Source organism: Varanus komodoensis, unplaced genomic scaffold, assembly GCF_004798865.1.
Source record: "Varanus komodoensis strain SLA01 unplaced genomic scaffold, ASM479886v1 scaffold11, whole genome shotgun sequence".
Classification (NCBI taxonomy): Eukaryota; Metazoa; Chordata; class Lepidosauria; order Squamata; family Varanidae; genus Varanus; species Varanus komodoensis.
This window is the reverse complement of record NW_025335317.1, coordinates 24,762,813-24,882,203: the sequence shown is the minus strand read 5'-3', so window position 1 is coordinate 24,882,203 and position 119,391 is coordinate 24,762,813. Positions and strand designations below refer to the sequence as shown.

At 42.7% G+C, this 119,391-nt stretch overlaps 1 protein-coding gene across 1 annotated transcript; it reads right to left on the bottom strand.

The window, feature by feature from the left end:
- Window positions 1-29,029: 29,029 nt before the first annotated feature.
- On the bottom strand, window positions 29,030-95,089 carry KIF20B (kinesin family member 20B). The gene is given in 35 exon segments (XM_044420023.1): window positions 29,030-29,250; window positions 30,423-30,565; window positions 31,803-31,950; window positions 35,141-35,230; window positions 36,832-36,860; window positions 36,863-36,899; window positions 37,932-38,132; window positions 39,532-39,612; window positions 40,258-40,404; window positions 41,617-41,784; window positions 47,803-47,958; window positions 48,309-48,448; window positions 49,134-49,259; window positions 50,285-50,342; window positions 54,335-54,457; window positions 55,439-55,565; window positions 58,493-59,630; window positions 62,058-62,214; window positions 64,966-65,088; window positions 65,281-65,342; window positions 66,812-67,034; window positions 70,715-70,868; window positions 74,934-75,073; window positions 76,981-77,283; window positions 79,116-79,278; window positions 80,870-81,016; window positions 81,123-81,191; window positions 82,702-82,813; window positions 84,470-84,664; window positions 84,889-84,946; window positions 88,953-89,137; window positions 92,938-93,076; window positions 93,234-93,353; window positions 93,456-93,542; window positions 94,943-95,089. Coding segments are annotated over 35 exon segments (5,568 nt in total). The 3' UTR covers window positions 29,030-29,178.
- Window positions 95,090-119,391: the final 24,302 nt, after the last annotated feature.

The following is a 119,391-nucleotide window of genomic DNA, read 5'->3' as shown; positions in this document are numbered from 1 at the left end:
TTGTGATCCACACAATCAAAGGCTTTAGCATAGTCAATGAAGCAGAAATAGATGTTTTTCTGGAACTCCCTAGCTTTCTCCATGATCCAGCATATCTTGGCAATTTGATCTCTAGTTCCTCTCCCTCTTTGAAATCCTGCCTGTACTTCTGGTAGTTCTCGGTCCACACACTGCTGGAGACTAGCTTGTAGGATTTTGAGCATAACTTTGCTAGCATGGGAAATGAGTGCAATGGTGTGGTAGTTTGAACATTCCTTGGCACTGCCCTTCTTTGGGATCAAAATGTAAACTGACCTTTTCCAATCCTGCGGCCACTGTTGAGTTTTCCAAATTTGCTGGCATATTGAGTGTAGCACTTTTACTGCATCGTCTTTTAGAATTTTGAATAGCTCAGCTGGAATGCTGTCACCTCCATTAGCTTTGTTGTTGCTCAGACTTCCTAAGGCCCATTTGACTTCACATTCCAGGATGTCTGGCTCGAGGTCAGTGACCACCCCATCGTGGTTAACAGGGACGTTAAGCTCTTTCTTGTATAGTTCTTCTGTGTAATCTTGCCACCTCTTCTTAATCTCTTCTGCCTCTGTTAGGTCCCTGCCATTTTGGTCCTTTATCATGCCCATCTTTGCATGAAACGTTCCCTTCATATCTCCAATTTTCTTGAAGAGATCTCTGGTCCTCCCTATTCTATTGTTTTCTTCTATTTCTTTGCACTGCTCATTTAAGAAGGCATTCTTATCTCTTCTAGCTATTCTCTGGAATTCTGCATTCAATTGTTTGTATCTTTCTCTTTCTCCCTTGCCTTTCACTCCCCTTCTTTCCTCAGCTATTTGTAAAGCTTCCTCAGACAGCCACTTTGCTTTCTTGCGTTTCTTTTTTTTTGGGGGGGGGGGGATGGTTTTAGTTGCCACCTCTTGTACAATGTTGTGAACCTCCATCCATAGTCCTTCAGGCACTGTGTCTAATTCCTTAAATCTATTTGTGACCTCTACTGCATATTCATCAGGGATATGATTTAGGTCATACCTGAGTGGCCTAGAGCTTTTCCCTACTTTCTTCAATTTAAGCCTAAATTTGCAACAAGAAGCTCTTGATCTGAGCCACAGTCAGCTCCTGGTCTAGTTTTTACTGACTGTATAGAGCTTCTCCATCTTTGGCTGCAGGGCACATAGTCAGTCTGATTTCTGTGTTGACCGTCTGGTGATGTCCATGTGTAGAGTCGTCTGTTGGGTTGTTGGAAGAGAGTGTTTGCTATGACCATCATATTCTCTTGACAAAATTCTACCAGCCTGTGCCCTGCTTCATTTTGTACTCCAAGGCCAAACTTGCCTGTTATTCCAGTTATCTTTTGGCTTCCTACTTTGGCATTCCAATCCCCCATGATGATAAGGACATCATTTTTGGATGTTAATTCTAGAAGGTGTTGTAGGCCTTCATAGAACTGGTCAACTTCAGCCTCTTCAGCACCGGTGGTTGGGGCATAGACTTGGACTATTGTGATGTTGAATGATTTTCCTTGGATTCGAACTGAGATCATTCTGTCATTTTGAAGAGTGTATCCCAGTACTGCTTTTCCTACTCTTTTATTGACTAAGAAGGCTACTCCATTTCTTCTGAGGGATTCTTGCCCACCGTAGTATACCTGATGTCATCTGAATTAAATTCACCCATTTTAGTTCACTGATTCCTAAGATGTCGATGTTCAGTCTTGTCATCTCTTGTTTGCCCACATCCAGCTTGTCTTGATTCACAGATCTTACATGCCAGGTTCCTATGGAGTATAGATCTTTGCAGCATCGGACTCTCCTTTCACCACCAGATACATCGGCAACTGAGTGTCCTTTCGGCTTTGACCCAGTCGCTTCATTCTTTCTGGCGCTACTAGTACTAGCCCTCCGCTCTTCCCAGTAGCATACTGGACACCTTCCGACCTGAGGGGCTCATCTTCCGGCGTCATATCTCTTTGCCTTTTGGTCCTGTCCATTGGGTTTTTATGGCAATGGTACTGGAGTGGGTTGCCATTTCCTTTTCCAGTGGATCATGTTTTGTCAGAGCTCTCTGCTACGACCTGTCCGTCTTGGGTGGCCCTGCACGGCATAGCTCATAGCTTCATTGAGCTACGCAAGCCCCTTCGCCACGACATGGCAGTGATCCATGAAGGAGGTGCAAATCATGCTCATGCACTATTTAATAAAGTGGAGGTGGGGGGGGGGGTCCTTGCTGCTGGAGTCAGCCATGCTAGTAAAATTACTCTAGTTTGTGTACTGCCTCTCTCTCCAGTCAGAACAAGAACTGTTTCTTCTGCCCAGCCAATTCAGGCAGGCTGGCTCTATCACTAGCCAGCCTGGAGCAGCCATCTCAAGCAGCCATTGCTGGGAGCAAGGCAACAGCAAGGAGCTGGAGGACTGGGCTGTGTGTGCCATGTGGTTTTCCTGCTTCCCTCATGCTATCACAGGAGAAGATGTTCTCTCTTTGACACTAAGATTCAATGGCTAATCCAGTTGGCTTCTGTACAGGGAAATGGGAGGAGATGCCATCTTCTCCATTCTCTCAGGCAGCTAAATGTCTCTTGGGCTGGCCCTGTACCCTTTGGCAGCAGCACCCGCAATCAGTATGGTCATCTGACCTGCATGCAATCAAACTGTTCACTCAATCATTTCTGCAACCTCCATAGCTTGCTGTATACTGACTGCTCACTAACTCATCCTGTTGGCCATGCTATGGGGGTTGTGCGTATACACACGCTTTGCCTTCACCCAGTCCTCTTGAGTTTGCTGATCTTAACTCTGATTTATTAAAGGAACTGCATTGTCCTTGAGCGCCTTACAGACATCCTTTGAATGAAACGAGAAGCTCATCATCTGAGCCACTGAAAACTTTTCAGTACTGAGCCAGTTCAGTAGTCACGGAACGTTGAGGGTCTGTGGAAAAAGAAAACATGCTGAACGTGAGATGGAGAACAGAACACCGTGTGTAAGAGGCTGTTATGACTGGCTAGCTGGCTAAAGCCCCAAAAAGGATCTTTAGAGTGGGCTGGATGTAGTTCCATCTACAACATTTGGTTGAGGATTGAGGGTCTTACAACATTTTCTTGTAAGTTCAAACAGTGTCTTGCATAGCCACAAAGCCTTCCTTTCATCTTTCCCACACTACATTCTTCCATACCACCATGTTTTGGTTCTGTGCCTGACAAGCTATGCATGTTTCAGGAAGAAACAAAAGGAGATTCCTCTAGATATTAAATAATTCTCTCCACTTTGTACACCTCAGCATTCATACCAAAATATTCCAGTTGTCACTGCAGTTAAAGATATTTTATTTTTATTCCTTTCTCTTTTTTTCACCTGTTGGCACTGCAGCATCTGTGCATCAGCCATTCAGGCTCCTTCAGAAGCATCTATTCAGCTTTTCTTGTGGCTGCCAGTAAGAAGTGCTAGAATTCATTAAACAGAGTTAAAGTGCATTGAAATACATCAAATGGATGCTTTCAACTTATTGAAATATTAGAATAGGATTAAAATGAAAGATGTAGGAGTTAAAACAGAGATAAAATCATACATTTGTACTAACACAGGGCAAATTGTTTTAATCAAAGTAGCCCTAATGTAAGCTGATTACAGTTTGATAGCATGTAGAATATTCAGGGAAAAATACATGGACATCCTCTTTAAATTATATTCTGTATAAAAGTTGTGTGTCCATTTTGTAGTTGTAGCAAAATTAGAATCCTTTTCAAATATAATGTACCATAATATGTATCAAAGATGACAAGAAATAAAATAGTGCAGCTTTTCAGAAGTCACTTGCATTATAATCTCTAAAAGCAAACAATTAATCTGACAGACAATTGCTGGTATTATTAAGTAATACTTCAAGCCACATTTCTTTTTCCATTCAGTTTTTTTCTGTAAATTAGCTATAATAATACACACCACAAAAAATAAAGATCTTACATTTTAGATGTATCAGTACCATTAAAATACTCCTTCTTGTCCACTAAGTAACTGGGAGCAGGGAAAAAGGAAAGCCCTTTGGACCATTTGGTAACACTCGAATTGTATTACAATCCAATTTCTTTTGCTTTTTCTTTATAAATAAACTGTCATAAAATATAAGAAAACCTTCTGTTTGAGAGCAGCAGCCAAAACGCAAGCTACACAAAGATCTCGTAGGCCTGTTTTCATTTAAAAAAAAAAAGTTGTTTTGATAGCTTCTCTGACTGATGTCTTTGCCAGGAGAGAGTTGTCCTCTATTGAAAAATTGCCAATTTTGAAGTAGAAGCAGGGAAAGGTCAAATTCAGTCTCATACTGAAGGTCTCCAACAATAAGATTTCCAACAACATTCAATGAACAGAAGCAACAAAGAACATTTGTGTGACAGGCTACATTTCCTCTACATTTTTATACCAGCCATCCAAGATATAAGTTGTCTTAAAAACACGCTTGCACACACAAGCACACACCCTCAGAGAAGGAGAATGATCTTTGCTTAAGGGAGCTGTTCTATAAATCTGATTGACTCGTCCTTCCTGCTTGCTCTCCTACTCTAAAGGCTTGTCCCAAGCATGGTGTGATGATACATTTTGAAGTTCAGGAGCATCTTATAGCCAGATGGCATATCATAGCCACACCACACATACACTTAACACAATAACCATCCATCAGGACCTGCTTTTGGTACGGAGTAGTGCAATGGCAAAAGCGGGTGTAACTTTACTTAGCCTCCTGCCAGGATCTTGGCAGCTTGCAAGTAAGCAGGGGAAGCTGGTGACCCCTCAGCCACTGAAGGGTTTCATCGAGGCTTTCCAGGAGCTCTGCATGGTGCTCCATGGTGGCCAACCTGTTTTGGGGAGATTGGACAGCTCTCATAAAGCTCCCATAGAAGTCACCAACTCACCAGCAAATATTCAAACACACCTTCAGGACTTCCATTCTGCAAGCTTATGTGGAAAGGGAATCTCATTATTGTTTTTCTATTAAACCTTAGTAGGGATGGGTATTTATTGCTATTTATTTATTTTTATATTTATACCCACCCTTTTTCCTTCAAACAGCTCAAGGGAACTTCTATAATTATCCTCCTTTCAAGCTTATCTTCACGATCCTATGAGGTGGGTTGGGTTGCAAGTCTGTGACTGGCCCAGTGAGCTCCGTGGCTGAGTGGGAACTAGAACCCAGGTCTCCTGAGTCCCAGCCCTGTGCTCTTCACCACTACACCAGCCTGGCTCTCTCTGTTACTATTAATATGATGATCCTATAGGGTGTGATCCTATAGAAATGAGCAGCCATGGAGCTCCTACTCCTCATGTGCAGAGGGAGGAGCAGGAAAAGCTTTCTTTGCTTCCCTGCTTGTCCCACTCTGCATTTTCACAAAAAAGCTTTTCTCAGCCAGCTAACTATTTCTGAGAAGAAGGCAAGGGAGTTGGAGCAGTTTCAGGCCACCTCAGTCTCCTTCTCACCCTATCCCCTCTGGACCCCTGGACTCTAAGGTTGCTTTCCCAAACTCTGAGAGCAATCACATGGTCTGTTTTATGCTAACTATGAGGGATGAAAGGAGGGATAAGAGCCCTAACCTTTAGCTCCAAGAATGGAGTGTTGTCCTGTGTGTTACAACCTGGAGTCCAAACCATTGTATTGACCCTCAAAGAATGTCTAAAGGCCTCATGGTGCAATCCTATGGCTTCCTGGCTGTCTTAGGGGGCAAAAGTTATTAGGATACTCTCCCTGCTGCAGTCACTTAATGGGTTATAAATTCTCTCTGGCCTGCTTTTGTTCAGAATATTCAAATTTATAGGATTTCCTATAATATTTCTCAGTTTACTAAAATATTTCTGCAACCTTCTTTTCTTTACTGATTCTCCCATGTTTCTGCACTTCTCCTAATATATTATCTACCTAAATTTATTTTTAAATTGAAAAATTAATTTGATGTATTACAGCATATAAAAAGCTGTGCTGGATCAGACCAAGGGTCCATCTAAACCAACATGAGTTCACACATTGGCCAACCAGCTACTGACAGGAAACCCTCAAGAAGAACTTAAGTACAACAGCATAACTCTGCCCAGTTTCCACAGCAACAGATGTATGTAGGAAGCCTGCCTCTGGTACTCATGGTAGCAGTCCTTGTTAGCCTTCTTCATGCATTTGTCCAACCCCAATTTGAAACCCTCAAAATTGATAGCCATCCCTAGATCTTGTGAAGGTGAATTTCATAGTTTGACTATGTGCTGTGTAAAAAGGACTTCCTTTTATCTCTCTGAATCTTGCCCCTTTGGTTTCATGGGATGACCTTAAGTTCTAGTATTATTAGAAAAGAAAAATACACCCCTGTCAGCTTTGACCACGTCATGCCTACCTTTGTATACCTCTATCATCCCCTCACACACCAGTTTTCTAAGCTTAGCAATTCAGGATGTTATAACCTTTCCTCATGGAGTTCTTTCAGGTTCTTACATTTCTGTATGTGTTTTTTAAACTTTGCATCATCCATTTTTAAATGTAGTGACCAAATAATATTCTAAGTGTGGCTTTACCATAGACTTGGATAAGGCGAGTATAATCTTGACAGTTTTACTTTTAATTTCTTTTCTAATCCTGTCTAACATGAAGTTTGCTTTTTTTCAAAATAGCCTCATACAGGGTCAATTTTTTAATGTAAAACTGTTCACCACAAGCCTAAGATCTCAGTCATGGTCAATCATTGCTAGCTGAGATCCCATCAGCTTATATTTAAATTTGGGAGTTTTTGGCTTAATGTGCATGCAACATTTATGCTATATATTTTCAATAGATCTACTTTTTACTGCTTGGGAATCCATACTGTACTTTCATATGCAATAACTTACAACTGCTTATATCAAATAAGCAGACTTGAAGAGTGCTCATCAGTGGCAGCTTCTCAGACGGGAGGGAGGTAACAAGTGGGCTATCAAAGGGTTCCATCCTGGGCCCAGTGCTCCTCAACATTTTGATTAATGATTTGGGTGAGGAAGTGCAGGGAATGATTATCAGATTCACAGATGACACAAAACTGGGTGGGATAGCTAATAGCCTGGAAGAGAGAAAGAAAATCCAAGGTGATATTGATAGGTTGGAACTCTGCCTAAGAACAACAGAATGAATTTCAGTAGGGACAAATACCAAGTTCTGTACCTAGGAAAAGGAAGCCAAATGCATCATTACAAGATGAAAGTACTTGGCTAAACATTAATGCAAGTGCGAAAGATCTTGGAATTGTAGTTGATCACAAGCTGAAAATGAGTCAACAATGTGATGTGGCTGCAAAAAGGGCAGATGCTATTTTAGGCCACATTAATAGAAATATTACTCCCAAATCCCATGAAGCACTAGTTCCCCTTTACTTGGCACTGGTTAGGCCTCATCTGGAGTACTGTGTCTAGTTCTGGGCACCACAGCTGAAGAAAGATGCAGACAAGCTGGAAAGAGTTAAGAGGAAGGCATCAAGGCTGATCCAGGGACTGGAAACAAAGCCATATGAAGAGAGACTGAAAGAACTGGGCATGCTTAGCCTAAAGAAGGGAAGACTGAGGAGAGATAGGATAACACTCTACAAGTACTTGACAAAGAGGAAGAACTGGATCTCTTCTTGATCATCCCATAGTGCAGGACACGGAATAATGGGTTCAAGTTATAGGAAGCCAGATTCCAGCCAGATATCAGGAAGAACTCCCTCACTGTTAGAGGAGTATGCCCATGGACCAATTACCTAGGGAGATCGTGGGTACACTAGAGGCATTCAAGATGCTGCTAGACAGCAATTTCAGATGGATGGTTTAACTTGGAGTCCCTCTTGGAGTGCAGGGAGTTGGTCCTGGTGGCCCTCTGGCCCCTTCCAACTCTACTGTTCTATGATTCTTTGATCTTATATCATTACAGTTTTGTTCTGTAATTTTATTTTTGCAGAATAAATTACTAAAAACTAACTTCTCTGTTGATTCTTTGTATCATGTGTGGAAACTCGAATATGACTTAAGGATTTCATTTTTAAAACTATTTTAACTCACTTCTTTCCCTTCAAAATGTCTCTTTACTTTAGCATTCAGATGCTTCACATCTTCAAAACTTTCATGCCTCCAGTCCTTAATTATCCAATCAGTCCCAGTCCCTTAATCTTCAAAAGTTCCTTGATATTCAGAGAGCTCCTACTATTCTTCTTCTGTCCCTAAACACTGGAAGAAATTGGCCAGACTTCAGTGAGTTCAATGGACTAGTTATTTCTTCTGCATTCTTTCTTGAGGCTCTAGCTGCCTTAGCTGCTGTTCTTCTAAAAGTATAAAAAAGGGTGAATATCTTTTGTCTTTTGGAGCACTTTCATCTTTCATTACTCCTGTGTCCACCCAAAGTATGATGTCGAAGCACACATTTAGCATGATCAACTAACAGGGTGCCACAATTCCATGTCTATTCAGAAGTATGTTTATTGAATTCAGTGGGAGTACCTCCCAGTCCTGCTTATACATTTCCCATGGGCAGCTCGTCGGCCACCGTGTGGACAAACTGTAGGCTAGATGGACCTTTGGTCTGATCCAGCATGGTTCTTCTTATGTTCTTAAACATGTGCAGGATTGTAGCTCAGGTGTGCCTTCAACTGCAGGTGTGCTTCAGCAGCGTGGAACTGGCCCATCCTTTTCCACTTTACTAAGCCATTCAGTTTCCTGGTCTCCCCTACCCCCATCTTGAAAAGAGGGCTTTCCTATCCTTTAGGTGGGAGCAGCAGGCATGGAGGCTTACTCCAGAGCCCAGTTTGACCCCCTACTCCATTTTTCTTCTAAACCCCATACTGACCTTGGCTGCAGCTGGACCTCCATGGGAGAGAAAATAAATATTCCTTCCCATATTTGTCGAGTCCCACTGATTTCCCTTGGTGAATTTTAAGGTGCAGTCCTTTTCCCACTTTCCTTGGAGTAAGTCCCATTGAACTCAGTGGCACTAACATCTAAGTAGACATTTAAAATCGTGTTCTTAAGCACTTTAAACTAATGGGAATTAAATGTGAATGGGTTTTTCCAGCTATGTGCACATACTGCGTTTTTGTCTCCCAGATCTGGCATAATAAGTAGCAAGTTGAGGAAAAATTTGAAAGCAATAAAACCAATGATGACTGATGATAATGATGATGCAAAAGCAATGCATTATTGCCATGTGTTCTCATTGGATAGCACCTATTTTTGTTTGGTTGGTTGCTTTTAAAATTTTGCCTGAATTTCTTCAAAGAAACTTTTGTCAGTCTGGGTTAAACTTTTGCCTGTCTAAATTGTGCTAGAAGAGAGGTTAATTTGATTCACTGACCTGTATCTCCAAAGGCACCGAGATGCTGTCTCCAGAATATAGGCTGGAGGGAAAGCACATCTTGCAAGAGAACAGATTTGGCTTGGATGAAAGGCAATATCAATATGTTCCCTCCCTTCTCAGTGCTGGGACATGTGTCCTGCTGCTCTTGTGAACTGGCACTAAACAAAAAGCAGAAGGCTCTTTTGTACGTTGCTGAAAACAGCTCTTGCCAGGTTTATTTCACTACACAATGAATACATTCTTTGCTTCTACAAAGCCCACCTTTTGTAGCCAATACCCTTGTGAAACTTACTTTTTTTTCCAAGGAGAAAAAACATGGCAGAGGAAGTGACAGCTGGGAGCAGAGCTGAGGGGTTATCTTGGCAAAGAGGTGCTCCAAAACCCTTCTTTCCTGAGACAAAGAGATTAGACTCAGCCCTTACATGTGAGGACCAGTGTCTAGGACTGGTCCTGGAGACAACACAAGGATACATTTTACTCTGTAACTCCTCTGAGAAATTCTCCCTGCTCCTCTACACCCGAGCTTGCCTCTTTTTTCAGAGTCCATCTGAAGGAGAAAACAGTAATGAACAAACAGTGCGTGGCTGGGGCGGAGGGGGGCAGGATTGGGTTAAGTATCCCCTCTCAGCTACCAAGGCTCCCTTGAAAGTGTCTCTCACCTCCACATCATTGACAAGAAGGAAACCGGGGGTCCTCTTTGCTCCTAATCTTTGCTTCTGCCCTTCCATTCTGTTGCACGAATGTTTACTTCAGTGGAAAGCAGAAAAATCTTGTTTGCTGGACTAATACTGGACTGCAGTTCTACGCACGTTGTAGGTCATGTGGGAATAGTATTTATTCAGCATTTATATACTGCTTCTCATCTAAGCAGATTTCCAAATGACGAACGATAAAAAGTCAAAACAAGTGAAAGTAGTAATACGGTATGTTAAAATTGGCCGGTCAGTCAAGGCAGGCTTCATGAAATAAATATGTTTTCAGAAGATGCTGCAAATAACACAGTGTTGAGACCTGCCTCATCTCCAGAGGCTGAGCATTCCAGAGAAATGGAGCCCCTATTTCTCTAGCTGGACTCCAGCCGGGCCATAGGTCCACCTTTGTGCACAAGTCACTTCTGCACGACCCTCTATTTCTTAAATGAGTGCATCATTACAATCTTATTACCTTTACAGTAACCCAAAGGCTGGCCATTAGTATAGTTGCTGTCATTTTTCAAAGATTCAGAGGAATAAATGTAGGAAAGTGTGTGCTGAGTGGGAAGGAAACACTGCTATGTCTCCAAAAATTAGCGAAATGGCCATCAATAGTGCATCCACTTTATACATTCCGTAGACTTAAAATATTAACAATTAAAATATTTTAGAAGATCATAGTTTTTAAAATGGGGGTGTAGCTGGGCCACCAGCTGAAGCAGGAAGAAGACACTCCATGCCACTGAAGCCACCTGGGCCTCAAGTGACAAAGATAGACCAAGGCATCAGCCCCAAGCTGTAAACCTGAACCTTTAGGGGGAGTGTAACCGTATCCAGAGCAGGCTGAACACCCTCCATCAGGTCAGAGGCACAAACCCAGCAACCGTCTTGTCTGGACTGAGCTTCGGTTTATTAACTCTCATCCAATCCATTATCACAGCCAGACACTGGTTTGGCACATTCAGAGTCTTGCCAAAAGAGGATGGAAAGGAGAGACTGAGCTGTGTGTCATTCATGTACTGATAGCAATGCACTCCAAAACTCCTGATGACCCCACTCAGCAGTTTCATGTAGATGTTAAATAGTGCAAGGGATAAGACCAACCCCTGAGGAACCCCAGCCTGGAGAAACCACAAGGCCAAGCAGTATTCCTCACGCACCACCCTCTGGAATCAGCCCTCTAAATAGGAATACACTGCAATGCTGTACTGCCATACCTGCCTCAGACAGTTGCCCCAGAAGGACAGCATGGGCAATGGTATCAAAAGCCACTGAGAGGTCCAGGAGTATTAACAGGGTTCCACTCCCCCTGTCTCTGTCCCAACACAGGTCATCATGCAGGGTGGTCAAAGCTGTTTCCGAGCCAGAACCAGGTCTGAACTCTGGCCGAAATGGATCCAGATACATCTGCATTCAAGAGTGCCTAGAGCTGGTTGGCCACTACCTGTCAAGAACCTTTCCCGGGAAGGGAACATTTGCCACCAGCCTGGACTTGCTAGACTCTTCCAGCTCTAAAGATGGCTTCTTAAGGAGGGGTCTCACCACTGCCTCTTTCAGGCAGCATGGGGCCACCCTGCCCCCCCGAATTCAAGGAGGCTGGGGGTGGCCTATCACCTCCCTGGCCTAGCTATTTTTAATTGACCAAAATGTGGGGCTGGCTCTGTGCTTGGCTTTCTCTGATCTGGTATACCTCTGCCTGTGTCTTCCATACTGAACCTGGAACTTCCATCTTCCTCCATTTGCACTCAAGTCTTCTCTGGTTTCACTTCACTGCTCTCAGTGCCAGGCTGTGCCAAGGGGCTGTACTAGCTCTACTATGGAGAGGGCACTCAGGGGCGATCATGCCAAGCACCCAGGTCATCTCTGTGCTCCAGAGATCCACCAGGGTTTCAACAGGACCACCAGCTATATCAGCTGGAAAATCCCTAAGACACTTCTGGAAACCATCTAGATCCATTAGCCTCCAAAGAAGATCATCTTAATAGGATCCCACCCTTGCAGAGGAGAAAAACTGCCATCAGCCTAAACCTCAGCAGGAAGTGATCTGACCATGACAAAGGGAATGAATCAAAGTCCCCCACATTCAGGTCACCATCCCCAAAGCACAGGTAATAACTTTTGCACTATCAGTGGGTGATGAAAGCCTTTGTACCTGCAGCTAGGTGTGCAGTAGAGCTGGGCAGAGGAGGGATGATAGGTATAAAGACGGATAACTATGCATAGCCTGCAAATACAGCCTCCAGGTGGGCAGGGGACCAAATGCTGCTTCTGTGAGGTATAACAGTGGAAGAGTCAGTTTGACCACTCATGTCATCTCCTCTGACATGAGAGCTTTGGCTACTTGGTGGTATAGAAATATAATAAATACATACATACATGCATACTGTGACCAACCAGCGGTGTGGCAGGTAGCAAGGCCCCTGAGCTGTACTGGAATCCAACCTGATACTCTCCAGATGTTTTGGACTTCAAGCTCCTATCAGCTGTTGCCTATGTGGTCAATGGTCTTGGATGATGGGAGCTGTAGTTCAAAATATTTGGAGGGTGCTAGGTTGAGGAAGGCTGGTTAAGATCTTCCTTCTCAAATGAACTATTCAAAGAAGAATATATATGTCCTTGTTGCCCACAAAAGATTAATGGAGGGTTTGTCTAGTTAAATCTCCACTGGGAAAGATTCCATGACTGAGGTGCTGCCACAGAAAGTCCTTGCCCTGCATTCCCACCAAATGAATCTCTTCTGTCATCCTTGTATCTATGTAAGCTTCGGGGAAACAGATTAATGCTGAAAGGAAAGCAGCAGGGTTCTAGCTGGCCCAACTCTTCTTTTGTTTAAGCAGTTCATGGAGCACTTTGTTTCTCAGTTTAGGGGTTTAAAGTCCACAGGTAAGAGATGTCCTTCCACTGCTGTGAACAAAGGCAATTTTCACCGAGGGCATGTTGATTGTTTTAGTCAATGCAACTTGAGAAATTTGGCAGACAGAACTCATTAAAACAGCAGGGCCCATATTCTGTTTGTCACACTTGCTTGCTATTTATCCCAGTCCTATTTACCAGCTCCGTCTGCTTTCTGTCTAAAGCACATATGTCCATCAACATCCATGTTCTTCCCATAATGAAGGAACGTTGACTCTGTCTGCTCAACACTTAACAGCAGTGAGCTTTGATTTGTGGGGATCTAAAAATCCTAACTGCCAGGCTTTAAGGATTGTTACTGCAGGGAACCGATGACGACTTTGCAGTAACATCGCCTCCGCTCTGCAATGCTAATGCTTCCACCCTTGTAACAATCCAAGTACATCATGTTCTATGAACTGCATGCTTGTTGCAGCATCTTTTGTCTCATTTTATTTATTTATTTATTTATTTATTTATTTATTTATTTAAAACGTTCTATGCCGCCCCATTCGCAAAGAGCCTCGGGGCAGCTTACATCGTGGGCTGTTCTGAATGCCGTGCAGCCTAATCTCATACATTAACACTCTGACACTAAATTAAACATCAGGGTGTGTTGCTCTGAGGAAAACTGCCCTTCTGAAAGATTCTGCCCACCTGGCAAAAACTACAAGGGAGACAGGTTGCCAGCAGAGTCAGGGAGCATAACAGGAATAACAAAGGTCTTGCTACATCTGACAGATGAAGTCTTGTATTTGATGTGGATGTGGCTGGATTTCCACGTCCAGGGGACTCTTCATCTCTATACTAATAAGAAACTCCAGAACTCTGTGTTGATGTGGCTGTAAGGCATGTCTCTATTTCATGCAACTGTCACAGAGCTGAAATAAACTGAAACATGGTGATATTTACAGAGAATATTCTTCAGGACTTTTTCATGGGAGGGGAGAACCACCCTCAAATCCTCTCATGTGTGGCAGCTCCTGTCTGCTGAGGCTGAAGGCCACACAGGGCTTCAAACTACCAGCTTCCCTTGGGACAGAGTCCAGTGAATTGTTATCTTTCACTGGAAGATGTTTTAATATTGTTTTATAGCAGTTTTGCTGGTTAGTTTATAGTCACCTTTGCTGGTTAGTCACCTTTGAAAGATCAGTGGTACCACCAAGGGCGGACTGTGGACACCCCCAAATGCTCCCCCACACCCCACCACTGCAGGTCTGCATCTGGAAGGAAGCACCTTGGCAGCCAGCTGGCCAGGGCTGCAACTTTGTGACATGACCATTTAGGGTGGGCTTTTCAGATGCTGCCAGTGGGGGGCATGTCAATGCGGGCACCGTCCCCTCCCAGGCCCCTGGTTACACACCCAAGGAAGCATCCCACGGGTTCAGGTCTCCATTACTCAAATCCAGCAAAGGTAAATTCAGTCTTTTGTTTAAAGTAGAGTTTCCAGCCTCCGCCATCTGGCCATCGCAGTACTTTGCTTTGGCAGGGGATGGTGGAGGCAGAGAAAGCGAAGAGGAGTGAAAAGCCAAGCTTTAAGGTTAAAGAAGAAAGAGGGTGGGAGTGGGCAAGGAGAGGCTGACCAGGGAGGGAGGGTCTCTCAGAAAGCATCTTGCCTGGTCCCCCATCCAAGCCAGGCAGCTCCTCTGAGCAGGACACAAAGAACACCACCAACAATAATACAGCTGTATAAGCACAAGGTCTTTGCTTGACTGGAGAGCCAGCAAGTCTCAAGGCTCCCTTTTCATCTCCTGGCTTAGTCTGCACACTTGCAGGGGAGAAATGAATCACAAGGGGCTTATTTCCCCTTCTGGTGTGCCAGGGGGATTAGGACCATTGCCCCCTGCAGAGCAGCTTGTCATGGCAAGTAAGCCCACCCAGGGTGTCTTGACACCACCAGTAACAGTGCACCCAGAAACTTCCAGCAGGCAATGGGCTCTGAATGTTTCATAGCTCTTGGGAGCAAGCCACTCTGCTTAGGCTGCAAACCAGGGCTGATTATGCTAATCTGTTCAGCACACACGCGACCGACCCGTGTGCATGTGGAAGGGAAGCAAGTCACCTTGCTTATTTCTCCTTCATAACTGCATAAACCCAGTTTCTGTGCTGACTGTGCAGATGTCAAGAGTAGAACCAGTGGGGTAAATGAGGTTGCAGAGGGGCAGCCCTACTCCCCCATCCACACATTGGTGCAGGCATGAAAAGGATCGTTCGCACATCCCTACAGTCAGTATCATTTGAGTGGAGAAGGAGGATGCAACTTATGGGCCCTAGGGGCCTGTGGGTATAGAATCATACAATGGAAGAGTTGGAAGGGGTCATGAAGGCCCTCGAGTTCAACCCCCTGCTGTTGCAGGACACCACGTATAGAATCATAGAATAGGAGACTTGGAAGGGGCCATGAAGGTATGTTTCATTCCTCCTAGAATAACCATAGGCACTCTGCAACCTATGGTTGCAGTAATTCTTCTGCAGGAGCAAGAATTACTATCTGCTCAGGGATAAATATGCACCACACAGCTATCAGGGTGGTATGAAACTATAACCAAAACTAGTCATGCTGCATGTAGTTAAAAGGCCACTCAAAATACAGTAGGACAGATTGATGGACTTCAATAGGAGCATTTTAACCTGGTGCCCAAAGAATTGTAAAGTTGGCACTTGTACTTCCGGGCAGCAAAGAGCCCTCTACGGCTCTTCATTTGGGACTCATAACTATTGTTATTCAGATAACTTAGGCAGCTTTAAGCATTATAAAATTTGGAAGCATGATTATATCATTGTTGTTGCTATTTCAATATGATGATGATGATGATGATGATGATGATGATGATGATGATGATTATATATACGTACTGGGCAAATCCATTAAATAGCTATTATGCATAACCAAAATGTTATGTTTTGCACTCTTTTTTCATAATCTGAATAGTTTATGGAGATGTATAGCATGAGAAACAGGCCTGTTTTCACTTTTCATTTTGCTACGCATTTTGCATGTGCCTCATACAGTCATCAACAACCTCGGGCATCTATGATTGGCATTTGAGACTTTGCAAATGTTTTTATTTTATCAGGACAGCAACACAGACCTTTGCATTTTCCAACTTTCAAAAAATACTTTTAAAAAAATCAGAGGTCACCAGTGCATAGCCTACCCTGACCCTTGCACTTGCTGTTTGTGCATGTATGAATGTTAGCACCGCAGAAAGGAAAACAAAATGGGCCTTTAGAAATGTGTTAATGTTCTTTCTAGACCGCACTGCCGGTTTTGCCTTCACATTACAATATATGAATGGAATGCACCAACCCAATACCTCATGCAGTAGAAAAATAATTAGGGAGATACAATTTCTGTTAGGTGGCAAGACATTTGAAAAATATGGTATTTGTGAATTTAAATGGCACCCTAATGTATCAGAGTTAGAGATCCTCTGATTATTACATGAAGTTGTTCACACTGAGAATGGCATCGCATGGAGCTGAGATTCTCTCACTCTGCTCCCTGATAACTATTCTGCTTTGCTCACTGCACAGAAAATTTTGAAACCAGGCACAGCAGGATCTTCCCGCCCAGTTTCTGGGGAGCAAGGGCAAACCCCTCCCAGTCTGCTGTAGTCCAAATTCCCATCAGACAGTCAGGCACATCTGCATGCCCTGCCTACTATTTCTGAATCTTTCTTTTTTCCTTTACTTTCATAAAACTGCAACTGACACCCTTAACACTGGCACTTGTAGTTTTGGTCCAAAAGGAAAGTGCAGCTAAGGTCATATAAAGAGAAAGAGGTTGGCTCCAATGTAGTATCAGACTAAAAAGAATAATCTCGCTTCCAACAATATAGGAGAGAAGCAACATCTGCATTAACTGCAGTCACATTTTTATTGCTTTTTGAGACAATTTTTGCTGAAACAAGAAAGCTTTTATTCTTCAGATGCAATTCCAACAGAAGTTCATCTTCTTTTTAGAAAGTTTATGACGCTATTTCACCCTTACTGTTCCAGTTAATTACCCCCACTGAAAGGTGCGAAAGAAGCAGGTCAGAAAATATTGGCACAAATATTGTTATGAGAATCTTAACTCAGTTCTAATTTGCTAATGCAAGTTTGAAGTGGAAGAAATATCACTTCCTCTGTTGAATATGGATGTGCTGATAACACAGCATGGCTAGGTTCAGACAACACGTTTTATTTTGTTTTTTCCATGGTTGGTTTGTTGTGTTGTCTGAACCTAGCTGTGATATTTCACAATGCTAACTTTGTTCTTTTCGAGGTAAAATAAGGATATTTATTCGATGTTTTCACTGTATCACCATGGCTGTCATGTAATCTGAACCCAGGATCGTGATTTCCACAATCTTGGTGTGCAACTACCACAGAGCCCCTTGGAAAGAGCCAGTCCATACATCCAGCCTCCGTGTGTGGAGCAAAGATGCGCCTTGGACTGACATTCATGTTCAGGGGCCGATGGGGCACATGCAAAGGCAGAAGGACTGAATATTAAGTGTGGAAACTATGACTGCGTGGAAGCTGAGTGATTATCCGTCAGGTAGCCCATGGTAAAAATGTGCAACCCATGCAGGGGTGCTTCTCATGTCCTGGGACCCCAGCCAATGCCTCCATTTGGTTTCTCTGCTTGCAACCCTCCCAGAGAGCCAGTGTGGTGTAGTGGTTAAGAGCATGGGACTGGGACTCAGAGGATCTGAGTTCGAGTCCCCGCTCGGCCATGGAGCCAACTGGGTGACTTTGGGCCAGTCACAGACTCTCAGCCCAACTTACCTCACAGGGTTGTTGTTGTGGGGATAAGATGGAGGAGGAGAGATAATGGAAGCTGCCTTGAGCCCTTTGTAGGAAAAAGGCAGGATATAAATCGAAAAAAAAAAATCTCCCAATGAGTGTCTCAATAGGCACAAGCCGTGAATGCAGGCAAGATGGCTCCTGGATGTTAGGTAGCTCCCTGACAATCCACTTGTGCTTGTTAACAACTCATGACTCCTTGTGAACTGAAACACTGTCAGTTGAAATCCTTTATAATCAATCCCTTCTGGTTTTCTAAAAGATGCTTTTGAAAGCTGAAAGATTGATTTGTCCTTTAGGCAATGTTCTGAAGTGTACAAGCTCAGCTCGTGAGTCAAGCCCAAGTCTGCACCAAAACACTTCAAGATGACATTTTCCCCAAAATGTACAGTAATTGAACATTTAAGATCATCCACTAAGCTTTTCTCATTTGCTTGAAATCAATACCTGAGTTAGCATTGAAGAGTTACTAAAATAACTGTGGCTACTGTTGGCAGTTGTAATATATAAGATGATTTTCATTGCACATTGGATTAATGACCATAAATAACAGTTTAGCTGCCATTTGTGTCTTCAGGTTCAAAATCAAAGGCAAACAGTTAAACAAAAACTAAGGCTTCTAATGCTCAAATTTCCCTTAGACAAATGGAACTTTCCATTTTGAAAATGCCATGGAGCGCTGGCTGCTAGAATCAGAGATCAAGAGAACACATTAGGAATGGCATATCAAGCTGGCTGGAAGAAACCTCCATGGCCTTGGCTATAATGCATAGAGTGCCAATAAGGCACTGTTTGCACCTGTCCAAGACAAGAGAACTGTGGACATCTCTCTTCTCTCCCCAACACAGAACAACACCCCAACTGGTAAACAGCTCCCACTGAGTATATTGTTTGTCATATGACAAGGAGTCAAGAAAGCTTGGGACAGCCTCTTTCCTTACCCCCGCCCCCCCGATAAGGTTGAATTCTCCAACACAGTGCCCATGGAACCAATGTACCCATAGTCACATCTCTTGGTGCCTGACAGGTTCCCTATTCTTCCTGATTGTTACTTGATTTCTTAAGACTGTCTGTAATCATGTTCTGGTAGAGTTAACTATAGTAAGAAGAGTGGTTTTGGAAAGTGATCTGCTCTGATCAATGACATGCATGCTATGGGAAGCCTCTGTCTTAAGACCTACATGAGACAATGCTTTGATTTGGTACATGGAATGGAATGGAAGTGACAAGTCCTGGCAGGTCTGTAGCAAATGCCCCACACTCATCCAGCCTGTTCCTCCTCAGTCTCTTTTCAGGATGGTTCCATTAAAGAAGTCTATTTTCCATCTCATTGCACACCTGAGTGACACATAGTACAGTGCTATGCCAGAAGCTCATTCCCTGTAGCGTACCTAACATTAATGTGATGACAGCGTGGTATTTTTAAGAGGACTAAATATTTGACTGAGGGCAAAAGGAGAATTGAACATAATGTCCAGGGGAAAGGTGGGAAGGGAAATGGGCAGTTGTAGAGCATGGAGCTTCCCCCCCGCCACGAAAGTAATCCAGATATCAACTATAGCACACACACATTTCCACTCGTCAAAGTTGATATTAAAGTTTCTGATGGTGTCCAGGAAACTCTGGCCTGATGAGAAAATATAAAAGCTATTTGGAAATGAAGCCAATTACCTTTGTTCATTTTGAACTGGTATGGTACGATAGTTCTGCTAGTGGAAAATTATCTAATAAGTAATTAACACACATGTGTAATTTGTGTTACCCAGTCTGTTAAGGCTTGAGCTATGTACTCCCAGAGCCTAGATGAATATATAGTAGTGTTGTTGACTCAGCCATGTTAACCATCCAATTTAAGCTGCTTGATGTATTTGCTTGATTTAAGGCACAATCCCATGTGGGTTGACACAGAAAAAAGATCTGCAGTTTGCAGCAAGCTCCAGACAGCTTTCTAAACTGGCATATATACTGCTGGTGCACAATCCAGATGGAGGGCAACCCCCCTGAAGGACAGGGTATGCAGTCCGGGACTGCTCCTGCAGCTGTCCCTGGAATGTCAGGGGAGCTCTGTGGCCTGGAGTGCCTTTTACCAGTTCAGTCTAATCTATCGAATGAGTATCTAGATAGCCAGGACCTAGCGATAGTCATTCATGCTCTAGTAACCTTTCCCTTAGACTGTTGTAACACACTGTATGCAGGGCTGCCCTTGAAAACAGTCTGGAAACTTCAGCTGGTCCAGAATGGAGCCGCCCACTTGTTCACAGGACTCTCAAGGCGAGAGCATATAACACTAATTTGTCACCAGCTCCTGTTGAGGCCTGGGCCAGCTTTAAGGTGCTTACTTTGGTATGTAGATGGCTTAGGGCCTGGTTGTCTTAAGGAACGGTTCCACATACATGTGCCTACCTGGCCCTTAAGGTCACCTGCAGAGGTCCTCCTGCAGGATCCACTTCTTCGGGAAATTAGGGCGGCTACAAAGGGAAGGGTCTTTTCCACTGTGACGCCTTGACTCTGGAATCAGCTCCTGAGAAAGGTGCAGCTTGTACCAACATTTGTTTGTTTGTTTGTTTGTTTAAAGTATTTATATGCTGTCCTGTCACGAAAGCCTCAGGACAGCTCACATAGTCAGGACGGCTCACAGTGTATATTTTTCAGCACCAGGCCAAGACCTTGTTATTTTTCCTATATTTTAATAGGAAAATCACTTATTTACCCATTTTATTTATATTTTATGACCCTGTGGAGCAGTTGCAGTTATTGTTACAGTGATGATGATGGTTGTTCTTTCGATTGTACTATGACTGTAGCTGTTTCTAGTAATTTGTTTGTGTTACCATTTTTGCTTACTTCTTGTTTATTATATTTATTTTATTTATTATTTTATGTTATTATAGTACCTAATCAATGCCTTATAATTATTGGCGATGAGAAGAGATGATGGATTATCATGTTGGAAGGTCTCCTGTGTATGGGGGACCTGCTGCCTGTGCTGATGCTTTAAATTGTATTGCATTTTAACTGTGTTTTTAATGTTGTAAACCATTCAGAAAGCTCATGAGCTGTGAACACTATATAAAATGTATTAAATAAAAATAATGAAAATAGTAAGACTGCAGCCTTCGTTTCTTTGGCACTTGATTGAATTAGTCTGTTTTAACGCATGTCGGTCTGTTTTAGCCCATATGAACTGCTGGACTCAGAGGAATACTGACAGGTTTGGACATGTGCTGCCTGATCAGTTGATTTCAATAATTATTCATGCTACTGCAAAACAAACAAGAACAAAAATGGGTGGGACGACACAAAGAGCATAACGCAAAACATATCCATTCACAATGACTATTTGGAATAACAGTAATTGAAGAAAAATAACAAGATGAAGAAAAAAACAACTCTTCTGTTTCAAAGCTATGTTAATATTTATTTATTTATTATTTATTTAAAACATTTCTATGCCGCCCCATTCACAAAGAGCCTCAGGGAGGCTTACAAAACAAATAACATTTGCACAATTAACCTTAAAAAATGTGGAGACATTTCAGCACAGTATAAAACCCAATAAATAATCAATTAACAATTAAAATAACTTTTAAATAAAAAGGTCTTAGCCTGTCGCCGAAAAACAAATAACGACGGCGCCAGGCGGACCTCTCTGGGGAGCGCATTCCATAGGTGAGGTGCCACCGCAGAGAAGGCCCTCCTCCGGGTACTCACCCTCCTAATATCTTTCACAGAGGGTTCCCAGAGAAGGGCCTCTGCCGCCGATCTCAGGGGGCGGGAGGGTATATATGGACGCAAGCACTCCTTTAGATAACCAGGTCCCAAGCCGTTGAGGACTTTATAGGTGATAACCAACATAATAATAGAAGTGGACCATTTATTTAAATAAACATCCAGACAAAATTTAGAATGATGACTATGGCATATATGATGACTTTCGAATATATGTTCAAATGCAGCAATAATTTTTCTGATGGACCTACATAGATGGAGAACCTTTATGGATCCTTTTCAATGCCGAGTTGTAGCCCACCAGAAACTTGCCGTCATCAGTCCTGCTCTCTACAGACCACCTCATCTTCCACTATCCAGCTGATCTGCCATCAGGTGGGGCATAGGATGCTTGACCTCGCCTCCCAAGCATTCCTCCTCAAGATGGCTGGTTCCCTGTTGCTTAAAGGGCACTTACAGGTCACCTTCGGTTAGCGAAAGGCACACAATCCCTTCCATTTTGCAAGATAATGCCTATATCAATCAATCCAACAGTACATCAAGACAATGCAACACATAGCATAAAAGCCGTATCACTGTAAAATTCAGTCATTGCTATTAAGGATGGGCCAATAAAAACTTGCTCAGCAAAGTTATGGATGTGCATATGTAGTTCAGGGATGAGCAGCTCTTCAATCATATTGAACCTTTAAAAATTAATAATCATTCTACCCACAGGAAACATGCAAAAAAGATGGAGAGATAAAGCAAGGAGCTATTGCTGCTATTTATTTCAAAACAAATCACCTCCTCCTTGTTCCCTTACCCCTTCCCTTCCCAGTCCTTATTCTTGGCCTTTCATTTACACTCCAGGCTTCTTTGGTGCAGGAGGGCTACCACTCTGATAACAAGGAAGACTCATTACCTTGCTATGGCTATTCACACTCTTTCATGCTCCAGACACAGGAAAACTATGGCTTTGCTCATGCAAACAAAAAACAAACAAACAAAAAAAAACCCCCCACTTAAGAGTTATTGCTTCCAGGTTATAATAGTCAAGACCAACATCCAAGGAGCAATCTCTTCTTCAACAACTTGCTATAAAATCATTTACTTAAGAGCAGCCAGAATGGTTTGAAGTGCTGGGCATGTTTTTCTTTGTGTGTGTGTGTGGGGGGGGGGGGGTGTTGAGGGATAAAATAAGCTTGACTTGCAATGCAACAGCATCCATTATTTATAGCAGCTCAAAATGAAGAATACTTTATGCTGTACATGTGCAATTTAATACTTTCTGCCTTATTTTAATGAAGATGCTGTGTTAGACTAGTCCTTAAAAGTGACCTACAGATCTTATTTTGTACATAGATTTTGTCTATGTACAAAATTATTTTTCTCTTTTGCACCTGAACAAGTCTGGAGGAAGCATTTTGAAATCAAGTTTTCCCTCAATGCGCTATCTTCATTTGTTTTAGAAGTGCTGAAGTGCCATCTAGTGGAGGTTTACTTACCTTTTCATAGTTTAGACCAAGATGTTCAGGATTGCCAGCTTCAAAAGCAAACGTGTGTCAGATAGAGTCTTCTTCCAGGGCTGGAGCTCTGGGGAGATGCAGTTCCGTGCATTTATGGTGGAAAACAGCAGTTGTGCACTGTGTTAACTGACTGGAAACCAGCAAAATCATTCACATACCCATATCACTAATCTCCAGAGCATTTTTCAAGTTTAAAACATTATTTTCTTCTTCTTTTGAAGAGGTACAAATGCTCATTTAAATCAAATGTTTGTGCACATAGCTTTGAAAAGTACACATGATGAAGGACAACAGACTACAGAATCAGCATCCAGTATCACTCGTCTGTTGATTAAATGTGGCATAAAGAGCAATGCAAGAACATGCAGCTCAGAGGTAGGGCCTGCCTAAAGCCCTGGAACGCTGCTGTCAAGAACAATGGCCTAGGTCAGGGGTCGGCAACACGTGGCTCCAGAGCCGCACATGGCTCTTGAACCCTTCTGCTGCAGCTCCGTCGCTCAAACCACCTGCGGCACAGCCGCTGATTTGCTCGAAGCTCCACTCAGGAACACAGTGCTAGCTAGTTAAGTAAATCAGCTAGTTAAGTAAATCGCTACATTCCTCTGCTAAACAAGCTTCCTGCAGGCTCTCATGATACACCAAACGCTGCTGAAAAGATTCTTTTTGTCCCAATGTAATCTTCTTCATCTGAATATTAAAAGCTGCACTTGGGACCTGTCACAATTCACATCACTTGACTGTTTATCTGCTAATCAGTCACTAAACACACCTATATTTGCGACCAGCACCGATTTACTGAGCTTTCCCCCCCTCCAACCATGGATAAATCCAAAGAAAAGTTTCTGAAGAAAACCGAATGTTTAATGGTATGTGGATAGATTCATTTGCTTTTACTGACAAACTTAAGGGTTCGCTGTTTAATGCATGCAGCCCTTTAACACTGACTTTGACTCTGCAGGAAACTGTTCTCCTATTCAAAATATATAAAAGGAGTCCTACTAGTTTATAATGTAAGATTAAAAATAACAGTTTTTAGTGACTGAACAAGAGCTGCAGCTAAATCATAATGAAGATATAGATCTATTTCTATGTTTTAAGAAGATTCTTATAAAAATTCCAGCAACATTATTACATTGCGAGAGAGATGTTTGTTCAATATTTCACCACGTGATAAAAGGAAAAGGGCACACAGAAGCAGACGGCATTTTTGGTTTGCTGCAGGTGGCATGTTTGGTTTGCTGCTAGTGGATAATATAAGTTCAGCTTTTTATTTCATAAATACGAGGACTCAGTTAAACATTGAGTATTTTATTTGAAAGTAACTTTCAACCCAGCGTCTTTTTTTCGGAGTTCAAACTGTTTTTGTTGCATGCAGAAACAAAAATTTGTTTTCTCTGTAGCAGTTCATTGATTTCATAAATGCAACACACTATCTGAGCTGACAGAGATCGTCTCGGACCTGGTGTTGAGGATCCCCAGGATGTTGGTCCTGGGGGACTTCAATCTCCATGCTGAGTCTGGTCTGACTGGGGCAGCTCAGGACTTCATGGCCTCCATGACGGCCATGGGGCTGTCTCAACATGTCTCCAGCCCGACCCATGAACGTGGACACACTCTGGACCTGGTTTTCTTGACGGGGCAGGAAGAGGGTGACCTGAGGGTGAGAAATTTATGTTTGACTCCCCTGTCATGGTCAGATCACTTCCTGGTGAGGTTTGTGCTCGAGAGCGACTCTCCCTCTGTAAGGGTGTGGATCCGATTGTGTGGGTCCGCCCCCGGAGCTGGATGGATTCCTGAAAGCCCTGGGGGAGTTTCCGGCTGACAAGACTGGTGTTCCTGTCGAGGCTCTGGTCGAACTGTGGAACAGGGAGATGACCAGGGCTGTGGACACGATCGCTCCTAAGCGTCCTCTCCCACTGGGCAGAGCCCGCTCTTCCCCTTGGTATACACCTGAATTGCGGGCTATGAAGCGGGTTGGAAGACATCTAGAGCGTAGGTGGAGGAAATCACGGGATGAATCTGACCGAACACACTTGAGAGCCCACTATCGGGCCTATGCTGTGGCGGTGAAGGCGGCGAAAAAGAAATTTTTTTCCGCTTCCATTGCCTCCTCACAATGCCGTCCGGAGGAGCTTTTTCAAGTGGTGCAAGGCCTGGTTCGCCCGGGTCCTAAGGAAGATCCGGTTCCACCCTCAAAGGCCCGCTGTGACGACTTTGCCAGGCATTTCAGGGAGAAAATCGCTCAGATTCGTCACGAGCTGGACTCCACTAATGAATCAGAGGTTTCTGGGGAGACGCCAATGCTACCGTCTTGTCCAGAATTATTGGATGAATTTCAGTTATTGCGGCCCGATGATGTGGACATGGTGCTTGGACGAGTACGTCCCACCACTTGCCTATTGGACCCTTGCCCGTCTTGGTTAATAAATAATTCCAAGCACGGGATTGGGACCTGGATCTTGGAAGTGGTTAACACTTCTCTGAGGGAGGGTCGGGTGCCTGCCCCTTTAAAGGAGGCGGTAGTCCGACCAGTCCTGAAGAAAGCGTCACTGGATCCAGAGATGGCCACTAACTATAGACCAGTGGCCAACATCCCGTTTCTGAACAAGGTGTTGGAGCGGGTGGTGGCGGGACAACTCCAAGCACTCTTGGATGAACCTGATTATCTGGACCCATTTCAGTCCGGCTTCAGACCCGGGTACGGTACTGAATCTGCCTTGGTCGCCCTGTATGATGACCTGTGCAGGGAGAGAGAGAGGGGGAGTGCATCCCTGTTGGTTCTCCTGGACCTCTCAGCGGCTTTCGATACCATCGAAAGTATCCTTCTGGATAGGCTAGCGGGATTGGGGGTCGGAGGCACTGCTTTGCAGTGGTTCCGCTCCTATCTCAACGGCCGATTCCAGAAGGTAGTGCTGGGGGACTATGGCTCTGCACCATGGCAGCTATGCCATGGAGTACCGCAGGGGTCCATTTTGTCCCCTTTGCTGTTTAACATCTATATGAAACCACTGGGAGAGGTCATCAGGAGGTGTGGGCTACGGAATCATCAGGACGCTGATGATACCCAGCTCTACCTCTCATTTTCCACTAATCCAGGTGAGGCAGTGGCTGTACTGAACCGGTGCTTGGCCGAGGTAATGGGCTGGATGAGGGCCAATAAACTGAAGCTCAATCCAGACAAGACGGAGGTCCTGTTGGTTGGAGGATCGGGCTTCGGAGAGGGTGGATTTGACCTGGCCCTGAATGGGGTTGCACTCCCACTTAGGGACAAGGTCCGCAGCTTAGGAGTACTCCTTGACCCAGAGCTTTCATTGGAAGCTCAGGTGACAACGATGGCGAGGAGCGCTTTTCTTCAGCTTCGGCTGATTAATCAGCTGCGCCCCTACCTGGAGTACGACTGCCTGGCGACGGTGACACACGTGCTGGTGACTTCCCGCCTTGACTTCTGTAAGGCACTTTACATGGGGCTTCCCTTGAAGACGGTCCGGATACTTCAATTGGTTCAAAATAGAGCTGCCAGGTTGCTGACGGGGACGGGGCGTTATGCTCACATGACTCCAGTCCTCCGACAGCTTCACTGGCTTCCCATTGAAGTCCGGGCCCAATTCAAGGTGTTGGTTATGACCTATAAAGCCCTAAATGGCTTGGGACCTGGTTACCTGAAGGAGTGCTTACACCCATATATGCCCGACCACCCCTTGAGATCTGCGGGAGAGGCCCTTCTCCGGGAACCCTCCGTGAAAGAAATTAGGAGGGTAGGTACTCGGAGGAAGGCTTTCTCTGCGGTGGCGCCCAATCTATGGAATATGCTCCCCAGAGAGGTCCGCCTGGCGCCGTTATTTGTTTTTTGGCGCCAGGTGAAGACCTTTTTTTTTAAAACGTCATTTTAATTGTTAACAATATTTACTTATTTATCTGGCCAGGGCGACTTCTTTTCTTTTCTTTTATAACTTTTCTAACTCCTTTTATATCGTTTATATTTTTTATTTATTTTATATTATTAATTTTAATTTTATATTGTTATTTTTGTATTGTATTGTATTGTGTTGTAAGCCGCCCCGAGGCTTTGGCAAGGGGCGGCATAGAAATGTTCTAATAATAATAATAATATAGTTTCTTTTTATACACAGCATAAAGGTAAAAAATTATATATGCAGTGTTATCTTCATTTTAGATGTCAAAAGGGTTTTGCGGCTCCCGGTGTTTTCTTTTCTGTGGGAAATGTGTCCAAATGGCTCTTTGAGTGTTAAAGGTTGCCGATCCCTGACCTAGGTGGACCAGTGTGCCAGCTCCGCATAAAGCAGCTTCCTATATTCCTAAGCCAGAGCCAAACTGCAAAGAAGGGGAAACCCAGGTCCCATCCTAAGTGAGCATTCTAGAATTACATTACCATTTTATCTGCACTTCAGCTGAGAGCCAGTTTGGCACAGAGGTGAAGAGTGCTGAACTGGAGATCTGGGTTCTAGTTCCTGCTCAGCCATGAAAGACACTGCGTGACTTTGGACCAGTCACAACTCTCAGCCAACCTTGTTCACAGGGTTGTTGTTGTGAGACTTAAACAGAGAAGAGGTGAATCTTGTAAGCTGTCTTGGGATTCTTGCAAGAAGAAAGGTGGGATATAATATACAATATAATAGTAATTTATATTGCATACTTTGGCTTGTATCTACTGTTAGTCCTATGCAAGTCATGACTATCTTAAGTTCTATTCTTTTAAGGCATCTACTCTAACTAACGCTGGATAAACCCAATGTGCATCCTTATGTCTTTATGTATACACAAAAGACATTTTTATGTTCCACCACGCTTTGCAGTCTCAAAGAAATGGAACACTGTCTCTCAGCTGCAGAAGATTCCTCTGGATCAAAATGCCCCTTATGGAAAGACCAGTGGGCCTTCCATCTGCAGCAGAAAGGAGTGGCAAAGGCACATATATTCTGAGATGGATGAAACTTCAATACAAGAAGAGTAGCAAGCATACTTTTCCACAAAAGAGCACATACAAAGCCATCATTCAAAAGTTGGGGAGGTCTTGGTTCTTAATACCACCATGCTCCACTTAAAAGGCTAGAAGATAAGAGAGCACATAGATTTTGTGTTGGCTGAGTGAAAAGAAGATTTACTGTAGTGAGACTGTTGAAGTATTTAATTTCACTCCCTGCTGGTTGCACAAATGTGCATTAGCACTGTCATTAAAGTAAATATATATGCTACTCGAATTTAGCCTGAGAACATTCATTCTTTTTTCTTTTAAAACAAAGATTATCCCAGGAAGAAACCAAAGTATTAAAATATGGTACAACAAAGAACAGGCTTAACATAGAATTCTCAAGGGGTTCTAGCCAGAGTAGAATGGGATGTAACTTAGTCATGACCACCACTGGTAGAACTTTATCCAAGGACTTTCTTTTAATTCCATACTGGAAAGGAATGCAGACATTCTGAAGTGCCAGTTTCTAGACCTGTTGTAAGTAAAAGCATTCACACCTAGCAGGTTAAATAGGGACTGCATTATACTTGCAGCAATTTAGCAAAAGTAGCCGCCCATAGGATATTGCGGAAAGGATCCCCCATCTGTTCACTCACATGGCAGCCCTCTCCAAATGCCACTGCCTGTGGCCGAGAGCCACAGGGCACTGAGCATTCAGATGACTCCTGCCCTCATCCTGGGTTTTCACTGAGGATCGCCTACCCATTTTACAGCAGGAGTGGGGACTCTGTGGCCCTCCAGATGATGTTCAATTTTGATCAGCCCCTGCCAGCATAACCAATAGTCAGGGTGATAGGAATTGTAGTCCAATAGCTGGAGGGCCATGGTCCTGTTTTTTTAACTTTTCTTTATAACCCTAAGGTCTAGAAAAACAAGATTTTAAAAATTATTTTGGTTTTTTGAAGGAACACTCAAAGCCAATACTTATATTTAAGCTGACCATGGTGTGATTATACACTCAAAGAATATGTGCTGGCCTGTATATTAATCTGTCTCAGGATAAATGGAAATGGAAACAAGTATGGGTACATATTAATATATTTAATCTTCCCATATCCCTTATTTGAACAGTTAGCTGTACCAAAGTTTATACACAAATTCTGGAAACATAAAAAAGAGGGAACACGATTTTTACACTGTACTTATAAAGTAACAGAACAGATGCCACAGTTCTCAATCTACAATCATTTTTCAGCTTAAAACAGTTGTGCTCTGAGATTCACAAACTGAGAATTGTACATGATTCACAATGTGAAAAAACTCAGTGCATTTTCTTTGTTCTGAGACGTCGCTTGATGATTTCATGATCACTGTCCTTTTCATCCATAACAATCTGAAAAGGAATTTTTAAGTTCTGTTATAAATCAAATGTGGAGCTGATACTATAATAACAATGTGAGAATTTGTCTTAACCCCATTTGGAGCGAGATTTAGTTATTACATTTCTTTACATGAGCCACAGCCAATACAACCATAAAATACAATATAAACATTTAAAATAAAAGTAACCAAATAAAGCCTAGCAGGAGTATGAAGATTTAAAATATAGTTAATAGATTTAAAACAACATAAACTAAAAGACTATTATGGTTATTACTATTATGTTAATTGTGTTGTTTATGTTTGTTCAATTAATAAAATTTAAAAATTAAAAATAAATAAACTAAAAGATGAAAATGCCTACCAAAAACAAGGTGATCTTCATGTGGTACTAGGCAAGCCTCCTTTGGGGCTTTGCACAACTAGAGTGTCGGAACAGAAAAAACCCTCACCCTAGAGGCCACTCAACTAATTTCCTTTAGTGAAAGCTCACTGAGGATGCTCAAGTTGATCTTAGTGCCCAGGCAGGTGTATATGTGAGGAGACAATCATTCAGTGATGTGGCTCTAAACTATTATGGGCTTTGAAAGTTAATACTGGCACTTTTTATCAAGCTTAGGCCTGGGAGCCAGTGCAGATGGGAAAATGTTGTCATAATATGATCGTGTTGGCCAGTCCCCATTAATAATATTGCTGGACAATGTTGGACTTAGCTGAAGTTTCTGAACCTTTTTTTCAAAACAGCCCCACAGATAACACATTGCAATGATCTGGATGAGCTAGGTTATTTCTGTCTAAATAAGGATGCAGCTCAGCCTAAGCTGACAGAAGTGCTCTGAGCCACCAAATCCATCAGTGTTTCTAGTGACAATGCTGGATTTCTGAGACATTGGCTCTTAACATGCTGAGGTTAAGGCAAGACTAGACTTCACAGATTAAGCTTGAAGTTGGGATCCACTGACTATCAGAGAAATCCTACAATTGGGTTCATTTAAAATTAAGACTACAATCCAGTGACTCTGAGGAAGGAAGTCCCATCAAAGTCAGTGGTCCTTAGTTTTAAGCGGATCATGCTGTAAGGTAGGATGGGGTGGGTAGAGACAGCAGTTTCTCCAAAATTGAATTAAGTCCTTGGGTTGAAAGGGACTCTGCACCCATTTTACAGGTTAGTTTCATGCCACTTACCACATGACCAGAGAACTCTATGGGAGAGGAAATGTCAGTTGAGTACAACTTGCGCTTAGCTCGCTTGGGCTTAACACCATTTTCTTTAACGGATATCTCCTCAGTAGATTTGGGAGATTTGATTGTTGCCATCAGTTTCTTGGCTGAAAGAGGAATTTTCATAATATTTTAATTCCTTAATACACCACCCACAAGTGCAACATACGCTGGATCATGGAGAAAGCTAGGGAGTTCCAGAAAAACATCTATTTCTGCTTCATTGACTACGCTAAAGCCTTTGATTGTGTGGATCACAACAAATTGTGGCAAATTCTTAAAGAGATGGGAGTACCTGACCCATCTTTGTGTCTTGAGAAACCTATATGTGGGTCAAGAAGCAACAGTGAGAACTGGACACGGAACCACTGATTGGTTTAACATTGAGAAAGGAGTTCGGCAAGGCTGTATACTGTCACCCTTCCTATTTAACTTATATGCAGAGCACATCATGAGAAAGGTGGGGCTAGATGAATCACCAGTTGGAATTAAGATTGCTGGGAGAAATATCAACAACCTCAGATATGCAGATGATACCACTCTCATGGCAGAAAGTGAAGAGGAACTAAAGAGCCTCTTCATGCGGGTGAAGGAAGAGAGTGCAAAAGTTGGCTTGAAACTCAACATTAAGAAAACTAAGATCATGGCATCCAGTCCTCTCACTTTCTGGCAAATAGATGGGGAAGAAATGGAGGTAGTGACAGATTTTATTTTCCTGGGCTCCAAGACGGGGACTGCAGCCAAGAAGTTAAAAAACGCTTGCTCCTTGGGAGGAAAGCTATGGCAAATCTAGACAGCATACTAAAAAGCAGAGACATCACCCTGCCAACAAAAGTGCGTATAGTCAAGGCTATGGTTTTCCCAGTTGCAATGTATGGCTGTGAAAGCTGGACCATAAGGAAGGCTGAGCACCGAAGGATTGAGGCCTTTGAATTGGGGTGCTGGAGGAGACTCCTGCGAGTCCCCTGGACCACAAGGCGATCAAACCAGTCAGTCCTAAAGGAGATCAACCCTGACTGCTCTTTAGAAGGCCAGTTACTGAAGATGAAACTCAAATAGTTTGGCCACCTAATGAGAAGGAAAGACTCCCTGGGGAAGAGCCTAATGCTGGGAACAATAGATGGCAAAAGAAGGGGACAGCAGAGAATGAGGTGGCTGGATGGAGTCACTGAAGCAGTTGGTGTGAGCTTGAGTGGACTCCGGGGGATGGTAGAAATCAGGAAGGCCTGGAGGAATGTTGTCCATGGGGTCATGATGGGTCGGACACGACTTTGCAAGTAACAACAACAACAGAAGCATCTCAACAACTCTGAAAAAACAAAGGATCTTTGGCTTGCCATTTACCTTTGGACTGTATGACTGTAGGAGAATTCTGCAAGAAACAACCAAATTTCTGTAGTGTTCCACCTGCATTCCCTGGTGATTTTATACTTGCAGGCAACTGTTTACTTCTTAAGGAATAATCCTTTTTGAGAACTCGGTTAGGATTAGTCTAAAGGAACACAAAACATTCAACAGACATTTAGAGATTAGATTTAAAATCCAGACCGTTGTTAGCTTCTGTCCTATATACAACTGCTTGCTACAAACAGCTGCCACTCTTCTGCAAAGGATATGCACTTCCTAGATTGTAATATACTTGATAAAGCCTAGTCCTTTATTAACAGCTACAGAAGGGAAGAGGCGGGGCCAGGCCTAAAAGGACCAAGGCCAATCCCCTGTGCCACTTCCAAATATGGTCACCCATCCAACTGCAGGCCTGCATCTTTCCAGTTTAGCAAAGGGAACTTGACATCCCATTATTTGCATAGGATTTTAGGCAGGGTTTAACAAATTTGAAATATGACTCTGCCAAGTAGCTTGAAGTAGAAGCGAATGACTCAGAGGTAAGCTTATTAGGCTCAACTGAACTTATTCCCATGTAAGTATGTGTAGAATTTCAGTCATTTAATCCTCTTGAATAACTACAGCTAGTCATTCTGCTCTTGTATCTCTGGGATGGCTAGAATTTCCCTGAAAGGTTTTAAAGATAGTATGTGTACTTCGCAGCAGTAAATATTGCATTAAAGCTAATTATTCATTAGGTTTTCATGCTGCCCCTACACCCTGGTGGAAGTGTGTTTACAAAAGAAATTAATTTGGGACAAGTGCCTTCACCTATGTCAACTTGCCCATTCACAAGATCTATAGATCCCTATTGCCTTGTCACCTGCACAGGTAAATCTGAGGACAACCAGGGAGAGTGGCCTGTAGAATTCTCTCCTCTGCCACATTATTTCTTGAATGGTGGTTTGGCACCTGTGGTCAATTTACACAGATATTTGTCAATTTGTATGCCTGGCTTAACAGACTATCCCTTTTTATCTTTGTATTTCATTTTAATTGTTTTAATTAATCTGATACACCATTTAGTAACAAAATGAAGAGTACTATATACATATTTTAAATTACAAAATACTTGTGGGCTCCAGCTATTTTATTCCTCCTGATTTAGTTCAGCAGTAAGAGTGCCAGGCATGCAACAAGGTGCTTTACCTAGAGGACCCTCTGGGTGGATAAGCAACTCTGTGTAGGGTTTATATGCATGTGGGCACTGCAGTCTGCATAAACCGGCATCTCTATGTATGTGCAGTGATCAAGTAGCAGCTTTGAGAATTTCCAAGGTATTCATATGGAGCCACCATGAACAAGTCTCTTGTTAAATGACGCAATCACTGTTTTGACCCTTAGAGTTCAATTACTAAGGCTGAAGAATAAAAGTTCCTGCTACAAAATTGCAGATTAGAATGTATGAGGAAACTGTTTCAAGTGCAGTAATTCTCTCTGCCATCTGCCTAAACAAGATCTATGGAAGTGCTACCACTTTCCATTATGCATTTAGTTTTAATATATCTATGAAGAATGGAATTCCAGGCATATTTGATGACTTTTGATGACTTTTGTGTAAGAACTACATAGATATTAAGTCAAACCAATGCATTAATAATGCCCACAGGCATTTTTCACATCCTAATATTCATCTAAGAAGCTACAATTAGAGCACTATCAATCTTTCCAACATGAATATTTAAACTGCTTATGGGACAGCTAGTGATATCATGTAAGAGCCGTGCAGAATTAGATCAATGGCCAAACCAGCCCAGATCTCAGTTTCCACGGTGGAACCCCCAAGCAGGACATGAACATAATTTAGTGCCTTCCCCTTCTGTCCCCCAGGAACTGGCTGCTATGCAGGGACAGATTGCTTCCAGAATCTGAGGCAGACTATAGCCGTCATGACCAGTAGCCACTGACTGCCTTATACTCCAAGAATTTTAAAGCTTGGCAGCCATCCCTACATCTTATGATAGTTTAATGATGCACAGTGTAAAAAGCTACTTTGCTTGCTCTCCTTCATCTTTCACCAATCAGCTTCATGGAATGACTTCCTTGCTTTCTAGTATTGTAAGGGGGGGAAGCTAAAAGCCTCTCCTCATTGGAAGATGTTGTAGCTAACTGACCACCTGAATCACCCTCTTCTGGTTCTGCCAAGTTCCCCCAGTGGCAGGCTGCTAATACAAGAGGCAGTCCAAAGCACTCTTAGCAGCGGTTGCCAAGGAAGGGAGGGTCTGCTCTCCACACTGGGAACAAAAATGGGCCAACATTATCTGCTGAAGGAAATTAGAAGAGCAAAGGTGAACAGCACTGTCATATTTTCATGACTGATTTTGAACAAGAAATTAGACTGAGATAAATGAGATAATCAACCAAATGTTGTAGTATGCAGCCATTCCTTCTTTCAGACACATTGTTCGACTCCTGGTGCTCATACACAAACAAGCAAGCATTCTGTGGCCACTGGGTATGCTCAGTTCTAATTAGGCTTTCTTTTGTGTGTGTGTGGTGGGGGGGGGGCCTGCTTTTGAGCTTCCTTTGTGCATCTCACCCCCCCCTTGAAATGTTTTAGGACTTCTGCAAGCTGTGGGGTTCATGTAAGCACAGTGATACCTTCCTTCTCATTTCTCAGTAGCCCAGTTTTTTGCTTCATAGCCATTTTAACCAGATGGCTCTTAGCTATACCATTTAACACAAGGATGGGTAGCAAGTGGCCTGTAGGCAGCACACTGCCATGCTACACCTCCAAAATGAAATAAATCAAATGGCTTCAGAAGAAGCTACAGAGCACAAAAGGATCAACTGCATGTTACATGCTTGTCCCCCACACCCCTTTCTGTGGGTGTCCCATGGACTGCATGGTACCCTTCTCAGTGTAGCCTGTGGATGAAAATGGCCACTGGACCTCTTGCAGTTACAGTATGTACCCTTGATTTAGAGAGACCAGTAGACGAGACACGAAGATGCCCCCTTCCGTTTGGCCAGGGAAAGATAAGACTCCAAAGAGAGGTTCGACCCTGGACTAAGGCATGGAGAATTGGTGGTCCTCCTACTCTAGCCCAGCGCCAAACTTACTCCTTAGTAAATACCCTCACTTTTGCAGAGATGGAGAATACTAGTGCTGGGATAGTTGAGGAGAATTTGCAGACCAAAACAGAGCTACTGCATATTATATCCAAGCAACTTTTTAATTTTCATTTATTTATTTCAGTTCTATATTGCCATGAAGTAGAAGCTCTCAGTGACTACAAAACCATCGTGTGAAAGTTATAGCACATGCTGCTTTTAACATATATGCACAGACACACCTTTTTCTTTTGTCTGCTTAGTGAATCAGAGCATCTATCTGTGTTAATCAGGGATGCAGCATTCTCCTCATTTTCACTCTTCAAGAAGTCCTTAAAAACAGAATGGTTTGCTCAACATGAAACTACTCTTTCCAAACTGGGTTGTTTACTACTATTTCTCAGATGAAAGGGAGAACTTAGAGGTGAAATCCACAGCAATGTTCGGTCACAAAATGATTCCAAACTGTTTAAGCTATGGACAAGCAAGAAACATTCTCCCAAAATTAAATAAAGCTGAAAAGGTATTAGTGCTAGTTTATCCATTTTATCATTTCTTCTGGGCATTGCATTTTCCTGTATATTTTAGAAAGTGAAATATAAGTTTAACTTTTTATAGATCTGAAGTTAGGCTAGAAGTACTCCAGTGCCACTTCATGGTTGGACCATTAAGATGATAATTTTTTCATGCACAAGGAGTTTGTGAATAGCAGATCTGATACAAGTTTGGTAAACTGGTCAGGCATTATCTTAATTTGGGGGGGAGGGGAGGCAAAGGAAAAATAGTGTTGATTTTAAATAGAATTGCTACCATTGAGACTTAAAGGACTCAAGGTCAGGGATGAAATTTGGCAGAGATTACACTCCACCATTGAAATAGTAAATGGGTTCAGACAACACAGTAACTTACATTAAAGGATTAAAGGCTGAACATGGGTTGCTGTTGAATGTGCGTTATTGTGTTTCCTGAACACAGTTGTGCTAACAAACCATGGTTTGTCAACCACAAACAACCCATGAAGAGACCATAGTTGTTGGGTGAATTGTGGGCTGTTCTTAGTTAACAAACCATGGTTTGTTACCATGCCAGAGCTCAGGCAACACAATAAACCTTATTTTATCCGACCCTTCTGCTTGGAACACCTAAACAGTGCTTAGCACTAAGATTGTTGTAAATAATGCAATAGCTAGACTTTGGTCTGGGCATTTTTAAGGAAGTGTGTACACTCGCTTAATACAGATAAATTATGTATGCCAACTGTGATGTAGGGAGGTGTTTATCTTTGTAAGGTGACAAAATTTGAGATTACAGTTATCCCAAGATATATGTATCCTGCAGGTGAGTGATGAAGTGAAGTTCAGATTGGGGTCTATATTTTTTTAATAGATCGTCAATCCATTCAAAGCAGAAAAGGAGAGAGCTTAGCTGTTTGAATGGGAAGATGATCTAGTTCAGGACTCCGTTATCACTACCCTTCCATGAAAAGTGAACTGAATCACCACATTTTAAGCTCTTCACATGTGCTATCATGAATTTCAGTCAACATTTAGTCCCAGTTCTTGTGCCAATTTCCTCAAACTTGCAGAACAAGTTCTGGCAGGAAATCCAAATGATTCACTTCAGCTACTTGTGCTTAAGGCTTCACAAGTGCTTTACAACAGCAGTACTGATGCAAGTGAGTAACTGGGTGATTTTGGCTATTCTGCAGTGTCAGCTCTGAGTAAGGAGCAAGTACATGAGAAAAAGTGATGAACTGCAATATTGAAACAAAGGTTGCATATGAGGACCAACTGCTGTAGTTCATTGTTACTGTGTGTTAAGATTCAAATGCACAAGGGGAATGAAATATGACTAAGGAGTAAGAGATGATATTAACTACTGTGATCTACAGTAGCTATAGTCCTACAGCATACAGCTCAAAGGGATTCAGTACCTGACTGACATCATCAGAAGTGTATTTTTTCTAATTTTGCTTTTCCAGCAATGCAACAAATTATTGCTCTTGAAGAAATAAGTTGAGGAGAAAGAATTAGCTTTCCAACAAACTCAGCTTCTCACTGTTCATGGACAGTACTGAGCTTGAATTCAAGAAGCCACTTTTGGAAATTTGACACTAAGCTGAAATTTAATATGAACAGTTAAATGTGGTCTTGATGTTCCTTATCACAAACAGTGATCTGGATGGAGCACACATACTGAGTTACATGGCAGAAAGCGACCATGTTGTAAAGCTTAATAATAAATCTGCAAAACTCCTATTTGTTCAAAAATGCAAGCCAGGACAATATTTTTATGGGTACAGTGTGTCCCTCAAATCTGCCACTGTCGGTGTCTATCGTCACGCAGATTGAGAGGCCAACACTAATCAAGAAGGACAGGCTGAATTCAGCTGGCAGATCAAATTTAAGATGATCATTCCGATTCCCTGGGCTGTGACATTTTGTGATTGGATGGAGATGTGCTCCGTGTCTGGGCTCATGTGGTCCACCTGTGGCTTAGTCACTCAGAAATGCCTAGAAGGTTGCATTTATGCCTGTGACTGACTAGCTATAGTAGAATTCATACCCAGCTAACCAGAACTTCAGAAGAAGCAACTAGTTAGACAAGAAGAACGCATCCTAAGAAGTCTTGAGGAAATTGATTCAATTGTTTTGAATGCTAATACTTACTTCAAATAAAATAAAAATGAGGAATATTTCCCATTCAGAAATCTTCACAAAAGATCCCTTTGTTAGACAAATACTTAGTGAATCCAGATTTTGGGGTATTGGTAAAAGTATGTGTTGTTCTATAGTGTTCAAGCACATGGAGAAAAACATGTCAAAACACTTAAGAAGCACACCATATAGCATCATCCTATGCATCTTGATTGGAAAGCAAATGCCACGATATTTCCTTGCAAATTACTTTAGGAATGCAGGCTTGGGCAATTTTTCTGATCTATGTTTTAAGGCGTTTTTTAATAGAAGCTTTATTTACAGTGGTAGGCAAATACACAGGTCAAGAAAGCTTAATTCAGTCAGTTGTCACTACCTCATCCAGTGCATTGCTCTTCCTTTTCCTCGCCTTTGGCACTTTTATAGTTATTGAAGAAGGATTCCCTTGATGCTTTACTTCCATCTTATTTGGCTGAAGAGGTGTAAACTGAATTTCCATTTCAGGTTTTGGAAAGCGGCTGATTTGGTCATTCTCTGAAGATACTTCACAAGAATCTAGGATGGTGTCTGACTGGTCCTGCTGTTAAATTGTGACAAAAGAGAAGGGAAGGGGGAAAGAAAGAACACACACAATCTATAGCCATGACGTCCGCATGTATTTCCTGCTCTTGTAAGAATGTTCAAATTTGTTGGAGAGGTTGAAAGAAAAGAAGGCTTCTTCTTCTATCAAAAGAAAGTAATTACATAAAGGAGATTGGATGTAGAACTCCCCTTTCCAGAGTACTTACAGGCTTGAAAAATATGAAAAAAGTGGTGTAAAAACTGGTAAGTCAGGTCAATATTAAAAAGTGAAGAGGGCCATACCCAGACCAGTACTAGCCACACCTTTCGGGGAAATAAACTCTTCAACTTTTTCCTTTTCAGTTCTCTATTCGTCAACTGACAGCTGCCAAATGGGTGCAAAGCAATGTGTATGCAGCTTTGCTTGGTCAATATTCATGCATATTATCTACTGCACTTTGACAGCTGTCAATTACTGGGATACTGGCCAGGCCAGGCTCCACATTTTGGACTGCCATAGGGGCTCACCTTTGAAAAAATGAGAAACTGTACACACCCCAACTTTTTAAAAGTGAAGTAACAACTCCAAAGTGCCGCATCAGTGGAGCAGGTGTAACTGGCAGGGCTACAAAAAAACCCATGAAGAAAGGGGTTGCAATTGAGCAGGAAGGAAGAAACAAGACAGGTTTTGCTGGAGAGTTGGAGCAGAGAATAGTGGGGAGAACAAAACCCAATAAGCCCAATTGTCTGTCAGACGCACCATAGGCTGTTGCTGCTGAATCATGGATTGCTACTGAAATGTTGGTCATCATATTATCACAACCCAGCCTAACTAAGGAAGTATGAGTTGTTAACCATGAACTGTTGGATTGTAAATTGTGAGTTGCTAGTGGTTAACAAACCATGGTTTGTTAGCACAGCTGGATCCTGGCAACATGATAATTAACATTTTAATGACAACCACACCCAACCCTTGAGTGCAGGTCATCACATTGTCTGAACCCAGCCACCACCAAAATGTCCTATCAGCAGAACTACTTTCAATATAACAAAACCAGTTTTCACCAAAAGATCAGTGTGACTGACACATGCCCCCACCACATAGACCAGCACCACCAACTATCCCCACATTCCTCCAAATGTCCATTTGAAGCATCAGAAATTTTATGTGCATGAATATGCATGTGTGGGCAGCTTCTAGATGAGGAGAAGGACCATTGCCAGTCATAGTCCACCAGCAGTTCCTAAAATTATACTGTGAGAACTTGGAATGAGCAACCCTGAACTGCAGGCAGGGGCTAGGAGACAGAACGCAAGAAAAAAAATCAGAACTTTGAGTTGGGGCCCTATGCGTACCAGAAAGAAATATTCAAAGACCAAATTAAATAAGACTTCCTTGTCAGATGGAAGCATACCTGAATGCTAGAACTTTGCTGCAATGAACCCACATCCTCAGCATTAGTGAAGTCTGGCAGGCCATTATGTTTTTCTTTCAGCTAAGGAAGAAAGGGCTGAATTACAATCTTCACATTTATACAGTTCAAGATACCTCTGATGTTTTATGGAATAATGCTGGGAAAGGCAAGGATATGTATGAAGTACACGACAGGATGCTGCCACTCCTCCCAGGAGGTCTCACTGTGTTCCAGCACTGGTAGCATTTCAGGATCAAGGACCTAACTTTTTTCAAAAGATATTCTCCACTACCTAACCTGAAGCCTTTTAAAACTGCACCCATTAAACTTGGCTGTGTATTTATCATTTGTTACTCTGCTTCAGTTCTGACTATTGTTTTAATGGCAATTAACTCTGCCTCCCCTCCTCACTCCAATTCGGGGTCTCTCATCAGCAGGAATGCTGCAGATCTTTCTGTGGACCTAACAAGGTGGGGATACTGCCACTATCTTTGCTCCATCCTAATTCCTCTTCTCTTTGGAAAAACCTGGGTTGCAATCCTCACTTATCTGGCATGCCTGATGATGGCACGTCTGCCCTGTACACGGCAGAAAGCTCTGTGGGCATAAATCTACCAGCAGCAGTATTCCTGCAGGGACAAGCCCCAGATTAGTTTCACTGAGCATAGTCCAACTTCTTTTTCCAAGGACTGCATTATAAGAAAACAAAGTGCATTATCATTTTACCTGTTTATAGTCAGTCAGATCATCTGCATTATTGCTTTCTGGATTTTTTGGAATTGGTGACATTTCAGTTGTAAAGTTTTCAAGACCAATCTGTTTTAATTCCTCAGTAACATCACTCCCAAGTTCCTCAGAGTTACTTTTATAATCCTTTAAAACAAGAAAAGAAAAAGACAAGAAAGGCAGTGGGTATTCAATAAGTTGGATTTAAAAAGAACTGATAAACACAAAAGCTAAAACATACCATATTTACAGTGAACTGGATTTTTGTAGACAAAGATAAAATGAATGTTATACCTGAAACTAATACTCAGTGTGGAAGTTGCAACACGAAATTCCCTGCTTATATACTTAAAATAGATTAAGAGCAGGTTTTGAAACACCCACACACCTTCTGTATTTGCCACATTTGTAAAATCTGTCAGAAAAACATGACAAGTTCAAATCCAGCCTCTATTATATCCACTACAAGAGATTCAACAATGGCATGGGAGCTACTTGAGATTGTGGCTGCACCTTCAACTTGCAACTTCAACAAATCAAAATCCAATCCAGAAGTCCTCAACCAGATGGTTTCCAGATGTTTTGGACTACAACTCTCAGCACATCTGACTATGGGCCATGCTGCTGGGGCAAATGGAACTTGAAGTCCAAAGCATCTGGATGGTACTAGGTTGGGAAAGGCAGTCTAAAGTCACAAGACGCAGAAAGCAAACAGGTTTTGGTTTAATTATGTAGCCTTTGGGATCATCTGCCACCATTTACACTTTCCCAAGTGAGACCAGAAATAACTTATCTCCTTCTGATAAGGTCGGCTCATAAGATAGCTGTTCTGGTTAATGGATGGTACAGAAATCAATCGATCAAATAAAAAGACCAAAGACAGTCTAGCCTTGCATCTCATTTCCATGGGGCCATTCAGAAGTACAAAGAATGCCCCAAGTAGGACATAAGGGAAATAGTCCTTCCCCACTTGTTCTCTAGCAACTAGTAACTGGTGACTTATATCACTTGATGGTTAACAACTTTATTTGCATACTTACATGAGAGACTGACAACAGTCAGAACTTTAATATCAATCCATTTCATGGAGGCAGTTCAGACACTCAGCCATCCAAGTGTACAATAAATCAGGTGATGAATCTGTATGTGTGTATCAGATTGCAGTGGCAATTTGTTTGGGAGTAGGAAGTGCATGCAAACAGGGGCAGGGTAATTGTTCAAGACACCCCTAACTACCTTCAGAATTCATTCATTCATACCTTCCTAAGTTCTGGGATGCTGCAAATGTAAAACAGTTCTGTGTGAGAGATTCATCAACAGAAAAAGGCAGTAGAGAAAAAGAGGAACGTTTACACTGACCTTCCTGGAAGCTTTTAGTATAGTCCTTTTCAGTTCTTCTATTTCTTTGTCTTTTTGTGCATTACTGGAAGTCAGAGAGCTAAGCTGAACCTCCAGCGCTGCCACCAGCTGATCTCTCTCTGCACGCCATTTTTGAAGATCATTATCCTTTTTTGACACTAGTTTTTCCTGAGGAGAAGAATCAGAATTAGAAATCCCTGTAAACATCTTGTAGGTAGGAACTGTTTGAACTGCATGGTTGTTTGTTTGTTTGTTTGTGTTTTGTTTTACTGTCTGGAGGACCAGGACATTTTTTTTTAGTCAAGATACAAGCTTAATACAAGCTTTTTAAAGCATTGACCATTAACCAAAGAAACACATTTGTTCTGAAATTGCATTAAGATGGAAACATCAATAAAAGTCACTTCTAAACAGCCCTAGACTGTGCTCTTAATCAGTCCTAGACTAAGTCATATTGATCCAGAGTGTCATCTAAATCTATTTCTTTGGGTTCCAAACATCTTTCAATAGCCCCATTTTTGCACATTTCTTTCATCTAGTACCATTGCAAAAAATACACATTTTACTTTTGAGTTTATGTCAGCTATTAAGGGTGGAGACTTCAGAGCAAAATCTTAAGTTAATTATAGTGTACAAGGGCATAAAAGACTTCCATCAGCCTCAGGCAAAGATCCTCAAGTGGCTTACAAGAAACAAGCTTAGATAGGCATATAAAGTGCCTGAAAATTACGTTGTTTTCTTTAATATCTTGAGAAGCTGGTTTAATAAACTTTGCTTTACTTGATTATTTTGTTCTCTTTTTAATATTAATGTAAAATGTATACCTGATATTTGTTCTAGGACATGAATGGTGTAATTTATTTTTGTAGACATAGAGAAAAGAGATTTATGTTCAACTCCTGGTTTACAAAAACATTAGCATTTTAATGTTCTGTCACAGGAGAAAGAGGAGAGTACAAAAGTTGTGTTGAAACTCAACATTAAGAAAACTAAGATCATGGCATCTGGTCCTATCACTGCCTGGCAAATAGATGGGGAAGAAATAGTGACTACCTACAGATTTTATTTTCAGTTGCAGATTTTATTTTCTTGGGCTCCAAGATCACCACAGACGATGACTGCAGCCAAGAAATTAAAAGACACTTGCTCCTGGGGAGAAAAGCTATGGAAAATCTAGACAGCATACTAAAAAGCAGAGACATCACCCTGCCAACCAAAGTGTGTATAGTCAAGGCTATGGTTTTCCCAGTTGCCATGTATGGCTGTGAAATTTGGACCATAAGGAAGGCTGAACACCGAAGAATTGAGGCCTTTGAATTTTGGTGCTGGCAAAGACTCCTAAATGTCCTTGGACTGCAAAGAGATCAAACCAGTCAATCTTAAAGGAGATCAACCCTGACTGCTCTTTAGAAGGTCAGATACTCTTTAGAAGGTCAGGACCCCGCGCTGCAAGAGACGCTTCCGCCCACCCCCAGCATCACGCCGCTCCCGGGCAAGCGAATGCAGGCAGACGCACACGGCTGCGACCTCGACGGCAGCCAGCTCCACCGGCCAGCGCGGCCGCACGCGGCGCCGGAGAGCGCCGCCCGCCAGCCCAGGTGATCGGGCGCGCGCGGTGCGCGACGGGGCGGGTCTCGGAGGCGCCCTGCGGAGTCAAAGCCGCGGCAACGGCCGGGGCCGGCGGCCTCGGGCCGGCGGCCGAAGGGCGGCGACCAAAGGGGTCGCCGCCGTTTGGGGTGCCGTTCGGGGGGACGAGAGGGGGGCTGGGCTGGCCATGGACTCTTGTTGAAATAGGCCTGCCTACTGCTGATTCTCAGGGAAGAGGAAGGATCCCCTTTTTTCTTTTTTTTTCTTTTTATCGTTCTTTTTCTCCTCCTCCGACCTACTTTATAATCTTACCCTGCTTTAATTAGTGCTTTGAGTCATTCCTGGCCATGTCAACGTTTATATATCCTGGGGAACCCACGGGGGCTGCTATTGGCGTGGTCACGGGCAATGGTCGTTACAACAATAGGGGCTTAACGTGCCCACGTAGAAGAAGGATGGACAGATGGCTGACACCTGTCCCTCCTTCTGATCCTGCCCCCAACCAGAGGGCGCCAGGTAGCCTTGTCAACCACCCCTCGGGTCTGACAGTGCTGCTGCTCAATGCCAGGTCGATCAATAATAAATCTTCCCTCATCCATGACTTGATTGTGGATGAGGGGGCTGACCTGGCTTGCATAACGGAGACCTGGGCGGGAGAGGGAGGGGATGTTGCCCTCTCCCAGTTGTGCCCGCCCGGGTATCTGGTTCAACACTGTTCACGCCCAGAAGGGAGGGGAGGGGGAGTCGCGTTGGTTTACAGAGCCTCCATCTCTCTCACGGGTCTTCCGGTCCCTTTGAGACCAGGGCTGGAGTGCCTCTACTTGGTGTTAGGCGAACGAGACAGATTGGGGATTCTATTGGTGTACCGTGCACCTTTCTGCCCAGCAGTCTCCCTATCTGAGCTGACAGAGACCGTCTCGGACCTGGTGTTGAGGACCCCCAGGATGTTGGTCCTGGGGGACTTCAATCTCCATGCCGAGTCTGGACTGACCGGGGCGGCTCAGGACTTCATGGCCTCTATGACGGGCATGGGCCTGTCTCAACACGTCACTGGCCCTACCCATGAACGTGGACACACTCTGGACCTGGTATTCACGACGGGGCAGATAGAGGATGACCTGAGGGTGAAGAACTTATGTTTGACTCCCCTGTCATGGTCAGATCACCTCCTGGTGAGGTTTGTGCTCGAGAGCGGCCTCTCCCTCTATAAGAGTGCGGACCCGATTGTATGGGCCCGCCCCCGGAGCCGGATGGATCCGGATGGATTCCTGGGGGCCCTGGGGGAATTTCCGGCTGACAAGACTGGTGCTCCTGTCGAGGCTCTGGTCGAACTGTGGAACGGAGAGATGACCAGGGCTGTGGACACAATCGCTCCTAAGCGTCCTCTCCCACCGGGCAGAGTCCGCTCTTCCCCTTGGTATACACCTGAATTACGGGCGATGAAGTGAGTTGGGAGACGGCTAGAGCGTAGGTGGAGGAAATCACGGGATGAATCTGACCGAACACACTTGAGAGCCCACTATCGGGCCTATGCTGTGGCGGTGAAGGAGGCGAAAAAGAAGTCTTTTTCTGCTTCCATTGCCTCCTCACAATGCCGTCCAGCGGAGCTTTTTCGAGTGGTGCAAGGCCTGGTTCGCCTGGGTCCTAAGGAAGATCCGATGCCACCCTCAAAGGCCCGCTGTGACGACTTTGCCAGGCATTTCAGGGAGAAAATCGCTCAGATTCGTCACGAGCTGGACTCCACTAATGAATCAGAGGTCTCTGAGGAGTCGCCAATGCCACCGTCTGGTCCAAAATTACTGGAGGAATTTCAATTATTGCGGCCCAATGATGTGGACAAGGTGCTTGGAAGAGTACGTCCCACCACGTGCCTATTGGATCCTTGCCCGTCTTGGTTAATAAATAACTCCAAGCACGGGATTGGGACCTGGATTTTGGAAGTGGTTAACGCTTCTCTGAGGGAGGGTCGAGTGCCTGCCCCTTTAAAGGAGGCGGTAATACGACCGGTCCTGAAGAAAGCGTCACTGGATCCAGAGATGGCCACTAACTATAGACCTGTGGCCAACATCCCGTTTCTGGGCAAGGTGCTGGAGCGAGTGGTGGCGGGACAACTCCAAGCACTCTTGGAGGAAACTGATTATCTGGATCCTTTTCAGTCCGGCTTCAGACCCGGGTACAGTACTGAATCTGCCTTGGTCGCCCTGTACGACGACCTGTGCAGGGAGAAGGACAGGGGGAGTACATCCCTGTTGGTTCTTCTGGACCTCTCGGCAGCTTTCGATACCATCGACCATGGTATCCTTCTGGATAGACTTGCGGGATTGGGGGTTGGAGGCACTGCTTTGCAGTGGTTCCGCTCCTATCTCGACGGTCGATTCCAGAAGGTAGTGCTGGGGGACCATGTCTCTACGTCATGGCAGCTATGCCATGGGGTACCACAGGGCTCCATTCTATCCCCTCTGCTATTTAACATCTATATGAAACCGCTGGGAGAGGTCATCAGGAGGTGTGGGCTGCGGAATCATCAATACGCTGATGATACCCAGCTTTACCTCTCATTCGCCACTAATCCAGGTGAGGCAGTGGCTGTGCTGAACCGGTGCTTGGCCGAGGTAAGGGAATGGATGAGGGCCAATAAACTGAAACTCAACCCAGACAAGACGGAGGTCCTGTTGGTTGGCGGATCGGGTTTCGGAGAGGGTGGATTTGACCTGGTCCTGAATGGTGCAACACTCCCTCTTAGGGATAAGGTCCGCAGCTTAGGTGTACTCCTCGACCCGGAGCTTTCTTTGGAAGCTCAGGTGACAGCGGTAGCGAGGAACGCCTTCCTTCAGCTTCGGCTGATTAATCAGCTGCGCCCCTACCTGGAATACGACTGCCTGGCGACGGTGACACACGCGCTGGTGACTTCCCGCCTAGACTTCTGTAACGCGCTTTACGTGGGGCTTCCCCTGAAGACAGTCCGAACACTTCAATTGGTGCAAAATAGAGCTGCCAGGTTGCTGACGGGGACGGGGCGTTATGCTCACATGACTCCAGTCCTCCATCAGCTTCACTGGCTTCCCATTGAAGCCCGGGCCCAATTCAAGGTGTTGATTATGACCTACAAAGCCCTAAACGGCTTGGGTCCTGGCTACCTGCACGAGCGCTTACGTCCGTATATGCCCGACCGCCCTTTGAGATCTGCGGGAGAGTCCCTTCTCCGGGAACCCTCCATGAAAGAAATTAGGAGAGTAAGTACCCGGAGGAGGGCTTTCTCTGCGGTGGCGCCCAACCTATGGAATTCACTCCCCAAAGAGGTCCGCCTGGCACCATCGTTACTGGTTTTTCGGCGCCAGGTAAAGACCTTTTTATTTAAACATCATTTCAATTGTTAAAACATATGATCTGGCCTGGGCAACTTCTTCTTCCTTCTCTTTCTCCTCCTATATTTTTATTTTATACTGATAATTTTAATTTTGTATTTGTAAATCAATGTATTTTTTGTATTGTTATATTTAATGGTAATTTATTATGTACTATTGTATTTCAATGTATTTTATCATGTTGTAAGCCGCCCCGAGGTTTTGGCAAGGGGCGGCATAGAAATGTTATAATAATAATAATAATAATAATAATAATAATAATAATAATAATACTGAAGATGAAACTCAATTACTTTGACCACTTGATAAGGAACAACTCACTGGAGAAGACCCTGATGCTGGGAACGATTGACAGCAAAAGGAGAAGGGGATGGCAGTGGATGAGGTGGCTAGATAAAGTCAATGGGGCAGTGGGTGTGGGCTTGTGCGGACTCCGAGGGATGGTGGAGGACAGGAGAGCATGTAGGAATGTTGTCTGTGGGGTCATGATGGGTCAGGCACAACTTTGTGACTAAACAAGAAAAAATCTCAATCACACTTTCCCTGACCAATTTCCATCTCCCAGACTTTCCCCAAAGTGGCAGCCCTTGTCAAGGTACTGATGAAGACCTTCAATCCTAACAAGCGGGCTAGGAAATTCTCTTGGCACAAGTATGAAACAGCCCAAATAAGCAGCACTGACTAGTTACTCTTCTCTCACACTTGGGACAAAATCAGCTTCAATGGGCAGCCCTGTAGAGAAATTTCTGCAGTAGTCCAGTCTTGAGCTTACAGAGCTTACAGAGTTACTTGAAGTTACAGAGATGTGAATCAAAGCTCTCCCCCCAGCCACAAGGCTCCTGGGTGAACCAGGCCTAGGGACCATCTCAGCTTAGACCTGCTTCACAGGATGATGACTGAAAGGATACAGTGCAGCAATTCATGGTCAAGACATCAAGTCCGTTGGTGGAAGGACAATGTCTATTAATCATAAATGGAAATTATTTAAATTAAACATGCAACCTGGACAGGAAGCCATGCTGTTAGTCATTCAACACTGATCAACTAACAAGAACAGCTTACATTGCTCAGGATTCTAAGGCTGCAAGCCTACACACGCTTATGTGGGAGAAAATCCTATTTAACACAAAGGACTTACTTCTAGGTAGACATGTCTAGGACAGTGGAGTTAGACCCTTATATTTAGAACTTGGCTTTCCTATAGGCAAGTTAGAGCACACGCTGCACTACTCACTGCTTCTTCAAGCTGCTTTGTGTGCAACTCTCTGTCGCTTGCAAATCTTTTCATCTCTCTGTTACGGTGGGTCTCTGCTTCTTTGGTCTGAGCTATAAGGAGCATTTTTTCTGTCAGCCACTTTTTGCGATCCATTTGATGCTGTTCTTCATTTTCCTGCATCAAATCAGAAAAAAAACGCATCAGTGTTAAACTGATTCTTCTTAGGGAATTGAGAAAACACTCAAACACAATTAAAATTGTCACACATTTATGGATATTTCCTGAAGCAGAGTCCCCTGTCTGCTGAAGAAGTATGAAAACATTCACTAGATATTCCAGGGTCAAATATAGGCCTCATTTAGACACCGAGCTAAATAATAGTTTAGCATTATGGCTCTGTATTGTGGCAAATGTTAGGCTCTCTTACCCCCTACCCACCCTCTTTGCATACACATGGCTGCCCTAAGTGTTTTGTAATGAAGTAATATATGGTCTGTACAGCACTCCACAAAACCAAATATTACCTTCAGTTTCTCTTGCAATCTTTTTAGCTCTTCGTTGGGCAATGCTGTGTGTTTTTCAAACTCTGCATTAGCATTCTGTTGCCCCAGACTACTGTTCTGTTTCTCTAGTTCAAAGTACCTCTTTTTCCATTCTTCCAGTTCTACAAGGAAGGAAACAAAAGGATCAATAAAAGTGCAAGAGACTAAATAATTTCATTTTGTAGAAGTTGCTCAAGCTTGCTTATGGTGGAAATTCAAGCATTTTGCACGCATTCAAATTAAGATGAATTACCATTGATAGACTTCCTTGACTAAATTTCATTTATTTATTAAAAGCTTTTGTATACTGTTGAATTAGTCATGGGCTCTCTGGATTATATGGATTACAATTCCAATCCAGATGTTATGCAACCTTCCAAATGTATTATAGCATGACTATGGGAGTTCTTGTCCAGTATATCTGGACACCGTGAAGTCATGTAAGGCTGCCACAGATGGTACTTCCTGCACTGCTTGACCTCTGAACCCACTGTCTACTTCATTTATTTCCTTCCTCATCCATATGAGATAGTGATATAGATACACACACTTGTTAAGGGAGAATAACACTTCATTTACCTGATGAAGTGGTCTCTAGTTAACAAAAGCTTATGTTACAACATATTTGCTAGCCTTAAAAGGAGCTGGCTATACCTCAGGAATTGAGGTGGTGGTCTAAAAACATGACCATCAAAAATAATATTTGAAGGATTTCAAATTACTTTGTACAATTCAGATCGATCAAATTGAGGAGACTGGGGATATATATGGGGAGGAGAGAAAGGGAAATGATCCTGCATAACTTACCTGCTCCACATTTAATATTCTCTTCTAACTTGGCCTCAAGTATTTGCTCTTGTTCACACTGAGTCTGTTCTTGTTCCTCTAAAGTCAGTTTCATATCTTCAATGATTTTCTCTTTGGAACATAAATCTAAAGGTTTAAAAAAGCACTTTCAAAGGTGTCCTTTGTTTAAGCCTTCTTTAGAATTGCTTCCATGTGTTCAGTGACTGTCTGCACATTTGCATATGTGTACATCTGTGGGGAGGAAGCAGGCCCATCCCATCCCATCAACATGGCCCAGTTTCCCCAACCTGATCTAAACACACTTTCAGCGAAACACACAAGGGTCACAGGGGAGGGGAGCTTTGATAATGGAGTTGGAGCCAATGAGGCAGCTCCACACCCTGCTTTCACTGGACACGTGGAGGCATTTCTACATGATCTGAAAATGCTCCTGGTGCTGCTGACCAGTCCAGTTCACCATTAGAGGAGCAGCATTCTTAGCTAATCTTTTAATGATAATGATCAGACACTATACCAAGAAGAGAATTTTCAATTACAGGCATTACAGAGAAAACACTACACTCTTCACTACCTCAAAATGCCTTGACTGTGAAACCCAAACCTTTTCTGTGCGTACCATATAGCATATTTGCTCCCTCTTTACAGAAGGATTGAGGCTGCTAGCAGCTGTTCCCAGTCTGTCACTCAGGTGCTCAATGAGGGGCATCAGCACACGTGGCCTGCTGTTCCTTCAGCATTTCCACTGTATCCCGTTCCCTACGTGAGTGCCAGCCTTTGTGCAACATGGCATCAACCCAATACAAGTCTCCCTGGGTTCATACAGGGACTAACAGCGCTTCATATCATTTGCCTTTTAAAGCAAGTGTGTTTTGGAACTGGTGAACCACTTTTCTAATATTTATCTCAGACTTATCAATTTTATATGCAGAATTAACAAGGTTACTTGCATAAAACAATGAGTTGCTAAATCTTAATAACTGTATTTATTTAAAACATTTATATCCCATGCAATCCCAGGGGTCTCAACTTTAAAATTAAAGGTGTTTTTAAAAACTTAAAGCAATTAAAAGCAGCATACATGAAATAACAAGCTTATGTATGTCAGAAACATGTGAAGGGAAATCAATATGCAAGCCCTAGTAATTACATACCCTCACATATTCTCTGATACTGCTGTGAAATTTCCTCTAGCTTCTTACTTTGCTCTTCCTAATTTGGGCAGAGAAAAAAAGAGAATAGACACATGAGAACTAAGCAAACATAATTAATGTTAACCAATCTAAGTTTAAAGAGGCATTAGATCAGTGATTCCCAAAGTGGGCAGTACTACCCCCTGGAAAGCTGTGAAAAGATCCATGGAAGCAGTGAAGAAAAAGGGGATGGCGAGAGGGCGTTAGGAGATTATAGATTACTATTACAAAAGAAACAAAGAGAATGAAAGGGCAAAAATGTGATAAACAGGGCCACTGAAGAGCTTGCCTCATCCCCTTGCAGCCCCACAAGCTGCCATTCGCTGTGGCGCCCTTCTCCCAACACCTGGTGAGAGCAGGGATGAGGGCAGGGGAGAGGGGCCAGGCAAGCAGTGAAACAGCTGCAGCACACTGAGCCAAGAACCGCCTCTCAAGCCGGCTGGCGCCCAGCACTGCCCATGCCTGCTTTGTCGTCACCACCACCACGGCTGAGGAGGAGCCTGCCTTGCCCCCCTGCACCCTGCGGCTCCCCCCTCCTGTGGCCCTGGTGAGAGCGGGGATGAGGGCAGGGGAGGAAGAGAGGCTGGGCAAGCGAGCGGCATTGATTAAGTCAGCAGACCAGTTAGCCTTACGTCCACTGTAGGAAAAACAGCGGAAAGGCTCATAATAGAGAGAGATCTAGTGATGCTAGATAGGGAAGGGAGGCTGACAGCCACACAACATGGCTTCCGCAAAAACAGGTCCTGCCAGACAAACCTTGTGGAATCCTATGACAAGGTTTCGAGATGGCTAGATGGAGGGGATGCAGTGGATGTGGTTTACCTGGATTTCAGCAAGGCCTTTGACAAAGTGCCCCATGATATCCTGGTGGAGAAACTGAGGCGTTTTGGGATACACCAAAGCACTGTCCGGTGGATTAGGGCATGGTTGACTGACCGAAAGCTGAGGGTAACTATCAGTGGGGAATCATTGGGATGGTGGCCAGTGACAAGTGGGGTCCGCCAGGGCTCTGTCTTGGGGCCGATCCTGTTTAATCTTTTCATTAATGACATGGAAGAAGGGGTGAACAGTCTGCTGATCAAATTCGCAGATGCTACTAAAACTGGAGCAGTGGCCACAACTGAGGAGCAGGTACTCCAGATTCAAAAGGATCTGGACAGACTACAGAAGTGGGCAGGAGACAACAGGATGGCATTCAATGTGGATAAGTTCAAGGTCTTACACTTGGGACATAGGAATAGGTGTCATAAGTACAGGTTAGGGGACAAGTGGCTGGAGAGCAGCACTTGTGAAAGGGACCTCGGGGTACTGGTTGACTGCAGGCTAAACATGAGTCAGCAGTGTGATGCGGTGGTCAAGAGGGCGAACACCACCCTTGGTTGCATAGCCAGAAGTGTGGCTTCTAGATCAAGAGAGGTATTACTACCATTCTATACGACTCTGGTGCACCTGCAACTGGAGTATTGTACTCAGTTTTGGGCCCCTCATTACAGAAAGGATATAGCCAGGTTAGAGTCAGTGCAGCGTAGGACCACAAGGTTGGTGGCCGGTTTGCAGGGGATGCCGTATGAGGCGAGACTGAGGGAACTGGGTCTCTTCAGCCTGGAGAAGAGGAGACTCAGAGGGGATATGTTGGCGACATACAGGTATGTGAGGGGATGTCACATGGAGATGGGTAGAGACCTGTTCTCCCCTGCAGAGGTAGGCAGGATGAGCTCCAACGGAGCAAAGCTCAGGGAGCCAAGGTTCCATTTGGATGCCAGGAAGCACTTCCTGACAGTTTGGACCCCGAGGGTATGGAATGGGCTTCCACGAGAGGTCATTGCAGCCCCATCAGTGAGGGTGTTCCAAGATAGCCTGGACATGCACATGGTGGGCATGTCGTGAGCAGAGCTGGCTGGAGCCGGGGGTCAGACTAGATGGCCCGGGAGACCCCTTCTGACTCGCTCTGTTTCTATGTTTCCAAGTCATCTAAGGTATGACAGCCCTAGTGCCTCTCATAGAAACAAAAAGGCCTGGGGGTGCTAGGGTTGCCATCCAAGAGGAAGAGTGGCACCCCCAAAAATTGCATTAGACAATGGCAATCCTATACACATATTTACTCAGAAGGAGGTATGTTTATAATCTGTCCAGAGAACATTTTTATGGGTTGATTTTAAATATGATAAATAAGTCCTGCAGTGCTGAATGTAACTTGGGCTGCAATCCTGTATCTGCTTCCCTGAGAGTACGTCCCAGGAAGCTCCGGGAGCTAACTTTGCAATCAACATGCATGGCAGGGGTCCCCTCCCAATGGTGTCAGTGGGCATACATGGAACATTCAGAGTGTGCTGTGGGCACCCTCACAAAATGATTGCAGTGGGAGATACTGCCATCGCTATCTTGGTGAGCCCAGCCAATCACAGAAAAGCCTCTTCCAGAAGCCAAACTCATTAAGCTAGAGGGAAAGTAACCTGATCACAAGCCCAAGTACAAGCAAGGCAGACACGGGGTCAGAGTTCCACAACGAAGACCACTCTGATTTTGATCCCAATAAAGATGATGCTGCAGGGCAGCATTCCGCCTCACAGCATGCCAGTCTTCCAATAAAATATATAAATACCTTAAGGAGGGGCAGGAAGCCAGGTGGATGCCAAGAGGTATCCATGGATACACTGCTACCACAGACATCTCATTCAAAACCTCAAATATAGAGGACTGGATTGTTGAACAAGGCATTCTTCACTATATGAAAGCTGTACTTAATTCAGGTGAACGGCAAAAGCAGACCAAACACAGGTACTTGCGATGCAAAAAAGGCCAAAGACATAAGGCACTCCCCTATTTAAAATGGGGCTCAGCAGTGAAACATAGGCTTGCTCTATTCCAAAGTGACCTGGCCTGCTCTGGTCTTCACCTGGTGGGTCAGAAACCACCAGAGGGTTCATCTCAGCCAGCATTCTGTTCACACAATGGCCAGCCAGCTGCTCTTGGGAAACCCACAAGCACGACATGGGCGCAACTGCAGCTTCCCAGCAAAAGGGTATATATAGGCATTCTGTCTCTGATTAAAGGGTTTAACCCATGTTTGGGTGAAAGGTGGATCCAGGACCTGAAGAACTGAAGGCTGCTGGGTTACAGAGTAATGCTTCTGCCATGAGTGCTGGAGCAGAAGGGACAAACTATGGTACGGAACAATAACATGCCAGTTTGTTTTTCTAGAATGGTAATAAACACGCGACACTGAACATGTCAGACTGTGGGTAAAAAAAGGTTCAGTCACTAGATTGTGCAGAGGCCCAAGAATGGAAGAGGCACCCAAAAGTTCCTGACTAGTTAGTTCACAGCTAAGAGATTACCCGCACCTTCAGTGCTCCGTAGAAGAGATTGAAGGAGCCCTTTCTAATTAATTCCAGGCACACTGACAAAATCAAGCTTTTGTTTGAAAAACTTTAAGTATATGTTTAAGTATTTAAACTTTTTTAAATATAAGCTTATTTTAAAAAATAAACATTTAAAATTAAAGGTGTTTTAAAAAAAACTTTAAATAGAAAAAATTAAATATGAACTTTAAATATATGTTTCATGTTCCATTTTTTCATTCATTTTGTTTTACATTTTCCTTTTTTTTTTAAGTTCAAAATACTTCATTACGCTTCCTAAGCCTTATGGGGATATTATAAAGGTGGCCAGTGTGCCCACCATCTTACAGAGAAACAAGACAGAGGTACTGATTTGCTTAATGACAGTCTAGGACTGAATCCATGCATCTTTTGATGGAAAAAGTTCTACAACTCGTGGCACTCTTCAGCCAGCGTGGGTGATTAGGGAATACCGGAAGTTCCAGAACTCATTCTGCCTAAGCTTGTGCAAGATAGCACACACAATGAGGTTTTACCTACTGTTAAGAGTTGAACTAGGGACTTCTGGGTTCGTGCTCTTTATGTCTAGGCCACAGCAGTTCTTGTCCAATACCAGTCATTCTCAAATTATCATGCACAGTCAGGTATGACCTAAAATATTCTATGGTACCTTCTTCAATTGCTGGATTGTTCGTTGCTTGATGTCTAGCTCTTCAGTTAACTGGTTTTTGACCTTTTCAAGTTCACCAACTTTACTCCGCAGTGATTTCTCTTCAGTACGCATGCTACACACCTGTACAGAGATTCCGTGGCTTTGTTTTAGATACAGTAGCTTTTATCATTGTGTCATATGAATGACGTACTTTCAGTCATAAGCCAAAAGCAATCTCATGATCCAGATTCACTCACTTTGTCTTACAATGGTGAGTGCTGAGAAGGGAGGGGCAGACCAACAAAGCACACCAACAGCCCGATTGTTTATAACAGGTAAGCACATCCAGGAGCTCCTGATGCTTTGGCCTACAACTTCCATGATCCAACACATTGGCTATATTAGCTAGGGCTGGTGAGTGTAGTCGATCAAAACATCTGGAGAGCTACAACTTACACATCTGTGGCTTATAGATTCCTGGAATATTAATCCAACCCTTATTAACATGGCAATAACTGGTAAAAGAAAGAAGCCAGGTGGACCAGATCAAAGAAGTGATACTGAATAAAGCAAACTAATGTCTGTTCCAGCTTAGAGCAAGTGACCTTCAATGAGCCTCTATTCCCTGAATTTCCCCGCTTCCTTGCCACTGTCACTATTCCTCTCCCAGGCCACGCCACAGGCCAGGAAGAAAGCAAGGCAAATAGATGTATCTTTTCCTTGATCTCATCATTTCCATTGCTTGGAGAGGTGGATGAAGAAGCACTAACAGCAAGAAGGAAGAGGAAGGTCAGGGGGATCCAAGGGTAAACAGTAGATCCTCTCTAGGGATGTGAGCAGCAGCAACCCAACACCAGCCTCAGAGGAAACTCAAATTAAGTCACCCGCCATCAACAGTAGGCCTTTGAAATGGCTTAATTAACTGTCTGATTCAACAACCAGGGAAACTCTGGAAGACGTATCTGTTTATCTTCTTTACTAGTGTGCTAAAAGGGCTCCAAGTCTCATCTCCAACAGTGCCTAACCAAATATAAGTGAGGAGCTAGGGAAGACAAAACAAGAGCTGCACACAGACTGGAAGGGAGAAAACACCCCTTCCTTCTTACAAACCTGTCTCTGAACTTGCTCAATTTGTTTTTTTGCATCAGCTAGCTTCTCCTTCAGGTCTGCATATTCTTCATCTTTCTGTTGGATTTCCTTTTGCAGATGAGAGGAAAGGGCAATGCTCTCTGATAGCTCTTTATTCAACCTGGAAAAAGAACTGTGTCTGTCAATGTGACGGATAGCATCAGGGCTCTACACTTTTTAAATGACCCCTTATTATTTTAGATACTTCAGTTCTCACTTCTGTAGCCTACATAAATTATTCAGTTAATGAGTGAAGCCCCGAGTCACTGCTACCCACAGTGCTACCACACACTGCTATAGCCAGTTAGTGTGAGAAGCCAGCTGAGGGAATGAGGCCTGGTAGAAACATTTATCCCCTTCTTCTTAATACCATCCGCACAGCATCACATAGGAAATCTGACAAAGCCATTGAGAATAACAGGGTTATTTTTACTATCATTGTGTCTGAATTCTCTGCCATTCAAAAGAGGCCTGACGGTTCCTTTAATAGCCAAAAGGCAAAATGAGGGGTTGGGGTTAGCGTAGGATAGGTGCTCAGGGGTACCATTATAAAGGTATTAGCCATGCACTCGTTCAAGTCTGTAACTCTTTCTCTTTGAAAGGAAAGCTTCAATTTGTCTTTTCACAGAAGAAGAGCACCTATCCCACATGTGTTAACAAGTACTATATTATTTTGCACAGGGGCTCTTTTTTTAGGCTCTAGAATGGAACATTTTCAAACACACAACATGGTTTACAGAGAAACAGGACAACAAAACTTGGAGGCACAAAATACATGCTGCCAGCTCTGTAACAACAGAATATATCCCAGAAACTGTAACTGATTTGGGGTTGAAGGATGGCAGCACCTCTCAAAAGCTCAAAACCCAGTGCTACTATGGCTGGACAGGTTCATAGAATTCCATATGAATGAACCTTAGTATTGGAAGCATAAATGAGAGAGGTCATTATAGCAACATCTAAATGTGCAGAAAAAGGCAGGGTCAAAATGACTTCCTGTAGTCTGGTTCCAAAAGATGGCAGTAAGATTGATGTGTCAGGCCTTTAGCCAACTGAGGAGATCATAAATTGAACTAAAACAAAGGAGAAAAGGTATCCCAAGAGTACCTAAGGAATATGAGAACTGCTATTCAGTCTACTGAGAAACAGCGAGAAGCTTTAGCTTTCACATAAACAACTGGATTTGCACTATGCACTAAGTCACAGTGGCTCAGCATATTGTCTGAAACCAGTATGGTGTTGTCAAGGAGGCTAAAGCTTGGCATATAAGACATCCTGACAAGCCATGGCTTGGTGTAGGGTATGCTTAACCCTTTGTGGCTTGCTGTGTTGCCCAACGATAGCTGAAACAAATCCCAGGGAACAAGCAATCCCTGTGCCACTTTGCCCACCAAGAAGCCAGGGACACAGGTGGCTGTCCTCAGCTTCCCTGTTGATGTGCATTGCCATTAGGCCCTACTTGGGATGGTGACACCAGTACTAGCAGTGCCTGCTGAGTATCACCTCTCCAAGCTCCAGTTGTTGGCGCACAGTAGCAGCAACAGCCCCTCAAGCTACTCTGCATTAATGTGTCATGTAAACCTCCCAAACACCACCATCTGGTGAGACGACTGCCAGAACTATGAAATCCCTTGACACGTCACACAAATGTACTTAAGGCAATAGTGACAGTGCAATGTGGCAAGATCACCACTAGCTGCTGAAGCATCCAAATTTGATCCCAAGATATAAGCTGCTTGTAAAATATAGGGGCAATATGATCTTCTCATGCTCCATAAATTACGTTACTTCTAGCTAAATACATGTTTGCAGCTTTAATGCCTTAAGATTATATATATTAGCATTTCTCATTAACTTTATTTGCACTATTCCAGTTTCACATTGAAAGTCAACTACAGAAAACAGCCTGAAGATACATCATCATCTCTTTTTTTGGCTGCTTTCTTTATAGAAGCAAGAGAAACATACACTAATTTACAATAAAAACCTGTAAGAGTTAGTCAATAACTTAATTTACTTTTATGGTTTGTGTTGTAAATTGAAGAAGTGAGGTGGATCCAACCCTTAGCAAAGCATGTAATAAAAGCTGCATTTGGGTCCTTGGAAGAATAAGATAAATGTGGCTAATTTCACCTCAGATTTATGTTCATGTCTGTATATAGGAACCAAAGAAAACCCATGCTGGATCAAACCAAAGGTCCATCTTGCCCAGCACTCCATACACATGGTAGCAAACCAGCTACCCACAGGATCCCTCAAGCAGGATGGTGTGAGACCTCCCCCTGCCCAAGGTCCTCAGCACTTGATGTATACAGGCATATACCACCTCTGGTAAAGGAGGTAGCACACAGCCAGCAAGACTAGTAGCCACTGATAACCCCTCCTCTATGATCTGTCCAATCCCCTTTTAAAGCCATCCAGACCAAGGGCCATCACCACTTCCCATGGCAGCCAATTCTATAGTTTTCCTATACATTGTGTGAAGTACTTCCTTTTATCCATCTTAGACCACCTATCAGTCAGCCTAATGGGATGACCCTGGGCTCGAGTGTTATGCAAGCAGGAAAAAAAAATCTGTCCCTTTCCACAACATACATTGTTTTAAACACCTCTATCATGGCTCCCCTACTAACCCTTTTTCTAGGCTGAATAGTCCAATTGTTGTAGCCATTCCTCATATGAGAGCTGCTCCAGCCCCTTGATCATTTCTGTTGCCCTTCTGTGTACTTTTTCCAACTCAGTAATGCCTTTTTTCAGGTAATGCAAACAGAACTGAACACAATATTCTAAGTATGGTTGTACTAAAGGAGAGTAAGACCTTGGCAGCTCTATTTTGTATTCCATTCCTAATTATGTCTAGGATGGAGTTTACCTTTTTCACATCAGCTGCACACAAGGCTGACATGTTCACGCACCACTGCCCCAAGATCCCTTTCTTGCTAAGTCACTGCTAGCTCAGATCCCATCAGTCTATACATGAATTTGAGAATGTTTGTCCCAATATACAGTATAATTATATTATTGAAGTTAGATTAAACGGTTACATACCGTTCCATAGCCTGCTTTGATTCTTCCTTATCCGTTTCTTGAAGTTCTATATTTCTCAAATTAGTCTTGAGCTCTTGAAGTTCTCCCTTCATCTGAGATTCTTGGTCATTTAACTTCCTGATTTTAGCTTCTGAAGTGTCAAGCTTCTCCTGCAACTCTTCGACCCTTCTTTCCAATACTGAAATAACTAAGTCTTTATCTTTCAGTGTTTGCTGTAAACAAGCTATATTGGCCTCCTTTGCCTTACACTCTTCCAAGAGCCCATCATTTTTTTTCATTTTCTCAAAATATTCATGGGCCCTATTTTCCTCTTCCCTATATTTTCCTGCATAAAGCACACTTTCCTGCTGCAAGTCTCTTAACTGATTCAGAAGGCATTCCTTTTCCTGCAAGAATGCCTCCCTCTGATTTATCAATTCGCTAAGCTTTAACTTCAGCTGGCACTTCTCATCTTCAGCATCCTGAATCCTCCTGTGCAACTGCTCGACCTGTTGGAGAAGGCCTTCAATCTGCCTACTTTTCTGAGAAGCAGAACAAATGATCTGCTGGCTTGCTGTCCAGATACCTTCAATGCTACAGTGAAATGAGCTGTTTTGACCTAGGTTACAGTGAGTTTGTTCATTCCCCTCTTTTGGAAGTTCTACCGTCTCCTTTCCATTTGCTAAGTCAAAAACTAAACTAGGGCTCTGTGACTCTAACCTGCTGAGCTCACCAATTTTTACCTCAACTGCCTTTATCTTTGACTTTTGTTCTGCAGTGGTTTGGTGAGCAGCCTCTAGTTCTTGAAGCAGCATCTGAATTCTCTCTCCTTGTTCCTTATTTATATTTTTCAGCAAGACTAATTCAGACATTATTTTCTCACAATTAGCCTGCTGCTGCTGGAGTTCCCTGCTCAAGCAAGAAGCATTCTCTTCTGAAGAAGTAAGCTCCTGAGAAAAATTAGCTAATTTTTTAGAAAATCCCTCATTCTCATTTTTCACTATTTCCAATTCTTCCCTAAGTGTAGACAAGTAAGTATCAAGCATTCTATTTTGCTCTTTAAGTGCTACCATTTCTGCCTTTTCCTTCCAAGTATGGGGTTGCATTTCTTCAGGTTTCTTTGTCTCTATGGCATCTTTAGAACTGTTGTGAATGGATCCTACAAAAGTTAAAAAGATGGTTATAATCCAGCACATGTATCTAGAAACAACTTTTCAGAAGATTCGGGGCCAATCTTAAAAAGACGGTTGGATAAATCTTCACCCACAAAGAGATACACATTCTCACACATCTGGAAACGTATTTCTTTCTCATTGTCAGGCAATCAACCTGCTATACAATATCTAAAAGGTATAAACACAATCACTGGCCAAAGAACCTAGGAAGTATGTCAGGTGAAATGAGTCAGGACACTATTCATAGCTAAAAAGTCTAAACAGAATAAATAATCCTTCTTAGACATCAGAACTTCTCTAGAAATAATTCCAACTAAATTACAGTTTCTTATTGGCTAGCATTGGTTCTGGTTTGTTTTGTTTGTTTTTGTCAGCCTGAGGTGACCTTTTCCTAGGTGGGAACTAACTTGCAATTGTGCCAACTCAAGGGAGGCTTAATGTCATGGACATTCTGCTTCCCTCCTTCCAAACAGATCAGGATAGTGGCTTTCTCAATTAAAGGCTTTACTATGTTAGAGCTGACCAGCTAGGGTAGCTTTAAAGTATGAAAGAAAAGTATTGCAGAAGTCAATAACAAGCAAAACAAGCAAAGTTAGAATACTGGCCATGGAGGAAAAGCAGATTAATGATAAGAAGCTGATTCCAAACTGGTGGAATATATGTCTTCCCTTCCAAACAGAAATAAGCAAACCATGCCTTCGAGGTTTTGAGTTACAGGATTTTTTTGTCTAAATATACAAAGAATTGTGCCATAAACCATACATGCTGTAATATAATATACTTGGAAAACTGTTAATGATGTTGGCAAGCTACTTTAACTGCAGTCTCACAGTCACACTTGCACATCTTTACTCAGAAAAAAAGCTCTACTGTTGAACGCAGTTTAGTCCTTATAAGTGCCATACAATCATATACTACAATAAGACTTCTTGGTCTCAGATTGAGACACATATCAGTATCATAGAATGAGACAGTGTACGTACCTATAAGCATATAGACTCAGCAAGCACAGAACTGACGGAAACTGTGAGTTAATTAGGCCATGATTTGTGGGAACATGCATTACGAGACCCTTCTGGTTTGTTTAAATAACCTATAAAAGGTTTGCTTGTAGGTTGTTAGCAGGACATACAAACCCAAATACTCTCTAACTCTCAAACAACCTAATATTAGCTAATTGCAGGTTAAGTTTTGATTGTTGAACCCATAAATACCACTGTGTTCACATTAAGATGTCATACTAACAACCTATAAACAAAGTAGCCATGATTGTTGATGCAAACTGGAAGCAGTTTGACAAAGCAGCAAACACAGGATTTGCTATGTTATATAAACTAGCCCATAATATCCCTATTTTATTACTGAAAGATCTGATGAGCAAGATAGATACCCTTACTGGTAGAATACTCTATGAACTTAAATAAAATCCATTTTCTAACTAGAAGGACCAATTTAGGATTTTTAAAAATGGTAAAGAACCATCTGTGGGTAGAGCCTGCTGTATCGCTTTTCCAGCAAAAGCTCTGAACAGATAATTTTCCACAACTGGGCAACTTTTTTTAACCTTAGAAAACACAAAAAAGATCCAAGTTATAATTTCATATTTTAATTATATTGTGCTATTAATGTATTGTACACCAATTTGTATAAATGTGTAAATGCAGAATAGAAACCTTTGCTTGATTTTTTTAAAACTCATATTTCTATTATTCCAGTCTCTGCCCCTGTGGGCAGGATTTCTTCAACTCCATGCACTACACCTAACTGCATGGCATTCCTTGAAAATAAGTTACATAAGATGGTGGCATGATTTGTTCTGATGCTCTTCTAGAAGAGCCTTCCAGTGATCATGGATGGCTGGTGGCTGTTGGGACATGTCCCAAGTTAGAGGTTACCAGGTTGAGGAGGGCTCTTAGGAACTAGGGATGCTTTCTTTGCGTTCACACCCTGCTTAGAAACCACTAGCTATGACTGGCTTAATCTCAGACCAGAGAATCATACCATCTGTAATACTGAACAAAGAAGAGTGGGAGGAAATCTGCATGAGAGAGAGGTAAGAACTCACAAGCCACATATGCACAGGACATAGACAGACAACAGTTTGGAAGATCCTTCAACTGGAATGAAGCTTACAAGCACACACAAGTCCGAGAAGATTCATTAAATAGAAAAAGGTTTATATCTATTCTTTGAGAAATATACAGAGACCATGCAAAAAGGAAAAATCTGTTTTTCTATTAGAAATATTTATTTTAAACTTTAAAAATAAGAGCAATAAACCATTCATGCGACATGTAAATCCATGCTGTCTCTCTTTTCCTCAGACATTTATTTATGCCATGCTTTTTGGGCTCTGCAAGTAACTTTTGATCTCAGGAGTCTGTTTGCATCTGTGGAACAGGAAATGATACCTTGCTTTGCAGGTGGCCCTTCTTCCTCCTCCCTTTCTAAATAGCGTTTCCTTCCAGTACACACACATGTCTCTGTTGACTCCCTAGAATGGGTACAACTTGCTTTGTTAGGGTCGTCCTGTTCCATTTCTTGTTTAATAGTAGCAACCATGTTTTCCTGTATCAAAATAAGGAAGACAACTCTATCAAAAGGAGAGATATTAGAAGGCTACTTAGTCCTCAATCCACTGTTCAGAATTTTCTTCCAATGCAAAGGATGAAGTTGAATGAGAGTTAACTAAAAAGCATCTGCTCACCATGACAGTGAATTATTTCATTTGTTAGGAACAGACATTTTAAATATCCCATCTATTTAACTGCAACAGTTCCCTCCCTTTTAGGGCAATCAACAAGCTTTTCTTAGCACAAAACATTATTTGTGCATGTGGAAATGCATATTCTGAGTGAATATGAGAGGCCATTAGAAATCCAGTAAACTATTGCCTTCTGATGCTGCAAGGATTTTAGTTCCTTCACCCATAACTTGACAGGCTGTAAAAAAAACCAGTATTATGTACCGTTGTTTATTCCTCTCTCCTATGATGCAGTCAGCAAACAAAGGAACAAGAAACCCATAGTTTTCCAATTTTGTTTTTAGACTTTTTGTCCCGAGAAGAAAAACTTGATGAATGGTCTCTTTCCTCTCTTAATGGGCTCTACACAGTGGGGCCCATTATCTGACATGTATCCTCATTTTTCTTTATACTCCCTTTGATTACTATATATTTTTTTATTCTTCCACTCATCTAGTAACCAAAGAACATGACATAGAATAAATACACTGAGCACAATCCAGCCACAAGGCCTATAATCTCTGAACTCAGGATTACAGGCATCCTATGCAGGGTTGAAGGAATGCAGACACACTTCTGCCACCCTGAAAAATGCTTGGATGGCCACCTTCAGCCATCACAAGGGGTGTCTTTGAGAGGGAGTGAAGGAGACTGAGGCAACACCAAGATACACTGAACACTGGCAGACCCTTCACCTCACCCCCTTATCCACATATACTGTACATACTTCTTTAAATTCTGGCTGCAAGGGTGAGGAGGGTGCTCTGAGCACACGCCAGGATCCAGGCAGCGTCAGGGCTCCTCCGGCTCGCCAAATGCCAGAATAACATCTCTGGTAAGTTGCAGGATTAGTCTCAAACTCTATTGGAGCTGCCAGGGCCTTCATGAGCCCCACCTAGGAGCCCTGGGGAAGAGCTATTTAAGAACTGGCTCTCCCCTCCAGAATCGTTTCAGCACACTGGTCTCCAGTGTCTGAAGCCCTCCTCTCTGTAGAACTTGCCTGCTCCTGGACTCTGCTCCTGCTCCAAGGCACCCATTCCTCTTTATTGTCTTCCTGACTCCTGACCTCTGGCTTGTTTTGGCCATGCTCTTGCTATTGAGACTACACATGGTTTGCTTCCCTGTTTTGCTCCTGGTTTTGACCTTGGCTTGCCCTGGATAATGACTTGGATTTGACTGGTGGCTGGACTCCAGCCTTCTACCTTATTGACTGTGTTACCTGTTGCTTCTGTCTAGTGTCCCACTGCCTATGACCCGAACCATACAGCACAGAGACCAAGCTACAAAATGATGGAGATTTTTCAAACCTCACAGATGGATCTTTGAAAAATCTTATGGTTGCCTCAATACTATCTGGCAGCCATATAAATACACTGCTAAGCCATTTTAATAATAAAATGAATGAATGAATTGCTGTTACCAGATGAAACAGCTAAGATACTCATGACTAGCTTCTTGTTCATAACACATCAGTATACATAGCAATTTGTGGCTTGCTGACATATACTTTAGACTTTATGAAAAATTTAAAAAAAGTTTCACATACATGTTGCTTTGTTCCCCCCCTCCCCTCTGCATCTTCCCCCACCCCCACACTGTTCTCAGTGGCTTGTTCTTCCACTTCTCCTTCCAATTCTGTCCATTCTCCCATTCTGGTTGTGTCATGGTTTCATTGCCTTCCCCACCCTTGTTGGTTTCAAGTTGTATGAATTTAAGTCAGGGGCAGGTCACATTCTGCCCTTTCAAAATTGGAGTAAGTGATTGGGTAAGACAGCAAAGCTGGTGCACAAAAGTGATGTCACTTTCTATGCTTATATTCTCATTAGATGTTTCTATTCACAAGACAATATACTTGCATACTCAGGAGATTTTCCATTTAGACAATGACCAGATCCAGACCTCCCTAACTTCAGCAAAGTTGAAATACTGCATGACTTCACACTATGTCCCAATATTGTAACAATACATCTGCTATATCCAAAAGCACCAAAGCAAATTCTGCAATTGTGCTTATTTTTATGCGTGGCTGTTGCTTATAAAATAATAGCAAGTTTAAAACCGTGAATCTGAGAACCATAGGGATGTTCGAAACTCCTGCATGTCTTTAGAAAAACAGCAACATGATTTGAACAGCAGGTCACTTCATCACAAAACATCCTCATGAAATCATCATTTTAAGAATGGCGTTGTTTAAAGACATAGTGTGCCATGGAGAAGACTATAAGCAACTCATCGAGATGGCTATATTCTACCTCCAGCAGGATGGTTCATTACACCAGTTGCTGGATAACACATGTGAGTGGGTGCTGTTGAATCTGTGTGCTATGCATGGCTTGTTCGCAGGCAGCTGGTTGGCCACTGCATGACCAGAATGCTGAACCAGATGGAGCCATCAGAGCTTTAACATTAAACACACACACACACACACCTCTTAAAGGCACTCTTGGGTACAACTACCTGTGTGGCTTTTGGGTCCCAAACTAAATGCTTTGCCCAGAGACAGCCCTTTAGTTTAGCATTGCTACATTAACAACCAACTGCTATTTGTGAGATAACAACAACTTGGAATATTAAACACTCACTGGTTCTTTGGTTGCTTCCAAGTGCTTTATCAGAACCTGTAGCCTATTTATTTCATCATCCTTTTTCTCCACAAGTTGACTTAGTTCTTGTATATGTTTGTTCTGTAGCGTCATTTTCTTCAGAATAAAGAGAAAAATGTGTTTAAATATTAGACATGACAACTGAACTATAAGTGATACTTTGAGCATCCAAAATATATCAGGGCAAGTTCAGAACATCTTTCCCAGCTTCATAAACCTGGCATCAGACTCAAACAAGCAGAGTGTGATTAGGTTAAAAGTGTATTTAAGAAAGCAAAACAACACTACCTCAGTAGCATCTTGAAGAACTTTAGCAGATTCATTCAATTTATTCTCTTGCATTGTCTCCACTGTAGGATAAAAGGTTTGTATAAAGTATTAAATAAATGTCATAGAAGAAAAAAGTGTGATTTGTTTTGCTAGGTAATAGACAAAGTAACTAACTGTATTCTTACATTTGTTTGATACTCCAAAATAGTGCATTTTTCCTTCTCTGTAAAGAACTAGTAGAGACCCAATGTCCTGGTTTGGATGATTATCATAGGTTAAACAAACCACGGTAGCTTGCTTATGCTACAGCATGTACCAGACATAATTTATATCAGCACCTGCCCAGCCTCAGCTTGCATCATACAAGCCTGTTAGAGGGGAAAACAACCCCTCAAAGAATCCTTTATGTGTAGCTCAGAAGGGTGACCTGTCACATGTCTTCCTACTCCACTGTTGGGAGGCCCGCCTACCACAGCCTGGCTATTCCTACCAGTCATGCCCAGTGTCTTACTCTAAAGAAGGAAGCCTTGGGGAAGGAAAGCATCTCCCTGCCACAGGTGGAAGAACATCTTGGTACCACCACTGGCCTTGACACGGCAGCTCACAAACCATGAACATACAGAAAATTTGCTTCCATCTGATAGAAGGGTGTCCAGACAAACACACAGATAGAAGGACTGGAAAAGAGGCAGAGAAAAGCCACCGAAAGAAAGACAGAAATTCTCTGAGAGAGTGAGCAAGCAGCTGTTTGGGCTCTATTTCTCTCGACTTATCACCTGAGTACATTATTTAGCAGGAGTGATATGTAGCCACATTTCATAGTCTAAGATTATTGTTTTGTTCCCCACAAAAATTCATTAACAATCACCATCTTTTAAATACATCCCTACTAGTCAGCCTCTTTTTCTAAGAAAAGCAGCCCTGTGTAATAGAGAACCAGTTCAGGGCTTTCTGGGAGCTGAAGGGTTAGCCCAGGATATGAAAGCCCTCCACCCCTAGACTGTGGTTCTTTTTTTAATAAATCCCTTTTGTCCCCAGGCTTGGTTGTCATGTGCCGAATCCAGTGTCTGGCCTGGGAGGTTCGGTTTCAGGGAAGCCGAGGGGAGAAAGACCCCTGCCAGTCTCTGGGAGTCAGGGACTCAGGGACAGCTGAACATCACACCCTGTATTCCTTTGGTCATGATCACAACCTTCAGTATATACCATGTTACGAAAGCAAGATTTTCTCCAGTTCTCACACAGCTTAGCTCAAATTCAGTGGGTAGCCACAAACATGCTTTCCATCAAAACAGGTTCAGTTAAAACCAGTAATGTCTCCAAGTGGGATCACCAATACACTTTACTAGTTTAGTAAATCAGGCAATGACCAAGAAATTTTTCTAGTTCATATCTCCACTAAGTATGCATACATGATTCAAGGATGATGGGTAGCTGTTCAAGAACCATAACCCCAAAGCTCACCTTAGATGTATGATCCAGATGCATACTCTTCTAGATCATTGCCAATCTTTTGCCATTGCCAATCTTTTGCTTTTTTCGGAAGGCCTACCTTTATTGCTGCACGAGAGTGCCTCTTGAGCTTTGGATAACTCAGCTGTAACTTCAGCCAATTGTTTTTCAAGCCGCTCAATTGTTGCTTGGGGTTCCTCCAAGGCATCGAGCACTCCATAGGCCATTTCTGCCTGTTGCTTAATATCAGCAACATTCTGTTGCAGCGATTCAACCATGCAAGAAAGATCAGCAGGATTTCCCAGTTCTCCAGCTTTGCCCCCCTTGTTGCAAGACACAGAATTTTAAAAGGAGACAATGAAAACGTGCTAATAAAGCTCTCTGCAAGCTAATTCTCAGCAGTCTCCAAGTGAATAGAGTTATGTTATCTGTTAAAAAGCCTGAATTTTCAACTTGCAAGCATCAGCACTTTTAAGCAGCAGTAGACAATAGCCTGATGTCATGCATGTGCACACCCACCTCCTATGGACAGAAAGGTCTTTCCAGCAATCACATTAGCTTCCAGTGCCGTTTAAAAATAGTACTGTGGGCAAGAAATAGGCCCAGGGTCCAAATCTGGGTTTCCTCAGATGGCTACAGCTCCCTCCCACAGATTTATCCCTTTCTCCTCAGTCGCTGATTGTTTGGTTCAGTTCAGTTTTTTCTCCATTCTAAAAGGCTGCATGTCCTTCATGGATCACTGCCTTGTCGTGGCGAAGGGGCTTGCGTAGCTCAATGAAGCTATGAGCTATGCCGTGCAGGGCCACCCAAGACGGACAGGTCGTAGCAGAGAGCTCTGACAAAACGTGATCCACTGAAGAAGGAAACGGCAACCCACTCCAGTATCTTTGCCATGAAAACCCCATGGACAGTACCAAAAAGCAAAAAGATATGACGCCGGAAGATGAGCCCCTCAGGTCAGAAGGTGTCCAATATGCTACTGGGGAAGAGCAGAGGGCTAGTACTAGTAGCGCCAAAAGAATGAAGCGACTGGGTCAAAGCCAAAAGGACACTCAGTGGCCGATGTATCTGGTGGTGAAAGGAAAGTCCGATGCTGCAAAGATCTATACTTCATAGGAACCTGGAATGTAAGATCCATGAATCAAGGCAAGCTGGATGTGGTCAAACAAGAGATGACAAGACTGAACATCAACATCTTAGGAATCAGTGAACTAAAATGGACAGGAATGGGTGGATTTAATTCAGATGACCATCAGGTATACTACTGTGGGCAAGAATCCCTCAGAAGAAATGGAGTAGCCTCCATAGTCAATAAAAGAGCAGGAAAAGCAGTACTGGGATACAGTCTCCAAAATGACAGAATGATCTCAGTTCGAATCCAAGAAAAACCATTCAACATCACAGTAGTCCAAGTCTATGCCCCAACCACTGGTGCTGAAGAGGCTGAAGTTGACCAGTTCTATGAAGGCCTACAACACATTCTAGAATTAACCCCCAAAAATGATGTCCTTATCATCATGAGGGATTAGAATGCTAAAGTAGGAAGCCAAAAGATAACTGGAATAACAGGCAAGTTTGGCCTTGGAGTACAAAATGAAGCAGGGCACAGGCTGGTAGAATTTTGTCAAGAGAATACGATGGTCATAGCAAACACTCTCTTCCAACAACCCAAGAGACAACTCTACACATGGACATCACCAGACGGTCAAAACAGAAATCAGATTGACTATGTGCTCTGCAGCCAAAGATGGAGAAGCTCTATACAGTCAGTAAAAACTAGACTAGGAGCTGACTGTGGCTCAGATCATGAGCTTCTTGTTGCAAAATTTAGGCTTAAATTGAAGAAAGTAGGGGAAAGCACTAGGCCACTCAGGTATGACCTAATTCATATCCCTGATGAATATACAGTAGAGGTGACAAATAGATTTAAGCAATTAGATCTGATAGACAGAGTGCCTGAAGAACTATGGATGCAGGTACGCAACACTGTAGAAGAGGTAGCAACTAAAGCCATCCCAAAGAAAAAGGAATGCAAGAAAGCAAAATGGCTGTCTGAGGAAGCTTTACAAATAGCTGAGGAAAGAAGGGAAGTGAAAGGAAAGGGAGAAAGATACACCCAATTGAATGCAGAATTCCAGAGAATAGCTAGAAGAGATAAGAAAGCCTTCTTAAATGAACAGTGCAAAGAAATAGAACAATAGAATAGGAAGGACCAGAGATCTCTTCAAGAAAATTGGAGATATGAGGGGACTGTTTCTTGCAAAGATGGGCATGATAAAGGACCAAAATGGCAGGGACCTAACAGAGGCAGAGGAGATTAAGAAGAGGTGGCAAGATTACACAGAAGAACCATACAAGAAAGAGCTTAATGTCCCTGATAACTATGATGGGGTGGTCACTGACCTCGAGCCAGACATCCTGGAATGTGAAGTCAAATGGGCCTTAGGAAGTCTGAGCAACAACAAAGCTAGTGGAGGTGACAGTATTCCAGCTGAGCTATTCAAAATCTTAAAAGACGATGCAGTAAAAGTGCTACACTCAATATGCCAGCAAATTTGGAAAACTCAACAGTGGCCGCAGGATTAGAATAGGTCAGTTTACATTCCGATCCCAAAGAAGGGCAATGCCAAAGAATGCTCAAACTACCGCACCATTGCACTCATTTCCCATTCTAGCAAAGTCATGCTCAGAATCCTACAAGCTAGGCTCCAGCAGTATGTGGACCGAGAACTACCAGAAGTACAGGCAGGATTCTGAAGAGGGAGAGGAACTAGAGATCAAATTGCCAACATACGCTGGATCATGGAGAAAGCTAGGGAGTTCCAGAAAAACATCTACTTCTGCTTCATTGACTATGCTAAAGCCTTTGATTGTGTGGATCACAACAAATTGTGGCAAGTTCTTAAAGAAATGGGAGTCCCAGACCATCATGGCATCCAGTCCTCTCACTTCCTGGCAAATAGATGGGGAAGAAAAGGAGGTAGTGACAGATTTTATTTTCCTGGGCTCCAAGATCACCACAGACAGGGACTGCAGCTCAGAAATTAAAAGACGCTTGCTCCTGGGGAGGAAAGCTATGGCAAATCTAGACAGCAGACTAAAAAGCAGAGACATCACCTTGCCAACAAAAGTGCGTATAGTAAGGCTATGGTTTTCCCAGTTGCAATGTATGGCTGTGAAAGCTGGACCATAAGGAAGGCTGAGCGCCGAAGGATTGAGGCCTTTGAATTGTGGTGCTGGAGGAGACTCCTGCAAGTCCCTTGGACAGCAAGGCGACCAAACCAGTCAGTCCTAGAGGAGATCAACCCTGACTGCTCTTTAGAAGGCCAGATCCTGAAGATGAAACTCAAATACTTTGGCCACCTAATGAGAAGGAAAGACTCCCTGGAGAAGAGTCGAATGTTGGGAACAATAGATGGCAAAAGAAGAAGGGGACAGCAGAGGATGAGGTGGCTATATGGAGTCACTGAAGCCGTTGGTGTGAGCTTAAGTGGACTCCAGGGGATGGTGGAGGACAGGAAGGCCTGGAGGAATGTTGTCCATGGGGTTGCGATGGGTCGGACACGACTTCGTGACTAACAACAACAAAAGGCTGCATAGCATTTGCTATGACTTAGTTATTACCACAACAGCTTTAAGATACCGTATGCCAGTATTCAGACCCCACCTGTTTCACTTTCAACCCAATCCACCACTGGAATTTGGCTGTTCCATTCCTGAAATAGAATTACCCCTAAACTACTTATTTTATTATTATGTTAGATTTATAACCTATTTTTTTCCTCTTATGAGGGACCCAAGGCAGTTTATATAGTCTTCTTGCACTGCTTTTATACTCATTACAACAAGCATGTGAGGTAGGTTCAACTGAGAGTGAGTGATTGGCCAAAGTTAACCAGTGAGCTTCATGGATGAGCAGGGAATGGAGCCTGGATCACTGCTCCTCCTATGCCACACTGGCTCTGAAATACACTTCTAGAGGATAAAAGTCAGTCAGATTTACCTGCATTCCATCCAGCTGACTGGATTGTGTCTCCTGAGTCTCTTCTGTTCCTTTTCTGCCATGAGCGATACATTCTTTGACCAGCTCCTTGAAAATCTGCATACGCTCTTCACAGCTCTCCTCCATCATTTCTTCCCTTTGGTTAACAATCATCCTGATGATCAATAACAAGTGACAGAAATAAGATAGGGCTTTGTTTACATACCATGATGTCACAGAATCTGGAATCCAGTTTCTTTTCTGACTGAGGCACTGGCAACACCAGCGACTTCTATAACAAGACTTTACTACAACAAGCACTTGCAGTAAGAAGCCTCGAACACAGTGAGGCTGCAACTTTTATACTAAAGTTCTTCCCACCTTTCTCCTACCTAACTATATATTAAATCTGATATCGCCATGGTAATTGTTTTCTATTGGCTCAACAACATTTTCTTCCTGTGTTATTTCCTGGGCAACCCAAGCTAGGACAGAACCCAAGATTGCCTCCACAACCGATTGCATTAGGGCACAGTCAATAGGGAAATCAAGAAATTTAACCTCTGTCATAACTGCACCATACATTTATCTAGTTAGTGTGTGCATCACTCATTATTACAGCACTGCCTGTGTTGGAGGCCTCCCTGATTTCATTCCTCATTTCAAGTATTCTGAGTATTCTGGTCTGGAAAACCGCAGCATACTCCTATGACTAAGTTAGTTTTGGAACCAGGAATTTTTACTCATGGTGCTTCTGTGGGGGAGTCTTCACACTTTAGGTTATCAAGCCTGCTGGACAGTATGCCCTCCTTACAATAGAAGGCAACACCCCCTCCCTTCTCTGTCCCTCCTGTACAGTTTCTATCTCCGCTCCACCATTTTCCCACAATACACACTATAGCTAGCTCCCCCTTTATCACCATGTACTCCAGCTCTACCATTTTGGCCCTAAGGCCTCTAGCATTTATGCGGAAACACAGCATCCCTCTCCAGACACACACAACTTTTGTTCTGGCACTCAGCCCTCCCCAGCTAGTTATCATGTCATACTGTAACCTTGTTGCCTATCTTCTCCGCTCCTACATTTCGGCAATCAGAAACTTCCTTTCTAGGGATGATTTGACCTGAATCAGACACTGCCCAGCTCCGGTCAGCTTTCCCCCAGGATTCATTATAAAAGCTGCTCTGTCACCCGTTTCATGTTAGGTGGCAGTAGCCTGGCTCAAGTGGAGCCCATCTCTCCCAGACAGTTGCAGCTTGGCTCAATAGGTTCCCCAGAGCTTACCAAATCTGAAACCTCCCCTCTACAACACCTCTCACCCATGTGCTGAGGCTCCTCAGCTGTGTCTCTCTAGCTGGCCCTGCATGTGGACCTTGTAGCATTTTGGAGAAAGCCACCTTGAGGTCCTGAATTTCAACCTTCTACCTAGTTACCTAAACTTGGCTTCTAGGACCTCATGATATTTCTCCACATCACTGGTACCAACATGGATGACAAACACCGACGCTACTCCCACACAAGGCTGTCTAGACTGTCTGTGATATCCACAGCCTTCATACCAGGCAGGAAACTCACCGGGTGGTCTACGCTCCCATGGTAAGCCTAGCTATTTTCCTAATGATCAAATTTCCCACTACCAGAAGTCTCTCCACCTCCTGGGTGCATATCCTCAGTGAGAGAGGATATTTGCTTACCTTCCATTTCCCTCCTCCTCAGAATGACTCCTCCAAGAACCCATTTCTCCATTACCATCAAAGGGCTTTCACCCAAGAGTTCAGACCCTGCAAATTGGCCCCCAGGGGTGTCTTTATCCATCCTGTCTACCTCTCTTTCCTTCTCCAGGTTAGCAACCTTGGCTTCCAAGGAACAAATATGTTCCCTGAATGCCAAGAGCTTATTACACCTGGCATACCCATTACTTCTGTCCAGCTGGCAGATACTCATACATGTGGCAGTCAGTGCAATACACTGGATAGCACCACACTCCTGCTGGCTTTCTACATTCACAGTTAGTTTACTGGGTATTAATACAGAGAACTCTCCATTGCTACAAACAATCTCAGTAATCTCATTTTTTAATTTTAGAATAACAGCCAATAAAATGGTATATACGCAGAATAAACAGCATCAGGGCTGCCCAATTGCCTTGATCAGATGGAGTTGTGCCCTTCTTTTGAACTTAAGTTTTAGAGGGCCTATAGCTGACACAGGCCAGTCTGTGTTAGTCTGGAGACCCCATTGCAGTAGGTTCCCTGCAGTACTACCCCAAGGTCTGTTATTGTCTACTTCTGGGGAACCTGTGCTCTGGATACAGCCTGCTTCTCTTATAGCATTCTTCAGCCCTGAGTGAAGAATCCAGGATTACACATTGTCCTGACACTTGACATGGGCCTTCCCAAACTGGTTCAAGGAGCATTTTCTTATACTTCTTAATCAGACTTGATTTCCTAGCTTGAAAGTGCACTCCGATTCCCAAAAAGACAGTGGCAGGTGGTAATCAGAGTATCTGTGGAGAGAACTCAAGTGTTTCTGCAAAGCCATCACATAAACTGAGAGGTTCTTTTCAGTACTTAGAAGAAATAAAGCCACATGGGAGAATGTGTCCATACATAAGTGCATATAGGGACAATTAGAGTCTGGAGTTCAATAGGGTTTGGATTATATGCAAGGCCATCAATATTTTCTGAATCAATTACTTCTGAAGACCCATACCAGGGTAAGATGTCATTTAACTAAATTTTGGCCACCTGGGTGGCTGTAGCTCATTTGGTAGGTTAGCTTTCATCCATCCTGTCAATTGATTACCATAACTAGCAAGTCCCATTTTCCTTGAGCTGGTGGCATCTACTAAAATGACCGAAACAGGAGCCTCCAAATCTTGTCAGTTCTGATTTATCTGAGTCTGGTTATCCTGGGCATATTTGTGAATCTCCTCAGGCACATAGGAAAACCCGTTTCTACACACCACTTTTCTTCATCTGTAAAGAAGATTCTTCATTGAATGACATCTGCCCAAGTTGGACAATGAGTGGAAAAAAGAAAGAAGAAACAGCAGACTGTTTCAGGGTCATCTTACAGATGGGGCATATGATGTTGCCAATTCAGAAGATCTGAAAAGGTGATAAAGGGAATGTGGACCAGCGGGTAATTTGTTCCTCCTTCAGGTAAAGAGGTAGGCTTTAAATAGTGCCTGTAATTGAGGAGCACCATATGATCCCCCTGCCTTGGTGTAACTAAAGAGCACAAGAAGGATCAAAAGCTAAATTTAGCACTTTTGGTGCTCCATAGCAGCGATAGAAAGGATTTTTTAAAATTGCTACAGATGTTTTTTTTCTCTTTTACTTAAAAAATGGTGGGTAGGAGGGACCACACATTACCACACCCTTGGTTTAGCCCCTCCCATGGAGGGAAATCTAAACAGGAACTGATTAATCCCAGTGAGCTAAAGCTGCTCTGAACCCTGGTTCACTGTGACATGCAAATTGGCCCATACGCCGGGCATTCTTCCTGAAGAAAGATCTCTACACTGTGCTCCTTGTGCTAACCAGCTCCTTTAAAACAGTTAAATGCAAGATGCAACCAGTTTACATACAACCAAGATTTTGTCTGCCCTACCTATGCAAGTCTAACTAGAAGCTGCTTGAAATGCCACTTAGCACATAGTGGAGCACGGAGTAAATATTTACTAGGATCAGGAAAACTTTGCACTGAAAATAAAATAAGATGTCCCAAGGCAACCATCATCTTATGACAACCTTTTCCAGACTGGCACCCTCCAGATTTGCCCAACTTCATTGCTAGCTGAGGCATGTTGTGAATTGTAGTGCAATGCACTACAATGTGTCAAAGGCATCCAATTAGGGAAGGTTCTCTTATGACCAGGGGTCTCATGGAAGGAACATGTCCCCAGTCTAATTTCATCTAGTTTTTGGCATGGATGTAGCTGGGGGCAGAGGAACAGAAATGTGTTTTTTGAAAGGGCTTTGTTTTAGAAGGTCCATATTGCACCATAAATGAGTTAAGTCTGCACTGGGACATTTCACCAGTTACCGCCAGCAGGCAACACAAAAGCTTTCATGCTTACATACTAAGAACGCATGCACATTAGGTTTGCCTTCATTCCCATGTGCACCTTTTACAAAAAAACAAAAAAAAAAACACTGCTGATATGGCTTTGGCGTAGATGGTTACTAAAGTTGGACATGAACAAACATTCAATATGGATCCTGCGAAACTTACTTGAGTTCACTATCTTTCTCAGCAAGATACAGAGCACACTCCTGTGTGACTTCTTCACGGATTCTTAGCTCCATAAATAGCTTATCTTTCCTTTCTTCAATCAACTTGTTTTTCAGGTCTTCTATTATACCAAGCTGGTGCTAAGTGTGAGAACAAGGAAGAGACAATGCATGGGAGACATTAAGCATTCATTGCTGCAGCACATTAAGTAAATTTGTGGACTTCTGTCAATCATTCCTAAAGCATACTACATCTTATTCTTTTGGCCACAAGAACAAGCATGCAAACAGATAAACTTTGGTGATCAGTAAGGTAACTGTGAATATATACAATGGTGTATGCAGAAACAGAAGCACTGGAAATAGATTGCCAAGTTAGGAGGGCTAGTGAATCCAGGCTCTTGTCTCTGCCATTGCATTGATTACAATTTAAAGCAGTGGCGAGAAACCTCTTTCAATCTGAAGGCTGAATTTTAGAAAAGCTTTCGGGGACCACATTCCATTAGCAGGTGGGACTGACATGCCAAATATATCAGCATGGTTTAGCTAGGAGAGGCAGTTCACTCTTTTAAAATAGGTTTTAAGAGGTTCAACAGCCAGTAAAACACAATTAGGGGACTGGCAGAGATTGAGGAAAGAAGGCAGGACCAGGAGACAGGGGCATAGCCATCAGGGTAAACCCAGAGGATCAGGCTGGGACCCCAGGCAGGCCAGATTTGGCTCACAAGCCTGAAGTCATACCCCTGTTTTAGATAAATAAAACATATTTTATTTTGTTTTATTTAACTCAGAACACCAGATATTTAACTCAAGTCAAAATCAACCAAGAACCTTTTAAACATGATACTTATGGACAATGGCCTCTGGCCTTCCCTGCCTTCTGATAGACATGCTTTACAACCTCCACCTCAGTTCACATTTCTGTGCGGTGGAAGAAAGACTGGATGGGAAAATGAAAACTGTGCAGATGTCTATTGTATTGTGGGTCCCTGCCACTGGCTCCTTCTGCAGCCCAGCTGAGAAGTAATAAATCCAGCCAAGTAGCTTTATTATGCAGAACTTACAGACAAGCTAGTCAATGGAGACAAATGTTCCATATGAGCTTTGAGTAGTATAGGACCACTAGGCTCTCATTAGTTTCTTAAGTTATAGCATCATGAAAGAAAGCTAAGCCCTGCTCTTAAGGTAGATCTTTCCACAGGGAGGTCTCCCTGGCTGCCAGGCTCTTGAATCATGTTATATTGCATTGCATCCCTCTTTTTTAAAAATCTGAAACCTAACCTTCAGATCTCTGATTACCAGTCCCTCTCTCTTTTTTATTGGAACCCTCTATTCCCAGGGTTTCTGAAGGCCCTGCTTGGCTTCCATCTGAAAAATGAGACTGCAGTTGAATGGCCTCCTCCCTTTCCCTCTTCCTTCTATCTCTAGTTCCTGTATCCTTGACAGCTTGGCAGCATCTTTCCCTTCCCCTTCCAATTTGGTTCCCAAGTTTGCAGGTGTGTGGGGCCCAATCCCTATGTATACAGAATTACAGACCATCAAGCCAAGTAACAGAGTAGAGCACATTAATTTGAATGAAAAAGGTCCAAAGTATGTACCTGCCCCATCCCAGGTCCCTGTCAAGTCTTTCTCCTTTGCCTGAAAGAATGCTAGCTGAGAGTGATCTCAAATTGGCAGCTGCTCTCACAGGTCTTAGTACATAGGAACACAGGAAAAGCCATCAGATCAGTCCAGCGCATTTGTGAGGTTATGTGGCTTGAAGTCAGCTTTCCCATCCACTGCAACTTTCCACAGCCCCTATCTAGTCTACAAATCTTCGTCAAATATTCCGAGATCTGGGGGGAATACAGGAGGTTGTATGGGGTAGGTGAAATCTATTTCCCTTCTGCAGGCAAAACTATTGGATGCAACCCAACATTTGTGAAAAAGTTTGAGTAAGAGTTATCCTAGGAAGTTGGACTATAATTACACAGAACAAGCCAAACTAGATGTTCAAGCATTCTGCCTTTTTGCTACTATAAGCCAACATAACTATACCTCTGACATACCTGATACTCTTTTTTTCTCACGATGATGTAATCTTCTTCATATTCCACATAGTCTGGTGTTTTTCGTATCATCTCAGGCTCATGCTCCTTTGCAGCTGTATTTTCTCCAACACAGTTTGCTTCATGTACCCCACTTCCATCTTCCACTAGTTCTTCTTCTTCTACCACATCTTCCAGTGTCCTTTCCCAAAGTATAGTGTCTCTTTGAATGTGTAAAGAACCACTGTTCATTTCTGATTCTGCTTTGATATACAAGTCAAAGGGCTCTTCTTGAGGAGTACTAGAAGAGTCTAGGACCATGACCTATTTAGGAAAGAAGTCAGCAACACATTAAAAGCCATTGTTGAATAGTCCCATTTAACTACTTATGGGACATCCCTATCAAATAAAATCCCCACTATTTGTTAAAAAATCAGGCAATCCCCCATTTTCTTCTAGCAAAACTCAAGATTAATTATATATAGTTTATTATGAAATTATATATTCATAATAATTTTTCTGCTGTATCATGTGTAGGGAAACTGTTTCAGCCAGAAGGTCGCTTTTCACTCAGAGAAGCTCCTGCAGGCTACATTTCAGTGGTGGGCAGAACCAGAGGAAAAAATGGGAGAACCCAAAGATACAGCATATTTTAGCTTCAAGTGCTTGCTGCCTGTAACTAAGCTTAGGAGAAGCATTCCAGCTTTTCAGATTGAAGATAAATACTATGCAAAAACTACCAAATGATATGTTGTTGGAGGGAAAAGAAACAGGGCATGGTCCTCTGTGTAACCCCCAGAGTGCCAGAGTTCACCCCAGGACTTGAGCATCAACAGATGATATAAATCTATTGGAGTCTTAGACTGGAACTTGGCAGATCTGGGTTCTAGTCCTCTCTTGGCCATGAAGCTTACTGAGTGACTCTGAGCCAGTCATGTACCTCACAGTGTTGTTGTATGCATATAAATAAGTTGTATATAAACCATTGTGTGTCACTTGCACAAGGGAAAAAAGGCCGGACATAAATGTAATAATCAAAAATGTAAATAGATCAAAAGGACATGATGGGTTAGGCAATTTTTAATAGGGATACACATTTATAAACTGCAGAAAACACAAGTTGTAAATACAGCAAACAAGTACAGAATAAATTGCTTGTGTTAGTATTACCTGAGTTATCTGTATTTGCTACATTTAGAGGACAGGCAGATTGAAACTTTTAAAAATATCTTCGCATTATTTAAAAGTAGGAACATTTGGTTGCTTGCTTTTAAAGTTTTTTGAAGTGGCTTTTAAAGTCTTATTTAATTCAAGGTCTTCAATTTTCTTCTTATGTATAATTGATTTAAATTGTAAGCTATTTTGCTTTCTTTATTTGCTTAGAGAAAAGAAGAGGGCCTTCTCAGTGGCAACTACCAATTGGAGGAATGCTTGCTTCCTCTCTGCTATCCTTTCAGGAGCAAGCAAAGATCTTTTTATTCAAGCATGCCCACTGGACAGTATTTTTATTCAGTACTCATTAAGTCTGCAATTATGTCTTAATTACTTTTATTTTATTATTATTGTAATCAAGTTAGCTTTATAATTGTAAGCTGCCTTAAATGCCATTTCTAAATAAAGAGTATAAACATAATTGTATAAGCAGGAGCCAAGGATGTTTTTTCATGCATCAGCTCTTGTAAATAGGAGGTTAATTTCATTTCTCCTCCCCTGCTATACCCTGTACTACTACTACTTCTCTGAATTAATCCTAACATTAACTGCAAATCTTCTCCCTGCCCTCATTAATTCTCCTTACAGTAATTCCAAGAATGAAACTGCAGTTTTCTCAAGGATCAGCATGTAAAGCATTCCAATTTGCACTCAAGAATTTAAGACAGCATAAGTGAAAAGCCATCTGACCATGTGTTAATATTCCAAGACAGAGGCTGTCATCCGATGCATACTTATGTGTGTGGAAACCCAATGGAGCTCCTGCAGAATTTACTACATTCTGCTCACTCCAACGTCTTAATTAGGCCACTTGGGGCACTGCCAGGGCAGAGGTCAATAACTTGGTCCACAGCCACTGGCAAGTCTGTAGTTTTTGGATGACCTGATGAGCCTAGAAACCTGCTACTTTATTTCCAGCTAGTAAAACATCTAAATGCACTTACTTTTTGAGCAATGGCAGAAAACCCGAGCACATTGAGGGTTTCATCATATGAGGAGGCACCCTGGTTGACGTTCACTATCATACACACCTTCCCTTTCCCATTGAAGAAGCCTTGAAAGAAGTGAGTTAGCTTACTCTCGCGGAAGGGGATGTGCTGCTGCAACCTGGGATGGAACAAAAGGAACACAGCATGTTTCCAAGCAGGTAACACCATTCACAACAGCTGCTAGCTTTTTACACCAAGATTAGCACAGAGATCAAAACAAGCATGGGCCCCATTCAGGTTTGTTACTTGCCTCCTGCCTCCCAACGGAACAAACAGTTGAAAGCAACTCATGTGACTGCAAAGACATGGAGACAAATGGCAAGGACACATAAGCGATGCTGCTGTTCCCTGAAAGTTTATGGATTCCCCATATGTTTATAGATGTGGGTCTCAATTCATAACACTATGGATTTCCATGGGAACAATTAAATATATCTAATGCCTCAAATATATTTCTCTAGACTTAGAATATTATACTGCAATAAAAACCAATATAAAACTAAGAAATATATCAGTTCAGAATAGAATACACTCCATCAAGTATAAGATTAAAACCATATTGCAAGAAGTCATAAATATTTTTGGCTGAAACCTACAGATGCTTACAGATACGGGGTGGGGGTGGGGGGTGGAATCTAAAAATTCTCAGCTCTCACCAGCCTGCCATACTGCCTGGAGAATGCTGGAAATTGTAAGACCTTTTGACCGTCTAAACAACCATAAGATTGCAGTCTAAAATATTTAAAAATAATTTTAATGGATAAAATCAGTGCTTTTTTTGTAAAAAAAAAAAAAAAAAGGTGCCGGAACTCACGTCGCCCCTCCAGCAGTAAGCACTCAGCGTGCAACCACACACACCAATCCCAAGCTGAGCAGAGCCCTCACTATCTCACTATCAGATAGCAGACACAATAGCAGCCTGCAGGCACTATGTTAATGATGTTTGCTGCTGATCTGCTGTTCAAAATCACTTCGTAAAATCCATTGGAAAAAAAGGTGCCAGAACGCCGTTCCGGTGTGTTCTATGACAAAAAAAAAGCCCTGGATAAAATACTTTACAAGCTGTGGCTATGCAGCAAGCTTGAAATAGCCTTCCATTATTAAAAGAGGTGTGCTATCAGCAAGCTTTGTATACTTTGGATCTGTATTTCAAAAAGAAAAGAGCCACATATTATATTATTCTTGTAATAAATTGTAAATTGCTTGTAAATTGTATAGCTGATTTTAACAATTGATCAAGAGCATCACAACACCACCTATCATAAGGATATGCCTGGCCAAAAAAACTGAAAGCCTTATGTTTCACATAAAAGAAACCTCAAGCAACACTTGAAAGAAAGGCTGCACGGATGCTTAAGAGAGCATCTGGATAAGGCATCTTCTGGTCCTTGGCAGGATGCCATCTTTTTGCGTTCCTTCTGTTTGCTATTATCCCTACTGTATGGGGATGATGAGGTGGCAAGCAGAAGAACAGCGGGGCTGACTCTTAAGCTATCTGTGTTCTACTGGAAAGTGCACAGTTGGGATATTTCACGTTAAGAAATGAAATTTCTCTCCAGTAGCTAAGTGACAAAAAACTCAACAGCAGTCTGCACCCGAACTATGCACACATCTTCTTCCCAGTTGGGGCTTTTCCTGCTCTTTTTCTCCATCACAAAGAACAAGCCATAAATGATTGACAGATACCTAAAGACTCTTCTAGAACCTACTTTGACTGCTGGCTGGTCTTGAGGGCACTGATGCATTTGCCCAGAATGAGCAATGAAGTGTTGATATTCCCACTCTCTTTCAGTCTTTCTCCTTCATTGTGAGTTCTGGTACAACGCTCTGAGCCAGCAAGATCACAGAGAAATAATCTGGAAGTTAAAAAATCCACAGAAAGAGAGTAGACCATTCAGGTTGTCCCATGTTCAAACATTCAAGACACTTAAGATGATTTACTTCAGCACCAAGATCACTCACTCATTGACTCGCATCACACGTGTTGCTCCAGAATCAATTTTTAGCATTTTCACAGTGAATATGCTGTGGCTGAAAAAAGAAAACAAAAGGAAGTAACTTTTAGTATCACAACCTTCAAACACTATATTTTAAAGAAAACTTTTAAAGATGTTTAATCCTTGAGATACTGCTACAGTTCCCAACTATGCTTCAATCAGTTTAATTCTAGCTAATAAACAGGGGTCAAGAAGTATTTATGCCAACTGAAGGAATGGGACAGGGAGCGTAGGGTCCTCCAGATTTTGTTGGATGGCAGCTTTCATCACCCCACCACTATAAGCTATGCTGGCTAAGACTGATGGGAGTTGCAGTTTAACAGAGTCTATGCTTCTCATTCATGCTTCTTCACTGCCCCATTAACCAAGTGTTTAACAGTAAAGGGTACACAGGCTGTGTTTGGATACCATGATATATACTGAGCAAGATGTGAATGAGTTTAGCTTTCCTTTGCAGCAGACCCAGACAATGGGTTACTAACCGAGACCTGCATTAAGTGAAGTGTATTGCAAAATCCAATAACTAAATCCTAGCCAGTAAGCAAGTTTAACCCATTCGTGAGAAGTTGATTCTCAACTCAATACCTGCACTCCCCTACAAACTCAAAGTACTCCCACCCAACTTTAAGGCCAATCCAATCCACTAAGGCCAATCATTTAAAGCATCTGACACCCCTCAGCAGATCTGCCCATTTTAGTTGATGCTGGATGCTTGGATTAGTGATGGCTGACCTGCCCTCCTCCTCCTCAGTGGCCTCACGTTTTTCTTCCCACATTGTCTGAGCTGTATGAGTCTCAACTACCACCAACCTGATCTCTGGGTCCACTGGCCAACTCTTCCTTGTATCAGTCAGAATGGGTTCCATATCCATTGAAAGTTTTTTTTGCTAGAAAATGGTCCTAGTCGCTACCCTAGATTTCCTCTGGCCTTGCATGCAGCCCTTCTTTTCTCCCACGCGGCAGAGTGCAAAGGATTTCTCTTTTGATTAATCACAGATTGCAGTGCCATCCAGAGTGAGAACTGAAGCATGCCTCAGCTATGGTTCATGCAAAGAAGCCAGCTGTAGTAAAAGGACAGCTTGAAGGTGCCTTGTTGAAACTCACCCATAATTAGCACAAACCTCAGTTTGCTTGTTTGGGTGACACAGCAAGCGATAGTTAATTGGAAGCACCGGTGGAAACATTCAAACTGCTCTGCTCATCCATACCAGAGGAGGAGTGAGCAATATGTGAGCACGGAGGAGCCTGGGCTCGCTCACATTTCAGCAAAGCACGGCTTGGTGTGCTGTCTGAATGCAGCTAATGGGTCCTTATCTATTAATCATTTATAATTGTCTAAAATGTTACAGAAGGCTGATAGTAGAAGCTCCCAAAATGCAGTAGAATCTTTGAACAAGTTCAGAACATCTGAACTGCTATTTTTAAGATGCATGCATGTGCTAGAAAGGGACAGGAATCTTTACATTTGGCTTGGATAAGCTTTCTAAACAATATAGAAAGCAAACCATAATGCGAACTCAGATTAAACACGAACTATTTATTACCTTCTACTGGAGTTGGCATTCAGTTTTGTTGAAGCGAAACTCTGATGCTTCAAGCCTAGTTTCATGAGTTTAAAAGCTTCTTTAAATTGTGAAACATGAATCCATTGCAGATCTTTAAGGAACAACAGTTACTTCAATAATTATTGAAAAAACAAAAATGTTATATATACATACAGTCAAGAAACTTGATGGAAGGGAGAGTATTATGGGCATTTACTTTAGGAATTCCAAAAGGGCACCCCCTGAAGTGACAAGAATAGTCCTCAAAATCACATCTACCCCCTCAGCCAGTTCATTGCCTTTTTTCATGGCAGAAAGCTGCCGAGAATAAGACCTGCTCCTTGGGGATATTTATAAGAAAGAGAAGAAGGAAAAGAAGCTCATGTCATGCTTCTCTGCCCAGCAAGACAATCTACATGCCCAAGTAATACATGTAGACTGCCTGGGGATGTAGGTAAAATGCATCCAAATCTGCACAACTGTCTTTCACAGCCTTATCTTCATAAAGCAGACTGAGTGAAACTTAAAATGCAGTAATATAGAATGAGCTTCAGTTAAGAAATGCATAGTTGATCACAGCATTCCTTCGATGACAGAAAAGCTTTTCAGAAAATGTTTACTTAAGAGTATAATCTCATGTGCTTTCAGACAGAAAGAAGTCTTGAAAGTTTAGATTCTTAAAAGCCCAAGATATTGAGGTAAGGTCACTTTACCCAGTTTAAGAGACTCAGGAAGTATTGAAACAAGATTAGCTCTACTGACAACAAAAAAGACCCAAGTAGAGTAAAATACAGTCATGGAGTGTTTATGTATGTATTTATTTTTGCATTTATATGCCACCCACTGTTCCTAATGGAGTCTCTGGGTAGCTTACAATCTGGGCAGTATAGTCATCTATCTCTTTTTTAATATTTCAGTTTGTATTCTTTTCAAAACATTTCTAATATCTTTTGCAGCACCCCCTTAGGCATATCTGTTCAGAAACAATGTGTCCATACTCCCAGATAAGTGTATATGGGATTACAGCCTTGTCACTAATATTGCATGCCTTTAATTTTGTATAGTCTCTAGCTTGTGCACTGCCTATTGGGGTAGGCACACTTCTACTTTGTGGGATCTATGTAGCATTTCTGCTAGAACATCAAGATACACCAACTGCCGTCTAACACAAAAATGTTGTGTCCCAGAAACCATACGCTGGAACAGCCTGCCTGCATGTGCACGTGCGTGCTTAGATCAGGGATTTAAATGAAAAACCAGCAGCCAGACCTGATCAAAGGAAACCAATTATGAACCTCCTGTTTGTATTTGACAGAAAGGAACACTGAAGTTTCTAAGCAGGAAGTACAGGTTGAGCCACTGCAGAAAGGGGGTGAGGACTGAAATTGTACTGACAATAACGTAGTTCAATTGCACAATTTTAGTAACAGTGATTTACATTATTGGCAGCTCTTGCTGATCTACTGCATATCACCAGGAGATCTACCAGGAAATCCTGATATGTCTTGTATCTGGCACATATTATAACACTGCTCTGTACTTTTACATTTATTCATACATGTGTGCACATGTGTATGCATGACCTAAGCTAATCCAAGAAGTACTTAGTGGGATGGATGGGGAGTGGGGGCAGGGAAAGAAATGCAAATTCTTTCTTTGCATCCCAAGGATAAATTGGATTCTAGTTAAAGAAAATCTACTTCCTATTGGTTGCACATAGCATTTTAGGTCTATGAAAAATGTGGTCACTGATCAAGATGTCCATTACCTTTTACATATGAACAGCCCTTTATATCCTGTGCGAGGCGCAGCACCTTCCTTTTCTTGTCGCTGGATACTGGGAGCAACAGGTCATAAATAGACTCATTGTAAATTTCACAAAATGAAACCCAGATAGAGAATTTTACACCTCTCTCCTCATCCATGCTAGATTGTTCGGCTTCTTGTATGGGTTCCTCCAGCCCTGGCAGAACATTGGAGTTACGTTAGTATTTTACTGAAATTAGCTGTATGTGACACTGCAGTGTACAACGGTGTTGCTTGATAGCTCTTTTTGCAGTGGAAGAGCCCAGATTGAAAAAGCACAGATTTGAAATATCAGAGAGAGTCTGCCTTAGCATACTAGTTCACTCATTCACATGGTACTGATGCAGCTTAACATTTTGCTCTTTCAGACAGACAACTTACCTTCAGAAGGATCAATATTTCTGCTGTGATTCCTAGTAATGTCACTTGGGTAATCTACCTGAAAATTAAGAGGAACAAAGCATCACAAGCATTCATATTATAGTATTAGAAAAATTAGGACACAATAGCAGAGGTGTGCACAACCTTTCTATCTGCAAAAGCCATATCCTCATACACATGGAAAAAGGACCTGGGACCTCCCTTGCTTAAATCTTATCTCTCATCAAAGAGTGGCAATAAGAAAGGACTAGGCAGTGTCATCTTGGTAGCCAAGGACAGGAGTCCGACAGGTTGCCATAAATGCACTCATTTGCATATTGCCATGTATGTAGCAACTGCAGTAATTTCACAGGAGTCTACGTAAAAGTGATTGCCTAAGTAATATTAAAAATACTAACTTTCAGAAGTCAATGGAAAAATATTTCTATTTTAGGGCATTCTGCTGCAGTATAACCATTATTTATCAATAGGTGTTCCTAACTAGTTAGCAAACCTGAAGCTTGAAATTTCTGCTTCAGAGAGTGGAGGGGGGTTTGTCTGATTTGTTTTTTACAATTCAAAATTGTTACCCAAGCTTTAGGTGTTCCTGTCATTGTGCTGTGCTAGACATTACTACTGGTGGCCCTTACTTAGGAGATGGGACTACTCACTTAGATTGGCTCTTATATTTTGGTGTCTTTTACATAGTAATGGGATCCATCTACGGTTGTTTCTTGCAATGTTTGGCCTTTTAGATCAGAATAATTCCATCTTCTTCATGCCCCTGATAAAATGGGCTTCTTATTCTTATTCATGTCCCAAACAGAGCCTTCATGGCACCCTACACTGGCTTGGGCTACAACACTTTTGATAGTCATAAAATATTTCAAAAATACATGGATTGATGGGCCTAGGAAGAAAGCAGCAACAGCCTAGGAATAGCTCTCTTAGAAGCAGCCGTTTTCCACCTGCTTGAGTATGTAGAGTGAAAAGGCAATCCTTGGCATACTGTCTATTAACAAGGTAGGCAGTAGCTCTTAATTACATCCCACTTGTGACCTTTCTTGGAAAATCTGGGATCATTATTGAATGTATAATGAATGAATGTATATACACTGCATTTATATCAGGCCTGTTTCCCTCTTGCAAGGAATCCAAGGCAGTGTGCATAGCTCCATTGCATCTTCACAACAACAACCCTATGAGCTAGGCTGGGCTGAAAGTGAGTGACTGGCCCAAAGTCAGCCAGTGAGCTTCATGGATGAGTAGGGGATAGAACTTGGATCTCCTAAGTCCCTAGTCCAACACTTTAACCACCACATCACACTGGCTCTCTGGTCTGAAGGCACCTAAGGCATTCACCATGTTGAAGCTAAGCAGGCCTTGGGCCAGCCTGAGCTTGAGAGGAGACCATCTGAAAACTGCATGTAGCCACAATGGGAGAAAGGTGGGATATAAGTGGTGTAGTGGTTAAGAGCCAGTGTGGTGTAGTGGTTAAAAGCATTGGACTGGGACTCAGACGATCTGGGTTCTAGTCCCCGCTCAGCCATGGAGCCAAGTGGGTGACTTTGGGCCAGTCACAGACTCTCAGCCCAAGCTACCTCACAGGGTTGTTGCTGTGGGGATAAGATGGCAGAGAAGATGTAAGCTGCCTTGAGGAAAAGGCAGGTAGGAAAAAGGCAGGATATAAATCCATCAATAAATAAATAAAATATAAAATAAATAGTAGCACATAAGGTAAGGATGAATCTATAAAAGATGGAAGAAAGAAGGCATTTCAGTGGATATGATCATCCTGCTTGGCTTCATCCAGGGATATAGCCCATCACTTTACTGATGGCTTGAAAACAGTCCTAGCCTATCTCCATGTCCAGCCTTCACTGACATGCTGTCCTCCAGAAGTTCTGGATAAGAATTCCCATCAGTCACAGCCAGCCTAGCCAATAGGAGGTGCAATTTCAAGAGAGCACCATGTTTGAAAAGATGTTGAATCCTACATTATTCTTAGGAATGACAATGAGCTTTAGCAAAAGCCCTGCTGACAGCGGTTCAAACTGCAGCAGGGATTAGAAGAGGAAGAAAAAGATGCATTCCATATATTAGGCAAGAAGACAAATCATAGGATCAAATTATAATATTGCAGTAACTCTCTGCACAACTGTCATCCTAGAGTGTCTGCTATTAGAATCCTATCCAGAGCAAATAAACAATGTGTGTGTTCTGTGTGCATAGTTCTTCCTTGCCTGGAACCTGGGATACAATAACATACTCAAGCTATTTCCCTACTCCTTCTTCCTGCTGATCAGGGCTACAGCCATGGGTCCTAATCACATGGATTCATGCTGTAAACGAAAGCCCCGCAAACAATAGTTTGTCCTCATCCATGTTTTTAGAGATGTTTTGAGTTTTTGGAAGGATTCATTGTTGCAGCAGGGCTACTGCAGAGGTCCCACCACTTACCCACATGCTTAACATCAAAGGAATAGTATAAACCTTAGTGATCAGGAACCAAAGTGTTCTACCACATGGAGGAGTCTGTACATGTAAGTGGTAAGGCCATTAGGACAGGGCCGAGTAGAATGAATCTGTTTCCCCTTTCTACACAAGGAATGGTCGCAGAGCAAGATGAGACTAGCAAGACATGTTTGTATGTTGCTCTAAAGAATGGCTTTCATTTACTACATGTCTATACTGCTCAATAGCCAAAATTTGTTGGTTGGTATATGAAGATTAAGGGCACAATCTTATGCTAGTTGTCTACATGCCAGTTGTTGTCCTTTTTTTCTTTCCAAGAATGCATGAATTGCATCTTAAAAACCAGAAAGACACTTTATGCATAGTATAAAAACTGTCAGATATGTAAACAGACAACCCCCCTCAACAATTATACATTATATACCTAGACCAGGGATATTCAACTCAGGGCTTCCTGGAAGTTAATGGTGCCCACAAAGCTCCTTACTCCCCGACCCTTCAGAAGTTTTTATTAAAAGACTTAAAGAAAAAAAACCATTTTCTCCCTTCTTCTTCACAGTATCTAGGACCACTATTTCTACCCCCACCACCAGCACCTCTTCTGACTAGCCAAGTCACCATGGCAGCCATCATGTGATGGAGCCACAGCTTCTATGAGAGCCATTTTGTGCCCACAGCAGCTTCACTAATTCCCAGATGTATCTACAGGTACAAGAAGGCCAAGAATCTCCAACGTAGCTACTTTTCTCAATGAATAAGAAGAAAATACAGGGCCAGATACAAACCTTCCAAATACCTGAGAGTGGAAGAAAGTCTTAATCTGTTTCTTATTATTGTCAGTTTTATTGTTAGGATTGTTTTTAATTTGTTTCACAACTGTCATTGAAAAGTAAAGATAAACATTTCTTTAAAGACAGAGCATAGACGGAAACACTGTCACTAAACTAAGATTTGGCAAAGCTGATTTAGTTTCACAGAGAGACAAGGAATAGCGACAAGGCCAGCAAGGTCTTTGTTTCTTGCAGGAGAATTAATTTGTAACACATTACAGGCCGCATTTTCCCAGTATGCTGGAATATCAAAACTGTGCTTTGCAGAATTGCACGCTTCCCTTAAACATACAAAAGGGTCTGTTTTTCAGATTGCATGCAAAACATTATACGAGGATATGCCAATCACTGGGTTCAAGCACTGGCCACACTTCTCAAGCTGGCTGTACAGGGAAAAAAGGAGGAGGAGGAGGTAGCAGTCTGTAGTGATGACCACTGACTTGGATGGCTTTAGGAGAATCTTAGTCAAATCCATGGTGTATAAGGCCACCAATGGCTACTAGACATGATGGCTATATACAAAATAAGCCTCTGTATGTCCACTGCTAGGAACCTAGGAGGGAGGGTGCCATTGTCATTGCCTTCCGCTTCTAGCTGGAGATCTAGTAGGCCCCTTTGCACACAATGACAGCCTAGTTAAGCCTTTGCAGTAATCCAACAGGAAACTTGTTATAGTCATACAGACACACCCAGACTCTCCTCACCCACCAGGCTGCTCCACAAGCAGAAGTCTAAAGCTTCTTTCGGAACAGCCATTAATCAATTAATAAGTTGCCACACCTCTTTCATGGAACGAAGCAGTGAGTTTTTAACAGACATTTCTTCCTTCGTTTCTTCTTTAGTCAGCCTTCTGTAGTCTTGGCATCGATGGGGTTTGAGATCTGTTTCTAGATACAGCTTACTCTGAATGCGTTTAAACAACAGATCCAGTGCCCTTGGGAGAATACCACTATCTTCATCAGTGCCTGTTAAGTAAACACAAGAATTATTGGGATTTTGCATACTCCTCAAATGCAGCAGCAACAAAAAGTAAGTTTACTTGGATGTTAAGTTCTACCATGTTCAATAGGGTTGCAACCAGACAAGCAGGCTTATGATTATTGCCTTTACTGATCAAAAGAAGAGTCATACACAAGAGTATTTTATGACTCTTGATATGCCAGCAAAGACATTTGCTGGCACTGCAGTTAAAATACCTGTCAAACTATGCTGCTGAACTCTATCCAAAACTTCATTTTAAAATGCACCCTTACTTTTCCCAACTCCCATAAATGGGAGCACCCTGGAAAGAGTGCAGAAAGCAGAGGGGACTAAGAACTGTCAGGTCCAAATTTAAAACCAAGAGGACCTTGCTGCAAAGGAGGTGATCCATGTGTCACCCACTTTTGTAAGCAGAGATAGTCTTGCTTTGTTTTCATATAATAGCTGTTTGACATCTGCCAAAAAAACCAAAATATTATATTTGAACCTCCCTTTATCAGTGTTCATGGATGGCAGCTGCTTTGACAGCAGGCAGACATAACGACATTGATCAAGCAAGGCATTACATTTAGGGTAGATAAAGTAGTACACTGCACAGTTCCAGATTACTGACTAAAAATTCACATTTCTGGTGTTAAAAAAAAGGAAATCTGGTATCTCTGCTCCAACATGCTGTTGGGGCATGTGGAGGGGCTGTCACCAGAGGTTGTGGAAAAACTATCTCTGAAAAGGAAAAAAGGTATGCAAACTACAAAAAGCGTTGTTGCTGGAGTAGGGCAAGGAGACAAGACAGGTTTTGCTGCAAGGTCGCTGGGATACCTGCAAGATGACGGAGCTGGGGGGACAACTATGATGAGGTCATTCATCAGACACACTGTTGCTTGTTCCATGAACAAAACACTGTTGAGCTCAGGTGAAGGGTGGGCTGTAAGGTTGTACTGATTGCCTAGAAAGTGCTGACGGGCAGTAACTTGAAATTCATTTGCTCTCTTGATTCCTAGTTCTGTTCTATTTTATAATATTTCAGATGGCAGGGCAATGATGACCCTGAGAGGTGGCAGCTTGCCTAATGCTAGCTAATATACAGGCATATGGTTTCGTGAGGTAGAAATGAAATGCTGGGCTAGGCAGAAGCAATCTGATATAGTAGAATGCTTGGTTTCTTAGTATATGGCTAATGTGTCATGTTATCATACTAACTCTCTGATAAAATCTGACCATTTTACTTCATATGACTCGTGTGCTTCCGCAGCCTTTATTGAACTGAAACACAGTCACATGCTTTAGTTGAAGAGGGACCACAGCTCAGCATGCAAACAGCCCCAAGTTCAACACCTGGAATCTTCCATTAGAAGGAGGAGGTAACAGACAATGGGAATGATGCACTGAGATCCTGGAGAGCTGTTCCTAATTAAGAGGTGACAACAATGGGCTCTTTAATGTTTTAAAGACAGGTTTTTATTTCCTACTCAAGGCAAATTGTCTGTGTCTGTATGTGAAAGACTGTATTGTGACCAATATTTCCTCCTAAAGCCTTTGCATCTAGCAAAACTCCTCTATACAATAGACTACCTTGAAAATAGTTATTATGAATTGATCTTCCATATTAGTGCTTATAAGCTGTAAATCTCTACTATGCTATGATTTTGATGGATAATCAAATGAAAAATTTAGATACATTCCAGTATGATGTTCGAACCCATTTGATGTGAAAAGGAATACTAATAGAAGCGGTCATGCTAACAGAGGTTTTTCAAGAAACTGTTGCTGTTAAAGTAATCCTAGAAAAAGTGAAGTGTCTAGCCTGAACTCAGGAAAAAAAGCAAAATATGCACCAAATAAAATTGAGAAAATGACTGCTTACAGTAATAGGTTCAGCTTTTGATGCAAAGTAGTCAAAATAACAAACACTGAGAGAAGTAAACAGAAACATGAAATGTGTTAGATTTATAACAAACAATAAATCTGTGAAAGAGAAGCAGATGTTATAATGTTTTGAAGGGAAAAGTGTCTCACTGGTGCTGAACAAAATATGAGGTAAATATTATACAATATTAAGACTGGGAGCGTAGGAAAAATAATCAAATGTTTGAATGCACTTCTGAGGTTTCAGTTCATTGAGAAACATATGTAGGAAAGTTCATCAGAACCCATATGAGGCAGAACAGGAATTTCAGGACTTAACATCTACTATCATGAGTATAGAATACCCAATTCACTTCTCAGCTCCTTTTTGCTCCCAGTCAAAAAAGTTGTTAGGCAGAAACTGTAATCTCTACAATGAAAACCAATGCTAAAATCCTAAAATTATTCTTAGATAATTATTGCAAACAAAATGTGCAGAAAGTTATTTTTATGTTCTATGCTCTTACATCAAATGTGAATTGAAGTAAAGAGCACTTTACATTTTAAAGTAAAGGATGAAAAGGTATATCTAATCTCAGAGTCCTCTATCTAAACACTCTGTGCTAATACCAAGATGTCTGTAAATTTATAATTTCTGTGGTGACACTTTGTTCAGAAAATGAACGAAGCTTGTATCCTACCATCAAATCCTCAGGACAAGGAAATCTTTACTTTAGCAAGGCTTTTGATAAAGTGTCCCTTAGTAAACTAGCTAAAAGTGGCCTAGATGAAACAACTATCAGGTGCATCCATAGTTGGCTACATAATCGGTGGTCATCAGTGGTACCTTCTCAAACTGGGGAGAGATAACAAGTGGGGTATCACAGGGTTCAGTCCTGGGCCCAGAGCTCTTCAACGCTTTTATTAATGATTTGTATAATGAAGTACAGGGAACAATTAATAGTTCTGTAGATGACACAAAACTGGGTGGGTTAGCCAATACCTTGGAAGACAGAAAGAAGATTCAAGGTGACCTTGATAGGTTGGAACTCTGGTCTGACAAAAACAGAATGAATTTTAACGGGGACAAGTACCAAATTTTGCACCTAAGAAACCAAGTGCATCATTACAAGATGGGAAATACTGCAAGTGAGAAGGATCTTGGAATTGCTGTAGATCCCAAGCTGATTATGAGTCAACAATGTAATATGGCTTCAAAAAGTGCAAATGCTATTTTAGGTGTTTTAATAGAAGTATCACTTCCAGATCTTGTAAAGTACTAGTTCCCCTTTACTCAGCACTGGTTAGGCCTCATCTGGAGTGTCCAGTTATGGGTACCAGAGTTTAAGACAAGCTGGAAATGTTCAGAGGGCATCAAGGGTGATCCAGGGAAAGGAAACAAAGCCCTATGAAGGGAGATTGGGCATGTTTAGCTGCGAGAGGAGAAGACTGAGGAGAGATATCATAGCACCCTACCCATACTTGGAAGGCTGTCACAAAGAGGAAGGACAGAATCTCTTCTTGATCATCCCAGAGTGCAAAAGATAGAATAATGGGCTCGAGTTACAGGAAGCCAGATTCCAGCTAAATATCAGGAAAAAAAATCCTGACTGTCAGAGCAATAACACAACAGAACCAATGACCCAGGGAAGTTGTGGGCCATATCAGAGGCATTCAAGATGCAACTGGGCAGCCATCTGAACAAGATGGTTTAACTTGGGAGTCCTGCATGAGCAGGGGGTTGGATGTGATGGCCTTCTGCCCCTTCCAAGTCCCCTATTCTGTGATTATAAGGACAAATATGTCATACTATATATAATTCCTGTCAAAAAATAATCTGAAGCATTTGTCACCATAGCATACACAGAGCACAGAAATTGTAAACAGATAACATACAAAGTTAACACTTCTCTAGATCTTCATGGAAAATCAGCTCTACCTTGGTATGTGTATGTTTTCCCAGCATTTGTAACACCGTAAGTAAAGACAAGGCGACTGTATCCCTTTAGGAAGTCTAGCACTGGCTGCCTCACCGTGCCTTCAAAGAGCTCTTCTTGTGTTGTTTCAGGGCCAAATACCTAGCAAATTAACAATAAGAATTTGTTCAGCATAAAATTGTCCATGACCTCAGTTGTTACTGTCTTAAGTTTTTCCAACTGTATAAATACTCCATTAGCCATGTATATAGTTTGCACATTACATGCTATAAATCACCCTAGCTTTCCTTTTACTTACCTGTGAAAAAGTAAATTTCTGCACCAATTGCGCCAAATTCTTTTTACTTAGTCGAAATGCCTTGGAATTCTTGGGGGCTTTTAATATAATGCTTGTTGGATCAAGAACAGAAACACAGTCCTGTAAGAAAGGAGATGAGTGGACACTTTTAGATGAGCTGATGTTAATCCTTAAACAAAGCCTTGCCTTTAGAATTTTTTCCTTTTTAAATTTAAGCCACACCTCTGAATTGCTCTCTTTTTCTGACTGCATATATGGTCTAATACGTAAGCAAACATGAATACGTTCTTTGGATTCCAGGCTTTCTCTCTAAAAGAAAAAAAATAAATCAAATGAGAATATAGCAGTTGCAGTTCATGAAGAATTTTCATGTGCCCCTTGACTGACCATTTTATAAAGTGACAGTAATTTCAGAGACATGCTTCCCTCCCTCCCAGTTCTTGTATGTCTCTTTCCTACAATCAGGTAATTTAACACTTCACTTGTCACAACCATGACCTGAAACTTCCTCAATATTAGAATTTGACACGCCAGTCATTTTCAAGGTACAATACATCAGCATCTTTTCTTTCTTTCTTGGCGGGGTGGGGGGGTGGCTGGAATTACCAGCTCAAGCTCTTAAAACTTTGGATCTATGTCCCTAAATGTGACAACAGTGTATGGTATAATAGAGAAATAGTATGATGGAAGCCCCCTCTTAAGAGCCATGATAAGATTTGAATTGGACTAGAAACCTACTTCTGATTAGCTGGTTAGATCAAATCACTGTGAAATTCAGACCAGTACAACCATCCACTGCTTCAAGGTTCTCACTGACTCTAGCTGAAAGCCACTTCCTTCAACCCTTACTTAGCCAACCTCTCCGATATTGCTCTCACATCTTCTATAATATATAGAAGATATATATTCCTTCTACAGACAGTGAAAATGCGTAGAGTCCCATTTCCAGTTTGTGCCTTCTCACCTTAATTCTTTCACTCTTATGCCTTCTTCCTCGGGCCTCACCCTGCACTCAGCTTTCCTTCAGATTTGCCTTCCCATTCTGCATTCTTCAGGCACAATATCTGCCTCTGAACTTCATGCCCATAGTTCCCCCTACCACTCCCAATCTCTTTCCAGTCTTCAGCCATCTCCCTCAAATCATTCTAGTCATAATCCTAGTTTTCACTGTGGTCAAAAGTCAAGTTTTGCTTCTCTCACTGAAGCTGGACAGGAAGTTATTTCATTCTATGAATAATTGGCCATTCCAAAGTCGTCATCCAACCTCAACTAAATCAGTATCAGAGAGGCAATTTCTACAAGTGCAATATGACAGAGGGATTTCTTAGGACAGCATGGGATAAACTGTGGTTTTCCAATTGCTTTGGCCTAGAAATTCCCATCATCCTTCACCATTGTCTGTGTTGGCTAGGAGCTGATGGGAGTGAAGGCAAAAGCACTGGCAGGGCCACAGTTTTCATATACCTGTTTTAGGAGATTAACAGTGAAATCCTGTACGTGCTTACTGAGATGAAACTAGTATTGAGTTTAATGCGACCTACTCCCAGGTAAGTTTGATTAGTATTACAGCCAGTCACCCTGAATGTTATTTTGGAAAAAAGAGACAATGCTAACTAAAAAGCATAACAAAACTGTCTAATTGTGACTCCTCTCCACAATTGAACCAGTTTTGAGACAGAAATGAAATCTTAGTTATTTAGCTCTTTTACCTGGCTTAAATCAGAAATTGCTGAAAAGTCAGCAGAGAGATCTTTCTTAATGTCTCCAGCATCCACAGGGCCAGTTCTTGGGGAAAGCTCAACAGCAGAAAGAAAAGACGGCCGGGGAACTCTTGGCTCATCCGAATTTGCCTCCATCCTGTTCAAGATAGAGGGGCGAGAAGGGCTATTGCTTAAATGGAAACCATCAATAAACATTTTTTCACTACACAATTTGGTAACATAAATTTACCAGATGCTATACTTTGTATGCTCAGCCTGAACTTTCTTTGCACACAAAAATTGAGAGCACAATGAAGAAAGGATAGAAGCTATGACTTAAGCCACTAGTCTCCCATGTCTGTTACATAGAACTCTATGGTCCCTTAGAAGTTTCAGAAGTTCCTAGTGAGAAGATCAGTAATATCAAATTCCTGTGAAACAACTTGGCTACCACTACCAATCTTGCACAATAATGTGCAGAAATAGCTTTTCAAGCTGCATATTGAAAGCAAAGCTCTATACCAGTGGTGGCGAACCTATGGCATGCATGAGGGCACGCAGAGCCCTCTCTGTCGGCATGCGAGCCAAGTCGCACCAGCAGCTGAGCATTGGATAACAGCGCACATAGGGGCCATGTGTATGCTTGGAAAGGAGTAGAGGTGCCAGACAATGGTGTCACGAGCCACAACTCATTAGCCACGACTTGTCCGAGCTTGTGCATGGCCGGTCAGTGCACTGCCATTTGCTTGGACTGCCTGTGAGTTGTTTTTTCTAAACTAAAACGTCAGTTTTCAGGTTTTATTGCAGTGTTGGCACTTTGCGACAAATAAGTGGGTTTTGGGTTGCAGTTTGGGCACTCGGTCTCTAAAAGGTTTGCCATCACTGCTCTATACAATAACTTGTGGTGCTCCAGATGTTACAACTATGTTGGCTAGGACTGAAGGAAGAAATTGTCCACACTTACCCTACAGTTCTGGCCAACACTGCACGTCAACCAAGCATGTGCCCAGAATCAGTCACCCCTTTAAATTTTCTTCAATGCACAGATGTTCTGCAATAAATGCACAGGGCATCCTCAGCAGATAAGTTTATATGGAAAGAGATCCCCAAAGGCAGAAAGCTACAGAAGCAACCATTTTAGTGTGAAATTGCAAGTGCTGTTATTGAAATGAAGAGGCAGCCAATAACGTCACTAATGAAAAGATTGTCGTCATGGCTATATCAAGCTGTAATAAACTGGCATGGACTCTTGCAGAATTGTCAGAGAATTCTGACAACTGTTATATAGGCAGAAAAATTCAAGAGATGTGCACATTTGAAGTACTTTCCCAAGCCAGCTTTAATTCCAATATCCGCTTAATTAGTTAAAAATCCTATAATCTTATTCATTAAATGCAATGTTGGACAATTTCCAGGCCTCCAGATATTTTGTTCTGTACCTTGTATCACTGCTCACCATTAGCTATACAGTGGTACCTCAGTTCATGAATGCCTCAGTTCACAACCAAATCAGGTCATGAACAGAAAGTTTGGCAGAATTTTGCCTCCATTCGCAAACTCCGCATCGGGTAACAACCACGATCATGGCCATGTTCCTGCACAAACATGATCACGATTGCGGCCATCTTCCCCACATGAACACTCCAAACAATAACCTTCTCCCCACCCACCACAAGGGGGAGCCATGAGGGCACACTCACCTCGGTTGAGGCTTTCCCGGCTCCTCACTGCCGGCCTGCTTCCGAGCCAGAAGAAGGTCCCCTCACAGGCGCTCCCCAGGCTCTGAGAAGGCCGTGGCAGAGGTGTGGGAGCCATGGCCCCACTCCACTTCGGCCCATCCACCCCCAGGCTTGGTGAGGTGACCGCGGCTTGGCCCACAGCCCGGGGACATGGCTCATGTTTTGGTGGTTTAAAAAAACTGTATTTATTTATTTAAAATTTTTATATGACGTCCTTTATCTGTAACATAAAGTTACGGTTCAGAATGGATTAACCTTATTTACATTGAACCTTATGGAGAAATTTGACTTGGTTTGCGACCAATTTGGGTTGCGACCAGAATTTATTTATTTATTTAGAAGGCTTCTATGCCACCCCATTCGCCGAAGCCTCGGGGCAGCTCACAATAATAAATAAATAAGAACAGTATAAAACAATATAATATGAGTCGACCTGGCCCGAAAAATAAAATAAATAAATAATATTAACAATTAAAATAGCATTTGAAAAAAAAGGTCTTCGCCTGGTGCCAAAAAACAAATAACGATGGCACCAGGCGGACCTCTCTTGGGAGCATATTCCATAGATTGGGCCCCACCGCAAAGAAAGCCCTCCTCTGAGTACTTACCCTACTAATATCCTTCACGGAGGGTTCCCGGAGAAGAGCCTCTCCCGCTGATCTCAAGGGGCGGGCGGGCATATATGGACGTAAGCACTCCTTCAGGTAACCAGGACCCAAGCAGTTAAGGGCTTTATATGTCATCACCAACACCTTGAATTGGGCCCGGACTTCACTGGGGAGCCAGTGAAGCTGACGGAGAACTGGAGTCATGTGAACATAACGCCCAGTCCCCGTCAGCAGCCTGGCAGTTCTATCTTGAACCAATTGAAGTATCCGGACCATCTTCAAGGGCAGCCCCACGCAGAGCATGTTACAGAAGTCAAGTCGGGAAGTCACCAATGCGTGTGTCACCTTTGCCAGGCAGTCATCCTCCCGGTAGATACGCAGCTGATGGATCAGCCAAAGCTGAAAGAAAGCACTCCTCACCACTGCTGTCACCTGAGCTTCCAGTGAAAGCTCTGGGTTGAGGAGCACTCCCAAGCTGCGGACCTTGTCCCTAAGAGGGAGTGCAACCCCATTCAGGACTAGGTTCAATGCACCCTCACCGAAGCCCGATCCACCAACCAGCAGGACCTCCGTCTTGTCTGGATTGAGCTTCAGTTTATTGGTCCTCATCCAGCCCATTACCTCGGCCAGGCACCGGTTCAGTGCAGCCACTGCCTCACCTGGATTGGTTGACAATGAGAGGTAGAGCTGGGTATCATCAGTGTACTGATGATTCCGCAGCCCACACCTCCTGATGACCTCCCCCAGTGGTTCCATGTAGATGTTAAATAGCAAGCGGAACAAAATGGACCCCTGGGGAACTCCATGGCATAGCTGCCATGGCGCAGAGCCATAGTCCCCCAGCATCACCTTCTGGAATCGGCCATTGAGCTAGGAGTGGAACCATTGCAAAGCAGTGCCTCCGACCCCCAATCCTGCTAGCCTATCCAGAAGGATACCATGGTCGATGGTATCGAAAGCCGCTGAGAGGTCCAGGAGAACCAACAGGGATGCACTCCCCCTGCCTTTCTCCCTGCACAGGTCATCATACAGGGTGACCAAGGCAGATTCAGTACCGTACCCAGGTCTGAAGCCAGACTGAAATGGGTCCAGACAATCAGTTTCCTCCAAGAGTGCTTGGAGTTGTCCCGCCACCACCCGCTCCAACACCTTGCCCAGAAACGGGATGTTGGCCACTGGTCTATAATTAGTGGCCATCTCTGGATCCAGTGACGCCTTCTTCAGGACCGTCGGACTACCACCTCCTTTAAAGAGGCAGGTACCTGGCCCTCCCTCAGAGAGGCGTTAACCACTTCCAAGATTCAGATCCCTATCCCATGCTTGGCGTTGTTAGCTAGCGAAGATGGGCAAGGGTCCAATAGGCAGGTGATGGGACGTACTTGTCCAAGCACCTTGCCACATCATCAGGCCGCAGTAACTGAAATTCATCCATCAATTTTGGACCAGACGGCAACATTGGTATCTCCCCAGAAGCCTCTGAATCACTAGTGGAGTCCAGCTTGTGACGAATCTGAGCGATTTTCTCCCTGAAATGCTTGGCAAAGTTGTCACAGTGGGCCTTCGTGGGTGGAACCGGATCTTTCTTAGGGCCGGGACAAACCAGCCCTTGTACCACCCAAAACAGTTCCGCCAGACGGCATTGTGAGGAGGCAATGGAAACGGAGAAGAATTTCTTTTTCACTGCCCTCACCGCCACAGCATAGGCCTGATAATGGACTCTTAAGTGTGTTCAGTCAGATTCATCCCGTGATTTCCTCCACCTATGCTCTAGACATCTCCCAGCCCACTTCATCACCCGCAATTCAGGTGTATACCAAGGGGAAGAGTGGGTTCTGCCTGGAGGGAGAGGACACTTAGGAGCGAACATGTCAATAGCCCTGGTCATTTCCCCATTCCATAGTTCGACCAGAGCCTTGACAGGAGCACCAGTCTTGTCAGCGGGAAACTCCCCCAGGGCCTTCAGGAATCCGTCCGGATCCATCTGGCTCCGGGGGTGGACCCACACAATCGGGTCCACATCCTTACAGAGGGAAAGGCCACTCTCGAGCACAAACCTCACCAGGAAGTGATCTGACCATGACAGGGGTGTCAGACATAAATTCCTCACCCTCAGACCACCCTCCTCCTGTCCCGTTGAGAAAACCAGGTCCAGACTGTGTCCACGTTCATGGGTTGCGCCAACGACGTGTTGAGACAGCCCCATGGCCGTCATGGAGGCCATGAAGTCCTGAGCTGCCCCGGTCAGACCAGTCTCCGCATGGAGATTGAAGTCCCCCAGGACCAACATCCTGGGGGTCCTCAACACCAGGTCCGAGACAATCTCCATCAGCTCAGGCAGGGAGACTGTTGGGCAGAAGGGTGCGCGGTACACCAACAGAATCCCCAATCTGTCTCGGTCACCCAACACCAAGTAGAGGCACTCTAGCCCCAGCCTCGAAGAGACTGGAAGCCCCGTGAGGGAGATGGAGACTCAGTAAACCAAAGCGACCCCCTTCCCTCCCCTCCAGGCGTGGACGGTGCTGAACCAGATACCTGGGCGGGCACATTTGTGAGAGGGCGACATCCCCCCCTCTCCTGCCCAGGTCTCTGTTATACAAGCCAGGTCGGCCCCCTCATCCACAATCAGGTCGTGGATGAGGGATGATTTATTGTGGACCGACCTGGCATTAAGCAACAGCACCGTCAGACCCGGGGGGTGGTTGACAAGACTACCTGGAAACCTGGCTGGAGGTAGAACCAGAAAGAGGGACAGGTGTCAGAATCGTGGAAAGGGTTAAGTTCATGAACCTACCTAGGTCATGAACCTACCTGTGTCCCTACCTAGAGGAAGACTGCCTAGCAACAGTGACACATGCATTGGTTACTTTCCAGTTGGATTTCTGTAACGCGCTTTACGTGGGGCTGCCCTTGAAGACAGTCCGGATACTTCAGATGGTGCAGAACAGAGCTGCCAGGATGCTGACGGGGACTGGGCGTTATTCTCATATAACCCCAGTCCTCTATCAGCTCCACTGGCTTCCCATCGAAGTCCGGACTCAATTCAAGGTGCTAGTTATTACCTATAAAGCCCTAAATGGCTTGGAACCTGGATACCTAAAGGAACGCCTTCTTTCCTATTTGCCCTCCTGTCCCCTGAGATTGGCAGCAGAAGCCCTCCTCCGGGAACCCTCTGTGAAAGACTTTAGAAGACAGAGTACCTGGAGGAGGGCCTTTTCTGTGGTGGTGCCTCATCTATGGAATGCGCTCCCCAGAGAGGTCTGCCTGGCACCGTCATTATATGTTTTTCGGTGCCTGGTTAAGACCTTTTTATTTCATCAATATTTTAATAAGCTTTAATATTGTATTTTTAATATTATATTTTTAACTGCAGCCAGAGTGGGTTGATTTGTTTATGTTGATTTTTCTGTTGATATTTTGTTATAATTTATGTATATTGATATTTGTCCTGAGGCTTTTGCAATAGGGCGGCATATAAATATCACACACACACACACACACACACACACACACACAATGAACCGAGGTACCACTGTACTGGCTACAGGTAATGGGGTTATAGGCGAAAGCATCTCGAGAGCCACAAGCAGCCAACCCTGCCCTATTGGAGGAAGGACTACAGGGATCTTTAATGTTTTAGTAGCTGAATTATGGGAGGTTTCATTTAAAACCTTTAATTTTAGCTAGGCTTTCTCTCCTCTGTGAGAAGGGCTGAGTAACATATTTCATAGACAAAAAAGGATCCAGCTTAGAACCTTGGATGATAATACAGTTATCCTAGTATCCCAAACCTGTTTTGTGAGTGGCCACTGTTAACATGATTCTCGGTTTGTGCATTCCAGATCCCTGCGACCTCACTGTTTACAATTTGTCCCACCTACAACCATACACATCTGTATACTTCTATGAAACCTGAGTTACATTTAATGGGCTATAGCCCATGAAAGCATATACTATATTAATTTGTTAGCCTTTAAAATGCTACAAGACTGTTTACCACAATAGAGTGGACCTATGCTACAGAACACAGCCACTTAACAGCACTAAAGACATAATCCAAAAAGTCTTGAAATTTCAGCATTCCCTGACCACCCATTTGGATGGTTTTAAAAGGAGAAATTAGAAAATTCATGGAGAAGGCATTCGACAGGCCAAGTGGACCTTATGGCTATTTGTCACCTCCAGGAGCAGAGACAATATGCCTGTATAACCCAGTTGTGGGGGACATATGCAAGGGGGGTATTCTTGCACCCAGGGCCTGTTTATGAGTAGCCATGAATACAGCTATTTACATGCAGACCATTATGACAGACCACAGAGACCACAGAATTCAGATCATTATGTGAACAGAATGCCTGACTAGATAGACCCTTGGTCTGATCCAGCAAGGCTCTTTGGATATTCTTCTAACATTGTCACCAAACATCTTAAATAACACACAGCTACATAGACCAGTGAAGCTACCTGGGGACTAACTCTATAATGAAGGCTGAAAACTGCTCCATAATCTAAGCATATGCTCAGCCTAAGATGCTTACTGTCAAGTAAACACAACAACCTTATCTGGAGATTTACTTCGAAGTAAATATGCTTAGACCGGGTGGGTTAGTAAAATCCTGTACACACACTTACCTGGGAGTAAAATTCACAGTTTATGGGTTTTACTTTCAAGTAAGAAGTTGCAATATTTCAGGTTAACGCTAACAAGAAATTCTGCACTATAGCGAAGCGTTCAGAACAGAAACAAAACTCAGATCTGTTCAAGATCACGACGCATTCTTCAAAAACATCCAAGAAAACATATGGGCACTATTAAAAAGACACCATCATAAATTAATACAGGATTACAAGCAGCTGATATCGAGCAGCACTGCTTAAATGCTCGATTCGAATGCACATGGCTGAGCTGCAGATCTTCAAAGGCAGGGATGGGCCTTATTTTTATCCCCCTGCAACTTCCATGATTCTTCACTAGTGGCTGAGCTCGCTGGTGGGACTTGCAGGCAACAACAACAACAATAATAATAATAATAATAATAATAATAATAATAATAATACTGAAAAGACGCAAAAAACTTAAGGGCTGCAAGTTGCGCAGCTCGTTTAGCAACTACAGAAACAAAGAGGGGCGTCATTTACTTACCTTTCGATCTAAGGGTAGTAGGAGAACGATGGGATCAGGACTCAGCGGTGCACCAGTCAGCTCTTCCACTCCGGACTAAACAAACCAGAGCCCCATCGGAATCCGATCCGTTCTCCCACGCAGACGCCACGTTCGCTCGAATAAATGTCCCCTGAAGCCGCCACCGTGACTCGGCCCAAAAACCACGCAGTCGCTGCCTTAAAGGCCTCTACCAACGCTCAGTTCCACTCCATGGATGCCTCAGCCGCGGGCCCTTTTTCAAATTTAGCCCTAAAGGCTCATGGGAGCCAGACGTTTGGGCCGAAGTGCGTGCTGGGAAATGTAGTCCACTTGGCGCTTGAGACATTAAATTCACTTTTGTTCGGCGGAAACCCCTTTCTAATAAAGCAGACCGGTGTCTTTTAAGCAAAGGCATATGCATTAAAAAGTCTCGATACTAAAGTTTCACGCTCTGTCAACATTAATAATACATGCATTATTCAACAAATAATTCATTAAGACTGTTGCTTGTTTTTTCAGTGCAACGGACCAAGGTTCCCTCCAACCTGGTGCCCACCAGATGTGCCGGACTACATTTTCCAGCATGCCCCATCCTGCTGGAAATTGTAGTCGAACGCATCAGGAAGGAACCAGGTCCGGAAAAAGCTGCCTCAGACTAAAACGACTGGGAACCAAATCCTGTGTATATTTACCTGGAAGTAAAACCCACTAAGAAAGACTATTACCAAGAAATTCGAAGAAGGCTGAGACTTGGAAGGGCAGCGATGAAGGAACTAGAAAAGATCATCAAGCGTTAAGATGTTTCACTGACCACCAAAGCCAAGATCCCCACACTATTATATTCCTAATCACCAAGTATATGTGTGAAAGCAGGATAGTGAAGAAAGCTGACAGAAACAAAAATGGATCCATTGAAACGTGGTGCTGGAGGAGAGCTTCGCAAATACAGTACTCTGGACGGACAGAAAGACAAATAAGAGGGTTCTAGATCAAATCAAACCAGAACTTTCCTTGGAAGCAAAAATGACAAAACTGAGGCAGTCATACATTGGGCACATCATGAGAAGGCAAAACTCCCTGAAGATGACAATCATGCTAGGGAAAGTCTAAGGCAGAAGAAGAAAAGGAAAACCAAATATGAGATGGATTGATTCCATAAAGACAGCCACCGCCTTGAATTTACAAGAGCTGAACAAGGCTGTCATGGGGAGGGCATAGGGTTGCCATATGTTAAGCCTCTCAGTTCAACCTATTTTACAGAGTTGTTGTTGCAGGGATAAGAGTGAGAGCAGAAGAATGATGTGAGCCCCTTTGAATTTGTTTTAACAGAAAAGCAAGATAAAAATCTATTAATCTAACTAATAATAATACCCACTAAGTAAGGCTGGCTGAGGCATATTGATAGTTATAGGCCTCCCCCCCCCCCCCCCCCCTGTTCTCTAAGTATGTATGAGTCATGAGCTTAACCTCTAGAAAGTGTTTTAGGACTTCACCTTTAATTAAGTCTACCGTGGTTGGTGTTATTTATAGTGTGCTTCTTGCTCACTTTCTCTCTTGTCTTAACAACCTGATTTTATTGTTAAGTGTACTCAGCTTCTAAGCTCACACCTATTCTTTTCTACCAGTTTTGAGAAATGTCATACTGCCTAAAGTTGTTGTTGTTGTTGTTGTTGTTGTTGTTGTTATTATTATAACATTTCTATGCTGCCCCTTGCCGGAACCTCGGGGCGGCTTACAACATGATAAAATACATTGAAATACAATAGTACATAATAAATTACCATTAAATATAAAAATACAAAAAATACATTGATTTACAAATACAAAATTAAAATTATCAGTATAAAATAAAGTTATAAGGCAGTGAAGGGGGAAAACAGTGGAGATGACACTCAATTTCTCTATTTGGAATTTTTAATTTTGTCATTCCTATGTACCCTAACACTATACTTTTCTAGGAGGCAACCCCATACAATTCGAGGAAAATTCAACATGCTTAAAAGAATCTGGCTTCAAAATACAGGTAAAAGTCGGGATTCCTGATCTGATCAGGAAACCACATTACAAGACCCATGTACCCCTTAGATATACTAATGTATGCCTGTTCCACTTTCGATATGCTAAGGTATGCCTATCCTGAAAGTTCTTCTCTTTGAAAGTCTTAATCCATCCAACCCTTTTTGTTTTACTTATTTGTGCCTCAGCAAACTGTCTGCCTGGTCCCCCACCTGATCCCCAACCCCTCCTCCAAACTGCATGTAACTGGTAGGTTATAAAAGTGCAGTGTACAGACTTCATCTTGGTAGTCCCTACATGTTGCATGTATTTCCTATATGTCTGAAAAAAGTGTGCATGTTATTTTGATTGCATACCCCGCAGCAGACTCTCTCGCTTTTTTTCTTGTCAATAGCCATGCTGAGATCCCGTGGTTATGAAACGGGGCATTGCATTCCTGTTTGTGTGTGTCTGCGGGGGCGTGGGGGGGATTTCAGCAAGAAGGTTGGACAGAGGAGCTGTCCTCCCAAATCACCACAGTTCTGATCTGGATGGCAGGCCACACTGGTAAAGTAATGTGAAGAAAGCGAAGAAGTCAATCGCACACAGATCTGGTTCAAGCCATTTGCCCAGGACAATGTGTGTCATACACAGACAGTTCCTCCAGTGGAGCAGAGCCACCATGAATTTTCTGTTGCCAGTTTGTCTCCTCCAGCCTTCCCCCAATCTGATGCCCTACAGATGTTTTGGATGTCAACTCCCATCATCCCCTGTCAGCCTGGCCAATATTCAGGAATGCCGGCAGGTGTGGTGCAGAATGTCCAAGGACACTAAGTTGGAGAAGGCTGACCAGTTTTCGCTTTATATTTCTCCTATTCCCAGTAGACTGCACAGTCATGGTTAGCACACCCTTCCTGGTGCCTTCTGGGCGTTTTGGACTTAATTCCCATTAGCCTCAGCCAGCACAGCTGGGAATTCTCAGAGCTGTTATCCAAAAGATATGGAGGACACTAGGCTGGGAAAGTCTGGGATAGGTTAAGTTTCTTCTGTCTAGGAACGATTCCAAAGTTCAGTTGACACTCGTGTGTTTCTATCGATGGTGCGCAGTGCCTAGCCGGTGCTTTCCAATTGTTGCAGGCTGCAATCCACAAAATGGCCTGAGCATCAGCTGTGCAGCCTGGAGCTGCTGGGCCTTGCAGTCCAACCTGCTGTATGGTGGGCAGCAGGTTGGAGAACGCTTTTCTCGTAGTTGGAGATGATCAGTTGCTTTACTCAGCAGGGCAAGAAATTGTGGGGAGGGGGATTATCACGCTGCAGGAGATGCGCTATGCAAAGGTTTCGGATGTTGCCGCTTTTGGAAGGATTGCGACGGCGAAAGCGCTGGTGCTAGTTCAGGGCGGAAGCCGAGAGCTCGGCCTGCCTTTCTCCCAGCGCCTTTTTGCCTCGCGGAAGGGTGTTGTTCGTGCCGTCCCCCCCGAACCTGGCTGTCCTCCAGCTGGATGCGATCGGGGAGGACGAGACCCGCCGAGAGGCGCAGGCGGCCGACAAAGGCGGCGGCCGCCGCCCGGAACGGCTCCTCAGCTACAGAGCAGTGCTGCCCTCTAGCGGCCGAGGCGAGACAAGCCTGAGCGATGACTCGGCGGAGGAGGGGTAACGCAACGACCGCCTATCCCGAAGTACTGGATTTATGTGCGGCGTGGTTGTGCGTCCGGGATTTCGCAAGGCGGGCTCCGGAGTGCTGTCCCGCACCACTGAACGAGAGGAGCGGCGTACATCCTTGCTGAGCGAGTTTCTTGAGTGCGAGGTTGCCACAAGATCAGGCGCTGAGGCATCTGATTTCGGGGGGGGGGGTGGGACTCAGGCAGAAAATGGGGAGCAGCAGGAGGTAAAAGCGTGAACTTTCAGTTTTTGCCTGAAACCACACGGGGCAGCTGCTGCTCAGAGCCAAAGAGGAACTAATGCTGTGCCTCAGTTTAAGGCAGCTTCCTGGGTTGCTAAGACCTGCTGTCATGCAGTTATCCCAGAACTGACCATGAGCACCACCAATTTAAATTAATCCAGTTTGTTAGTAACTTTCAATAATTGCATATATGTCCCAGTTGAGTTCCTTGGAGCTTGGTGCCAGGTAAGTGGGCATAAGATGGTAGCCTTCAAGCATCATTGTTATTTTTCTATAGTAAGGCAGAAGCCTTAAAAAAGGGTCTTGTTGATATTACTCCCGTCTAGGTTTCCTTATCCACCAGCCAGATGGTTTGAACTACAATTCTCAGATTTTCTGGCCATTGGGTGTGTTGGCTGAGGCTGATGAGACTTGCTGTCTCCAACTTCTGGAGGACAGCAGGCTGGAGAAGCTAGTTTAGAAACATTGCAGGGTTTCTTTGTTGATCCTTCCTTTGAAGCTACTTTCCCAAGACCAATTCACACTTGTAAGTTGGAGGGGTGGAGGTTCTATCATCAGTGCTTCAAGAAGCCTCAGTATGAATTGAGCAGTGTGTAGCTCAGTGGCCTCAATGCCCATCTAATATGTCTGCAAACTCAACATTAAACCTCCTATCCCCAAATTGCTGCTGAGCATTGGCTGGAGATGATGGGAATTGTAGGCATCTACACGGTGCCACATCAAGGAAGGCTGGAATATAGGATGAGCAAAGGAATAGGCAGTATCTATGGGACCGATGCTTTGCTGATTCTCAGAATGGGGGCATCATTAAAATGGAGGGCAGAATATCCAACCTGTCAAACCTTAGTAATCAAGATAAATATAGGCCAAGTTCATCACAGTTAATACAAAATTAGAAACAATGACTAGCTTCTGTCTGGTTGACTCACGCTCTTGGGGAATTAACAAAAATAAATTACTTTAAATAAGTGACTTTAAACCTGACTTGTGTTGGTTTGTGGTGTTGTGTGTGCTTTCATTCCACCGCGCCCCCCCCCCCCCCAATATTACATTGAGGCTACTGTTTCTAGTATCTGGGGGACACATAAATGAGGGCCATGATCTTCATTCCTAGAAAGGACAAAGCAGGCTTTAGCTGGCACAGGATGGGTACTTGCTTTTTTTACTTCTCCTTCCTTCATGACATCCCCCTTTTCTGGTTGTTTTGTGGGGCATATTTGCAAGCAAGACATGCTTGGGGCATCTTTGCTAGGCTTTGTTTCATGAAAAAAAATAGCATTTCAGCATGATTGTCACGAGTATTCTCCTAGAATTCATCTGGATATGGAGTGTATTTAACTTTCTTGATAGCTCCCTTTCTTTTTCTGGGATTGTCACACTGCCACCAAGAATTTAATTCCAATCTCATTGCTAAACCTTTCCCACCATAATATACCCAAGCTATAAGGCCCCTTTGTTGGACCATGTGGTTCTGAAGATGAGACACTGGTATTCAAGCAGCCTATGACAATAACAATAAACAAAAAAAACTTTATTTGTACAATAAGTGTATTGGTTTCAGGATGTTCAGTAACATATTTCCTTAGTGAATTAAAAATGTTTACTAACTTCTGAATGAGGTATCACCCTCACTTCACAAACACTCCTCACTCTGAAGTTCTCCCTTCAGAATGTACTTTAACCAGTCTTTATTTTGCTTATCTCAGTTCAGTCTTTTCCTTCTACACTCAGGTTTGTGTCACCTTCTCTCTCGCACACTCTTATAATACTTGACAGGCTTTGATTTCCCCTAGTCACTAATATGTCCTCCAAATATTCAACTCCCTTCCCTTCCCGTATGATTCTAAATGCATTGTATGTATGCATGGCATTGTATGGCGGGGGCGGGGGCAAACGGAGGCTGGGCAGCCGCATGCAGCGCTTTGAGGTCTTGGAGCGCCCCCCCCCCCCCGCTCCGCCAGTGTGGATCTCTGCCATGGCATTGGCATGACTGCAGTGAGCGCTCCGGAGGCTGCTGGCCTGGCCGCTCTCTTCCTGAGCCCATCCCCAGTGAAGAAGCCAAAGATGGAGCAGATCCAGGCTGATCATGAGCTCTTCCTTCAGGCCTTGAGAAAGAGTGTGGCATAACTGGGTGGGAAGGGAAGAGGGGCTGAAAATAACAACCTCCCACACGGCATCTGCTCCATCATCAGTTTCTTCACCACGGACAGGGCTGCAGCTGAGGTTGCCACCGCCAAAGACACTGAGGAAATGCTGCTGCCCCCAGAATTACCGCCCCGAGAATTACCGCTGCTGCCTCAGCTGCCTCTGTTTGCACCACTGGATTTACTGCCTGGAGCAGCGGCAGAGTTGCAGTTGCCCTTTGCGTAGGAGCAGGCAGGGCACGCTGGGGCAAGTGCTTGCAAGGCCGCCGGCCTGACCCACCCTCTTCCTGGCTCACCTGCTCCTGGATGTTCTAGCCAACTATTCTTCAAGGAGTTTTTGGCAGCATGCATAATTTCTCTCATCTGTTTTTTAATCCTCATAATAACAGGCTGAGAGTTGCAAGGTTCATCTAAAATGAGTAATTCCCCCACTTCAACTAGTAAAATTCACGGCTGATTAGAGATTAGAATCTGGGTCCTCCTGGCCTCTAGCCTGGGGTAGGGCAACATGATGCCACCCAGATGTTTTGGACAACTCCCATAATCCTTGGACAACTATTGCCCATATTGCCTGGAGTTTGTGGGAGATGACATAGTCACCATATTGTAGTAGCAGGAGGATAGTGAGAAAAAAACAACCTCAATTCTTAAGGGCTGATTCATATCTTATGCTCCTTAGTTGGCTCTAATTTTCTTTCACATACAATTAAAAGCATAGAGTAATGTGACAATGGGACAAATACTTATTCCTTCAAATATGGATCATACTGGTACATGCGAAAACCAGGATGTGTTGCAAGTGTAACAGTTCACAAATCCATGGAAACTTACTTATTTGAAAGGTCACACATAAAGAAATTTACCTTTTATTGAAAGTCCCCTGCATCATCAGAATTGGAATTCTGCGTATATCTTTGAAAGTAATTGTTAATATCCATTGGCTGAGTATACTCCATTTAGTAACTTTGTTTATATAAGAGATTATATAAACTGTTTCAATGGTTTGGGGAAGGTGTGGCATTCTCAAATAATCATTAATTATCTCCATTATCAAGGACCACTCCCAAATATGTGCAGTGACATTTGATCATAGTTACTGTAGCAATAGAGGAGTTCATAAGCATGGCATTAGCACAATGTGATTGATTTAATTACCAGCCCAGCCATAATGACAACATGGCTGCCCAAATGTATTTACTACTCTGATAGAAAAAATGCAGATGTTGTAAGCAGAGGTGTTAACTTGCAAAGGTGCAAGCTGAACTGGTTTACAAGTTTCTGCTTTTGTTTTTTAGTCATGGGTGGATGGTGTACGTAGCTATTGAATGTTGAAGGCAGCATTGAGTATGGCCGTGATAGCCACAGCACTGACAAATGTAGTGAGGAAAAGCAAAAATAGTCCTCTTGCATCTGAGGACTGTGATACTGACCTATCCAAATCTTATCATAAGAATATGATAAGGACAAACTCTTTAGCCCAGAATGCTCCATTCATTATCTTAACAATCATGACATGGAACAAACTAGGAAGCTCTTTGCGTGAGATGACTCAGATCTACCATAGAATCTGCAGAGGACTTTTAATTAAACCTACTCAGAAGTAAGTCCAAATAAAACAAACAAGGCTTACTCTCAGGTAAGAATTACATCCTAAGAGGCTTATTTAGTCTGCTGTTCAGGTTCTAGAAAAATGAGAGGTGCATAAATGCTTGAAAAGGTGCTGATGATATGGTTTCCATGTTGATCTATTTGGAAAGGTAAGATTAATGTTTTAGAGAGAATATTACTTTGCTGACAGACAAGAGGAAGGACAGTAAGAAAATACACAGAGAACATAGCTGCAGGAATCCCACACGGACACTTGAGTGGGCACACTGAGAACACTGCTATAGACTTTAATGCTGTATCCAGCAACTACAAGATTTTGTGTCATTTTTAGTTGGGAGTAAAGACAGTGAGTCTTACTCTATCAAATACATTCAGAAGAGTATTTTCCAGATGATAAGGAAGGGCATTGCTATTTATATACATACTTTCTACCTGACATTATTCAGTTGGTAGTTGGAAATGAAATATTTTAGGCTATCCTTGGTGCTGAGCTTCTGAAGTATGTGGCATTGCAAGTCTACAAAGCTTCAACTGTTGATTCTGGATCACTCTGCATTTAGACTACTACAATGCACTCACCATCCAGACAGCCCTATATAGGACTATTGGTGCAATTTATAATTAATTGATTAATTAATTAATTAACTATGCAGGGCAACCTTTGAGCGCTGTCCAGAACCTTCAAAAGGTTGAAAATAGGGCAGCTGGGCTGTTAACTGATGCACTATCACGATCATATTCCTCTAATGTTAAAAAACTGTATTGGTTGTCAATTGTTTTCTGGGCTCAGTTCAACATAGCTTTAATTTTTAAACTCCTAGGCTCATATTTCCTAGGGAATGCTAGGAGTTATAGAATTTTTTTTCTAAGCATGTATTTTTTACTGATTATTTTTATTCTATTTATTGTACTGCTTATTGATTGTTTTTATCGCTTGTTGGTTTTAATGTTGTAAGCCATCCTGAGACATTCTCATAAAGGACAGCATATAAATGTTTTTAATAAAATGAATGTATAAAATTGTGCCCTAAATGTCTTAGGCACTCAGCTGTCTAAAAGACCACCTGTCTCACTTTGAACCTGCCCAGTTATTAAGATCAGCCAGAGAGAAGAATGATGATATCCTTGAACATCAGTCACATGACGGGCAAGCATGAAATAATCCATGAACAGCATTCCTGCTGCAGCTTTGTGCAAAAGAAAAAAAATCTTAGACATGTGAAAGAGTATTTCTCGTGTGATTTGCAAGCTGTAACATTCCCAAATTGTGGAATGAAAGCACTTCAGAGCTACAACTGATTTTTGCTTTTAGCGACGGTATCTTTTTAACTTGGCCTTTTGTATGTTTGTTCAGCAGTATTGCTGTTTATGATGTTCTTAATGACATTTCATTGTCATTGGTGTTTGTGCAAGTTTGGGTTTTTTGGTTTTGATTTCTTGTACATCACCTTGGTTATTTTTATGGGACAGCAGTATAAAAATATTATAAGTATATATTTCCTGCAGCCTGTCATGGTGCTGTCAACGAAACAAGAGAAGCCTGGTTCTTTTTGTTTTCTGGTCTACTAACAGCCCTAAAAGTAAGGAAAGTGGCTATGATTGGAATTCTCTCTTCAGTACATCTCCTATGTTACCCAGCAATGATTGTTTGCTCAATACAAGACTAGTCCAGAGCAGGAAGTTGCTTCTGTCGTTCTAAATTGAGAAGCCCTTTGGACACAGACATGGTTTGACCATTCGGTCTTTTCCAGATTCTATGCCCAGAAGCGAGGTAGGCGGAGATGAAGCAATGCCTTTCCTTAGACATGAACTGTACTGATAAAAGGAACAGAGAACCACTGACATAAACTGGGTAGTTCTCATTCCACCAAGCTTCCCCCAACCACCACACTGTGACCTCTCTCTAGCTGACAGGCAAACAATCATCCAGTGGTGACGCAGAAGCAGTTCCCTCCTGGTCAGTGTAATCAAGGATGGCAAACAGTTTGCACTTCCAAAACCATCTGGCTGGGTGCTTCTTTGATAATATCTCACTACATGCGCATGTTCACAAAGACAAGAATGTGGCAATCTTCTGAAGTGGGAGGCGGGTATGGGGGCATAGTGATGTATAATATGCCCTTTTTACTCCATGTAATCTGTGAAACTTGTTGAGATTAATTCTGTTAATTTCTCTGAAAGAGAACATGAAGGACAGTTGAAAATACCAGTGGAAATTTTGCTTAAAAGACTTTGTGGTTACGGCATGCTTGTAAAATGGCAATAGCTTCGTTGATTTTAGTAGGTAGAAACTGACTCCAGATTAAGAGACAGGAGTCTCTTGCTTTAATACTTTTAGACCGAGAAGGTACATCAATTCATAACAAAGAAGGAAAGAAAGAGAAGTCGTAGAGAGCTGAAAGTAACAAATGTATTGAAAAGAGTCAGAAATGTTGACTCGTGCCATTTTTGCATCCCTCTGCCGACACTAGCAATTTTGCAAGGAAACAGGTGCAATAGCCTCACTCACCTGGTTTCCTTCCAAAATTGCCTCCATTTCTGATGAAAGGCTGCAATGTAACAGTCAGTAGTGGAGGAGGCGGCTTCTGTGGGTTGGAGGTGCAGCATAGCCCCCTCCTCAGCAGTGCTCGTTACTGCATCAAAGTACAGAATAATCTATGAAACAAAAGGATTTTATGCTGTTTTGACCTGTAGAATGTGCTCCCTCAAGAATGGTGCTTGCCCCACTTCTCCTGGCCTTTTGAAAGAGGACAAAGATATATCCTTAAATTTAGCCATTGAAATTATGCTGCTGTCTTAAAGTTTCATTAACATGTTTTGTTGTTTTAAAATGTTGTATACCACTTCAGTTGTTTTTAGCAATTAAAGAGAAATATAAATGTTAATGCTAATATTAAATAAATAGTCTCAGTTTTCAGACAAGTAATTGTTTTCCATAGTAGCCCCTGCAAAAGGCCAAAAATAAAAATCTACTGTGGTATAGCCATTTTTTTTTAAAGCTATAGCAAAATTGTCCCCATCTATACAATGCACCTACTGCAAGTGATACCAAGTCATAGATGATGACTGGAATTCCATGTGGTGGCACAAATGTGTGTATTAGCCCGGAGGGCCAAACTAGATGTGTTTAGGGGCAGCTCATGACTGATTATTAATGGGGGGGGGGAGTTGGGGGGTTGATGTTCACATCACAGGAAGCTAAACCCTACACCTTTCTCACAACCACTGTGCACTCCATTTCTAAAGCCCAGTTCCAGTACTGGAAACAAGAAAAGTTGAGAAAAAAGTGCCTGCACTGAGGAAATACAGTGTGTGCATCAGGTTCATATCCCCTTGTTTTTATTCCCCTTTGTATATACAACAATTGCTCCTCTTATCAAATTCCTTTATTCATGAATTTGACAGGAACATGAACAACGTTGTTTGGATCTAGAAGAAAACAAATCTGGGTGGTGTACTTACTCGTAGCAATGCAAGTCTTCTTCACATGCCCAGTGTATGTAAGGTGCCAACCATGTTGGTGCTAAGCAGATCTGGGGCTGGCCTGAGCTTGGAGGGGAGACCACCTGGGAACCACCTCAGGTTCCACAATGGGAATAAGGTGGGATATAAATACAATAATAATTTGGAAGTTAATCACAGAGGAAAATGAAGATAGTAAGGGTTAGAACAGGAATAGCCACACTTGATAGAATGGAAGACCACCCAGAAATGAACGACATTAAATTCAACACAGAAAGGTACAAATTCTGCATTTAGGAAGGAAAGATATACACATGTATGCAAGTCATCTGGTTTGGCAAAAGTACATGTGAAAAAGGTTTGGGGATTGTAGTCATTCACAAGCTGAACACAGGTCAGGCACATGCAGAGAGAAAGAGAGAGGAATCAATTTTAGGCTGCATTAATAAAATGGTAATTTCTAGGCAATGAAAAGTAATACGACTACTTTATCCTCTGATCAAACCTTACCTGGAGTATGGTGTCCAGTTCTGGGCATCATACTTTAAGGGTCAGGGTTCTTCTGGTAGCTCTGGGAAGAAACCCCGAAGAGTTTTCAGACAATACTGGTTTCAATGGACCAAATTTAGGCAGCTTCCTGTCTTTGTATGATTGGACCAAATAGGTTTAAATTATGGGATTGTGAGATTTGGGTGAACATTAGGAGAAACTTATTGATATAAAGGGCAGTTCAACAGTGGAAAAAATCACTGGGGGCAGGAGCACTGTCCTTCCCTGGAGTTTCCAAGCACAAAATGGGCAACCAGTTGTTGGAGATGGTCTCATCTTCCTGCATCAATTCAGTAGGTGGCTCTCAAGCCCTCTTCCAGCTCAGGATATCTATGGTTCGTGATAAGGTGCCCAGCCTTTAAAACAATTGCAAAAGATAGCTGGCATGTTTAGCAATGCAGGACTGGCAAAAATTCAGCTGGCGAGTCTTTCCTGTCACTAACTGCCATGCAGGAGAAGCTTCTGTCATTGGATACGTATGTCCAGTAAAAAAGCCATAAATTTCATGTTTTAGAAAAGTAATATAGCAAGTACTTTTAGACTACAGTAATGCAGATAGACTGAAAATAGGGATTATTTTTGAAGCCTAGATCTGCTGGCCACCAAAACAGAAGTTCTTCTTGTCACTGCATGGTGCTTTTCCTGTCATTTGAGAAGGCACAAAATGTTACTCATTAAAATTCCTGTTTAAAAGTTGTGCAATCATTTGCTAGCATTGCATAAGTATAATCTGCATGAAATGTCTGGGAAATACTTTTGATTTATGAGTAATGTGCTCCAGTATATTTTTGCCTGTTTTGACTTAGTCTTCAGGTTTGCAAGCCACAAACTAAAACTGCTTAATATGAATAATGCCCCAATATATCACAAAGGTTGACCTTAAATATTTGAGGGGGAACTTTTAAAGCATGTTTACAGAGTAAAGCTGATGGCCCCAGGATAACATCTACAGGGTCACAGGATTTTGAAGAGTCCAAGTTCCAACACGAAGCTGGCACATGTCACTTGGAACACCCTCCTTTCACAGCAGGCATGCAAAGAACCACACTGGCTACTTCTTCAAGGTCACAAGAACAAATTTGGAGAAGAGGTTTGGGGACCAGGGAGGGGAAGAGAAATACCAAGATACAAGGTAATCTGGTGGAACATCATGCTCCTTTCCCCCTCTGAAGCACCACAGCTGGACCCCTGAAATTGCCATCTAGGTACTTTGCAGCATGGGGGGAGCATGAAAGTGACCTTGGGCTTTGTACTGCTCCTACCATGCATAGGATGCCCATAATCCTCCAAGTTCAGAGATTTCTTGACATCCCCACAGGATTGTACCCTTAGTATTAGTTACTTAATAATAACATTTAATTGTGCAATCCTAAGCATATTTAAACAAACCACCAAAAAGTCCTGGTTAATTGGGAAATACTGGAAATTAGGACTTCCTTCTTTCCAAATGTGTGTAGCATTGCATCCCTAAATGTTACAATGTCAACATTTTTATTGGAATGCTTGCAAAAATTTAGCAGCACTTACTTTACATCATTTAAGAAAGATAGAAAAAGTAAAGGCACTGAAAACTGTTGACACACTTATATGTTTTAGTAACACATTATCACGTGCATGATGTGCTGACAGCCATGCGTCTATTTCAACAGAGTTCACTTACCTTGCACTGAGGTTGCTGAGACACCTTCCATTTCACTGTCACTTTTGGCAGTTCTATTTCACTCTGGGACATCTGTGCATTTCAGTGATTTGTAGGTATGCCAGAGATTATCACCTGACAAATATTAATTACAACTTTGAAACTGCCAAATGTTACGAAGCACATGCTGGTTTTTATTAATGAACTAATGAAACAGAAACATTATGTGGTAAAAATAACAACAACCAAAAATGAAAACAAAAACCTAGAAAACCTTCTGTCCCACATCACTAGGTATGACTACTTGCCTGGTCATCTTACTATAGTGGAAATGTACCTTAGTACTGTGGTACCTGTATTATTCTGCCAAGTGAAGAAGATAACGTTGCTAGTCTTCTAAAATCTAGATATTTGCTTAGATTTTCCTCACCTCCTTGACAAGGTAATGCCAATAATTGGTCCACCAAATAATATATGTATGTTGTGGAGAGTTACTACTTGGCTATTCATCCATAATGTGGTATCTATTCAGATACAGAAGCATTTTCCTAATACTTCTATATTCTCATACATGTTACATTCACACAGAACCCATCTCATAACCAAAATGTTCTCATATATGTTGTCTGATATATTTACTGTGCACAGTCATATCAACCTTGATGCATCTGTAGAGAAGGCTGTATATACAAGTTCAAAGCATCTTAATTGCATTATTTCCATGCAAACACAAACTAGAAGTTTGGCACAGAAGGAACTTATTAATAGCAAGGGCAGATCAACAATGGAAAAAATTCCTGGGGTTGGCACACTGTCCCTCACTGGAGTTTCCAAGCATTGGGAAGTCTACACCCATGCACTTGCCAAATGGAAGATTTGTTTCTGAATTACATTATTCATACTGAAGTAACTCAAGCAGCAGAAGAACAAGAAAAAACTTGTCCTGGAAGCTAAGCAACTGAAAGGCATTGAGTCACATGTAGATATAATCAAATGTTTAACCCAGGTGGCAATATAGAAACAAAACCACTGATACAATCTCCCCTTTCATGCTCAAACCATATTTATAAGATTCATGTTCACAGGTGATTTTCAAAAGCATAACATAAGAAGATGCAAAAGTACAAATTGCCAGAGTGAGAGGAAGGTTAGGAATGATGCAGATATTTCATTTTACTAACCACAAGACAGTGACATCCTTTTGAAATGTCAAATGTTGTGTGGAAAGACCCTAGCAGATTTTTCATATTTTTATTTATGTAATCATTGATTGAACTTATGAGTCATCCTGTTGACAAAGCTCTCAAGGCAATTCGAATGAATACAAAATAAGAGTCAGATCAATAAAACCCAATTAAATATAATCAAAATAAAATGCATCAATTGTTGTAAGAGTTGGGAATAACTCTGACATACAGTGTCAAGATAATAATTAGGCAGTAAAATCATGTAGCAAGTGTACACTCTGGCAAAATAAAATCAAAAAGTCAATAGAGAAAGACCTTCCTAGGGAGGCCATTCCACAGTTTTGGGGGAGGGGGAAAGATCCACTCACAGTAGCAGCCCATTGGATCTAGCTGTGTGGTGATGTTCAGAGCACAGCCTTGTACATTAATAATTTGCGAAGATTCTCCTTGTTATTTATCTGATCACATTTATATTTTTACAATCCACCCAACTGCTCTTATGTTGTTGTAAAGCTATTGTGGATATGGACTTCCTGGTCCTTCAAGTGCAAAACTATCCAAAGAGCCATGTGGCTATTGCGACAACATATAAAAGTGTTAGACAAACAAACAAGCAACCTGGCACTGCTTGTCTGAATTCATTTCTAATCAGTAGAGAGTACAAATGAGCCTGTTATTAAGTATGAATTATCTGGCACTTCTGTTTTTCATCTGGGAAGCCTTGACTATAAAATAACTTTACATTTGTACCAAGAGATCGGTTTCAGTTACATTGGGCTTTGCAATTTTTATTTTAATGAAGAAACTACTTGCAGAAATTCCCTAATTTGCCTCTGCAGTCCAAGTGGTGCAAATATGGAAGATTTTCCTCATCACTATTGCAACAAGCACCAGGACACCTTGATAATCTGTGTGTTTTAACAGAGATCCAAAACATTCAAATAATAAAGAAGGATAAAATAGGCTGCTATATGCATATTTACACACATGAAACAAGTGGTGAGAAGTTTCTTGTACTCTGAGGAAATATTGAGAGATCTAGGCATGTTCAGCCTGAGGGGTGATATGATACCACTCTACAAGTACCTGAAAGGCTTTCACAAGGAAGGACAAGATCTCTTCTCATTCATTCCAGGGTGCAGGACACTGAATAATGAATTTAAGTTAAAAGAAAGCAGGTTTAAACTAGACACCAGGAAGAATTTCCTCACTGTCAGAGCAGTTCATCAATGGAACAATGGAAAATATTATCTGGGGAAGCTGTGGGCTGTCCCTTGCTGAAGACATTCCAAAAGTATCTGGTCTCTCATCTGAATGGGCAGTCAACTTCAATAGCAGAGGGTTGGACCCGATGGCCTTCTGGTCCCTTCCAACTCTACTGTTCCATGATTCTGCTATTTAAAATCTACATTAACTTCCAGTCACACAATCCTATGCATTTTTATCCAGGGAGCAAGTCTCATTGAGCTCCGTTTTTTTAGAAACATGCTGCTTATATAGGCAATGCTATGTGCTTCCCCTACCAGTAAGCAGTTCCACCTGCAGTACTAGAAGTTTAGCATGCCTTGAATGAGTGGGCACCTGATATTTATGGTGTCTTCATAATATTTGCTTTACTTCCAAATATGTAGTAAGATCACATGTGCAAGCAAAGCTCTCCAACAATACAGCATACCTGCCAAACCAACATCCCCAGGGGGCATACTACACCCCCACAGTACATTCAGCTAACTCAAAGCTGTCTCTCTCCATTCCAAAAAAATTTGTTTCATCATGCAACCATTAGTTCCCATCCATGGACCATTCTGAGCGATTAACAAGCAGATAACAACAGAATTGTCATCAGTGGTTCCAGCAACAGTTGATTATTATTAGCTACCCTCATGCATTTTAATCACTTCTGGTTGGCTTGAACAGACTGCTTTCCCCACACTTTGAGAGATTGTCCTGGGTGAAGAGGGAATTCTGTTGATGCTCCTGACAAATTGTTGCATAGTAACTTAGAACCAAATTGAATGTGCATGAGGTAGTGTAGTGTATTTGTGTCATAAAAAGTCTGTAAATTACAACAAGTAACGAGAACCTTTTTTATTCCTGTTGCATATGCCTAAAGAACACAGCATTGTTGACATTGTTTATTCACTCTTAGAGAAGTAATGTACAGAGAGAGTGTTGTGTGAAGTGTCCCTGAATGTTATATGGCACAAACAGCAGGCCTGCTCTATGTCCTGACAACCCACCCTGACAAGGGTGGGTTGGTTGTTGTGTGAACATCCAAGGGTGCACCCAACAGATGATCAGGCTCACCATGGGTTTCAGTTTCCTTCTCCCACCTCAGTCTTCCCAGGAAACACCAAAGCAAGACTGGATTGTATCCCCCCACACCCCCACTGCAACTGAGAGCTGATTTCAGCTTGCCTTGGGGTTTTTTTGCACTTTAAATATTTTATTTCCAGAGACCCCTTTTTGGCAGCCAGTGATGCTCTT